At 37.1% G+C, this 144179-nt stretch overlaps 4 protein-coding genes and 3 pseudogenes across 7 annotated transcripts in view; 5 read left to right on the top strand and 2 right to left on the bottom strand.

The window, feature by feature from the left end:
• LOC109113449 overlaps positions 1-9185 on the top strand; it is a 21296-nt pseudogene extending 12111 nt beyond the window's left edge.
• Positions 9186-15162: 5977 nt separating this feature from the next.
• Positions 15163-17127, top strand: LOC109113448 (annotated as a pseudogene).
• Positions 17128-25205: 8078 nt separating this feature from the next.
• Positions 25206-26973, top strand: LOC109113447 (forkhead box C1-B-like). Of its 2 annotated transcripts, none has more exons than XM_019126243.2 (2): positions 25206-25383; positions 25477-26973. In XM_019126243.2, the coding sequence occupies exon 2, from the start codon at positions 25504-25506 to the stop codon at positions 26797-26799; it is 1296 nt and encodes a 431-aa protein (XP_018981788.2). In that variant the 5' UTR covers positions 25206-25383; positions 25477-25503; the 3' UTR covers positions 26800-26973. The 2 variants fall into 2 exon arrangements, with proteins under 2 accessions (XP_018981788.2, XP_018981789.2); XM_019126244.2 differs by having other exon boundaries at positions 25480-26973.
• A 4873-nt stretch (positions 26974-31846) lies between these two features.
• Positions 31847-91055, bottom strand: LOC122134006 (GDP-mannose 4,6 dehydratase-like). 2 transcript variants are annotated; one of them, XM_042755838.1, is made up of 12 exons: positions 90785-91055; positions 85501-85545; positions 84809-84896; positions 84693-84713; positions 83559-83668; positions 72973-73165; positions 72746-72850; positions 67175-67302; positions 42976-43094; positions 42683-42779; positions 32439-32507; positions 31847-32341 (listed from the first exon to the last, which is right to left on the bottom strand). In XM_042755838.1, exons 1-12 carry the CDS (start codon positions 90881-90883, stop codon positions 32279-32281), a joined length of 1137 nt encoding a protein of 378 aa, XP_042611772.1. In that variant the 5' UTR covers positions 90884-91055; the 3' UTR covers positions 31847-32278. The 2 variants fall into 2 exon arrangements, with proteins under 2 accessions (XP_042611772.1, XP_042611773.1); XM_042755839.1 differs by lacking the exon at positions 84693-84713 and having other exon boundaries at positions 90785-91053.
• Positions 91056-92346: 1291 nt separating this feature from the next.
• On the bottom strand, positions 92347-109320 carry LOC109060264 (myosin light chain kinase family member 4-like). Of its 2 annotated transcripts, none has more exons than XM_042755881.1 (14): positions 108475-109320; positions 98436-98523; positions 97880-98237; positions 97303-97523; positions 97115-97220; positions 96584-96677; positions 96077-96186; positions 95824-95965; positions 95661-95731; positions 95427-95555; positions 95194-95346; positions 95002-95080; positions 94874-94922; positions 92347-93699 (listed from the first exon to the last, which is right to left on the bottom strand). In XM_042755881.1, the coding sequence occupies exons 1-13, from the start codon at positions 108619-108621 to the stop codon at positions 94878-94880; spliced, it is 1743 nt and encodes a 580-aa protein (XP_042611815.1). In that variant the 5' UTR covers positions 108622-109320; the 3' UTR covers positions 92347-93699; positions 94874-94877. The 2 variants fall into 2 exon arrangements, with proteins under 2 accessions (XP_042611815.1, XP_042611814.1); XM_042755880.1 differs by lacking the exon at positions 108475-109320 and adding an exon at positions 99486-100648.
• A 13981-nt stretch (positions 109321-123301) lies between these two features.
• LOC109070232 lies at positions 123302-134680 on the top strand (annotated as a pseudogene).
• Positions 134681-143134: 8454 nt separating this feature from the next.
• Positions 143135-144179, top strand: part of LOC122144701 (leukocyte elastase inhibitor-like) — a 2831-nt gene continuing 1786 nt past the window's right edge. The window contains exons 1-3 of the mRNA XM_042755842.1: positions 143135-143294; positions 143394-143572; positions 143947-144084. Of these exons, the coding sequence (XP_042611776.1) occupies positions 143405-143572; positions 143947-144084 (306 nt within the window). The 5' untranslated portion in view covers positions 143135-143294; positions 143394-143404. The remainder of the gene's footprint in view (positions 143295-143393; positions 143573-143946; positions 144085-144179) is intronic.

A 144179-nucleotide genomic window follows, 5' to 3' on the forward strand; every position in this document is an offset into this window, starting at 1 on the left:
TGATTGTACTATTATCTGAGTCTCAGCTGAACTGTTTGTGTATTTGAAGTGTTGACATGAGCCAGGAATTCCACCGCTCGGTTTCTCTACTTCTTCACATGCACACAAAAACACACTCATACACAAGCCTAGACCCTATACAAAGCTTTTTTCTTTTTAACATACTTTTGCATAACAAGGCTCCACCGGGAACCTGGGTTTTGAGTCTGGGCCTGGGTCATGATACCATTCCCCCCTTTTGTGTCTCCACCCAATATAATTAAAAGGAAAAAGCCCCAAAACTGAAAAAGAAAAAGAGATTGTAAAAAAAACCATTGGACATCACAGAGACCTTCCTGTTGTATACACCCTCCTTCTCACTCAGATTAGACCTGACTAGACAGCAAACTACACAAAATACAGGTTCTTTATTGCATACATATGGTTCCATGGAGAACCTTGGATTTGCCTGGAACCTTTCCGTTCCACAAATTGCCTTTATAATAGAAAAAGCTTCTTTAGATTATTATTAGAATGTCTTCACACTAGAAAACTTAATTAGCTTTCTCTTAAGGCACTTATGGTTTAAAACCTGCTGGTTCGAACTTGTACTTTAGACCAAAAGTAAGTGTACACAAAAGACTATAGAAACCATATTCATAACCCCCCCCCAAGCCCATCTTGAGCTTACGTTTATCCTTCCCGGTGATTACTTTTAGCGGGGCAAAATGTGTCCGTCTGTGTGTGTGTGTGTGTGTATATATGGGTGTATAATGGATCAATGTTGAATTACCCTTCTTTCTGTAATCTGCATATTCTGAAAAATCCGTTTGTTCCAGTGTAGCCTCACTCTGATTAATAACACAGACAAACTATAAATGAGTAACAATGGGATCAATAAAGGACTATATTGACCAACAATAGCATCTGCCACTCCAGTCCATTGTCTCCAATGAATATTACTTGATTAGCTTACTTATATCTATATATATATATCATGTCACTCCAAACCTGTATTTCTTTATTGGGACTTATTTTGCAGAACATAAAAGGAAGGATATTTTTTGAACTTTAACTTGATCTTTTTTCAATTTTACAATTTAAAGAGAATGTTAATGTGTTTTAAAGAAATGTTGATTGGTGTGATTTTTATCACAATAAGGACAGTTTATCATTTAATCACAGATTATTTTGTACCACTTAAGTAAATCATGCACAGCTGTGCTCCAAAACAGATTTAAACTATATAATATAACAAAATATGATAGTCAAAAAAACACACACTCTGGTTTCTTTTACAGTAAATCACTGCAGCAGTAAAGGGAGGGAGGCGGGTGTCGGGCGAAGCCACAGTGCGTGAGGAGAGCGAGCGGCGAGGTTTGGATCCCCTGTCCAAGTTTAGACAAAGACACAGGCAGAACGGCTACGCTCGCCAGGTAAACACAGTTCCACCAGCAGACCATAAGGGTGGAGGGTGGGGGGAGCTTGTTGCTTACATTTCTCTTAAAAATGCCTCCTGCACAGCACAGAGTGCAGTTAAAGCTGTCAACACGTGGCATAGAGTGCAACTCATATCAGATAATCCACTATCAGATTTTTTTTTAAGAAAATACCTTTTGTAATGTTTTCTCCGGGCTGCATGAGCAGAGCTGCCGTAGCATGTGAGGAGCAGCGATAAAGAGCTGAGGACCATCTAAATCAGCATGCAACATAGATTGTTCAAACTTGATGTTCTCTTCTATGTCCTAAACTTGTCATCCCACCGCCTTGATACACAAACTAGTGGATGTAGACCCACAACACTCCAGTTCAGTCCTCTTAGCCTTGCTGATGTATAACCGCAATAACACAGATTTTATGTTTACTCACACACACATACATCACCTCTGAAATAACCTTTGGTGTAATAAAAACAGTGCTTGCTACCTCTGTATGGTTTGTTTATTTTGCTTTATGGTTGGGCAAGTTAACATCACCTCAGTGAGTGAAAGCCACTCCAATGGAGCTGTCTTTGAGTTTTAAAAGTGCAAAGAAGGGCCACCACACACACACACAACACACCCCCCCATACACACACACCACACACACAAACACTTAACGACCTGAGGGCAGACGTTTCAATTGTTAAAACCATGGTACTCTCAGCAGACACAGGGAATCACAGAGTTTACTGTGTTTAAGATTCCTATCACATTATTGCGCACCCACGCACAACAAACAGCCACCATTACACACAAGGGAGAAGCAGACCCGACAGGACTGTTCAGGACATTACTTATATATATATATGTATATATTATATATAATATATATATATAATATATATATAATATATAGGTATAATAGATATATATATATATAGATATATAATATTTGTAATGTCAGTAATGTTGTTATATCTCATATAGTCTAATGAATAGCGGTTAAACGTGGTGAGGAGTAACCGAATCTATATAATTAGTACCAGCTCTCAGATGACAAAGCATTTTTGCAGGGCACAAACCACAAAATTGTTTAAATTAATATTCACTCAATCCTTTAGCAGACAGCTTTCAAGAATCCTTAAGCTTTAAAACAAACGGTTTTATGCTTCTCACTTCACCATGAACTCTAAATAACCAGTGGTGTTTCGATTGTCATGAGGACTCCAAACCACATCCAGGACCACTTCCTAAACATGACACCATGCAACTGCCAATCACTGCAACTTTGTCACGCCACAATTACAACACCACACACAACACAGTTTAACTAAACGTTATTGCTGTCACGCGAAAAGAGTTAACAACACACTTAAAAACAGTAATTAGGTTTACACACTCATAGTGATTAAAATGGCTTTTCGCTACTGCAGATTGGATTTAAACTATAGTATTGTATTCATCGCAGCAAAAACACACAAACATACTCATGTACTCAAAGTACACACTTGGAGACAAGAATTAACAAAAATCAGAATGTCTAATGGGAGGGCAAGAGAAGAAATTTTAAGGAATTCATTAAGAGCAAAAGAGAGGGAAAACACTGGGTACAGAGTATAGCATGAACCACAACACAGGCATAAAAACAGGTGCGTCGTTCTCTCATGATAGCTCTGATAAAGGGGTGTTCTTTGGGATTGTAATCGAGACAAATATGAACATACGTTTTCAGCACAACAGAAAACACAGGGTTGCTGCTGGCCTAAACAAGCAAAGCCTCTGTGATAAATGACGAGCGTAGACTCACACACTAAAATCATTTCTCTAGTGCTGTGCTCAGAGGGGCGACAACAGTCTTACTGTCCATTTATTATATGTGCCAAATATAGAAATGGTGTTGCAACTTTCATAGCATCTGTGGGGTTGGATAAAGATCTGTTGAGTAATCCAAACTATTAGAAGTGATGATTTATCAGCTGGAAGAGTGGTGTCAAACACTACATGACCTTTGTTGCAACTCGGTGACCTTGGTAGGCACCATATTCTCATTTATCAACAGTTAAAAATAAGTGGTAAATTGTGCTGAATGCCACTTTGAAAACAGCTAAAACCCAAATCGTAACTTAAACACTAACAAACTCCAGAAACCAAAAAGGCCAGTATTGAAATTCTATAACTATTTTTGTGTAAATAAAATAAAAATAATACACTTAAAATCACGATATTTAAAGTGAATTTATGAATCGGCCATCATTATATGGGCAGTTTGAAAAAATGGATATTTAATTTTAAAATTGCTACAATACATTTAACAGGGTTAGTAAATTCTAAAAGCAGTTTACAACTGCAATCACTGCATGTGTTAGATGACAGTAAAAGTACATATGAAAAATGACACCGTAAATGTACCCATCTATTTAAAGTCCATATCGATCAATACTGATTAAAATTGGATATTAATTTCTAAATGTAGGTATTGATATATTCAAGTTGCATCATTTTATAAACATGATCAGACGTAATTGCAGATGTAAACACATATTCACTCAGCAACAAACACACAACTACTCATTGTATCAAAATTACACACTCTGGAACAAAGATATACAAAAAAACAAACCTAAGTGGGAGGAAAGGAGAAATTTTAAGAGAATTCATTAAGAGCAAAAGAGAGGGTAATGGGTGGGTACAGAGTATAGCATGAACCAAACCACAAGCGCATAAAACAGGTGCGTGTTCTCTCATGATAGCTCTGTAAAGGGGTGTCATTTAGGATGTAATCAAATGTATGAAATACTTTTCAACACACACAGAAACACCGGTGCTGCTAAACAAGCCAGAAGCCTCTGTGATAATGAGAGGAGTGCGTGGGCGCTTCGGCTGCTGTATCATTTCTCGGCGGCTGTTAGCTCAGTGGTGCGCTAACATCTTACCATCATTTTATGTGCCAAAGCTAAAATGGTGTAGTAATCATAGCATCTGGTGGTGGATAAAGATCTGTGCTACTAATCCAAACTATAGAAGTGATGGAGAGTGGTGTCAAGTGAGTGTCAAACACTGACATGACCTTTGTGAACTTCGGTGACCTTGTAGGCACTCAATCTCATTTATCAACAGTAAAATAAGTGGTAAATGCTGATATGCCACTTTGAAAACAGCTAAATAACCAAATCTTAAGATATTATAAACACTAACAAATCCATAAACAATAAATGTGCCAGTATTGAAATTCTATACTATTTTGTGTAAATAAATTAAAAATAATACATTAAAATCACTTATACTTAAAGTGAATTTATGCATCGCATCATTATAATGTGCAGTTTGAAAAATGGATATTTATTAAAAAATTTGCTACATTACATTTAACAGTGCTATTAAATTATAAAAGATGAACTTTAATTGTGTGTTAGATGACAGTAAAGGTAATATGAAAATGCACAATTAAATTAAACATTCTAATAAATTCAATATCGATCAATACTGATAAATCAGGAATGTAATCACGTGAACCTTGTCGTGTGTGTCCCGCCGCGCTCTCCCCCCCCCCTCTTCTCGTCTCCTTCACCTCCTCCCTCCTTTCTTCCTTCTTTTCCCCTTTTTTTTTTTCTGCTTCTCATCTCTCGAGAAACAGTTTTTCCTTTTCCGTCCCCTTCTAACTTGATGGCTTTTTGGTAGTAAGCTAAAAAAGATAAGCACGGTGTTTTGTTGAGTCAATGTGCTGGATCCTATCTAAACACATAGACAGGTTTGGGTGAATTTGATGACTAGTTTGAACTTTTAAACTTGTGGTTGAGAAAAAAGAATCACGACACCTGCAATTAAAAAAAAAGAGTTAAACCAATGTCGCAGAAATGTTATATTCCACGGCACACATCCACACTGAACTCGGAAAACAGAGCGGCCGTGGCATCAAAGTTATCAGTATGGTCCGATGGGGATAAACACACACGAGGTTTGAGGACAGGTGAAAAAGATCAATTTCATCTGTCCACAAATGAGAGCAAGCTCCCTGCGTGGTTTGAAGTACTTGCCAGGACCAGATATCTGCAAAATGCTTCAAACCATTTCATATTTTTTTGGTTTTCTTCTCCTTCTATTAGTGTGTTCGATGACAATTCTAAAAAGGAGAAAGCCCTTGGTTGACATCCCCTTTCTTTTAAATGTCAGTTTTAGCCCATGCTTCATGTGTGTCTATAGCCATGCTGGAAATCATTTTGTGTCTTGGAGCATGGTAAGGGAAATGATTGTAAGCCAAAAGGTGCCGAAACTCTATCTGACGGCAGCGGGTTTGGAGCCGCACACACCGGCAACCTGCAATTATGTAATTTTCTATGTCATATTTATTTTTGAGTTCGATGGGTTGTTGAAGGCAGTCAAGGTTTTTGAATATATCCAGGGATATTCCAAGACATTTTGGCCTCTTTTACACAAAAAAGTCGTGCCGCCAGCATCATACATCAAGAGAACATAACTTCTATTTCAAGACAATTCACACTCAAAAGTAAAAAAGTTTTGTTGTGTTTAAAAAATGGAGCAGATATCTGGTTGGTTTCGTGTCCGTGGTTTATGAGGAGTGGATTTAGCAAGACCTTTTAGGTGTCAAAATGGATGATTTTACAAAAGTATGGTTTACATATGACAAACACAAGGCCTGCGACAATGAGAACCTGTAACCACAGTTTCAATGCATGGATGAGCTTAGCAGTATAATGTATGGATCTTTTATGTGCGATGGAATATTTAAAGTCCATTGGGTCCAATGGTGTTTAAGACTCCCATATTCTTCAAAATATATTTATTTGTTGTGGAAATTTAAGTTATGGTTACCGAGAACCACAACAGTAACACCATGCTCAGACTGTCTCCATGGAAGTCTATATAATCATTTGTGTATATATGTGGTATTTGTGTGTGTGTGTTTATAGGCACACACCACAAGTCGCACAGGCTTGCTTGCCTGCCCCATGAACCAGACAGAAAATTACACACACCATCGGTGCACAAGAGATGTTTTGGATTCACTCAAAGAAAAAATATCCCAAAGGCTTTATGTAGGTGTGGTTCAAAAGACAGTTAAATGATTATCACTCACTTTAGGGCACGTTAGGAACTTATGAAACTCATGACCTTTCACTGTGCCTTCACCTCTGCTGAAAGAAATAAAGGAGATTTGCTAAGTTGTAATTTTTTTTAGATAGGTGTTATCTATTTTTTTTCATTTACGCTTTGACCTGCGTGTGATCTCTGTGGTGCTTCTCATCTCTTTCTTACCCGTTTTAGGTATTATGGCCCTCATCCAAGCTCATCATAAATGCAGTAAACTTCCCCATTCTTTCAAAAGTCAGCAACTGCCACAAGCAAATGTTTTTCATTAAACATGTAAACTCAGTTTTACACAGAGTGATCGTGAATGACAAGTTGATGTCAGGTATTGGGTGCGTCCGAATCAGGTGTCACATTCCACATACAGAGGTGAGTTCACCTTGCCAATTACACCCTGTTCAGGATGAATTAGCAGGGATGTTCTCCTTGTCAAGCATTGTATTTAAGTCGGTATAGCAATGAATAAGCAGAATGGGATCCACTAGCGATAACTGCTGCTTATCATAAAACATTAAAGAATGAGTTTTTTTTTTTTTCTGATGATCTAATCAAAGGCCATGATAAATCAAGAGTTGCTATTAACACGCATCTTTCACCACTATTTGTGAGGGCGTTTTAAAAAATGGGCTCGTCAAAAAGTACAGCCAAACAATGTATTATTCTGTCATGCTGAGGAGTTTTTTTTATACAGACATTTTCTGTTTTTATACTAATGAACGAGGAAACCTTTTGATACAGTTGAGTGATTCTCAAAATGTAGGTGATTTCACGTTTTACTATCCTCGATTATCGTGGGAGTTAGTTAACTGTTATACAAAATATAGATAATATAAACTGGAGGAACCTTCCAATATATTCACCAACTCACATTTTGATGATTAAATTCCTAAAATTTGACCGTGATACGTATGGTTAATGTACACACAGGATGGTTTCACAATATGTGATTGTAAAGATGCAACTGTTTTATGAGTTTTATTTACAGTTGATGATTGTACATTAATAAACCTACAAGAATTACTTGTTTTGACCCAAGTTACCTACAATACAACGTTGTTATACTATCTTACTAATGTTGTTGTATAACAAGGTAACAATATGTTACCTTTTCACTTATAAACCAAACGTTTTTTTTGGGTTTTGTTTAACTTATATATTTGTATTTTTTTATAACAACTTACATTACGACAAATTCTGTACACAAGAACCCACATAATTTAAAAACCTCAACGTCCAAACCTGCTGACATTATTAAATGTTAACAGCGCAAGACTTATTGACTAGCCTACGGTAGCTCACCACTTCCGATCCAGTAGCGCGCAGCAAGCAGTTGAACATCTCTAAACCGAACTCGCGTGAATGCGTTTGTGATTGATAGGTCTAGACCACTTAAGCCCGCCCTCGTGGGGCCGTCCTTGCCTCGAGCGATTATATTAACACCCGCCGGTGCAGTCCGTTCCTCCCATGAGGAATTTTTAACCGATAGGAAGTGACAATTCTTGTTTCTTAAAATAGAATTTGACATTACTAAGAAATATCTGAGCACTTCCAAAATTATTTGATTACAAACAAAACAGTCTTTTTCAAACGCTACTCAGTTTAAAGTGACAGAGGCGCCTTACAATGAGTTGGAGGTTTCTCTCTGCGAGCCAGCCTGCGGGCAAGCCGCTGGGGACCCTGTGCAATGACATGGATGTGAAAGGGGGGGGGTGGCTTCACCGCTGTCCACGGAGGAGGAATTGGGCTCGGATGGAGACTGTTTCAGCACAACCAGCCAAGGACCAAAGTGCCCCCGCTTCGGACGGGAAGGCGCGAACCTTGATACGCGTAGACCCAAACCACCATACTCCTAAATCGCGCTCGTAATCGCTATGGCCATACGCGATTTTCCAACACACCGGCCGCCTCACACTTGCTGAATAAACGAAGTACTTAATGAAAAAATTCCCGTTTTTTCGTGGCAGCTACACGGGGTGCGCAAACTCCGTACGGCATAACTTGTCATTGAACGACTGGCTGCTTTTAAAAGTGCTGCCGAGCACCCCTCGCGTACTTGGGGGGAAAATACAAACTACTGGATGTTGAATCCACACAGTGAATACCACTTCGCAGCAGACGGCGTTTTTTCGCCGGAGGAGGAAGCGCATCAGTAAAGAAGATCCGGAGCAGATTCGGAATCTCCAAGAGCGCGCGCCTGCGGATGACAGCCGGCTCCCAGCGCGCGACGAAAAGTCAAAGTTTTTCCAGTTCCTTCGCCCATAGACAGCCATCCTCAGCAAACCGTTTATGCGGACGGGAAGCAAAGCACAGAGGACACGTGTTTTAGTGCCAGGCTAATGCTGATCCAGCGGCTCCGCACTTTCATGCCTGTCGAATGGGCTATCCGCCGTCCCCCGCGGCTCATGCCCCGCAGAAAGGATTTCCAGGTCAGGTTCTGAGGTGTCGAATGCCTTTCCGATCTACAGGTGTAATACGGCGGACATTACTAGCATCAGTCGAATTGCCCGGACATACCGGAATTCCCTGTCCCGGGTTTAGCACACTTCCCACAATACTTGACAAGAGACTGAATATCATCCCTTCAGAATAGGACTCTCTGCTGTCATGAATATGACACGTGGTCAAGCCAATTTGCAGAACATTTCCCGCTTAAAACGCAATTATTGTAGGTGCTGTTGACACACGAGTTATGTGCACTTTCCTCTGTCAAATGGTGGTGGTTTTAGGCCTATATGTGTTTCGTGATTTAACACACATGCAGAACACGTGGGCTACTGCAGTGCGGCATGTTTGATGTTTAGCATTGTCTTCATAGATGAAATCAATCCCGCAGACAATGGTGACAGTGTTTACCGATCCCATTTTCATTTTTGAAAACGAAGGCATAACCATGCCAATATTAATTATAGACACAATGTGATGTAGACTACTTTGAAAGAATTGTGTTGGGTTATACTTGTACCGTGTTTTATGTCTGTGTAAATATGATGGTTTGTTTAGAGCTCTGCTCAGTCAGTTGAACAATGCAGTTGTACTTTCGTTAATAAAATATATTGCATGCAGACTACAGAGATATTTTTTTTTTTCGTTCATTTCTCTCGGAAAACGTACTTTTAAGTGTCACTGGGACACTGTTTCACTTAGCTCTTCGTCACTAGATCCTTTTTTCTTCACGTTTTACTTACAGTGAATTCTGATCTGAAATCTGTTATGCCGCCAAATGCAAAGGGCAGGAGCCTAAATACACAAAGACTGAAAATGTTGGACTGATTTTACCAATTTCTAAGCATTATTAAAAAAGGAACACAAAAATAGCCTACATATAGACACCATACGACATGAATTGATGACCCTGGTCTGTACAATCCAGGCTAAAATCTCAAAATCTAAGTAGGTCTATGAGATAACAAGCATCAGAATTTAACTTCAATCATTCATTCCACTGTGATTTCAATCTTTGACATAGCCTTACTCAGTAGATATGGAAAGCTATTGGAGGTTACATTTTCACAGACTGTTCTGTACCTTATGAAGTATGATTTATGCTAGAAAAACATGTAAAACACAAAAAGATTGTTCTTAGCTGGGGTTTTCAAAGCCAGGGTCACACAAATATAAACACATCGCGAACAGAAACTATGCGGTCGCCGGGCGATTGGAAAAATCGACTGGCAAAACCGTCACGCCGGAGTCTCCTGTATTTTCCGTTAAGATTAAATAATCAAAACCATCAGGCTAGGCTACATCACACCGCTAGGACAAAAAAACATAGTATAAATTATGATCATTATGCATTACTTCTATTACTAGAATCACGTACAGAGCCAATGATTTACCATTCAACCCTAATCACCAACCAACACCAATGCGTACAATTGTTGTAAGCCACCTCATCAGTCACCTGGTGTCCACTTTTGTTGGTCCTCTATTTTCTCCTGACTCTTTCGCCATTGATATCCTTTCCGCCATTTATTCTTCACACAGCTTTTTATCCTCATTTTCCCCCCCACATGACACACATCCTCTATATACAATTCCCTGTTAGGTTCTGCCTTGGTACGCCCTTGCTTTATACCATTTTTTTATTTGCATTTCACTTTGCTTAAATTTGTGCCCTTCCTCCGGTCTTCTCTCCCCTCATATTACGTGAAATTACAAACGGTTTTCAGGAAGGCAAACTCGTGATTCCTAAACACTTTCTCTTCAAACGATTGCAGAAAACATTTGCAACACATGTGTCTGCAAGCATGAGTCACTGAGCTGAAGCAACGCAGCAGCCCTCGCCAAAACAAAAGGCGAATGATGTCAAAGTTTGGACATTAATGGAAACGAAACTTCATGGCAATCACCGTCATGTCAGTCTAATGACGCAGGTCAAACTCATAAACAAGAACACTAGCCTATATGTCCAGTTTATACAGAACTATTTCTATATTCCGGTCATATTTAGCCTAACATGACGTTATGTTTATCATTTCATTAATATCGCTAATATAATAAATATAGACGAATAAATGGAATTGCTATCGTTAATATCTGTTTTTTTTTTATTTATTCATTTATTCACTAATGTTGTTAAAATATAGCGTTATGGCCATGGGGTTTATAGTACCAATTAGTTATTAAACATGTCAACAACAGACCAAATTTGCCTCTCAAAATAAAAACGACTGATTTTAACAATCCTATCTATCTATCTATCGATCTATCTATCTATCTATCTATCTATCTATCTATGATCCTATCTATCTATCTAATCTGATCTATCTATCTAGGTATCACGTTTCAAACTGGCCTTTGACGAGACACATTAATTAATCAGCACACTATTCTACAGTGTTTGCAAATGATGATTTTGAACTTCCACTTGAAATCACACAAAAAACATAAAGCCACCAAATGTTCGGCTGAAACTCCAGCAATCTCACACCTGGCTGGATCCAACCACAGGGATAACAGTTTGGCAAATATATGATGTATCATTAAACAGAATATAAATTTTCTAAACGGGTTTTACATTTATTATTAATATACATTTAATTTTTGTAAATTGTGGGATATTTTTTTATCATGACAGTGCTATTTATTTATTTTGTGTTGTCTCAAACAAGAACATATTAGTTGGCGCTGTTTGCCGCTGGTACACGGAAAGCAGGGCCATCGTTTTTATTTTGCGCGTTTAGTCTTTAGTCACCACCATCTGTTTGGGTTGACAGTCCTGTAATATTCAGGTCAGGGAACGAGCCTGATAGAGCAAAGCAGACCAATTGTCGAGGACTGTCTTGCTTCACTTAGCCTATATCGTCTTTTTATGCAGGCTAACTCCCTAGTGAATGGATGAATGAATGAATGAATGAATAAACGAAATAATAATTAATTTACTAATGAAGAGAATATATTGTTAAACAAATCGCCAAAGCAACTCCAACAATCTCCAAAAAACTAAAAACTAATAAAAGTTGAGAGAATTCGATGCACTCGTGGATGTCGCACGTTAATGGCCTATATGCTATAGCCAAGAAAAGATCACAATTTTATGTAGGCTACGTTTTGTATGTTTATAGCAAGTTAGAAAACAGCAAATAATGCATTGTCCTGGCTTTCAACCTTTAAATTATTACTTTTTTTAAATGCTTGCCATTTAAGTGCGATGCTGCAACCTGCAGGTGAACTCGCGGAATGACACACCTGTCTATAAAAACCGTTTACTGATGACAGTTCCAAGTCTATCAGACTCACTTCAGACTCCAAAAACAAGCGCTCATTCGTATAAGCTATAAATATACAGGCTTATCTGGAAACCACGTTAAATAAACATACAGGGCTATCAGAGAAAAAAATAAAGGCAAAAAGAGCAATTTTTAAACCAAATTATTTAGCCTATTGTCATGACAAATAGGCTATGGACGAAACGAAATATTCGGAATAATATTACAATGTAGCTATTTTATACCAAATAAAATACATTTCTTCTGTCCGTGTCACTAATTTCGAGTGCAAGCACTGACATCGAAACGAAATTACTGCACAGTAAAATATGCTTTTAAAACGGATTTTGTTTACATCGATTTAACACCAAAAACCAACGAGCTTCAAATAAACTTAAGTTTACAAATTTCGTGGGTTGAATTTTTCAGTGTGTAAAGCTATAATGGCTTAAATAACTGGCCTACCATTCTTCAAAAAAGCAATATGTCTTTGAACAGACTATGGACCTAGAAAGTAACTATAATAGGCTACAACATGAAACATAAAGCTATCAATGGCTTAAAAATACAATTTTTCACTGTTTCTAAGCTATAATAATTAGTCTATTAGCCTAATATTCTCACTGTCTGTAATTTTGTATTTCAAAATCTTAATGTTAGCGCCCTCTTTCCCTCTAACAATTTAAAGTAGCCTACACTAAAATATTTATGTTTGCTTGTGTCTGTGTGTCAGGTGTAAGTCTACTTTCTTTAAATGAGATACTTACATTTTTCTGACACTTCACATCAGGCAAAAAAACAACAATTAATAAAGTCATATAGGCCTAGGCCTATTTTGTTTACAGTGGCTCAATGAGGTTCTGTAATGAAAACAGATCAGTGAGTGTATGTGCGTAAGGGAGCGCGACGCTTCTTTTCTTACGCACATACACTCATAGCGATGGACTGTTGTTCAAAGTCTCGTGCAGAGCCCGGTTTTCCCCTCTAGAGCAGCCGCGGGTATCCGGGACTCGGCGGGGGGTCAGGCGCTCAGCGGGCGGGGGAAGGGAAACCACGGCGAAATACTGCTTATATAGAGCGGGAACAGTGTTTTTATCCACATCCTCGCGGCAAGCTAAAACTAGGGGATTGTTGATTCGCTTTGTTCACAAGAACACTTAAAAGAACCGGGACGGGTGATGAAAAAGGGAAGGGAAAAAAAGAGCGCGAGAGATAACATATCCCGTGCCATTTAGACTAGCCTATGTAAAAAAAAAAAAAAAAAAAAAAAAAGACTAAATATAATGCTGTTTATAATACCATACACATAATAAAAAACGTAAACAAATAACTATTAATCATTAATAATAATATGAATTAAAAATAAATACGAGGACTATCAAAAATCCAGAGGCGGATCTCACAATTCGCTTAAAATATTCAGCTGATCGACTCCAATGTACTCCTTCAGTAAACTGAAGACACTTTTTTTTTTCTTTTTTGCCAGAACAGCCTAGATATATAATAGACCTAGCCTATATAGATAGATAGCCTAGATAGACAGATATATAGATAGATAGAAGCAACGTAATTTTCTTTTGCCTGTTTGTTATGTTCCTTTTAACTTCATAACATTTTTTTAAAGCAAGTAACAAGGCGATTTATGCGCATAAAATAATTTAGAATTAGCCTGTGTTTTTTAAAAAGTAGGTAGGCCTACCTTGAAATGGAAACATGTAACAAATGTTAAGGAAATATGCATGTTTACGTCTGTATAAATACATTTATATTTATACTGTCCTATGAATGACTACTGTGACCCTTCTATGCTGGCGGGAGCTGTCGACGTCCAAATGGCTAATTGCCTTTTTCTTTTGCTAATGAACGCTGGACTCGAGGGATATGCTGCAGCCCCGGGCCCGTAAGCGGATACTGGAGCGCTGTGTGTGGTATCCAAACCTCTCCACGGAGACAGCCTGCTTCCACTCGAGCCAAAGTCATTCCTCTCTTTCTCTCTCCCTTGTCCAGTCTCTCGCTGATCACTGTCTCCCTCATTGTATGGTATGGTTTATTTATATTTTTTTTAGTCCTCACTGCTAGGTTTGGTTAGGGACCTCTCACGCTCGTTGAGTGTTTGTTCATATTGACAGCCCTCCAAGTCCATTAAGCTAGATGAACCCATCCGATTAGAATTCCAGTTGCAAATGCGAATTTCACAAAGTAAACAAGATTAGCCTTCAGCTCACTCGATAAGCTAAAATAATCTTTATTCAAAATCATAATTCTGTGTTATAAGCCTACCTAACTTTATTCTCATAAAGCGTGCAACACTGACTGACTCATTCAGCCGAAATGGCCAAATCATATTTTTGTAAATAAGCCAAAAGAATAAGCAAGTTAAAAGCCAAAAAGAAGATGATAATGATGAGAGACGCGATGTTTGTGGTCGCATATAGCGATAGTTTGGGGGGTCAGCTGATTTTTGGTGGACAGTGTGCGCATGAGGTTCTGGAAAGAGTGACAGAGTTGAGTTTGTGGAGGTCTAGGGGTTTGGAGGGGGTGGGTGAGGCGGAGAAGGAGGAGCAATTAGAGCAGAGAAAGCCGGAGAGAGTTATTGAATGATTGGCTGTCGAGTTTTGTTTAGTTGAGGCGCTACACGAACTCAGTCTTTCCATTTTCTTACTCAAAAAGGGACTACAGCCGCCAGGATCAGGACGGAGCTCGTGGCAGGAAAAAGAACCGTTTCAAAAACGTTGATAACGATTACGAATAGGCATATTACTTGGATATTTTCTCTCACAAAAAGCAGGATATTGATGACAACGTTAAAGCCTGGAAAAAAAGACCGTTAAGTTTACATAGGATGTTTGGTTGAGTTAGCAATCTTTGGGGTTTTGCTTAACCTTTTTTCTTCTGTCAACGTCAACGTCTCTCTTACCCGTTGTGTTCGTACGTCAGCGCGGGAACAGATGACGACTGAGAGCTCCCCACGGACCACTGCGGTCGACGCCCCCGATGAGGACCAGTCCAGCGTCCACCGCGCTGCATCCAGAACTGATGGACTCGACAGGTAGCTTGGGAGGACCATGGCGCAGTGTCCAAGACTAAAAAGACTAACTCCGGAGTGCGACGCCCGGAGAAACCGCCGCCCTACTCTTACAATCGCACTCATTGTGATGGCAATTCAGAGCGCACCGACAAAGCGACTCACACTGAGTGAGATTTTACCAGTTCTTACAAACACGCTTCCCTTTCTTCCGAGGCTCTTACCAGGGCTGGAAAAAACTCTGTTCGGCACAACCTGTCTTCTGAACGAGTGCTTCATTAAACTACCAAAAGGACCTTGGGCCGCGGCCCGGGTAAAGGACATTACTGGACCATAGACCCCACCAGTGAGTTTATGTTTGAGGAAGGGTCATTTCGGCGAAGACCACGAGGATTCAGGAGAGAAATGGTCAGGCCCATGAAACCGGATGTACAGAATGATGAACGGCCTAGGGTTTCGTGTCCGCCATTTTACCCCAGAGCTTCGATTCCAACCTCCCACCGGCGCACTTGCGTGCCATGGCAGTGGCTATAACCTGGACCTGTCTGGAAATGGTTATGAGTCAATAAGCAGCGGACACCATGGTCACATATCCCCCAGCTCCAGACATGGTTATATGGCTAGCTGTCCGGTGCCCGGGAACGGAGACATATGGTGCGGAGAGCAACACCAGCCCAGTTCCGTCTTCCCCTGCAATAGCGGGCGCGTTTGAGGGTCACTCGCCGTATTCAGAGGGAAACAGCACTATGGGCTTCTTCAACATTCTCCATACCTAAAACAGCCGTCTACAGTCTCGAGCAATTCGCCGTCCACAGGCAGCATCCCGGCATATTCACCTACTCTCTGGAACAGGGCTATATACAGCAATAGTGCGAGAGACAACACAGATATGTCAGGTAAAACAAATAACGTATAGGCTATATAATCTCTGAAACATTTAGATGCCATTATATTTGCTTTGAACTATTGTGTTATTACGTTGGAAAATTTTCTGAATAGGCTACATATTACCTTATAGCCAGCTAAAATTACGCGCAGTGTCAAAATGCTAAAGCATGATAAAAAAAAAAAAGAAAGAGCTCTCAGAATGCCAAAAGTTCAGCGTTTTAGGTTAAATGACTATAAACCGACAAAACGTCTTGAATTGATAGGTGTTTAAATTCATCTTATTTCTTTGTGAGCATGACTCCAAAAGCGTTGACATCTTTTTCAATTGAAAGATTTTTTTTATTTTTTTTAATGTAGGCTACGTTCGACCACGTTTTTTGTTTGTTTGTTTGAAAAGTTTGGGTACAAAACAGCAAAATGCTTTTAAAATATGGTATAATAATAATAAAAAGAATTATACTGATAGGGGTTAAGAATCTTATTTTTATCTAAACGTAAAATATATTTTCTAAGAACAAAAATGTGAATCTTATAAGCAATTAAGAAAATTAAAAAATAGTACAATCGAACAATAAATACATTTTTACTGAATATTGTTGAAAACGTCAATTGTATGCTTAAAAAAATGCTTTTGTTACAAAACATTTAATTTCACTCTCAAGCGTGCATGGGCCTAAAAGCTTGTATGGGGGTAAAAATGTATAGGCCTACCCTTGAGCTGATATATAGCCTTTATAAATAATAATAATATTTATCTCAGTGCATTTATCTGTCTCCAGTGGGTATATCATATTTATCTCAGTGCATTTATCTGTCTCCAGTGGGTATATCGCGCTATCCGACACATTCTTCCCCAGTCGGAGAACGGAAGGACTTCATGTTGAATTTTAACGGAATCACCTCTTTCCATCCGTCTGCTGGTGGATATTATCATCATCATCATCATCACCATCACCACCATCAGAGTATGCATCAAGACGTCAAACCTTGCGTGATGTAGTCCGCATGTAGCCGAGCAAGTTGCACAAAGATAAGCACTTGGATAACTGTGAGGTAAAAACAATTAATGAAGGATTAATAAATTGTGCACTCACAATATTTTTGGGAAATTTATTTTTTGAAAACCAGCATAAAGCATCTGGCGACATGACTTGACCTCCCCAGATCCCAAGCGCATTGAACACAGTCAAACTCATGAAGTCACGGACTGGCCATTTATATCCTGGGTGGTTACATTTCAGTAGAGTTTGAATTAAGCTCATATAAGTATATTTCACTTTTAATCTGTATACAGTGCAATGTGATATGGCAATAAAAAATTTCAGGAAAAGTAGTGTGTTTTTGCCTGACCGAAGGCAAAACCCTATCTATCTATCTATCTATCTATCTATCTTATCTTCTCTATCTATCTATCTATCTATCTATCTATCTATCTAGTCTATCTATCTATCTATCTATCTATCCCTTTTTGAGTCAAATGTCCAAATGTGTTTTTCCCCATTGTTTTTTTAGGGTTGATTACAAAACGCATAATTAAAAACTCTTCAAACATCCGAATAATTTTGTGAATTCTGCCTTCAAAACTAAATCCTGTGTGTCATAATTTGTGTGATAGCGTTTTGTGTAAACAAACGGTGAACAATATAACAATAAGTAGGTTATTATTATTATTATTTTTTACGAGGTTGGAAGATATTTTTCACACGTCTGGTTGCGGCAAGTTGTCACAGTTTTAATCACAATATATTAATTACTTATTAATAATACTACTAAATTTTGCAGTTTCATGAATTTGTTTGTGTTCCCATAATTTGCATAACATCCATATAGATAACCTAACTGCACATTCTTTTGAACGTAGGCCTATATTTTGGAATTTTTCCATAACAATACCTTTGTTGTCGAAACTTACCTTTACAGAAGAAACTGACATTAAAATAATAATAATATTTGCCCTGTGAAATATTGCTACTGGCGTAAAAAGTGCTACGACTAGCCTCGGTCTTCCTCGTGTAAATCGTACAGAAGAATTAAAACTGGGCAGGAAAAAGATCAAATGAAAATATTGCCTACGTATAGTGTAAGATTAATAAAAAAAATTTAATTCTATACTCTACAACTGGAAATAAAAAGATGTTTACATTTAGCCTAGCTAACATTTTTTTTAATTAATCGGTCAGTATAGGCCAATATGATAAATGACAGGTTTTATTGTTATTTGAATAGCCTACTTTAGGGTGTTTTGTTAAACATTGTAAGCACTCTTAAAATTGTAATAAGATTTAAATCAGTTTACTCGTCTCTCAACGCACTAGCCTAATTCTACTTCATTTACTTAATTTAGTAGCAGTGCCCTAAGGAACTTGACCGCATTGAAAATGGATAAAGAAAAGGCAAAACCGAACAAAATTCTTTTTTTTTTCTTGATATTCAAAAGTAAAAGGACACATGTGTTGCGGTAAGGATTTTAAAAAATAAATTCAACTTATTTCAGAAACTTGTGAGTGTTGATGTGTTGGTGGGCGCAGGCAGTCAAAGCTTTTAGATGGTCGGTCATCTACCGCCATCTATTGGTCAATTAATGTACCTTCACGCGACGCCTGTGAAAATAGATCACAGACTCGATGGCCTGCCAGTATTATGCCTGATTTTAGAAACAAAGCAGCACACCTGAACGAATATTTAGATATTTAGAATTTGAGAATATTTAGAATATTTAGGATAACAATAAGGCATTTATAGCTAATAATAAACACCGGGTTATACGTCACAGCTACATTAATCTTGCATCAAAAATCGCACCCACGTCTTCAAAACAGCTTATCTTCCAAAAAATACAAAGCCTTATTATTAAAGCATGGTGGAGGTATTTATTTAGACCAGTAAAATCCTCTGAAAAACGACAATATAAACACAGTTCGTAAACTATAGGCTAATAAAAAAGGAATCACGGGAGGTTCTCAATGCATATGAAAAAAATACTGACAGAGACAGCACATTCAGATGCCATCATGCAAGATCAAATGGGAAAAAATCTGAACCAAATAGATGTTACATTCATTTTGTATAGCAGAGTTTCATGCTCTCCTTCAGGACCGTGCACAGGGGGTGGCCCATGGCTAGAGCCGCTGCCCCTCTGCACTCATTATCTGATGTGCCCTCTTGAACCCCCAAATAAAGAGTAAATATTTAGCAAACATTTAGTAGGCTACGAAATAAATCCACATAAAATACAAAATATTAAAGACAAAATATGATTGAACTAATATAGGACTACTAATGTACATAAATAAACACACACACACACACACACACACACACAATCAGATTCAAAATGTTAAGTACTTGTAATTAGAGTAAAATACATTTTAAAATACTCATAATCCAACGTACAGTTACTTTTGTATGGATCACATGATCACATCTTATTTATACAATAACAATAAATTATTCATAATTGATCAATTCTCCTAATTCCCCCTTTTCATCTTTTAAATGTTCCTTTCTAAAATATCCTACCACTTATATACACTCAGAAAGTCGTCCAGTTTTGTGGATATTCACAGAAAGACCAGTCATTAGTCAGGTGGCTACACAGCATTTGACCACTGGATTTACAGTTTCAACGCTGTATCAACTACTGATGAACACATTAATATTTATCTGAATTATCACTATCATTAACCATCTACTTCAATGTCTTTGGAAGGATTTTGTCTTTCAAGCACATTAAATTGCACAAAATCACATTATTTCTTATTTGCATGTAATGCAGGCATTTCAAACCTTTTTGTCTTTTTTACCAAAAATTTTTTTTTTTAATTTTCAGTTTTGTTGTTAATTTAATGGAATATATTTTCTTTCTTTTTGTATTTTTATATCAATATGGTACAACATTATCCTGTTTAAATCAATGTGATAAGTAAGGTCAAAAGTAATCCAAAAGTAATCTGTAACGGATAACAATTTTCAAGTAATCAACCCAGCTCTGCATATATAGCCTACATATACATATACATACACACATATATATACGGCTGAGCAATAACTGCCCCACCCCCAGTGATTTCGGCCACTGCCCCTCAAAATGTCTGTGCACGGCCCTGCTGTTTTTCCTACATGCCATGAAAACTGTGCACCAGATGTGTTTTTTTGTACAGAGCAAAGAGTTCATTGCTGATTGAATTAAACAAAGACACATTTAAAGTATGTCCTTGTAAATGACGTCTTCAAGTCTTGCACTGTTACAATACAAGCAAAACTTAAATCCAAGGAATCAGCTTTCAGTGCTTTTTCTTGGTGTAGGCCTACCAGCATTTCTGCCGATTTGCATTTCTTAAATTATAAACAATTAACTAAACCTTAAATATTTAATTAGATATTCTGAAATGCCCACGCAAGATAATATGAACTAACAATGTATGCAGAACAATTTATCTAACGCACAAGATAAAAATGTTGATGAAAAGAAACCATAATGTGGGATGTTTTTCACTAGACCACTAAAACGGTTTACTCAAGAGCAGAATGACTTTCATTAAAGAGATGATTTGAAGCATTATGAGTCAGGGCATGTGTTTTAGCTCTAAGGATTGCATAATTTTTCGAAGACCTCATACAAGTCAGAATCTTGTATTGTGGTGAGAAGAAGAAAAAAGCTAAAATGATGGCAAACCAGCAATGTATTCACCACAACTAGTTACCAAAACAGTCAGAAAGGTATTTATTAACATAACCAGTTACCAAAACAGTTAGAAATGTATATTACCATAATCGTTACCAAACCAAATATGAGTTTAGACTAAAAAAATCGACATTGTAATAACGTTATCTATACATTTTTAATTTTAACACTTCAGAATAGTTGTAACGTAATAATGAGAGCAAAGAAAAGCCTTTTCCCCTTTATTCAGTATGAGCTTTTTGTAGCCTACTTTGCCTTCACTAATAAAAGTGGTGCAAGGGGTCCCCCTAGTGGCCAAAGCAGAAAGTGTTTGGTTTTCATATCTGATAACCATTTTAAAAAGGCTGGCGAACACAGTTGTCATGACTTAGCAATGAGCTCTTAATGAGTAGGTCACAGTATCAAGGCTTGGGACAGTGTGAATGAAACAAAACCTGACTTCACGTGATTTTATTATTACTTACGTGTGATCTCTGACTCTACTGATTAGGATCTCAAAACCTCTGGCAAACAAAGTTTTTATGGCTCAGCAATGAACTTTACTCTAGTATGTATCACCAACAACAACTAAGTGAAGAAACAAAAACAAACAATATTTACCTCACACAGTAGCTTATCAAGTTGTACAGTGCCACAACATATTAAAGGTGGGATGTCTGCCAAACTTAGACAACGGAAACACACCCCCTTTTTCTAACCATGGTACCTTTATCTGCCAAGCAAAAGCAAAACAAGTTCGACATCTGTTTTTAAGCATTTTTTCTTGGTGTATTTTCTAGGTCCTGTTGCAGCTTCGGGCTTCCCATATATGGACAGCCAAAATGATTGACAGACAGCAAACCAATCAAATGCTTTCTGATTGGCTAAACACATAATCTGACTGTCATATATATATAGGCTTCGTATCTGATATTCAAGGAGTATGATCATTTCCTTTATATCATTCCATAAAAAGTCGGTTACAGCATCTTTCATGGAAGTTCTAGTTAAAACTTTGTGCAAACAAAGAATGCGGACGACAGCTGTGACATCAGCTCACGAGGGGCTTCATACACCTCATGCTTATGAATAATGCTGCTTCTATGCAGCTGGCGATGGAACATTCCTTTGAGTGCATTAGCTGATTGCATCCCATTCGCTGTAGTTAACCGCATTGTTTGAAGAAGTTAGTGTGTGGTCTTGTGTTCGCGTGCAGTCTGACATCTGTGCACCAGTGCAGCGTCCCATGCTACTATTCTCCAAACGCAAAAGGAACACCAGAGATTCTTTTTCTTATTCAGAGCTTCATTTGACATCATTGTGCAAACTGATGACTTTATGAATGGACCATGAAATTATTATTCACAATATACACACGTCATTTGTACAATTTATGTATTTAATTTAAATCATAGCCGTAGTCATTTAAAAAACTGCAAGTTATGTAGGCTATATATGGGTAGTTGATATGAAATGCAACATGAAATATTGGTATAAAAAAAGTTACATGAACCAGTAAAGGTAGCCTCTAAAGAAGATTAAAAAAACCTCATCAAAAATGGTGAAAAACGTAAAAGAAATAGTGAAAACAGTTTCAGGTGCTATTCATATATTCATTTTAACTTAAATTCTTGTCTTTGTAAAAAAAAAAAAAAAAAATGCAAGTTGCGCTTCAACTAGGGTACTTTGTAGCCCATATAGCTATCAAATGGCTGTTATTAGGAGACGAATTACCCAAAATGGGTGCTTGAACAAAATGGCCACAAGGGGGCGATGAAACACAGAAGCACACATTTAAGCAGGTGAATTTGGCCAAACTACAACAGACGCGCTCCTCACTTCGCTTTATGCTCCTCACTGCACGGTGCTCAATTGGCCTGATTCCTCTGGGTTTAAATAGGCATGAATAAAGGAAGAATACGTCCAAGTGAAAAATACAAGCTAGGACATTGTAACCAATTTTTAATTTTAACCGAGTAACATTAAAAACATTAAGTAGCCTACAAGGATTTTAATGCAAAACAAATAATTAATAGTTTTCCACCGTGAATTTACATTTAGACTACGTTTGTTCCTTCAGAGGCTTATGTAGACTAACATAAAACACTTGGTCAATGCAGTTATTTAATTTAGCCCCTTTTTTTAAGATATAGTCTAAGTAAATTATGCTTTGTGACATTCATCGGTTTTATCTTATTTTTCTAAAGTGATAGCGCGATATGTGTTAATATTATGTTAATTTGTCAATTAACTACAATGTAGGCAGTCTATCATAAAAAGTCAAACAAACACCCAACAGAAAAATAAATAAAATGCATATCTTTGTATATTACAATTGTTGTTTCATGAAACATGTCATATTAATTATTTATCATGGTGTTTCATTTCTATATAATGATGTTATTGTTGTCATTGGTAATAATGAATTGATAATGATGTTATAGTTTTTCATTTAATTACTTTTTTTTATAATTTAATTGATAGCCTAATAATCTCCTCTTTTTTGCCAAAGAAAATAACAAATTTACCTAGTTTTCCCCCTTTTGTTTCTGTTTCTTTTGTCTTCTCTATTTTATTTTTATGTGCAAATACACAAAACAAATTTAATATTAAATAGGCTACTTTACAAACCAAAAGTTTTAAACAGTCATGGTCAATAAATATATTAATATGCCCGTTACCTTGTCATTAAAGTGCAACTATATTGTGCATCTACAGTCATGGCCAAAAGATTTGGAAGTGACATAAATTTTGTGTTTTGCAAAGTTTGCTGCTTCAGTATTTGCAGATAATTTTTCCACGTTTCTATGGTATACTGAAAACAATGATCATACATTTTAAAGGCTTTTTTTTGGTTGAAAAGCAACCTCAAACATGAATGGTCTCAGGATGCTTCACTGTTGGCACGTCACAGGACTAGTAGCGTTCACCTTTTCTTCTCCAAACAATTGATTTCCCAGATGTCCCAAACAGTCGGAAGGGAGCTTCATCAGAGAAAATAACTTTGCACCAGTTTTCTGCTGTCCAATCCTTGTACTTCCTGCAGAATTTCAGTCTGTCTTTGATGTTTTTCTTGGAGAGAGAAGTGGCTTCTTTGCTGCCCTTCTTGACACCAGGACGTTGTCCAAAAGTCTTGGCCTTACTGTGCATCCAGATGCTCTCACACCAACCTGCTGCCATTCCCGAGCAAGCTCTGCACTGCTGGAGACACGATTCTGTAGCTGACTCTTCAGGAGGAGAAGGACCTGGCGCTTGCTGGACACTCTGGGACGTCCTGAAGACTTCTTCACTGCAGTCGAACCTCTCTCCTTGAAGTTCTTGATGATCGGTAAATGGTTCTTTCAGGTGCAATATTGTTTGTAACAATTTCCTTGCTAGTGGATTCCTTAATAGTGATTTTACCTGACTAGTACTCATTCACACTTTCACATGTGCTGCTGATATGATTACTCAATTAATATTAGCTTGTCATTTTGTGTCAGGACCAAAAAAAACGTGAAATTATTATTATTATTATTATTTGTGAAAAAGTTCATTTTTTGGCCAATTAAGCTTTTAGCAATTATTTAAAATGCATCTGATTACTCCACACAATAATCTAGAAACAATGTGAATGAACAGCACAACAGTTAAGCAGCAAACTTTGCAAAACAAAATTTATGTCACTGCCAAATATTTTGGCCAGCTTCACTTTCATTGTCACAGTGAAGAAAAATGTAACAAGCGGTGCGACTTTCTATGGAAACCTAAAGCTATTATTAACTGCACGACATGTTTTAACATTAAAGCAGCACTGACACGCACCAACAAAGGATAAGTGTAAAGCACAATTTGGGTGGCTTTTCGTCCATCTAGCACTAAAAATGACACATTGCTTAATTTACACCTTTTGGCCAGAACAGATTTTGCCTAAGCAGTAAATTTGTTTCTGAAAAACAAACGCGGCTTTACTTCACCCCTTCAGCACATCTATTAGTGCCAAATGATTGAAATGAATCCTGACACTTGAAGGAAAACAGGGAGCTATTCTTGTTCGACAGACAGGCTGCAACTCTGTAAAAACACGAGAGATCTTAACAAATATTATAAATCTGTTTTACCTCTTGTTTTTAATATTAGCCATGTACTTTTATACAAAATATGTCACTTTACACCCTAAAGCAGATGTCAGCGATTCTGTTTATTTCACGTCTTAAAAGTAGCCTATACCCTGAGGATTGTGTGAATTTTCTCGTTTTCTGTCAACATTTCTACTCTTTCCATATGTTTGCGTCTTTCTTACCGTTAACGCAAGGGTATACCCAGAGAGAAAAGGTCTTCGGGTACAGTCTTTCTACAAACAGCTCTCGAGCGCTTATTGGTCGTGAGAGGAGTTCAGGGAGGAGCGCTGAGCTCAGCCAAAAGGCAGAATTGGTAATTCGGTGAAAAAGTCCCTGTGAAGTTACGGATGCGGGAAGTTCACAGATTTTCCCTATTCACTGACTTCTCCGCGTAATACATTTGCTTCTCATTCGCCTGCACAGCGAAGACCAGAACATCCGCTTGGGAAGAAACTTTGGATGAAAGTTTTGAGACAAGATACTGAAGGAAAAGGTGGAAGTGACGAACTTTGGAATGAATTTTCTTCCCGAAGTGAAATAAGACGTCTGCCTATTTTTAACCTTATTTTTGTCTGTTCGTCCGCAGCAGGAGAGCGTTGGAGAGAGGGGTACGATGCAGGCGCGCTACCCCGTGTCTAGCCAAAGCCCTCTAGGCGTAATGCCTTATATCACCGGGGATCAAGGCTTTTATCGAGCCGCTGCCGGAGGTGGATATACCGGTATGCCAGCGCCTATGAGCATGTACTCTCACGCAGCACACGAGCAGTACCCCGGCGGCATGGCCCGCGCATATGGGCCGTACGCCCCTGCACAGCAGCCCAAGGACATGGTGAAACCTCCGTATAGCTACATCGCGCTCATCACCATGGCCATCCAGAACTCAGCCGACAAGAAGGTCACTCTAAATGGGATCTACCAGTTTATCATGGAGCGCTTTCCATTTTACCGGGACAATAAGCAAGGCTGGCAGAACAGCATACGGCACAATTTGTCGCTCAATGAGTGCTTTGTCAAAGTGCCAAGAGATGATAAGAAGCCAGGTAAGGGCAGCTACTGGAGTCTAGACCCGGACTCATATAACATGTTTGAAAACGGCAGCTTCTTGCGACGGAGGCGCCGCTTCAAGAAGAAGGACGTGCTGAAGGACCGAGAGGAGCGGGACCGGCAGGGCAAAGACAACCAGGGACAAGCGTGCGAGCAAGACGCGCAGCAGCCAGTGAAGCTCCGGGATATAAAGACCGAGAACGGGGCCTGCACGCCCCCGCATGACAGCACTCCACCCCTCAGCACCGTGCCTAAAACGGAGAGTCCAGACAGGAGCGGTGGGAGTGCATGTAGTGGGAGTCCACAGTCGCAAACGCCACAACAGGCCTTTATGGATACAATCATGACAGGACTTCGAGGGTCCCCGCAGCACGCGGCAGAGCTGCCGGCCTCTCGCGCCGCTCTGCCGGGCTCGGTGTCTCTGACCTATTCGCCATCCCCGCAGCCCGCCCATTACAGTCCACCCTGCGGCCAGCCCGCCACTTATCACTGCAACATGCAAGCTACGAGCCTGTACACAGGGGACCGCGGCCACGGGGATGACACTTTACCGGAATACACAAACACAACAAGCGCCTCCTCTATCTCACACCCCCACCAGGGCTCGAGCCAGGAGAGCCAGCATTTGCAGCAGAACCGACTCGCACCCTGGTACCTCAGTCAGTCCGGAGAGCTGGGACACCTGAGCGCGAGCTATCCCGGCCAGCAGCAGAACTTTCACGCGGTGCGCGAGATGTTCGAGACGCAGCGGATAGCTCTGAACAGCTCTCCGGTGACCGGAAGCAATAGCTGTCAAATGGCTTTCCCGTCCAGTCAGCCACTCTACCGGGCTTCCGGAGCTTTTGTATACGACTGCAAGTTCTGACCAAGCGTTTAATGAATTTCAAAATTGTTTAATATATATTTGTATTATTTGCCATGTGTTTGTAATTTAAGGAAGCTTTTAGGTCAGTGAACTCGGGCTGATTTGCGAGTTTGTGTTGGTAAGTAGGATAATTCCGTTGCACATAAACATTCTCTCCCTGCTCGTCCATCAAGATAGATTAAAAGAAAATGTGTTAATTTATTTCTTGTGAGAGCAGGTGGACCAACTTTGCAAGGAAATGTCCTAAGTATTTATAATCAATTCAGTATAGAAAGGTAACGAGTGTACAACTGAGTTACCGTTTCTTTTCTTATACGTTTTTGAAAATATCTAAAGTTACTATTTGTTTAATAAATTGTCGTCTTGTTGGAGTTAAACGCTCGAGTGATTTATCGATTTGTAATGCCTGTTGAATCCATTATTTACTTAAATGACTGTCAGAGCTTGTTATTGATTAGCGGGCACAAAAAAACAAGGAATAATTTTTAAAACGTTTTTTAAACATAGCTAGTTAGCAAATATTTGCCAATTTTCTTACTTTCCTCCTAAAATATTTGGCTTTTAATAAGGCATTCCTTGGACAGGGGGTGGGGATAGGGGTCAAAGTTTTAAAAACATCTGGAAATTATTTTTTTTTCCACGTTCCATTTTTTTTTCCACGTGCAAGGAACCCTTAAATTGTTCTTAACCTAAAAATGCACTTAAAAACAGAAGCACAACAAAACAATGTTTAATAATAACTATTATAAAGACTTGTCAGAATTTAAGTAATCAATTAAGTGTTATAGGCTACAATGTCAGCGTAAAAAAAAAAAAAAAAAAAAAAAAGAACAGAACTTTGTCCCCGTTTACCTAAATCTCCTACAAGCATAATTTTAACGTTAAACGTTCTATGTGTTCCTATATAATTGGTTTCTCAAGTAGGCTAATACTTTCGAGAAATATTTATTGGGTGTAAATATGTTTCTAGTTTTAGTATGGTAAAAATTAAATTTAACTGAGCTATATCTTGCAGTCTTGTTTTATTTATGCCAGGCTGTTTAGTTGACCGTTTTAGCTCTGTTCTCTTTTTATACTGTTACACACTGCTGGCACACTGGAGTGAACTGCACTTTTGCGGAATGTAGACAACCATTGTCTTTTGATAAAAAAAAATCATTTGTAAACACATAATAGATTAAAAAGCAGATAGATGAAAGAATTGCTGTATAGGCCAGACATGTTGAGCCAACCATGGCTTGATAAATCAAATGATTAATTCACCCAACCTCCAAACAAAAGCATTCTACTCGGTATGCGAGTCAGTGTTTTCTTCATTTCTGCGTTGCTTTTTTTCACATACAATAAATGTAAAACAAATAGGCTACGTAATATGTCGATATGTTTTAACTCAGGCTAAAATCAGTTGTCAACTCCAGATACGGACACAAATAAGGAGTTACTCTATTTAACATTTTAGTGCAACTGAAATAAACTGGATAATCGTCTTATTTTGATTCGTTGTCCTGATATATATTCAGCAATATTTAAATATGCAGCTGAGCACAGCGATGTGTAAAGCTGCAATCATCAGCAGCAGAAACTGTGGGGCCTTGCAGTGCAGCGCTTGTATTTATTTGTTTTGTGCATGATTCCCAGATACGGTTAATGAATAGGCCTCAAGTGTAAATCAGGAGAAACAAATGAGGAGAAACAGAGGACGATATGGAAAAAAAGACAGACAGTAAGAAAGAAAGAGAAAAAAACCGTGAATAAGCATTACAGCGTTAAGTATCTGTAAGTATTGTTGCAAGGTCAGCTCGAGGCGATTCGACTTTGTAAGAAGGGCTCAAGTGGCAAATGCATTACAGCTGCGCGCAGGTAATGTTAGGGGCTCGTGCCAGTGAAAAGGAGTCTTTGTTGTGATCAGCTGCGTGTTTCAGGGTTGAATTGCGCGCGAGGGGAATATGATACAGCAGAAAGAGCCTTCTGCTATTAACGTGGCACGTTTTAACCAGATGCAGATCTCATAACACGCCTGAGAAGTGTGTTTGTTTGTTTTTTGTTAAATCGATGTGTATCATGCATGATATCCTGTGTGATTTATTTTACAATTTCCTGATACATTTTGCGGTCTCTTTAAATTAGATAAATGTAGGACGGTCTGTCCAATTAATTTTCAATCATGTTTAAGTGCGTTTTTGTGAGGTGCTGCTAGTTTATTGGAGGCTAATTCAACAGTTTGTATTGTTCATTATAATAATAATAGTGTGTAAAAATATGGATTATAACAACAACAACAAAAATAGTAAATAATACTAATAAAACTAAAACAGTACAGCCTATATACTAAAAATTATTCCTACTAAACATATTCCCAAAACCCAAATAATTAAAACAAATATGTGAACAATTTTGTTGGTATTAAACATATTTGCTAAATGTTAGTAATTAAAATACAGTATATAAGTATACAGTATATAAATTAACTAACATGTTCTATTCCTCTTCATTTCTCACAATCTTAAAAAAAAAAAAACAAACCAAAAACATCATAAAACATCAAAATAAATTATATATATTTAGTGTTTTGATACAATATATCAGCTACTTTTAATGCTACGTTAAAAAAATTATTCATACTTTATACATTAGAAAAGTTCAATAAATATTTAACGATAATCTAAAACATTAACACATAGCCTATATGACAATACTTCCTATTTGTTGCAGCGCACGAAGGCAACTGTCTTTAAATGTTTAAATCTTAGACATTAATACTAATTATATAAAATATTTTTTTTTTCTCTCGGGAAAAACGGAATTGCAAAAAAAATTACGTAAACACAAAGCCGTGGACTGCGAGAAAGGTCGAGAGGATTATCACGGAGTATCTGCTTGACGATGAAAAACAAATACAAGAAAAAAAAAAAAAATTAGACACGAGTTTACCTTGACAGAGTGGATTTAAACAAAATGATGATTCTATGCGTTGCAAAAATTGTGAGACGGATGCGAGTCAAAGTTCCTTATCAATGAAATCCTAATGTTCTGACAAAGCAAATAATTCCTGCTGTTCCAAAATATAATACAGAAACAAATAAACAATACCGGACAAAGGGTGAGACTAAGCAAGTAAACTGAAATATAATAAAATAGCAATAATGTAATATATGACATCTAACAATATATAACAATTATACACAATTGACGTTATCTTTTTATAGAAATGAGAGAAGATAAATTAACGACAGAATACACTAGCCTACATAAATTTCTCCATATTGCTATAAACTTCTGAAATAATATTTAATTATTACATTTTATTCACTTTCATTATTAAAACCCGCTAATACACTTCATATAACGAGTTTTGGAAGCAGTGAGCAAACCAGTTGTCGCAGAGAGGATCATTTGAGTTCAATGCATTTTTTATTAAGAATCTTTTGAAATTACTGACAGTTCCCAACAGAAAATATAAATAAAGCATTAGCTAGGCTATAGGCTATTAAATTATGCGACTGAACAACGTTAGGGTTTTTCGCGTCCCTTATTTTTTTATAATAGCTAAGCTACTTTAATTTGTTGGTCCAATTGAATTTCACGTTTCCTGCTGCTTTTACGGGAACATCAGCAGGGTAGTCAAACAAAATACCAGAAATTTCCCCGCTCAAGCGTAAAAAATAAATTCTCCGGGATAGCCTATATAACGAAGTTAGTGGCTGCTCGCGGCCTGTGCACCTGTACGTGGTAGAGCTCGCGACCCAGGCCAGTGGAAAAGTGCTTTTTACGCTCGCGGACCGGCGAGGCACCGTCTGGTTCCAATCAGGCCCGCTCGCATTGGTGCGCTGTTTAAGGCGCTTAAATGATGCCGTCTCGCAAACACAAATACACATAGGCCTACACGAAGACAAATATACGCCCCACTATCGCCTCTTATGAGGGCCTCAAAGACCCTACTCTCTTTGGCCGTCGGTGTCAAATGACCTTCATTTGGCTCTTTGAATAGACTAGAAAATCCGTGGCCTCTTGAGTCGTTTTACAGAGACAGATTTTACCGGGTCTCTCTCTCCTCGCTTGAGGACACTTACGCTGACAGAGGTCTCTTGAATCTGTTGTTACTTTGATGAGGACAACCGTGTCGCCATTACAAATAAACACGCCAGAGGATTCTCGCACACAACGAAATGTCTTCACTGTCAGGGTTCAGTGGCCCAGCTGCGCCCGACGTCAGAGGTGATTAAACACGAGCTGCTTTACAAGGCCGAGTTACTGCTCCCTAAGCTGCGCACGGTGGGCCGTGCTCGAGCATCTGGAATGAAGGACTTCTTCGAGGCCTCGTGGACGCTCGTTTCCCTCTGAATACAAGAGAGCGGTTGTGCTCGGCGCGAGGGGCTCGATGACCGCCAGGCAACCCGCGAAAGCTGGCACTAGGCGCTTTCTGACGCATTTCACTGTACATTTAACTTCTGAGGCGAGAGAGAATGAAACTGAAAAGTTAACAGTTCTTTTCAAAATGATGTTTACTTACTGTAACCATGTAAGCTTTTACTTACTTTGTCAGTAATATTAGCTATAATGTTATACTTTTGATTTCTCAAGTGTTGTTAATATAGTAGGTTAAATTATAGGAAACAAATAAAAAAAAGTATATTACTCTTAACAGCCTAAATAAAAGGGGCTTAAAATACAAACCTAATCTGAGAACCGAACCTTTCAGCATGTAAATCAGAGGTTTTCAGACAGGAGGCCAGAAGGAATGGCTTAAAAAATAAATACATAAATAAAATAAAATGCTAAAAACCATAATGAACATGTAAACCAACATATTCATGGAATATGTAGTTAGAATATTATTTGTGGTTAATCATTTTCATAAATTCTTTCATAATATAGGCTATTCTTTCATATTATTATTATTATTTTTTTTTTGAAAACAAGCAGTTCTATAATAATTACCAGTACCAGACAAAATATATTGTCTTGGACAATTGGGTACCTTGGAGTCAAAAAGATTGAGAACCATAAACAAACACATTCAAATGACTAAGAATTTACACACAACTAATTTTTAAAAGGTCATATTTGCATTTTAATTAATCAGGAAACGATTTTTAATGAACCAACCAATTAATGTGATTCCTTATCAATGACATGAATTAAATGGCAAACACCTTTAAAAAGCTCTACAAACCCTTATTTACACATTTTTTTCATGATTATGAATAAAAACCGCTTTATAAAAATTGCTAAAAATCATTTAGACAACACAAACTAAAAATCCATACACATAACCTTAAATATGACAGTATAAAGTAACAGAGAAAGGCAACACCGGGGACCCTCAAAACACAGCGAAACTGAGATCAGAAAGCTGAAGCAGGAGAGAAAACGACAGACGGAGGAAGAGAAATGCAGCTGAATGCTTCTTCCAGTGATCACACACACAAACACATGACAGCCGCCTCTTTGGCATGCATAGAGATGAAGGCGTGTGGGCTCAGGCATTTGGGTTGTTCCGCATGAGCTTGATGTCCTCGTCCACCATTTCTTTAACAAGCTCCTGTAGGAATACACACACACACACACATACATTATTTCTCAATCTTGAGTGCACTGGAAGTGAACCTCTTTGATTTTTTTAATACAGGAACACTCACCTCGAATGTCACATGTGGTTTCCAGCCCAGGATCTTAAGGGCTTTGGAACTGTCTCCCTGTAGGAAGTCCTAGAGAAAGACAGAAAAAGAGTGAGACGAGGAAAACAATGATGAAAAAGGAAAAAAAGGCAAAGGGGTGGTTTAGTCCTTCTTTATTAACTGGACCTCCCAACCTGTGCACCCCCACACACTCTTCTTCCCTCTCACACACCCACACACAATCGGCAGCACCACACACACAGGTGTCAATCTCCGTGTCTCTGGGGGAAGGTGAGGGCCGAGGCAGGCCATCCGTCCAGCACTCCCTCTTTTCCAGCCCTCTCTCAGTGCCAGAGCATGATGGATTGTGTGACTCTTGTGGCCTAACCCCTTCTGTTCTCCTGCCAAGACGGCAACACTCACACCCACACCCACACACATACATTTAAAGGTGCTTCTCAGGGTGGCAGTAAAGGGTTTGAGGGTGTCCTTGCTGCTGATCTGCTTACACAAGGTGCCAGAACACACACTCACAATGGCACTTCTGTGCTTTGACAAATGAGAGCTCTTGTTCCAAAAGCCCATATTTTTATGCTGAACCTTGAGAAGTTACAGTCACAAACTCATGGTTCCATTTTAGCTCCAATTAAATCATTTAAATGCCATAACCATATTTTAAAGACTAATTAGTGGAATAGCATTCATTCATCAACATATGAAACAGCATGCAACCATCATAATCAAGATACGTATTAATGCGGCATATTAATCATAATTAGTCTTCACTTTTCTGAAAGCTAAATTAACATCAGCTGCTTTTGTCGCCCATCCAAGTCTTCACATGCAAACAACTACGGTACTGTGTCCTGACAGTGTAAGTTTACAAAGTATTTGAAAGGAAGGAAAACTAAAACGGTATTAATTCGATGAAACTGAAGCATTGCATGTGCATGTGAATCATGCGTTGTGTGCAACAGCTGTTGCTATTAAATAGAAAGTCAGCAAGTCAAGACATATCGAAGGCACAGTGGAAGTTCACAAGCAGATTTTAGTTTCAAACACTGGGTGTTTTTGCTTGTTTAAAGAAGATATCTACATGCGTCAGGGTTTAAAACAGAAGCCGCACCTGCATATATGGTAAATAAAATGGAAATGAACAATAAATAAAAGTGATAGTCATCATCTGGGTACATTTTTATTGTGTGTGACCGAGCACTTAACGTAAAGGAATTCAGGACTATTAGAGAGACAGACCTTCACAAACATCAAGCAACTTTTCTTAAACTTACAGCGTGGCTACACATGACATTTGAGACTTTAAAATGACTCTGCATGCATGCATGTTTCGTTGAGTTTTAATATATCTGAGACATGCATCAGGAAAAAACAGCATGCTCTAACAAACTGTTTCAAGCACGCACACACAGCAACAGTCTTGTGCACTATTGTAGGACAGCGGAGTCAGAGGTCAAATCCACAAAAGCAATATGACCAGACTGACAAAAGTGGGTGTCAAACTTCCATTGATGACCAAATCCCTGGAGATTTGTGTTTGTTTTGTTCATAAACATGTCCAAATCAGTCATTACTGATTTTACAATATATTATTTTACTTAAATCTAGATTCCATTTTATCAAGATATCTACAGATAAATAAAAACATTATCTTATTTTCTGTATATACACAAAAAATAAATTATATATACTTTTATACACACAGACACATACATATATACAGTAAAAAAATGTTTGGGGTCAGTATGATTTTTTAAAGGAATTAATTATTTTATTCAGTAAGTATACATTAAATTGATCAAAAGTGACAGTAAATACTTTTTTTCTATTCCAAATAAATGCAGTTATTCTGAACTTTCAAAGAAGCTTGAAAACAAAATTGGCTGTAAAACTTTTCAGTTTCAACATTGAAAATAAGCAATGTTTCTTGAGTACCAAATCAGCATATTAGAATGATTTCTGAAGGATCATGTGACTGAAGACTGGAGTAATGGCTGCTGAAAATTCAGCATTGCCATCACAGGAAAAAACTGCATTTAATATACATATATATATATTAGGGCTGTCAAATGATTAATCACGATTAATCACATCCAAAATAAAAGTTTTGTTTACATAATATATGTGTGTATACTGTGTATATTTATTATGTATATATAAAATACACACACATAAATTATATATTTAGAAAATATTTACATGTATATACATTTATATATTTATATTCTTATATTTTATATTATATATAAATATATTTAATATATAAACATAACATATTCTTCTTAAATATATACATGCATGTGTGTGTATTTATATATACATAATAAATATACACAGTATACACACATATATTATGTAAACAAAACTTTTATTTTGGATGTGATTAATCGTGATTAATCATTTGACAGCCCTAATATATATATATATATATAAAATTAATTGTAATAAAAGTTCTCAATTTTACTGTTTTAACTGTACTGCCTACTTGATCAAATAAACATAGTTTGGCGAGCATAAGAGACTAATTTCGAAAACATTTTATTGACCCTAACATATTAGAACGGTATTGTATATATAAAGCTTATAGATTTCAGAACAAAACATTCATTTCACCATTATCATAGGTAAAAGAGACAGAGTACAATGAAGAAAAATCTGAATCAACACCAAAGGAGAATGTCTCTATCTCAGATTCTTGTTTCAAGTGTTTAGTAAATATTTAGATGATCATGTAAACCCTCTCCAGCAAAGAGACTCTAACCCCAAGTGTCTGACACTTTCAATGCACGTGAACATCAGAGACACAAGAGCGAGATGAATGCCTCGAAAGTACATGGTGAAACAGAAATCCACGGCTGTTCGACAGACTTCAGTATGTGCTGTGCAGTTTTGTGTGTGTGAGAGTTGTGTTGTTTGATGCAGGATGTTTAGGAGGGATCAAAGACTCTCATGATTTCCCTTTTCAAACAACAGCCAATCACAGAGCAGAAAAACTAAAGAGCGACGTCAAAAGCCTGAGCGCAAAAGTGCATCCGAATCTATACAACCTAGTGTCAATGTGTTAAAAGCCAGACTTGTACGACAAAGATCGCAGCATGCAAGCATCTGTATGAGTAACACATAATCAACGGTGTGTTTATTACTGAGGATCTGTGTGTGCTTACATGTGGTATTGCCAGTGTGTTTGTGTTTACAAGCCTCAGAGAGCTGTATCTTCTCAAGCAGTACAAGAGTACAAGAGCGTACAAGAGTCCTGCCTGCCAGCGAGAACATGATTCACCTCATTCAAATGACCCAGATACCTTTTCAAATTTCATCTCACCTACTTTTAATGTGCTTTCACTGTGGTTGGGGGGAGATAGAGAACTACACTGTAAAAAATACAATCATAATTTTAACAATAAAAATGGCAAAAATGCTATGGTAAAAACCTTTTAATTGGTTACAGTAAGTTTCCTTATTATGTACATTAAAAAAATTGTAGAATACAGTAGAATACAGTTAAATTGACAGTTTTGCAGTCTTCCTGTGTGACACACACATTTGATGGTCTATCATTGAAATAACTTTCTTCTTATCAGATGTTATTATGTTATTATGTTATGTTGCGTGTATGTTTGTGTATTACCTTTTGTGCACCTTATATAAATATAAACATACATACATATACATTTACATACACAGGCAGAAATATGTATGTATATATATTTGACTCTATGTGTTTTTTTATACCAAATACCAGTGTATTTGGTGGCTGCCAGTGCATTATAAAGATACAAAGGTTTTAGTACTTAATTTTTTTTACTGTCAATTTAAGTTCAATTTGTAAAACCTAAAATATTACCATGCTACCATATTTTTTAAGGTAAAGTTCAGGTAACCACAGTTGCCATTTTTTTTTATCATAAATTTCACTTCACTGGATTTTTTCTCTGCTGCGGAACACAAAAAAAAGATATTTGGACTGTTTTTATCCATACATTAAAAGTCAGTGGGCTCCAAAACAACATTGGAATTTATTGACTTTTATCGTATGGACAAAAACAAAGAGATATTTTAAACTTCTTGTGTTCCACAGAGGAAAGAAAGTCATAGTTTTGGAACAACATGAGGGTGAGTAAATGACAGAATTTTCATTTTTGAGTGAACTATCACTTTAACACTACTAGAATTAGTATCATGAGCTCCTTTACATTTCTGCCTCATGCGTGTAATAAAAAAACAGCCTTGTCTGGAGTGATCGATAGTGAGAGAAGAGGAGGAGAGAGAGGACAGAGACAGGAATGACATGGAGAGAAAGGAAAATGATGATAAATTGAAAGCTCAGAGAGACGAGCAGCGTGAAAGTTAAAGAGCAAGAGAGGAGAAAGCGCGAGGGAGAGGGAGTGAGGAATGTGAGGAGTCAGGAGTTCAGAGTCTGACAGTGTGAGTAAGAGTGCCGAGAGCCAGAGTTAATTACTCAATCAAGATAACGAGCCTGGGACATGCCATTTACAGAGGGCAGCCCACAATTAACCTCCCCTCTCCCACTACACACAGCCGGGAAAGTGCGAACATGCACACAAACACACCCATGAGGTAATTATGACACACAGCACAAACAAACACTGGTACACAGATTAACACACGCCAAGACACCTGCTGAAAAAAAAAAAAAAGTTTTCTGATCTACTACAGCACAGGATTGTTTTGATCACTTGTTTACTTATTGCTAAATAGTGAACTGCTAATTTTACTTTAAGTAACTTATTTTGTTTCTGATTTCGACCTAGTTTAAAGAAATATTCCAGGTTCAATACAAGTTCATCAAAGTCGACAACACTTGTGGCAAAATGTTGATAATCTCGAAAATAAAATTTGACTCGTCCCTTCTTTTCTTAAAAAAATAAAATAAAAAATTACATCGAGGCACTTAAAATGGAAGCGAATGATACCAATCTGTAAATGTTAAAATATTCAGTGTCAATAGTACAAGACAATAAAAAATGAGGCCCGGTTTCATAGACAGGGCTTAGCCTAAACCAGGGTTAGGCCATAGTTCAATTAAGACATTTAAATAATTGTTATAAATGTGCCTTAGAAAAAACACTACTGGTATGCATCTTGAGACGAGACAAAACAAAGGCACTGATATATTTTAAGATCAGTAAGTGCAAGTTTCTTTCATTTGAAACAGCTCAGACTTAGATTTTAGTCTAGGACTAGGCTTAAGCCTGGTCTGTGAAACCAGGGGTATGTGTGTTGACATATTTTTAGTGTTAAAAAAAAAAATTCAAACAATTTTACAACTCCATTACCATGACAACGTGCAATGGTAAACATTATTTCAACAGATTTATAGTTCATATAATACGAGAATTAACAGAAAAATTAATTTTACTGCTTTTATAAAATTACAAGCATTACTTTTAAAATCCTCCAAAAATTTGGCCTTGTTCACCTTCATTGTAAATGTCTCACCGTAATCTTTTTTTGGAAAACGAGGAACATACAGAATTTATTTTTGAGGTAATTAACATTAGACCACAAATGCTATCAAATGAACTTAACATTTACTGAATCCTTTAATGTTGTTACCTTTTAGTTTAAAAGACATCTAGTAATTTAATATTTTTACATTCTCTACTGCTTTTGCTCAAAATGGATTATCTTTCTTCCCTAAACATTTAATTTATAAAAAAATTCACCTGTTTACTGGGGATCTTTACACTTGGCTTGGTTTTTATATGTTATATTCTCAACTCTCATTCTTTTTTAAAAACTCTTTCTCTTTCTTTCCCCTCCATGGGGCCCAGGGTGGTTCCGCTCAGTCAAAGTCCTTCAGGAAATACCAGAGAGTAGGCCAGGGGAGAACGTACACCCCTCTCTCCCTCTTTATTTTTTTAGTTCTGTTCTCTCTCTCTCTCTCTCTCCCTGATGCCTCGACAAGAACGGAGTGCGAGACAGAGTAGCACTGTAAAAAAAAAAAAAGTCCCGGGGCACGAGGTAAAAAGTGCCATGTAACGTTATGAAAGTGAGTTAAGCTCTACTGTAAAGTATGATGGAAATAAATGTGGATGTATATACGGTCATCATGAGGAAAAGCTGAATGGTAAGAGCGAGGCTTTATTGCAGGTTTGAGTTCTACCTGGCACCCGGCCAGACTCTTTACAACATCATTCACACTCAACTTTAACAACTCTGACCTATTACACTGCATATCACCATAAAGCTGTCACAAAAGCCAGCCTCTCAACCACAGCAACTATAATACCCAGAAAAACCCTAAAGACTGCACTACCCATAAAGCATCACAACAGACAACAGAGGCTTAAACTCCACTAAAGCAGGGGGACCTGCCTTCAACAAGCACATAAATCTAAAAACACACAAAAGCATGCAGGTCGGTTGGCCACTAAGCTTAAGCCTGAAAATAAAATGGATCTTGCATTCAAATTAAAAGCAAAGCTGCAGGTAAGTGATGATGCAGCTGTGTTTTGCATGCTGGTACTATGACGCTCAACATGGGTCAGATAAGACAGACTCCTGCATTCACAGAGTGAGGGCCTCCATGTGTGTGTGTGTGTGTGTGTGTGTGTGTGTGTGTGTGTGTGTGTGTGTGTGTGTGCTGCTCAGTACAGGATGCTTTTTAATCTCGCTCCTGACCTCTGCCACAGAGCAGATAAGATCACCCCATCCTGATCCTCGGAGTGAAAGGTCAAAGCCATCTTTCATTCCAGCAGAAACCAAAAAACATGCATGCGCTTACATATGTAATATGCTTACATATGTAAAAATACGTAAAAACAGCACACAGATCTAATAATGCACGTGCCAGTTATAATGTCAAAAAAAGTATCTTCTATCATTTCAATATAGAAAATTAAATATCATGAAAATATGCATTTACCACTCTAAAAATACACAATATGACACAAAAGAACAACTGTCTCAAATTTAATTCTGTAAGAGAGACGTGTGTAATTTTTTGATGTCTTTGAGTTGCTGGCATATCTACCATATAGACCTAATCTCTGATAATCCACATAATTCCATCATGTTGTGGCAATTCCTCAGGGTCGCCAAGTCTGTGAACTGATTTGATGAAATGCACACATGGTGAACTGCAGCCAGTGCAGCAGTGTGTTTTGTCTATCATCAGCATGCATGCTCACACTTACACTGACTTACTGTACATTACATTTATATTCCTGGCAGACACATCCTGAAAGAATTCATACACATTTTGCTACTTATTTTCAATAATCCTTGCTGCATATGTTGCCACATAACACAATAAGGCATTCTCAAACCTTGTAAAAATGCAATTAAAAGCCAATAAAGTCAGCTGAAATTTCACCATGTAACGAAATAACCACAGTACAGTTTACCAAAGACAAAAACTCTGAGATATGCACATAAGTTCAGATGGGCAAGACATTCATATAAGGCCAGAGTTACTAAACCAAGCGACTGCTTCAAACTCGCCGTTTGTGGAATTCGTTGCATAAATCAAAGCTTTTTGCTTTCATTATGCCCTCTCTCGTGCTCCTTTCTCTCTCTCTTTCAAAATGAAAAACGAAAAGAAAAAAAAAACATGAGGGTTTCCTGGGGACTGTCTGGAAAATAAAAAAGCCTTTGGCTAACTTTGGTCCTCCTTCCCCAAAGTGCCTCATAAAAATTGTTTAAATCAGCATCCGAAAGAATGAAATGGATGTGCAAAATCATATTTGCTGAAAGGCAAAGCGGGGGGACCACAGGGTTCACGCAGCGGTCTTCAGCGGCCGTCTGGGGGCCACATTCATCAGTTTGAGCCTTCACTATTAAACCCTCTCAATCAGCAAAAAAAGAGGGCTCGGTTTTGGTGTGTTCATTATTGCACCCAATTCGCTGCGTCCTTGTGCATGTGTAAATGTAAGAATAAAAGTAAACGAGAGAGAGAAATAAAAGAATGGTCACGGTTTACTTTACAGTACTCTCCTGCTGGAAATCGTAAAAAAGTTACTGAAATTCGCTCTAATATTTCAAGCTTCATTTAAATTGTGATATTTCAGGCCTTAAAAGCAAGTTAGCGTATTATTTTAACGCGCACACATGGTTTCTTTGTCTGAGTAGATGGCGTGTGATGGACAGACAAGGCCAAGCGCATTACCTGCTTTTCTCATTCTGAAGCTACAGCTACGCATACCTCCTGAAGGAATTTGAGCGAGTGTGTTTCGACTGAAAGAACACATCCAGTGAAAGCGAGATACAGGTTGTATTTGCAGCAAAGCTACAGATGAAATCTTCCCATATGCACACACTTGTTATAAGATCTCTGAAGGTTATGCAAATAAAGATGACCGATTTGAGTTTCATCATTCACTCGCAATTTACGCACATCTAACCACAAGTTACGTCTGGCATGATAGCCATCCCTCAGAGGCTTCACATATTGATTTTGGGAATGATAATAATGCATAGTGCCATTAATCTAGCAGCAGTTATGGGTGTGACAGTTATTTTTAGCATTAACGTGGGATCTTTCAGCCAGAAGATTTTGATCTGTCCGTAATTATGCTTTCATAAATCATGCAGGTGTAGTATGAATGAAAATAAATTAGGATGGCTCAAAAACACAGCAGTTCGTATGACGATTGCAGAAGGTCTCGTGTATTCAACCCACTGCTTTCCTATTAATAGGTGTGCATTTCATCCAGTTACTTTTTTTAGGCAAAGAAAGTGTGTGTGCTGGCAAAGAGGACCAAAAACATTTTTTTTCTGTTCTGTTTCTGCCAGAATAAGTGATTTGATTAATTATAGGCTTCATCCAAAAGATTTGAAACATGTTCACATGTAGCCTGTGGACAACCCATTTGTAAATCTATCGCAAACACACACACTTGCTCTCATTCATCCTTGTAAGTGACCTGCGTCCTGTACTGACACTCCAGCCTCCTGAGGAAATGCAGTGATTTACTTTCTATCACGGAGGTTAAAGGTCAAATTCCCATTTCGCTTCTGTGTTGATGGATGGCCTGCTCGGTTTTTGCCTTTCAGAGTCTCTTTAAGTATCCTGCGCTGATATTATGTAACAGCATTTTGAGGTCAACAAAAACCTGATACTAAAAATAATGAATAGTTTTATACCCGAGTAACAGATTTCAGATGTCTTTCTGCACTGATTCTTCTTAATTCTCTGATGTCACTCATCTTGAGACTGCATACACTCACACATCTTTCTGTCCTACCTTTATGTTATTTTTTCTTCCCGCTGAAAAAGTTCCTTGGAAACACCCCTCTGACCCATACACAGCAAACATGCATCTTGGAGAAAACCTCTGATCTGTCACCAATCATTCCGTGTGTGTTTTCTTTACAGATTTAGTGCCCTTTCTCATTCCTGAATGACCACCCACCACACACATACACAAACTGACATCTACTTGTCTTTTAAGGACGTGCGTTTTGATCATCTTGTCTACTTGAGTACTTCATAGAAAAATATTTTTTTTTAAATTGTTGCTGTCTAAGGGTTTGGGGTCAGTAAGATTTTGTCTTAAACTCACCAAGGTTGCATTTATCAGATCAAAACATTTAAAACAGTAATATTGTGAAATGTTATTACAATTTAAAATAACTTCTCTATTTTAATAAATTTTGAAATGTAATCTATTCTAGTCTTCAGGGTCACACAATCCTTTAGAAATCATTGCTGATTTGGTGCTAATGTAACATTTCTTATTATTATCAATGCTGTTTTGCTGCTTAATATATTTGGGGAAATTACAGTATGATGCACTTTTTCACAATTTTATGCATCCTTGCTGAATAAAAGCATTATTTATGCTGACCCCAAACCTTTTAATGGCAGTGTATAAATGTCACAGCATAACTGGCCAACACATTTGGGGAATTTTATGGTAAGCGACACATTTTTAAGATGTTCTGCCAAGTTCTTCCAAAAATTCTCAAGACCCCTTCCACGGAGTTATGCAATGTCTAGCTGTTTTTGAAAGAAAGAACGTGTCCTCTGTGAACGCCCTCTAATCCTCTCCAGAGATTTGAATGCAGTTGATTTAATGGAGTACAAGTCACAATGAACAATACTGAAACAAATAGCTGTCTGATGATGCCACAAAATAAATAAAAAAATATTCTCACCACATATCTAGGAGATGTCAACACTTAGTATATGTATGATATTTTATCTCTCACCTCCTAAGGGCACCTTGAATGTTCTAATCTCCTACTACACAGGAAGATACAAACACAGTCTTGTAGTGACTTACCACTTCAGTTGGCCGGTAGTACTTCGGATCCACCTTCACGTGAATCACTCCTGTCTCCTGACATCGGCCCACCTCCTCCTCATTCTTCCCCTCCCACCTAAATGCGAGAACAAGAGCTTTGAACACATTCCTTCATCTGTCAGCATATGCGTTACATATTTACAATATTTATGGTGTGTTTGCGTGTTGTTTTGCGGTCTTGTACAGCCTGTCGGCAAAACAACACCAGATGTGCCAGATTAACCAGATGGGCTTAATCTGAGGTAGATGTGTGTGTGTGCACGTGCTCTTACACAATGGTTTTGCCCACGTGTTTGAAGGCCTTCTCCACGAACTCCCGTACGCTGTGCACTTCCCCCGTCGCTATGACAAAATCGATAGGCTCCTTCTGCTGCAACATCAGCCACATCGCCTAAAACAAACAGAAACAACAAGATCAATATCTTTATTATAAAGCGAAATCCATTTCAGTTGATGCACATTATGTCATTAAGTGATTGATGACACCATATCAAGATGCAAATGATATGAAGACCTCATACAGGACTAACTGTATCAAAACAGCTTTATTTTCTCAGGTTCATTTGAGATCAAGTATCAAGACTCCCCCACATTCACACACGACACAGATTCAACACAGACACATCTGCGCCCAGTAGGATGTGCTTTTATGTGGTTACGATCTTACACACACCCCAACACACAAACACACACGGCCGTCCCCGTCCTGACGTCAGCACTAGGCCTCATGGGATGTCAATTGTGGGAATAAAGCACAGAGTTCCCAAGTCCATACAACCACTACACAACGACACAAATGCACAGACTATATCTAAACAGAGATCTAGATGAAAGAGAGAGTGTTATTGGAGAAATAAATGGTGAGATACTTCAAGCAAGAATGCTTGCCAAGAGGTCAATGGGTGATACTCTTTTGTCTTTTTTCTCTGGCTTTAGCTCACTCCCTCTCTCTCTCTCTTTCTCACACACATTTTTTGACTCCAGGGCTTTAGCGTTTAGCCAGTTGGCTGGAGAATCGCCCCATTACATTGACAGGACTGTGCTCTTTTCTTCCCTTCAGGTTGATGGAGGGATAAAGACCCCATCAGCACGTTTTATATGCTGCAGTGGGAGCGCCGCACTTGGCCGCCCAACTCATTCATATTTCACTCCTGCTGCACTCATTAAAAAAAAAAAAAAAAACACTCAAACGAGATAACAGACAGAGAGGCAGACCATAAAATTAAACACTGAAGGAACTCACACAGCATTGGATTTGATCACAGCACAAAGTCTCAGCAATCAAACTGTATTTTAAACATCTGTAGGTTAAATAAAAATGACTGTTCTACATCACAAACCACTAAACACCCACTGCGAAGGATAAAGATTGTGTTCAGATCAGCTCTGTTTGATTTAGTCAAGTCTGAAATGTATAAATTCACTCTAAACACACATGCAGATATCCAAAATTAATTTTTTGGCATAAATGAGAACATTTACCTGCCATAAATATATTTTTTTACTGACCAATAAACTGATTTTTGCATTATTTTATTAAGAGCAATACATAAACACCCCTCACAGATCTGAATCATTGCAGGCAAGTGTGTCCAAAAATGTCTAACGTAGAAATGTTGTGGTTTTAGCAAATACCGAAGTCTGTGCCAGCAGGATTTTTCTTCAGTCTTTGGATTTTTTTTAATTAAGAATATATATTTGGTCCCAATGACAATTGATTTATTAAACATACTTGTGACAAACAGCTGAAGTCACTGTGTCATTCACAGCTTTCAGCGTCTGTCACAAAAACATGAAGACAACACATTGCAATGTTGTTCCTCATATTTTTGTTGAGGAATATTCCGCAAATGTGTCGTCACAGAGTTCTGGCGAAGATGAATGTCTATCAGTACATTTCCCCCGAGGTAAAAGTTGTTAGTCATGACAGATGTTATCTTTAGAAGACACGACTCACTAGCTGGGTTTCCATCACCCTGTTTTAATGCGCATTTTGAAGTATCGCATCAGAATCGAGTGATGGAAATGCTGAATTTCGTATAAAAATGTCTTAATTCGCAAAAAAAGTTTTTACGCTCGCTTCAGGTGTTTTTTAACTTGTGCGAAAAAGGGTTAATGCAAATAATGTGAGATGGAAATGCATTTTGCAAATAAATTCCTCCAAGCACATCAAAAAAGTCATGTGACTTTGCACTATGGGACGGTATGACTAACCAGCAGACCGATCTTGTTCCACAGCATCTGAAATGTTGTTATGGTCATTCGGAAATGCCCGAGCAAAGTCTGTCATCAAAGTATTTCTGTATAATTGCCTCCCAGAACTGTTAAACGACTGCGTTCCCAAACAGCAGCATCCACCTCCGAAAGCGCTAACCGCATTCATTGTGTTTTGTCTGCTCATTCTGAGCTACAAGTAATTTATTATATAGGAAAATTATTACATTCAGTAGCTTCTCCTACTTTTCTTAGTGATGTATAGTGCCAGTTTATCAGGAAGTGAGGGTTTTGTTCTCTTTGACTCGTTGGATGGAAACGGTCGTTCACAAATGTTTTGTGCGATATTCCAATTTTGCACACAAGTCAAATTCACAACTTTGGATGGAAACCAGGCTACTGACATCAAGCTGGGATCAGACTTCTTACAGTTTGACATAAACCATATAATGTTGCAATTCCTAATAAAATGACCAGCTAATTGGCAAGTAATTTTATTTATACAAAGATTTTACTAGCAGTTGGTGCTCTGTGAGTGCTAATTCTGGAGTATACACACACACATACACATAAAATATGTAATAATGACCCTTATGACACCATGAGGCTAGTAAGAGGAATGTCACAATCGAGAAAGGCCAAAGGTCAAGACAAAGCTTTCTATCTTCACCAGTACAGCTTCTTAATGATGAAACCAACATGTAACAGAGGTGACTGTGTCTGTGTGCAAGAGAGAAAGACTGAAGAGAAAACAAGAGGGACAGACATAGCGTGAAACGGAGAGGTCAAGTGAAGGGAGGAAATGGTCTGCAACATTCTCTGATCTTATTTTAGCCTCCGCAAACAGCATTCTTGGATTTTTCACTCTTTTGTTTCTCTCTTTTTCACAATGATACACACAGATGGCAAAATGTAACACTGTAACAGAATCATTCTGTAAACCTTCTCCATTGTATTTGGTTTGCTTTAACAGCCATTATGATTCAGCAACTTTCTAGAATTACCATCAAGGACTTGAGGTGGTTTAGAGCCACTGTAACAGGAAAAATATTCTGAAATGAAACCCGGCTCGTACTGTATCTGTCTTAACATCCCTTGCTTTCCATCCTTTTCTCTCCATTCCTCCCTCACGCCTCTCTCCAAGGATCATTAGCACTGTGAGAGACAGCTGAGAGGCCTTCCCCTTCTGTCCTGTTCACACACACTCTCTCCTGGCGTTATGGGAGGGGTCTGGATATTTAGGCAGCAAATGTACAAGCTTTGTGTATATAAAAAAATCAAGATGCTTTCATTATTCGTGTACACGGTTCGGTACCTCATTATATGTAATACTGTCCCGCAATATCATACTCCGACCTCTAAGATCTTCAAAATGATGTTTTTCATTACCATCTTAAAGGAACAGATTAATATGCATGTATTGGTAAACACACGCATACATCTGTTTAACTGATCACTTTAAAGCTCAGCAAATGGGTCACAGAGGTAGAGCAGCTTAAGGGTAGTTTCCTTCTCTAGCGGATCAAGGCATTCCAAAAATGACATGTACGTTAGACATGTTATGAATCTGTGTCAGTGTTCCTCCTGCCATCCGTCCATGCAAGCAAACATAAACTTTAAAAGAAGGTGAAAGAGAAAACAAAGGATTAACTGTGATGACATCCTCTTCTCTGCTTCAATGGCTCTTTTGTTTTTATGCATCTGGGCGTGTTTGACTATATTTCCCTGCAGGCGCTTTTGAATGAAATATCTTGAAATATTCAAATCATTTTAAATTGTGACATATGTTATGCAATCACTGGTCAAAATTTACATTACCTGGGTGGCTAATTTTAAAAAGAGGAAATATGATGAACATTTACGTAATTACACTACCAGTCAAAAGCCTGAACACTCCTACTTAGCCTTCATTACTACTGTTTTTCCAAATTTAGAAAAAAGGAAAAAAAAAGGATAAAGTCATTAAAACTATGATATAACACTAACTGAAGTATGGGAATTATGTAGTTAAACCAATTATGATGTTAATCTTCTTCAAAGCAGCCTTCCTCTGTCTAGTCCACGTCATAGTTCTGTAAATGTCATGCATTTAAAAAATATGTTTTGTAAAGAAATTCATACATAGGCAGAATTCAAATGAAATCTAAGCCTTTAGATCAAATAATTTTAAGATCACGAGAATCTAATTTAGTCTAATTAATTTTGTGTAAAAAAAAAAAAAAAAAAAAAGGTAAAACCAAAGACCAAAGTTAAGTAAAGAAGCTTTACAAAAAAGTTAAAAATTAAAAGTAAAAGGTACAATATAAAGTTAAAGTAAAAGGTAAACTAAAAAATTAAATACAAAGTACAATGGTAAAGTAAAAACTGAAGAAAAACATCAAATAAAAAAAAGTTAAGTATTCTTCTTAAAACTTGATAGTTTTATTAACCTTGTTATATTATTATTTACAAGATTTTTTAAAATGTATCTTTCTTTAAAAACAAACAAAAACAAATTCCTCTCATTTATGATGTAACCTTTTGGCTATTTACATTTTTTTTCAAGTTTGTTACTCTGCAATAAACAAACCTGCAGTTCTCTCTATAACACTAAATCTAGTTCAACCAAACACACATTTACAATTGCAACACAAAAAAAGTAAAAAAAAAAAATTGACAAAAAGTACCCACACACTCCAGCTAACTTTATACCATGTAAAGAATTCCTTGCATAAGAACTGTACAAGTCTTTTAGGTAGATCCTGCCCTGTATTAATATAACTATTCATAAATGTCCACCGGGAAGGGCGCACACACATACACAGCCTGGAACAGACTCTATAGCTCCAGGAGTCATTGGTTTAGAAGGTTGCCTGTTTTTAAAAGCCTATTTTTATTTTTGGAGCTGCTGAAAGGTTTAAATACTCCCCTCTACCCACCACAACACACACACAGACACAGTCTTTTTTGTATGGAGCACAGAAGTACTCTGTTTAAGGCAGGTGGTTTGAATTAGGCAGAGACAGGCTTTCATATGGTGACACTTGCTCACATACACATACACTGAACGAGAAAGAGAGTGAGAGTGTGAAAGAGCAGACAAAGAGAGAGAGTTAGCACTGACCACTAAATGACTGGGTGAGAGAGATGATGAGAGTGTTTTTGACTGCAGATCACCTGGTTACTTCATTAATGTTATTTTAAATGGATTTTTCCACACAGCTCACGTTACTTGTGCCGGGCCAACACAAAACGCACAACACCAATTCACAGAGTTCACCATTAGACACTTCAAAAAACATGGAATATTTCTAGTCAGACCATCTGAGCTGATGCACCACTGGATCTGTTTGATGGTTTATATCAGAATGTCTCCTTAAGCAATACTGTGCCAAAAAAAAGGTTATTTGCCCCCCTCCATCCAAATTTTCATGAATTTAAATAAATTAAAAAAATAAGTTAAAATAAATTCAAGGATAAAGCAGCGTTTCCATCCCAAAATTTGGATAAATATACATGGATGTATATTAAATAAATAAATAAATAGAAATGTGTTCCTTTAAATCTAACTTAATAATAATAATAATAATAATAATAATAATAATAATATTATATATATATATATATATATATATATATATATATATATATACAAACAGTAATTTTATAAAACTTTATTTTATAATATTTATTTTATATTCGACATCCTTTCAAATATCTGTTTTTAATTAATAATTAATATTATATTCAATATTTTTTTCTATTGTTAAAAATGACTTATTTTAGATTATTATTATTACATTTTTTCCATTGTTAACATTATTTTATTTTATTTTAAACATTACCAATTTGATTTAATATTTGACATCTTTTCAAATAACTGTTTATTTTTAAATTAATAATTATGAATATACATATTGTTTTTATATTACTAATATTTTTTAAATTAATTATTTTTTATTAATTTACAATTTTATAAGTTAATTGATAAAATACCTAGTTAAGTATGTCCCAAGAGGCACGCTGGGAATCACTGTCCTATAGTAGATTTGAGTGGTACTCTTTTCACTATCATTGAGGCTGAAGAGCCAAAAACTGTAGATTGTTATATCGATCATGAAAATGACTGACCAGTAGAGACGGGAAGAAACTATAATTTAATCTGATGAAAGGTAAAAAAAAACGGTTACAGATGCAGTTTATTGACTGGAACTCATATGCATCAATACATACAAAAGTGTGTGTGTGTGTGAGAGAGAGAGAGAAAGAGAAAGAGAAAGAGAAAGAGAGAGCAGTCAAGATGGTTATCAGGGCCGTTTAGCCCCTCGTTGAGAGCAGATTGGTTACAAATTGGAAAATGAGGAACAGGTGTGTGAGCGGGGACACACTCCCATACACATCCATTAGCAGTGCACACAACTTCTGAGACCACAGAAATTCTTCAAGCGGGAAAACAGAAGAGTTCAACATGGCCTTCTATAAATGTTCGCAATAAACACAGATGCGACGTCACGCACACACACACGCTCACATACGTCCTCTCTGTTCTTCTGCTGTCTGTTTCACAGGTGGCTTCATTTTGTGTGGTCATATAAAAGTGAAAGGTCAAGCTGTAACACTGTCGGGAATCTTTTCACACATTAAAGATGCTTTTAATTGTATTTGTGTGTGTGTGCGCAAGACAGATAGAATGAACATTTATGTGGCCAAGACTTCTGCCCAATGAACACTTTGTTTGAGAGAATGTGTGTGAGACAGAGTGATGACAGTAGTATTTGTGGAGGCATGCCGTATTGGCAAATCTTACTGCTGATGCTTTCCCCAGGTGAGTTTTTACTGCCTGAAGTACAATGAACAAAGAGAGGTGTGTGTGTGTATGTGTATCAGTTCTTTTCTTGCCTGTCTTAGCACTGTCACAAAAGATAGACAGAAGGATCTGCCTTCACTCGGTCTGAGGTGCAGAAAAATCAGTCCTGTAGCATAGAGGTCTCTGCAAAAGCGCATTTAAAAAAGCAGCAAAGCCAAAGAATTGATTTGAAATCTGCTATGAACCAAGAAAATATATCAAAACAGTGAAGGATAGGACAAAAATGAAGCCAGAATTACGGAATTACTAAACAACAAGTTAATTAATGAGAAAGATTTCTTTAAACATTTCTTGAAATCGCTTTAAATGGGAAATTGGAGAAACCTCTTCTCAAAGAAAATTTTAGCATTCTAAAACTGTTAAAATTTTTACAAATTAAATCAGCCATTAAATACAAATTGACTGCCTTCATCTAATTTCATGACAATTATTGTCAGATTAAATGTTAGAGGTTTTTTTTTTTTTTTTTTGCACATCTAATCAGAAAGCTATGTATTTTTACTATAAAGCCTATATTATATATATAATTGTATGTTTTACTAAATATTTGTTAACCACAGTTGATACAACATGTGACCCGTGCTAGCAAAATGAAAAAGAATGAGCATGGGCTAATATTGAGCTACAGGCAAAAAAAAAAAAAAAAAAAAAAAATTCGATTTTGGTCGAATTTGAGGTTTTCAAAAAATGAGTTCATTAATCTCTCGTCTAGCGATCCCAATGCTCCAAATAGTAATTAAACACCTAAAATTATCTTTATTTGTATGTTTTCTTTTCACTGTTCGCTTAGTGATGACTGGTGCTTCGCCATTTTATTAGATCCGTGCATTACAGTAGGTCTTAATATGCAGGCTGTCGGCCTCATTAATGTTAATCTAACAATAAAAGAAAACAAGAATCACTTGCTGTTCTTGATTGAACTGCTTTTGTAGTTTTAATAATCAGTTCATTCGTAATGAATACACTAAAGTGATTTTTACATTTAATTAGCCTATTTGTTTTTCTTACTTGAATGCTTATATTTTGATGTAAGATTAAAAAAAGTAATGCACTATTTAATTTGTTTCTTTCTTACATTATATTTGCTCTACTGTTTATTTGCATCTTTGTTCAAATGTTTAATAACAAAGATAAAAAAAATAGCTATACTGTGATTATTAATATAGTAATTATATTTAAGAAAAGAAGTGGAGGAAAAGATGCAACGTTGCTAAACAAAACAACTATAAAAAATTAAAAAAATTATAACTCAATATAAACAACTAATAAACCAAAAACAATAAGTAGTATAATGCATTATAATGCTGGGTGCAATTATTTACAAGACCAGATATTACAAATGCATCATGAATATCTTCATAATGCATACTTTATAGAAAGAGTAACCAACTGTTGATATTCTAAAATCATTCAGTTGATTGTAAGATATGGAAGAGATATTAAACAGACCTATCATAGACATAGCTTTCAATGAAGAAAAAAGTAAACAACAACACAGTAAATAAAGGTTTGTAATGCATCATCTATGTGCATTTTCCTTACATTTCTGTAGTTTTTGCCTAACATGCTACTTACTTCCTATCTAGTGTGATCAGTGACGCTAGATCCAATCCAAACCATCTGATGATATTATGGTGATTATTATTATGATTTAGGAGTTTGTGTAACGAATCAGTGAATTTGCAAGCTGGCACGTGTCTATATCAGGTTAAATGAATGCACGGTGACTGTGTGGCCATTAAACGCTGTAATATTTTAAAAAGGCACAATTAAACTGTTTATCTAAACATACACATTCAGACAGTGTAATCATCTCACTTCACCAACAATCAGGCTTAAACAAACATCGGCAGACATCAACAAGTCCGAATCTCTAATCTACAGATTAGCGGTGATATTCACAACACAAAGGAAGCCCTCTAAAGGAAATAAGAGGAGGAGAGAATGAAAGGTGTTGGTTTCAGGTGTTAATGCAGGTAGAGAGGAAGCCAGTTCCTGCCGAATGTTTAAAACCGACTCATGAAAAAGGCCAAAACACATCACCAACCAATAAACTGTCAAATTCTTTGTCTGAAAAATAAGAAAGAGAGGACAAAAGCCTTGTCAGTGTTTTGCACTTGGCCCGAGGTGCTGGCAGCGGTGGAGGTATGTACAGAATGTGCTGTTTTGATAACTGTTAAAGATCAGCACTGCCTGAACCTCGGATACCTGTTTGTTTAATTCGGCTTTAATATCTGCAGCGGTTCTATACTAGATCTGATTTCATTTGAGGAGGATGGGTGGAGTTAGACACCCGATCTGGGATGGTTTAACCTCTTGTCAGTCTATTTCAAATATACAGCTTAAAACCTAATTAAAACCTTATTAGCATGGGAAAAAAACAGCGCAACTGCAATAAGGTGTGCGCACACAAGTATGGCTGCTCCTCTGGACTCCTGCAGACTCCAATGAAATCGGAGAACTAAAAAGAAACCAAACAAACCGTAAGAAAGCGCTCTTCTCTGGTGGTGTTTTTATAAAATATGCTGACAATTCCCAGGGTCCCTCAGACCACCCCTGAGATCGTCATGTGTGTATTAAAAAGTGTTTAAGAGTGAAAGTGAGTCATCAGGGAAATGCGTGGTGTGTTTATGTGAACGAAGCAGCTTAGTGCATGTGTGTTTGTGCACCACAAGGAACATATTTCACTCTAATTCAGAATTTTGTCAGATTCAGCATTTTTAAAAAGTCTTTTCAAAAATTATGACAGGCATTAATAAAACATGCGTGTGTGTGTGGGTTTGATGGCATCTAACCATTTAAACAAAATGGACATCATCAAAAAGAATCGACTGTTAACCATTACCACAAATAACCATCATTGTCAAACACACCGTTTTACAAAACACCTCAAGGTTATTCCTCAAAATATGTGTGTGATGAGAATAAACTAAAAAATATAAAAAAAAGGATCCACTGATAGAGAAATTTTCAGATACAATAAATGATTTGTTTTTAAAGCAAAAGCAAAAACGATGGCCCTACATTCAGACCCTATAAAATCATGTGCTTCAAAATAAAATAAAGCATCAAAAGATGGAATATATGGATCTTTTATTGTTTGGGAAAAAGTATACTTCTCGAATGGAAAAAATAAGATAATAATAATAATAATAAAATCGGGATGATGATAATAATAGTTACTAACTGTATTAATATTGTACACGGATATATTGTGCATCCTTAATAAATACCCATTTGTGTGACTGTGAATGTATGTGAACTATGAGGTTGTGTGTCAGGAATGCTGGGTAAAATTTAACTTTCCACTTTTATATCGCCGTTGATCATGGAAAGCTGGGATTCAGTTATTCTATATTCCCTGTGTGTGCATATGTGGATGTGTATCTCAGAAGCTCATGTATGCCTAATAGAATTCAATATTCATTTTTTTTAGTTCGCAATGTAAAAGAACAGATTTTATCTTTCATTGAAAACATTTCTAAAGTCAACAGGTAATACCACAAGACACATGTTTATTTAAAAAGCCTGCCAAAAAAGAACAAACCACATGAAGCTTTCAGCTTTGGTCTGAAACTCTGATTTAAGAATGATTTGAAAATAGTTGTTAATGCCAAATAACCATTAAAATTCCTAAAGAGAGAAAGTTTGGTCACAGCGCTGAAGGTTTGTTGCCAAAATGTTCTGACATTGCGGAGCAGTTAAATGGCATTCCTGCCTAGGCAAACCTCCATCCCAACAATCTGAACACTGAAAGGAAATACCATATCTACCAACATATAAACACACACACACACACACACAAGCCCACCACTCTCTACTCACCTTGTGAGATGTAAACAAACACATTCAATGAAACACCCAACCTCATGAACGTACAGCGATATACACGTGCGTACAAAAACACACAGACTTCAGTTAGAAATATATGAAGTTATAATGAAATAAATTTTTTTCATATTGGATTTGAAGGCCCTGAAATCAGAATCATATGTTGCAATTTCAGCGAGACAGACCGTGATATGTTCAACCTGTAGGGAGGTGTGTGTGAGTCAGTAGTCATACTGTGTGTGTGTGTGTGTGTGTGTGTGTGTGTGTGTGTGTGTGGAGGGTAGGAGGAGAAATACCAGACTGAACGCATAGTAGAGGCTATAGATCACGAGCGTGATGGTGTGTGTGACTCTCCAACACCTGTACTGCATAAATTCTGAGCTACGGCAGCAGTACAACACAATTCTAATAACAGAACAAGAGTCAGCTACTGAAAAGATTATAACAAAACCCAGCTGTGCTTGTGTGTGTGTGTGTGTGTGTGTAGAGTGTTCAGGCTTCCTGCACACCCCACATGGTTTGTGTGATCAGGTTTTGATTGTGTTTGGCTATGTAGCCTGAAATGAGGCAAATTACTTTTTGATTAAATGCAGAAAAAAAAAGGCCATAGAACATAATGAACAGAGCCGTTACGGAGAAACTTATGATGATAATAATAACAAACATGAAATTCAGATGCAATAAATCTACATAACATGGATTTTTGGCATTAAAAAAGCCCAGATTGTATATTAAACAATAAATTAATTGTGATTGATAAAACTGCATTTACACAGTAAATATTCTACAGGGCAAGTAAAAATAATGTCAATGCAAATGTATCCAGGTCTAAAATATATATCATGTTGAAAATGTAAAAATCATTTAAAGATTAGTCATGAAATAACAAACAATTTTCTCCCCAAAATGGTAGCTGTGGGGTAAAAATTTTTCTTCATATTTATCCCATGACATGTCACTGTTTACCCCTAAACAAGGGTCAGGTTGTGTGACTCGACTTTAGAGAAATATTTCTATGGCTCTATGTTATAAGCTTTCTTCAAATTTCAGTTGAGAGCAGACATCCTGAACTATAATTAGGTATGCAAGTTTTACCTCTTCCTCCTTCTTGCCAAGAGAAAAACTTAAGTGAAATGTGGCACAGCTTACCCTACTTCCCCCTACATCCCACACACACACACACACACACACACACACACACACACACACATAGATATCTAGATAACATATTCACACAAACACCCTTGTTCTAAATGACCTTTCCTCCTCCTAAAAGCCAGCACTTCCTGTAGAGACAGGAAGCACTCACTCAGTCAAGCAGCCAGTCTCTACTGATTTCCTGAGATTTAAACAGAGGAACCATTCAGGCCATTTACACAAATGTTAGCATTCTCTCACTCCCTCTCTCTATCTCACACACTTTTACACAATAATGAAGTGTATTGGTGTGACAACACTCCTGTCAAATAGTGATTCAATAACTACTTCATCTTCATCCAGAAGAGGAAAATATTAGTCAACATCCCGACAAACCAACAGAAAAACAACATTCTATTTCTCTCATGTCATAGTTGATAATGTCCGGATTACGTATGTGTGTGAGAGCATTCATTTTGCATGAACCTATTTTTTGGCTGTTCAAATATAATTTGATATGACATTAAATCAATATGGTAAAGAATATTAGAGAAAAATTCAGAGTGTGGTTGACAGTAAAGCTACAAACTATAAAATCTTTAATTGCATAATAAATTAGGGATTCTGCTCTGTGGATGAATTTACAAGTAATCAAGGATCCTGTCACCCACCAAAGTGGATACCCATGCCCCCACACCCACCGCTCAGGTTTAATGGGCAGAGCATTGTTTGACCTTTCACCCCTAAACCCTAAAGCAGCAACTTTGACCACTAAACAGTCCCTCCAAGCCTATTATCCAATCAAACGCATCAGCACGCACATCTGGATACTGCATGAGTGTGTAACGTAAGTGCAGAGATGATTAATGCGGGGGGTGCATGGCAGACTGCAGTGTCATTAAGATGTTTAAGCGTGACATGAAAAAGTGCTTTAGTTTTTACTGGCTCAACCAGACCCTTCAAACTACCGTGTATAATGGCCAGTGTCTGTGTGGATCAACTGTTTTTCATTCAATGTCTGTGTCACATGTGGACTGGTGAACAAAAAAAGAGAATGTATGAAATTATACAAAGACAAAAAAAAAGAAACAAATCTGATAGATAGATAGATAGATAGATAGATAGATAGATAGATAGATAGATAGATAGATAGATAGATAGATAGATAGAATTACATGAACAAATGGATTGACAGACAGACAGACAAACAGTTAGACAGATGAATGGAAAGAAAGATCGAGAGATAGATGGACAAACAGATAGAACTACATGGACAAATTGATAGATAGAGAAATTGCTAGACAGACAAATAAATAGAGAGAAAGACATATAGAAATAGACAGATCGACAAAAGGAGAGAGATATAGACAGACAGATAAATAGACAGACAAACAGACAGAGGGATGGATCAGACCAAAGGACAGAGAGATAGACAGACAGATAAACATATATATAGATAGGCAGACTGACCAAAAGACAGACAGATAGACGGAGAAAAAGATAGACAAATACAGACAGATAGAATTACATGAATGAATGGATTGACAGACAGACAGTTAGACAGATGAATGGAAAGAAAGATCGAGAGATAGATGGACAAACAGATAGAACTACATGGTCAAACTGATAAATAGACAAATAGCTAGACAGACAAATAAATAGAGAAAGACATAGACACAGACAGTTCGACAAAAGGACAGAAAGACAGACAGAGATAGACAGACAGATAAACATATAGATAGAATGGCAGACAGACCAAAGGACAGAGAGATAGATAGACAGAGAAAAAGATAAGATTAGACAGACAGACAGACAGACAGATAGACAGATAGACAGATAGATAGATAGATAGATAGATAGATAGATAGATAGATAGATAGACAGATAGGCAGGCAGGCAGGCAGGCAGGCAGGCAGGCCAAAGGACAAATAGACAGATAGACAGATAGACAGAGAAATATATATATATATACAGACAGACAGATGTGCAGAAGTTTGTGCATATGCATGATTGAACATGGAGGTTCAGGAACCTGCGTGGAGCTCAGAGTGGGTCCTGTTTCTCCGGGTAGAGTCGTATTTGTTATTTCTATTATTTAAGATAAATGTAAAAGGCAAGAGACAAACAGCGGTGCACCTGTGAAATGTGGCCCTAGGGAAACACATGGCTCTTCAACTATTTCCTGGCCCTAAGGGAGGGGCAAAGCAGAACCAGATGAGGAGGTGACTGGATCGGTCAGGTCAGATCGGGTTGGATAAGGACATACGTGTGTAAAAGTGTGTTTGTGTGTACGCACTTATAGTAAGGCTATCGTGTTCACTTCCAAAGCAACTCCACTAGGACTACTGAACCAAGACGTGCAACAAACTCCTAACAATCTATTCGTGCACAAAAAGGTGACGAAAGATGACAGGGTCCTGAAAGCATCATTTAAAACATGTCAGTTAAGTGTGTGAGATGCTCCATTAGATACAGCGGGTGAGAAGGTAAGAAAACTCATTAAGTCACTTATCACCTCGTTACATACACACACGGGCACTCAAAGGATGGCCAGTTACATTAGCCTGTGATCACCGAAACGAGGCTTTTGAATTCGAGGCGGGCACACTGACAGACATATAGCAGAGCATGATATTACCCACATGTACAAATACATTTGCGCACAAACACGTTTACACACACACACACACACACACACACACACAAAAACGCAAATATACACACAGCACGCAGAGGCTCCACAAATCTCCCTCCTCCTACATGACACTAGTTTGACGGCGGCCTGTGTCCGTCACACCATCAGATTTTTGGATAAATAGCCAACGTGGTCATGTATTGCTATGGAAACTGTGTTCTTCGCTAAAACCAGCGCCTGTCATCACAAAGATTATCCCAGCTGACTGATGACCCAACAGCAGACTGTGTAAATGTGGACAGCACACACACACTCTCAAAGGAGAAAGCTGAGCTCTCCTGTTTTGGTGAGTGTGGGCTGATCGGCAGGAGCTACTACAGATTTATTACATTCTACATTTGTTCACCAGATTATAGAAATTACACACATGCACACAGCTCTGGGTAACACACACACACACACACACACACGCACACGTTTGTTTTTGTATTTATTTTGTTATAATATAATAATATAATAAAGAAATTAATAAAGGGATGAATAAATATAATATGACTAATATATTATACAGGGGTGGACGATATTGGATTTTTGCCGATATCCGATATGCCGATATTTTTCAACTCGTTTCGGCCTATAGCCGATGCAGATATATTTCCTTTTGTTTGGAAACCAGCGCCTGTCATCACAAAGATTATCCCAGCTGACTGATTTATAATCTCCTGTGCAGAGATTATAAATAAATTATTTTCAATTTTGGTTAGTTGTAAGAATTAATTAAGCAATATCAAAGTTATTGTATAATGAGAGTATATTAAAAGCTTTGAAAATAACTATAAATGAATCACTGCATTTTTATTTTTTTTTTCAGACAGATGCAGTGGTAACCTTAACATTTCATTTGAAGATTTAACATTTGTAGACGGTCTAAAGCAGTGGTGTCTAACTCCATTCCTGGAGGGCCAGAGTCCAGCAGTCCAGAGTTTAGTTCCAACCCTGCTCCAACACACATACCATGTAGTCTTCTAATAAGCCTGACAGACTTGATTAGTTGGATCAGGTGTGTTTAATTAGGGTTGAATCTAAACTCTGCAGGGCTCCAGCCCTCCAGGAATTTGACATTCCTGGTCTAAAGCAAAATAAAATATTTTTGAGCTCCTTGTATTTACAAGGATGATCTCTATAATATATGCACCATTTGATTTGATTAAAAAAAGAAAAAAAAAAACAATAGTAAAAGTTAATATTGTGAAATGTTTTTACAATTTAAAATAACTGTTTTATATTTTAATATATGTTAAAATGTAATTAACTGAAGTGACGGCAAAGCTGAATTTTTAGCAGCCATTCCATTCTTCAGTGTCACATAATCCTTCAGAAATTGTTCTAATATGGCGATTTGATGCTCAAGAAACATTTCTTATTATTTTCAATGTTGAAAATATTTGTGCTGCTTAATATTTTTTGTGGAAAGTGTAATTTTTTCTGGATACTTTGATAATTAGAAAGTTCAAAAGGACAGGATTTGTTTGAAAGAGAAAACATTTGCAACATTATAAATGTCTTTACTGTCCCTTTTGAACAATTTAATGCATCCTTGCAAACCTAAAATATGAATTTCTTAAAAAGAAAAACCTTTTACTGACACCAAACTTCTGAGCGGTAGACAATATTACTCACTGTTTATAAAAAAGTAGTATTAATTAATACTACTTCACATACTAATTTCAAAAAGTAGTATGTAGTATACAGTACTTATAGGCAGTAAGCAGTACACTTATCTTCCATTCTCAACAGACAGACAGGTCAAGAGCTCAGTACACACACACACACACACACACACACACACACACACACACACACACACACACACACACACACACACTATGTTCTTTCTCCACTGTCTCCGAAATTATGTGTTACAGTTGTACACTTTTCTCTGCTTACAGATGCCATTTGGCAAACGGTCTCTTTCTCTTGACCACAAACTCTCACACACACAGAATCTCTCTTCTGTGTCACTTGTTCCCCCAGTCTTTTTAAAGCAAAACTCAGCAAGAGTGACTTTGTGTGTGTGTGTCCATGTGACATATGCTGCCCTAACAACTGTTGCTTTTACTGGCAAACCCCAACATTACAAAAGCAAAGTGCCTGTGTGCACTTACAGTTTTCCATCCAATAATGTACAGCATAAATGGTCTTTCCTGCTTATTAATAATTTGTGACAGAAAAAAAAAAAAAAGTGTGTGTGCACGTGTGACTCTGGTAAATAATTAAATAAATCATGAAACAGGTGTGACGGATACTGAAACATCTGTCAGCTATACAGGACAAAACCGAAGACAGGCAAAAAAAAAAAAGAGAGAAAAAAAAAAAGAGAGTCAGAAAGAGAGAGAGAGACAGAAAGCAAATATGAATTATTTATGAGTGGAATAACATGACAGATGTGGGATATTTTCATTTCCAGTAAGCAAATGCGACTCACAAACACACACACACACACACACACACACACACACACACACACACACACACACACACACACACACACACACACACTAGAACTTTGCATCACTTCAAACGGTGCGGTCTGGACTTCCTCTCACGCTCTAATGGACAAACAAGGTCTGTCTTGAGTCTCGAATCTCACACACAAACACACACTCACACCTGCACTGCTGTGGGATTCCAACTGATTTATTTATACATGTTTCATGTCACTTTTTTGTCATTTTATAGTCTAATTCCCTTGACAGGAGCATGAACATGCTAGTCATTGACACTAACCAAAACCCCCAAATGTCTGACTTTATAAATAGGAAGAAATTTAAATTTATTGTAAAACTCATGTACAGACTCAAAAGGATAGTTCACACTAAAATGAAGATTGTCATCATTTACTCATCATCATGTTATGCCAAACCTCTATGACTTTGTGTTTCTGTTCCTACAATGAAAGTCAAAGGTCTCCAAAACAACAACATTGGACCCCACTCACTTTTACTGTATGGACAAAAAACACCATAATATTTAAAATCTTATAATATCTTCTTTTGTGTTCCTCAGAAGAAAGAGGGTCATACAGGTTCGAAACGATGACAGAATTTTCATTTTTGGGTGAAATATCCCTTTAACTATAGTCACAGCAGTGTGTATTATTATTTAAATCTGTCTTTATAGAGAGAACTGTGTACCTTTGTTTAATGGCAAACACAAAGAAACTTAAACACAGCTTTTTTTGTGAGGATTAACGTTGCGGTTAGGTGTCATGGTTAGATCCGGCTGTGTGGAAAACTGGTGTGCTAACATGGAGGAAAGTGGGAAAATGTGGGCTGTTGCAAACCATCGTACACAGTCATGAACGGCACAACACACACACACACCCCTCGTTACTTTCTGCGGTGACTCAACAGAGGGTTAGATTTACTTATTTGGTCTCGATGTTGCAAAAGACAAAAACTCGGACGCTTATTATAGAAGCTGTCAGGGGAAATATGTGACTCCACTGAATGATGGAGTGTGAATAAATATGCATGTGTGTGTGAGTGTCTCCACTGTAATGACAGACTTTGGCTGCTGACTACGCAAGAGAAGAATGAAATGGACAGAAAATGGAGCGACATAGGAGGTCTGTAACTCAGTGAGAAAAGACAAGGTGAGAGGTGATCGAGGGGTCAGCCAGGTCTGGGATCAAGAGCATGTGGGTGTGACTCCACACTAAGAGAAAACAGACGTTAGCTGAGGGAGCTTAATATTAAAGCAGCATTATGGACGTGGTGAGTCTTCATATCTATTCCAGAGAATGAACAGACCGCAGACCTTTAGACTGGATCCATCCCTGGAGCCATTAATTCAAAAAGAAACGGTGCGTGTGTGCAAAGGAAGAAAGAGACACACAAGTTCTGTTCCAAAACCTAGTGAGCTGTCTTTCTGCCCACCGCCTACGTAGGCAACATTCTAACTGTAATGGAACCTCAGAAATGACCAATCTGGAACGCGGTACATAGGCAGAAGGGTAGTACATAAATAGCACTCCGCACAGGAGACTAGACTTAGAATTAAGAGTATGACGTTAGCATGTTGCTAAGTTAATTGTGAAATAGATAAACACAATGATAAACAACAAACACAAAGATTGCATTTTAAAATTTCACTTAGATTTGACATTTTTAGTGTATATACACTAGCATTCAAAAGTCTGTGGTCATAAAGATTTTATTTATTTATTTGAAAGATTTAATACTTTTATTCAGCAAAGACGCATTAAACTAATCAAAAGTGAGAGCAAATACATTTATAATTGTTATAATTTTTTTTTTTTTTTTTTAAAAGCTGTTCCGTTAAATTCAGCTTTGCCATTACAGGAATAAATTACATCTTAAAATAAATTAAAATGTATTTTTGGTCAAATAAATGCAGCCTTGGTAAACATAAAACACAAAAACATACATACATATATATATATATACCATATATACATATATACATATATATATATATATATATATATATATATATATATATATATATATATATATATATATATATATATATATATCTGATATATATATATTAGATATATACATATATATATTATATATATATATACACACACATACACACACCTTACCCCACTGTCTGATTTATTTTTTAACTGAACTTGTCACAATGCATTCTGACATTGCCTTCTTTGTTTAAAAAAATAACTGCTATTCTAAGTTTTGAATAACTATACACTAAACATTTTTTCATGGAGTCATACTCATGATATAATATCAATTCCTGTTGATTCCTGCCCTTAAATGTGATGCCACCTTTGAATTTGACCAAGATGACATATCTTTGGAGGAATCATGTTTAAGAATCTGACCTTTTGTAACAGCATTCGAGTCAGGAACGTGCCTAATGATGCCTAAAAATGCTGCTTCTGTAGTCAGCTCACTAGGTTTTGGAACAAAGCCACAAAAAAAAAAAAAGATAAAACACCCTGATAGACTGAATGCATATGAGCCCACAGAAGAGCTTCTTAACTCACTGAGGCTGTATTGGCATGTTTAGTTTTTGTCCTGCACTGCCAAAACACAGGCATGATAACAGAACAATGTGATAAAATTCATCTCTTTCATCCACTTTCTAAGATTCTCCTCCACTCAATAATTCTTTTCCTAATTTTCTTATCTCCCCTCTCCCTCTCCCTCATATCTTCAGCTCGGTGAGAGGCTGAAAGTTGAGGATTCTGGTTACAGAGGGCATGTGAAGAGAGGGGAGAAAAAAAGGGAGAGAACGAAATGAGAGCATCTGCTTTCATCCTCAACACAGCGGGGAAGATCTCAGCCATGTCAATCACACAGACAGCCAGCTGCCACACACACACACACACACACAGATGCACAAACACACACATGCATGTCTCACGATGGAATAAACCCATATTCATCATAATCTCACACACGTCGAGGAGTCTAATAGTCGCTTCCAAACACGTATGACCTCGTCTCCCCACAGAGAGCTTTACACAAGTTCAGGAATGCCCTGTGTTAAATGCTCAGCTAAATCAACCTTAAAATCAGCTCTTTCCCTAGATCACCTTACATATTGTGGGTGTGTGTATGTGTGTGTATCTGTGTGTTAGCAGGTTTTAAAGCTTGTAGTCCAAGTTCTCCCTCATGAAATGAGGGAATAAATGTGCACGCACACACACACACACACACACACACACACACACACACACACACACACACACACACAATGCATTAAGGTGGTCTCAGCTTGCAGCTGTGTTTATTTATTCTGCTGGATGCTGGCCACTGAAGTTTAATGCCTCCACCTCCTACCACCCCCACCCCCCAAAAAACAACAACACTCACACACAAAACCAGCCACTTTATACCAAATACCCCTACAAACCCCTACAACACCCGCTGCCTATCACAAAACATACCAAACTAGCATAGACTCTGACATTACAGCGTTCCCCAGGCGGCGCAGCATAAATGGCTGCCCACTGCTCCGGGTGTGTGTTCACAGTGTGTGTGTGTTCACTGCTGTGTGTGTGCACTTTGGATCGGTTAAAAGCAGAGCACAAATTCCGAGTATGGGTCACCATACTTGGCTGTATGTCACTTTTTTTTTCACTTTTTTTCTACGGGATTTTGTTTTTACTACTATTAATAATTAGACTACACTAATAGGAGAGTAGTCCATATATTGCAGCAATGAAGTAAGTACATTGTATATACTTAAGGATTAAAATAAAATGTTGAAAAATAATAATTTTCCATCTTAATTTTATGTGATGGGGTTGAGTTGTTAAGCTTGACAATACCCTCCCTGACTGTAATTTGCCTCGAAAATATGAATAAAAAGTATGATACTACTAACCATTTTCTGTACCACTATTAAAGAGACCTGAATGACGTCATTTCTGGTAAATTATGTCATATTTGGATGGAGACTAATTTATTATGGGTGTAGAATGGTTAGTGTGACGGGGCTGAGTTGGGACATGACGTCAAAGTCTGTTTTTTATAAAATATCTTGCAGTTTTTTTAAGAAAAATATTTTTTACAAGAAAGGAACACAAATAAATACTTCCATTATTGCCAAAACAACAGCCACTGTGCACACTTTGTGAATAATTTTCAAAGTACAAACTCAGTGAAGTGCCTCAGGGACATGACCAAATGTCTGGTTTAAGACAGAAATTATTTTATGATAAAAATAATTTAAATGCAATAATTATTTTTATTCATTATAATGGGCATACCAAAATATTGTTAAAAGCTTTTACTTCTTCATTTTGGTGAACCACCACTTTAAAAAGTCTGAGGGACTGAAATATTACTGAATCCCAGGGTTGTCCCATATATACTGTATATATAGTGTATATATACAGAAAGTTTTAAGTCTGCAACCGTCTTATGCTCAAAAAGGCTGCATTTATTTGAATAATAAAATGGTATTACTTTGAAATATTATTACAATTAAAAAAAAAACTTTTCTATTTTAATACATTTTAAGATTTCATACTGATGGCAAAGTTGAGACATATTTTTCAGGGTTTCTTAATGTATAGACAATTTAAAATAGCTTTTATGTGAAATAGAAATGTAACAATAATATTATATTAATATTATGAATGTCTTTAAATAATACATATCATTTTTTGAAAATGTAAAAATTCAAAATGTTTTCCTCAGGTTTAGGGGAAGGGGATAGAATTTACAGTTTGTACAGTATAAAAATATATATTTTTTTCCACCATAAAACATATTATGTTCTAAAATGTGAATATCCTACTGGTCGAAAAGTTCCAGCTGGTTTCCTAGTCTCCTCTGAAAACAATCTTTTTGGAAAATCCAATGCAGTCTTCGCACAAAGCACTACGGCCATGAAATAAGACTCTCTCGGAGTGATGGGTCATTGCAGGTACAGTTGGTCACCGAGCTAATGAGTGATTTGACTAGCCGTCAGGTTCTCATAAAGACCAGCATGATTCATCTCTAAGCTCTCTTTAGTACACAATTGGTTGGCAGTGAGGATAGACGTGTGAGGTGAGAACGAGGACAAAATTATTTTGTTGCTGGAGAAACAAAGCGATCTGAAGGAAAATCATCTAAAAAAATAACAAAAACATCAGCAACCTCTAAGACCCCTTTGAGAGTTTCGCGCTATCAGCTCAGCCTGTGTGTTTTCACAGGAATCTTTGAACTTCAAATCATTTGCACCCTGATTTTATGCATGTTTTTAGTGGAGGCCTGAAAGTCTGAATTCCATAAAACTGTAAAGCTTCAAGTTTCAATCAGCTTATTAAGTCATACAAACAGCGGACCAATTAAAACGGGTTCAAGAGTTTACACAAACATACACTGTTGATCTCCCACTGCCTCGACTACATGGAGTCATTTCTGTACACTTATACTGAAAAGCACACACTTGGGTGCACAGACATGCATAACAAAGGCTTTGATCTCACATATAATACCATTCAAAAGTTTTGGGCCGTTATGATTTATTAATGTTTTTGAAAGAAGTCTTTTTTGCTCACCATGGCTGCATTTATTTGATCAAAAACACAGTAAAAACAGTAATATTGTGAAATATTACAATTTTAAATAACTGTTTTGTATTTGAATACATTTCAAAATGTAATTTATTCCTGTGATGGCAAAGCTGAATTTTTAGCAGCCATTACTTCAGCTTTCAGTGTCACACGATCCTTAAGAAATCATTTTAATATGCTGATTTGGTGCTTAATAAACATTTCTTCTTATTATTATCAATGTTGAAAACAGTTGTGCTGCTTAATATTTTTGTGGAAACAGTGCTTAATTTTTTTCAGGACTCAATAGATGGTTCAAAATAACAAGAAATAGAAATCATTTGTAACATTATAAATGTATGTACTTTTACTTTTGGATCAATTTAATGCATTATTGCCAGATAAAAATATTAATTCCTTTAAAATGAAATCTTACTGATGCCAAACTTTTGAACAGTAGTGTACACACACACATATTGGAGATAAAACTATATACATGTTAAAACAGTAATAGTTACTGACATGTTCAAAAGTATGTCTACGGTAATTATTGCATCAAACTCATGCTGTCAAACATATCTCTCACTGAAGATTTCACACAGACTCAAATAGGGTGTGGAAGAATTATGGATTTGAGGCCTTCAAGAGGTGCAGGATGGAGATCAACAGTGCGAACAAAAGATGATTGAAGTACTGTCTGTCTGGAAAAATGTAATCCTATGAGTCTGACAAAAGATTTTTACATTTTTGTAGTTTGCCTGGAGGTAAAATACATGGACTAGAATACATGGACTGTTTCTGTAGTGAACTGCACTGATCTACTCCATATACGACTCTCACAAATATACACACGCTCACAGCTTTGGTCCGATTTCCCGAAATCTGCCCCAGTGCTGAGCCACATAAACCTGGCTGCATGATTCAGCCGCCTGGAATACCAACCTTCCCACAGGAAACCTGGAGCAGCTTACAAATGCATGCACACACTCATACACACACACACAAACCTAAAGCTCCCACTCTGGCAAAAACCTAAAGGAACACAGGTCTCTCTAATCCAGGATAAACACGACAGCACGGCTGTGCACTCAGAGGGTAATTACAAGCAAATTGAAAAGAAAGTGCAAGGTTAAAATACATATTACATATGGCAGGCCAAACTGAATGTATAGATATAAATAGTTGTTGTAATAGTCATAAATGAGAACATAGAACTTTATACTCAGGCAAACTGATAAGCAAACTTATTTCCATGTTTCATTTAAACAGTAAGCATGGTTTATCATTACTTAAATTTTGTAAGATATACATAAAATTCCTTGCCAGGTGTGCACATCATAGTGCTCTGAATTTGTATAGCTTAAATTTTGAATGTTTTTGAAAGATGTCTCGTTTGCTTATCAAAAAAAACAGTAATAAAACACTAATATTGTAAAAAATTATTACAATCTACAATACAATATTTTTTTTTTTTTAGATGATTCCCTCATCTCAAACTAATCAGTATGTTGATCATCAATATTAATTCAAAATAATTGATTACATTAACTTAAAGTGATTCTAAATGAGCTTTGGTGTTAATGTTGGAAGTCCTGAAAGTGGCCTGACATTTCAAAGCAAAATATAGGGCTGAAAATTCAAGGTAGCATTCACTCTCATACAGACAATGTGGCAATGGGTTGGTACACAATGTACCATGGAAGAAAACCGTGTAAAATATGTACGTCCTCACAACTGAAGACCGAATGTTTGAGTGTGTGAAAGTACCTCCACATAATCTTTGGCATGGCCCCAGTCTCGCTTGGAGTCCAGATTGCCCAGGCTGAAGCACTGCAACTGTCCAAGATGGATCTTCGCCACAGAGCGACTGATCTTCCTAGTTACAAAATTTGAACCTGAAAAAAAAACATGTACACACAGATTTGGAAAATTATTATGAAGCATTCATCCTGCCTTGTCAGTTTTTTTCACTCTCATTTTGTCTTTTTGCATCCTTTATTCTTTCCTAGGCTTATACCTGTCCATTTCATTCATTTTTGATCCCACCCCCCCATACACATGTCAGTGCAAATTTGCGTGTTTCGGCCAAAGCGAATTGAGAACTATGGATGTCAATCTGTCCTTCTCATTCACACAGGCAGAAACACACACTAACAGTCACACACAGGGATAAAATCAGACTCTTGTCTAGTCAGTGGACCACCCCAGAGAATCTTTAAGCCTGTCCAAAGTCCTACTGAGCTGCCAGACACACACACATGCTTCATCTGTGGGAAACCTTGGACGCTCTCATGTCCTGCTGAGTTGTGCTATAGCTTGAATCAGACAGAGGTGGGAGTTCTAGACGAAAACCTCCACCGCCTATAATATCAGGCCCGGGTCAGAGCAGAAACACACTTAGTTTAAGTGTATAAGTGAATGACGACTATTACGCTCTTGACTTGGGCTGAAGCCTGCATGTGTGTGTGATTTTGGCCGTAAAAGCTTTCTGGAGAGAAACAGCAATGCCGGGAAGATCATGCCCTATAATTGCAAAACAAAAGTCAACAAAACTGGAGCGGTCTTAATGTTTTTTCTGCTTGCCCAGTCAGGCTAGATTTCTACTTGCTCTGCTACTATTGTTTTCCACTGCACCCAACATTTTTAATGTATTTATAATTTCATGCTTACATTTATAATTGTAAGGTTTAATATTTAGTTCACATAGCTAAAAACAACAAATGGTCATGGGTTTGATTCCCAAGGAATGCATGAACTGATGACGTCAATAACTCACTACATGTAATAATAAAACTATCTGCCGAATATATAATTGTACATTTATTTGATGATAATTAAACACATTTATAAGCATTCCTGTAGCTCAAACAGTAGATCATGGCCAAAACACACACATTTGCCAAGGTTCACTTCCCAGGAAATGCATGAACTGATAAAATATACACTTTAAAAGCAGTGCAAGCCACTTCTAAAAAAAAAACACCTAAAAAACACAAAAGTAAATGTATTTAATTATTTAAAAGCATTCAAACAGTAGACATGGGTCATGGGTTTTATTCTAATCTAAAGCAAAGCAAAACTAATAAAAAAAAAACTAGACACTGAATGCAATATAAGTCACTTTGGATAAAATGTAAATTGTGTTGGATCTGCCAAATGCATAGAAGTGTCCATTTTAAAAATATTATTATTTATTAAACTTTTTTTTCCTCACACAAATGCATTCAATTTTAATCAAATGTTAAGTTGTCTTTACCAAAAAAAAATAGCAATACAGTTTTTACTAATAAGCAGAATTCACAATCAAATGTCATAGAAAACCAGCAGCCCTAGGCCAGCTCATCTTTACCGCCGAGCCCTGATCTGCAATGTAACCTGAAATGAAATGTAAAAAAAAAATCATAAGTGGACAAACTCTTTCCACTTACAGGATGTCCGTCATGGGCCCCCCGTGCGCAGGCTGGCTGCTATCACAAAGGGCTCTTTCTAATCCGTGCTAAACGCAGCTCACGACCAGGTGCGTGAGCTTGGCATGAAAAGAAGGGTTTAAAATACCACACTGTAAACAGCCAGGTCAATCCATCGTCACAGACAAACCACTGGGTGGGGGGGCAGAGGATCTGATTTCTGTTCACTCGTTTGAAAAAAAAAGAGGGGGGAAAAGTAAATCGAAGCCGATTGACCAAACCGTGGTCCACAATAATGGGCCGGCTATGCGTCTGTGTGCAAGTGTGTTTAAAAGTCCAAGACAGCCCATTTCCGTGCACCGGCTCCTGTTTCCAGTCGGAGTGTAATTAGGCCGTCTCTTAACACATGGTGGGAAGCCATGACGAGGAGCAGAGTCACAGGGAGTCGACCGCAGCTCGCTCTCATCAAGACTAAAACAACCCAGTTTAGGCCTGGCTTAGACCGTGATTATGCGGACGGGATCGTGGCAAAGCCTCTAAACAGGCTGCAGACCTGCAGGTGTGCATGTTAGCGGCAAAAGGTGCCCAGCGGCTGTCAGTGCACATTTTAGGAGTACTGACCGAGGGTAAAATTGAGTATCTAGGCGAAATTTCTAACGGATGGAAAGACGCCCTGCCAAACCAGGTGGAAATAAAGTGCGGTCAAGATGTCTGGTCTATCAGTCGCTGACACTCAGATATTTCCAGCACGTGAAAAAAATGACTGTCAGTACAAGGCCTTGTTCCTGTTTCTTGACACATGTCTGAACACACATTCGTGCACATGTACACACAACCATCATTTGCTAATTTAAACAAATGACAAAAACACAGCAGTGCCCTGCTCTCTTTCAGAACTGGAAAGGTACAGTGTCAAACCAGTAAAACAGTAACAGCGCTCAATAATTCAGAGACCAGCTGACTAAACTGCCACTTGTCCTATTGGGTCACTGCCATATCATACTTTTTTGTAAGCACATATATGCATTATTATGCCTTGGAAGCTTAAACTTAGTCTTTTAGTTGAACATTTTGTCTTTGTGTTTTCAGTATAGCTACATACAGAAAACACCAAAATATAACCATATAACTTCAGGTTATTATTCCAAATTTTCTTTTTAAAGAAAGATTTACATTTGATGAAAAAAAAATAAAAAAACATTTATATTTGTGGAAACTTTATGATAATAATATTTTTATTTAATTAATACGAAATTAATAACATTTAGAAATGTCAAAAATTATTAATGTAAAATAATTATGTTCTTAATACAATATATAAAAGTTATTTTCTATAATATATTGTATACAAATTTTTTTTAACCTCTCACACCTAAAAAAAAAAAAAAAAAAAAGTTAGTTACATAATTCTAAATAAATTATATTATAAAACACACTAAACTAACTATTATAAAAAGGTTAAAGTAGTGTGCGGAAGGGTTTTGTCTTTCTTAAAATATTTTATAAAATAAAATGTACAATATAATAAAAATAATTATGTAAGGGTCTGTGAAAATATTGGCAGGTCAAGTAGAAATCTGAACAACTGGCCCAGAAAAAATCAGAATCAGAAAAAAAAACCTTATCGTTGAGCCCCAAGTAACCAACCACGTCAGCTTTTGGGAGCGCATGTGGAAGTGTGTGTCGGAGAGACAGAGAGGGAGAAACAGAAAGCAAGAGAGATACAAGGTGAGGAGAGATGTTTAATTGAGACATTAAAGGAGCATCTCATTCACTTCCCTTCTTTGTTGCCATGTCAACATGACAACACAAACACAGGTGTGTGAGACGGGAAGATGACGAGTGAAAGAGCAAAACATCTCATGTGCGTGTGTGTGTCTGCGATAGGTGAGAGGTCCATCGACACCTTCATACAGATGCAGTCCTTCTCACCTGGAGAGGTTTAACTTCTTAAAACGCTCGTCTTTCAACAGGAAAGAGGGAACGTGAGCGAACAAAAAGACGAGAGATGAGTGGGTAATGGAGGAGCCCTTAGATGTCGTCTCATTGACTGGCACGACCGTTTCTCTCGTCAGCAACTTTACTCACTGTTATTAGACAGACGAACCTGAATAGGTGTCAAAGTGTAACTGCTTTCACATGCGCACACCCCCCAGACGTCTCTGTGGTGGATTTGGTAACAGATTATATTTTACTCTTCTCATATTTCGTAAACACTTTCAGAGCAAGTTTGTTATTGGTGAAAGCAGACACTGGCTGAAAATTCCGAACAGTGAATTCCAAACCAGAATTATCTCATCATTGCCGACCCGCCCAATGAAGGGAGGCCTACCACTGTGATCGGACAGGAAATGAAGTTGGCTTTTTTCACACTATCCCATCTATCTCTCTCCCTATCTAGCTACATCTAACACTCCTCCATCCTTGTACTCCCTCTTTCCTCATCTTCCTTCAACATATACGCACACGCTTAGACAGTCTAGTTGGCTACGTTTGTGTAACTGGCTTAAAAATCCACACCACTAATGCTAGCGGATGACATCACCGCTCTTCCTGTGCTCTGGGGTTGTGGGTGGCGGCACAGAACAACACTCTTGTTGTTGTTGAAGATGTCATGGCTGCAACCTTTACCAAAAGTTGTGTCATGATAATCCCCTGTAAACCAATCACAATGGGTTTGGCCACACATACAACATTCTCCCTGGACTCTAGCATCGCTTCCTTTGGTGTAGGCTGCAGAGCTGACATATTGTATGTTTCATAACTTACAATCATAACTTGAGCCATCTTGACATCTAGAGAAGTTGGATTCTGTGACTCAACAAAACTGTCACTTGCATTACAATATCTACACTTAAAGCATTTATAACGCGAGAGATTTAGTTGCTGTGTAAGGCCACGCACTTGCAGTGTAAACAGTTCTGTCGCGCCAAGACTGTCATCAAGGCACTAACAGACTGTTCGCAGCATATTCACACTTCAGAGGTTCCATCTAGTAGCAAAGATTTGTTATTTGAGCAAACTTTGAAAGCTTTATGCCTAAAAAGGACAATTTAATCCAAAATGAGGATGTCTTACTGTACAGTAATGTGCCTTACTGTAATCCATCCTTTGGTTGTTGTACTTTACAAATGAATTAAAGTGAATCTGTTTCCTTAAAATACATATTTGCATGTGTAGTGAGCATTACGGTACGTAACATTTTTTTTTTTACATTACGTATATTTTTTACATTTATTTTTTTTTCAATACGCTGAAAAGTTTGGGGTCAGTAAGATTTTACTTTCTAAAGAAATTGATACTTACATAATGACAGCAAAAACATTTCGATTGCAACATGTCAGGATATTAATGTTTTTTTCTGTATTTTTGATCAAATAAATGCAGCCTTGGTGAGCATAGGAGACTTCTTTCAAAAACATAAAATCTTACTGATCCTTAACTTTTGAACGGTAGGGTAGGGTTAAATAAAAAGTTCACCCAAAAATTTAAATTTATAAAAATATATTTTTTGTGTCATACATTCGACGTGAGGATGAGTAAATGAAGACAGAACTTTTGGGTTGAACTTGTAACATACTGGAAGCATTCAAGAATTATTAATACATTTGTATGCAAGATTTTCATTTTTAAACTCCCACTGTTCATTACTATCATTTTGATATGAAATTTAAAACCGAGGTTGAGTCCAGGAGAACTTATGCCTGTTTTGATGAATGAGGTGATAAAAATATGAGGTCTAACACATAGCAGTGACTGTTGGTTACTGCACATTTTTCAAAACCAAATGAAAATGAAACCACATCAAGCGTACTTTTACCAGAAAGTGACCCCCTAATCTCAGTATTCCTGTACTAGTTCTAAGAACAAAACAAACTAAAAAAAAAAAGATGAAAAGTTTTTTTCATCTTGTGTGTGGTGTGTGTCTGACCTCTTCTAGGACTCTCATGATTGAACAAGATCCCATTCACAGCAAAGAGGTTATAGGCTTCCCTGAAGTTTACAACTATCCAGTATGCATAGAGCTTAGCAGCACCTGCAAAAAAAATAAAAATAAAAAGATATATATATATATATATATACAAATACATCTGTGTATTTATTTATTTACCCAAAAATGTAAAAACACAGCATGTTTTTAGATGTGTGTGTGCTGACCATAAGGGGATCGCGGGTAAAATGGTGTGGTCTCCTTCTGGGGAATTTCCTGTACTTTCCCGTAGAGCTCGCTGGTGGAGGCCTGGTAGAAGCGGACGGTGTCAGTTAAACCGCAGGTCTTCACTGCATCCAGCAACCGTAGGGTCCCTACCCCGTCAACGTCTGCGGTGTACTCAGCAAGGTCAAAGGAGATCTGACAAACACAAGGCATTTATGCGTAAGACTTAAATGCAAAAGTATACAAGTAAATGGCTAAATACAATTCAGTCCGTTGACATAACTCAATAACATAAGCCAAGGATTTACCAAAACAAACAATTTAAGAAAAAATGAAAACAAGTAACTGCCTGGTAATAAAACTCAGTGCAAAACCCTCTAAGCTGGGAGAAGGACTCTTCTCTTTAGTTGATATCAAGTGTCTTTGTTTGCATAGAGCTGTATGCTCTGCTGTTACTGGAAAACACACAGAGCATCAAACAATTTGTCTTCTAGCTTATGTAAACTGGTTGAAACAACTAAATGTTGTATATGGATAACGGCATTCAGTACATATAATTTCCAAGTCATCAAATGTACAACACAATATTATCTAATAATGTTGCATTATCTGTTTTTTTGTTTAAAGGAAAAATCACTAGTTTGATTTTAAAGATCAAACTATTATACAAACAAAACTGACTATCAACTGAAAATCTGAACCTTAACAGATTTCGAGCGAGAAGGTCTCTGCTCTATTTTAACGAGTTCAGACATACTCAATTCCCAAACACGAGCGAGTCGGGGAATCCCTGACTGAAACTGAGATGTTTAAGATAGGGAGAGAAAGCAAGAAACAGAAAGACAGACAGGAACTGAGCAGGAGAAAGAGAGGGAGAGACTAACTCATCTAACCTGTTCCTCAAATTGGACAGACTTCTTAGAATCGCACCTACACGTTTTTTCCATCGAGACAAACCCTCGGCAACAGGCATGATCTACGAAATACCCTAGTGCACATCTGTAACCACACCTCAGAGAGAAAACAAATGCGACTGACAGCTGATTAACGTGAGACTGAAACGATATTTAAGTGTCTTCACAATGCAAATTCGCATCACTTTCAAGATAATCCTTATAATGCGGCAATGGATTGACTTTAGTTGTGTTGCTTGGCACTCATCCAATAGCTATCATTACCATTGCTGGGATAATAGCTTTAAGTTTTTTGGACTGTGCAAACATGCTCTTAATTGTGAGCCAAAACATTCAATCATACCAGTTAGAACTAAGAGAGACATGTTTCTGTCAGGTACAAGAAGATTTATTTCTTCAGATTGTGCGGAGAGCTTTCACGGCATCTTGCCACGCCGCAAGCAATTTTCATTTCTTGGGCATTGTTTTCTCCAAACAAACAGCCATGACACAGATTTCAAATGTCATAAATATGACAAAATATTGCTATTAGAGGAACACTGATACCATAATTTGCTCGTTCCAACTGTTACTGGTAGCAGTAGCCATTGCGCTTATGCGACTTAGTGTGCTGCGAACTCCAAATTGCTCCCTCTATGCATTTGTAGGCTAAGAAAAGATGTGGAAATTACAGGGAATTTGTTATTTATTTAAGTGTAGCCACATTTTACACGTTATCTGAAGTGAGCGGGAACGGGAGATAGAAAATTGTGCTGCAAAAGCAGTTTCTTCGTGTTTCCACAGCAACTTGGAACTGTCAGGGGGCAGGATTTATGTCTGACATCGGGAAAGTCCCCGTGGCCCGGGGCGACTCGTGCACAAGTGAACACCCTCTCTCTTTCGGCTCTACCTAATAGTGCTACCCTCGTGTTGATACTACTCCTACAGTCCTCACGGCTTCGGGACGTCAGGATTGGAATTCATCAGCTAATTAAATCTATGCTTGAGATGACACCAACTTCCCTCGCTCTTCTGCCTGCTCAACCAGACACGCTCACCTCATCATTCACTCCTTCCCTCAAACATAAACACACATGTAAACATGGCAACAGCCTGGATCATTATGGGCTGCGGTTGGGGTTGCCCCAGGCGCAAGTTGTCTGTAGCAATCGCAGAGCTCACACATGCTTGTGTATGAGAACAGAGGGAGGGAGGGGAGAAACCACGACTGTGAATAATTAGGGAATCATTTAGCCCGTTACAAATGTCCTTAAACTGTCTCCATCCTTGTAAAAACACATCTTATGTTTCTATAAGACAGTGTTTCTCGACCTTTTTCATCTCATATAGCCCCACAGCTCTTATGAAGGGCTTATGAACCCCCTTTACTGACTCCAAACTAGAGATCTTTTTTATTTTATAATTTGAATCAAACTTAATTTAAAAAAAGATATAAATAAACCAAGTTAAATGAATAATTAAATGAAAACTAAAGATTTGTTAATTTTATTTTTAAATTTAATTTATATTAATATTTATATGAAAATGAAAACTAAAGATTTGTTTATTTTATTTTTAAATGTAATTTATATTAATATTTATATATAGAAATATTTAATTTATTTTAATGTATTATTAATAATAATTAAATTAAATTATAATTAATTACATAAAAATAAATAAGAAATGTATTTAAAAATTAACATTTTATTATTTACTTATTTAATAAGAAAAAAAAATCATAAAAAAAAGCATGCATTTTTTTTTTTTTAAATATTCAATTATTACATCTGGTGTGGAAGAGCTTGACTGGCCTGCAAAGTCTAGGCCTGAACCCCCTTTGAAAACCTCTTGGATGAATTGGAGGAGCATGCCAGATCCCATCACCAATCATCAGTGTCTGACCTCACCGATGCTTGTTAAACATTTAATTTCAAAAAGCACATTCAATTTTGGAACATGGCAGTTGGATTTGTACCTCTTCAGAGAGATGCTGACATTGGGTGATATGGTCTGGATAACAGTCGGCATTCAAATTTCATCCCAAAGGTGTTCAGGTCTGGGTTTTGAGCAAACACTTCTAAAGGCAGAGTATAGTGCAATCCATATAATCCAGCCAGATTTTCATCATGCTATTTCATTTGCTTGAGAACAGCACTGTCACACACAAGGTTCTGTTCAGCTCCTGACAGTTGACGGTTAACCTTGTGCTGACAGCAACCAACAACTACCACATGTGAGTGGTCTCTGACTGAACCAGCTCCCTGACACACACAGCACATGTGTCATGACAGTTGACAGATGCTGTCATTTAGGAGCTCGGAAGAATGAGGTGAGTTATTGTGTGTGCTTATCTGTATGTCAAGAAGCCTACGCACATGCTAAACACTGTTGAAACACTGACAACGTTCAAACTGATATGCCAAGACCTGCATCGCTGAGCATCAATCCACCTCAGTTTTGTTAAAAGCACTGAGCACAATAAGATCAACACAAAAATATCAAATATGAGTGCTTGACCTGCTTGTTTATTTTGAGAGAGAAGATGATGAATGCTTCCAAGCTATAAATAGTTGTAATTATATACTCTGGTGTCTAGTAGGTCTCTCTGCAGACCAAATTCATTACCATATAATTTTTTTTGCCAAATGTGTGTGTTATTATATGCCATCCACTAAACTTTCTAAAACAACACAGCTCACAATCTCAGACTGACTGTCACTTGTCCAATTGGCGACCCTTCTAAGCCATTTGTTTTTAATGATGTTTTTGTGTATTGAACATTGCTGTTGCAAATTCTGAATTAAATATGTAATGTTATCTAGATGGCTAACATAGATACGTTTAAGAAGAGGATAATGACTAGTCAAGAAACAGCAAACAAATTAAAATGATCAAACAGCACTCTGAAATACTTGACTCTGATTGGTCTGATTTATGCATAATTATCACAAAACTGACCATCGCCCGAGGCAAATGATTTCCTACATATCTGTAAAAGTCTCTTGTATAATTAGGCACTCTATAAAAAAAAATGTTTCTACTCAAATCTGTTTTCTACTAAAATTTATTTGTCAAGTAGCTGTGTAAAAAGAAAAGAAATGAAATAGAAAATTTATCAGTCACCCGTTTCTAAAAATAAAAGGAATCATTTTTATGTGGTGGGGTGTGTGAAAATATTGGCAGGGCAGCACATATTGAAACTGCTGGCCTGACTAGGAAAAAAATATACTTATTGTTGAGCCATACTTGTAGATCTCAGACTTACAGAGTATAGATCTAAAGGCCATGCAGACGAGTGGCACCAGCGCTGACTACAGAGAGAGCGCAAAGATTTGCACAACAGAAAGGGAACCAGAGAGGTTTCTGCTATAAATGAGAAAGCAAAAATGAACCTTGAGGCTTAATAACATTTCTCTGTACAGTATATAACGTAATAACTGGTGGCTTAGGTTTTTTCTCTTGCATCCTACTTTACATTCATCACAATCTTAATCATCATTAATCATTTTTAGAGTTTACTTTGGAATCACACACTATGATACTAATCTGCAGCTGAATATTTCCTGATCAGTCCTCCAATCACTTGAGCCAACATCTATGGTAATGCTAAGATTCAAACTACTGTACCACCCTTTCTTTTAGTTCTTTCATTCCTTACTTTTGTTCAACATTTTTGCCAAGGTCATTACCTGATGTAATGGCAATAATACTAGTAACAATAAATAACAATAAAAATAGTAATAGTAATAATAATCAAACAAAAGTATATACTAAATGCTTCTCTTGACTAATGTTAACTCCCTTAGGGCAGGGCATGAGACAGGAATGTGTCCGTTTACACCGCACAATGGATGAATTGTTCGTTGCAATACCTGCTTTTATTCTGTAAACGGCTATTTTCCATCTCTCAATCAAGCGTTGAGGATCTTGTGCTAGCCAATTCACAATGACTGGCATATTAATCAGACATACCATGTCAGTCAGATTCTTTCCAAAATTTTAAAAGAGCTCGACATTGATAAGTCAAGCCATGTTAACCCATTTTCTAGGACTGAATATTTCCAGAAAGACAAGGTGTACCATACTTGTGTTCCTTTGTCTAATGTGAAGCAGTAAAGGCTTACGTGAAGCTAAAGATGTTAAAACTGCCGTATATTTTTGACAAGTTTAATGCCGTTTTAATCCCTGGATTAATGCCATCACAGCTTGATGCTCTTTATGTTGCCACATGCCAAAGATGACACTTTTTTGGGGTTATTCTTTTCAAAATTTGAGTGACTCATACCCAACAACACCATTCTGTTGCCATTTACAAACTTTGTGAAGTGTCATACCACAGTCTACTGCATGCTAAAACTGGCCAACATAATATGCACACATACTAATTATCAGTGGAAGATTCATTAAACAAAATACATGAAAATAAATAAATAAAATGAATACACACAAATACAAATCAATATAAAAACAAACAAATAACAATATAAAAATGGATTAATAAATAAGTGAATACAAAAAATAAAGTCATGAATAAAAGAATATAAAGAAACCAAAAAAAGAACGTAAAAGAATGTATATAAAAAATGAATGACTAAAAACTATAATGATTAGTCTACTGAGAAAAGAAAGTCTCTTTAACTATAATATATAATATAATAATAATAATAATATTAATTATTATAATTATGATTAAATAAATTAAAAAAATCTAAATATTCATATAAAAATAAAAATTATTTGTTAAAAACTATAAGATTATAATGATTAATCTATTGAGGAGCAAATGGGGAGGGGATTAAATGTTATGTGTCTTCCAGTGTCTGAATGAGCATGTTATACGACATTGTCTACCAAACAAGCGAACATGTTTAAAATGCATCTGCATTCCCACCCTTAAATGAGTGGGAGAGATGGCAGTGCAGAGATTTTTATCTCTCATAATTAATCTGTCATTTAGATAAATCAAACTCATTTTTTAACGTGATGCAACACCACTGAATAAAGGTCTGTTTGTTGGTGGTGACGTCAGTCGTTGCAGGTGACAAGAGTGGAATGATTTACACAAGCAATTAACTGTAAGTATCTGTGTGAAAGTTAGCTAGACACCCAGTTGGCTAGTGTTACACAAAGTCTCCACAACCTTATTAAAAATTCTGTCGTCATTAGCTGAAAAGATTCTTATGCTACACTTCACCCAAGTCAGATTAATTCAGCATGTCACTCAATCCTGCATTCTCTTGCCTGTTTGCTGTGTAACATCCATCTACAAACATGCACACAATGCTAAAGTCTTCCCAAAACAACAATTATATTACACATCAAACACGTTCGCAAAAAAAAACACAAACCATGATACATACTGCAACGCTCCAGTCCAACAACTGCATATTAGCTACAGATCTGTACTAATCCAAATGCAAACACAAAGTGTATGCCAATCACCCCCTATTGTACACAACACTATGACAAACAGATTCTGCCGGTGCTAACAGATTCTGAAGAGAGATCTGTGCAAACACAAAAACATATTCACATACAGTCTTTCAGAGTTGAAGAGAAACATACTAAACGCTTGGAGGTAACAGAAAGGATAACACAGAACAATACTAGCACAAATACCACCAATATTTTGTGTTCTCAGATTCTTAATTAAATCCGAACTACTTTTAACATTAAACAAAACACTCAAATTCAATTTGAAAAGAAACTGAATTATGCATCATGCTCTGTTAATCAACTAGGATACATTAAATTATGGACTTTCATAGAAATACACTTTGCAACCCTCTGTATGTGTGTGTGTGTGTGTGTGTGTGTTACTTGGCTCTCAATCTCAGCCTAAAAAAGTGCCATTTCAACTCAGTTTATTATGTGATCTAGGTTTGACGTGGTCGAACGTGACTAATTGTAGTGTGCTATCCCACAAGGCAGCTCTATTTGTGGTTATTTGATAATAACCGCAAGGTTTAAACCTTGCATGTAAAGTACACTATGCTCTTTTTGTAGTAAAGCTATGCTGAGTCTCGCTGATGTTAAACCCACATTATGGTTTACAGCTATTCTTTTACTGTTCCTGTTTACTGTACTGTTCCTGTGCTCCTGCCAAACAACATGCTGAAGACAAGGTCCTGCCATGAGAGTCATTCACATGTAAATAGACGGCTTTATCTCTCCATTGTGTTTGCACAAAAAGACCTCCTGAAGCTGGTATATCCCACCTGAATAATTCAGTGCTTTTATTACTGTTATCAACTTCTATTTCATGTTGTTATGCATGTTAACAGGTGCTGCCCTGCAAGTTTTCCATTTTAATATTTATAAATTTTAAATTAATTATTAGATTTACAGATATTATTCAGGCACATAACAAAACAGAATTATTATAGTGTATTATATACACTACCATTCAAAGGTTTGGGGACGGTAAAAATGTTTTAATGTTTTTGAAAGAAGCCTCTTATGATCAGCAGTGTCTCAGTGTCACATGATACTTCAGAAATCATTCTAATATGTTTATTTGGTGCTCATGAAACATTTATTTATTATTATCAATGATGAAAACACGTTGCTCTGCTTAACATCTTTGAATAGAAAGCCCAAAAAACAACATTTATTTAAAATATATATTTTTTGTAAAACTATAAATGTCTTTGCTGTCACTTTTGATCAATTTAATACATCCTTGCTGAATAAAAGTATTAATTTCTTTATTATTATAATCTGAAAATACACTTAAACTTTTACTTAACATAATTATATACACACACTATGTCTGTTTGTACCGAATACTGTTTGCATCTAAAAACGCTTTGATTAAATTCAACATTTTGTACTGCCATAATTTTTCTTTAAGTTCAGACAATAATTTAAATTCTGCATGAATTTTATTACAACGTCGAATAAAAAATATTAAATGTTAAAAGTGTGCAACTAACAAGGAAAGGACAAAAGCAGGACTAGTTTGTAAACTATCTCTCTCTCTCGCTCTCTCTCTCTCTCTCTCTCTCTCTCTATATATATCCATGTTAATTGCAGAGAGTGAGTGAGTTCAAGAAAATCAAATGTTGTTATGCAACATTAGACCTGAATTCCCCGTGACTTTATTTCAACTCAGTCATAGCTCATTACAATCTTAATGCTTGTCGTCCTTCTGTCATTTATTCATCTGATTTATTTGAATAACTTAAACAAGACTATATAAATGCTCACAGACAAAGACAGAATGTGCATGGAGGAAAAAAAGCACATCACTTTCTTCCTGAAACATTCCTGTAAGCATAAACGAATATCCTACAAAAAACCGCCAAGTGGTACTCTCAAACAAAATAGCACTTTGCTGACCCCTGTGTGTAAAAACTGGAAACCGAGCATGTGTGTGTATGTGTTTTCTCTGCCACTCTTTCTGCCATATCCAAACAAAGTGCGGTGAGTAAAAAATGTAAACTACAATCAGAGAGTAGCAGTGATCTACCACTTCATTACTGCGGCACTGATTGAAACGGCTATCTTTAATGAGCACTCCTGCCTAACGCACACACTTACAAGCCTAAACTGATGGTGTAATTAAATCAAGCTTGTTTATTTCTCCACATAGCAATCCTGATTGCGGTTTTCGTAGTATGACAGCAATCTTTAAATACGAACTACTCTCCCTTACACCTATGTCTGTGCTTAAAGTACTTTTTATTCTTTATGTTGAGAAGTCACTGCGGTACAAAATCCATTTGTGACAGTGAGCATCCTGCTGTTATCCATCATCACAGCAGATGATCCTCCTGATGGGACACCCAGAACACCTCCCATTCATTATAATGGATGCTTGTCCGCTGGCCAATGTTTCTCAGTGAGTTTCCACCTGAATTATTTAGTTCCATATTACGGCAGCTGCTGTATTTAACTGTACGTTTTCAGCCCGCAGGTGCAGTCTGGATCTTTCCATCCTACTGACTTACAAGCCAACCACTGAGGCTCATGAATCATTTTAGACAAACAGTGACTCTAAAAAGTATTTGAACAGTTAAGCCATATTTAAAAATGTATGAATGCACTGGAATTATAGAACAAAATATCAAACCAAGTCACATTTGTTTTAAAGAAATATAGCTCAAAAACACTTACAGTAAATTTATCCATAAAAACTGCCTCAAAAAAGTAGTATAACTTAAAAAGCATCATTACATTTACATATTACGCAGACGCTTTTATCCAAAGCGACTTACAGTGCATTCAGGCTAACATACTTTACCTAACATCTGTTCCCTAGGAATCGAACCCACAACATTTTGCACTGCTAACGCATTGCTCTACCACTGAGCCACAGCATCATGTGCTTGCAGATTTTTGATATTACTTGAGTGTCCAAATGTATTCCAATACTTCTAAAGCCACTGTGGTTATTAAACACAAGTGGTAATTCTTGAGTAAGAACAATTTTTGTGTAAAACTGTAAGAATAACTTTAGGGGCTGTTCACACAAGATGCATATTTGTGTTTAAAATGAGAGATGCAGGGGGGTGGAGTGAAAAAAAGTACAGTCTAAAGAAGGATTTAACAAAAAGTGTGCTGTGTCATGTGCGATACACCGGAAAAGACATGAAATGCGAGCAAAAACATGTCCATCAAAATCGCATTCTGTGTGATTGAGCTTGACAAGAGGAAATCAAAACTCACTCGATTCACTTTCTCAATAAAATGTCTCCGGTCTTATTATGGATGATTCATCAGTGCATGTTGTTCTATAAAAGTTTCCATGATCTCTCATCAAATGTAGTAACGTTTTCTGCCTCCAAAATGACTTTAATTTTTCTTATGTAACAAATGCAGTTTGCACGAGTGGGCTAAAATAATATTAACCAACAATATAATTGGCTGTCTGCTACAATCCATTCAAATGCCAACTTCTGGTTCATTTGGAAATCAGATTGTCATCACAGAAGACAAGTGGTTTGAGAAAGAAGTTTTATGGAATGTGAAACTTCAGTCATCATTTTCTCATTCTCATGACTTTACAGAAGATGTTGAGTAAATGATGACTTTGGATGAACAAATCTTTTCAGTTGTTTTCTTTTTGTGGTTGAAACATGTTAAGCTGCAGCAAAAACATGACGCTGTTGTTTCTCTCTGATACCTACCCAGTTGAACACATTTAATTGGTTTTTCCGATGACTGAGCTCATGAGTTACTAAAGGAAACAACGTCAATAGTACTGTCTTACTCGTATCCCTCCGCATTATCTCGTCCCTATTCTGCTTTTGATCTTCTTAATTCCATCATCTTCCTCTCTCTCTTCCACTGCCGTTTATGCTTGTTTCCCATAAATTACCCTGTGGAGCACCCACACAGAAGTTCACACACACCATGACGGCCAACTCTCTGACTAACATCCCCCTGACCTCATCCCAGATGACTAGACATTAGGGGTGTGGGTAAAGGAACAGAGAGTGAAAGAAAAGTCTTCTGTATTTGGTTAAGATTTTTTTTCTTTCCAAAGGATTACTTGGATGGGGTCATTTGTTCACCTCACAGACACTGAGAAAGAAACCAAAGTCATTATGAAACAGTTTGTGCGTGTGTGTGTGTGTGTGTGTGTGTGTGCAGCAGGAGAGTTTAAGAGTCAACAGACAAAGAGCATCTGTGTAACTGAGAAATATAGAGAAAGGAAGCTAGATAATGTGAGAATGAGAAAGTTTTACCTTGACGTGACTCTGCGCTCCAAGGTTGTATATTTCAGTGGGTTTGACTTCATTGATAATCTTTACCAAGCATGTGCTGTCAGTCAAGTCTCCATAGTGCAACTTCATGTCTATGAGGCACAGAATAAAATTTAAATTTGACAAAGCAATCTAATATAGCTTGCCGTCTATTGGAAAGTTTTAGTAAAAATGTCCCTCCACATCGGCTCAAGTTTGGCGAAAGCTACCAGACCAAATACAAAGAGGTAATATCCATGTTTAAAATGTTTATAAAATTGTTTACTGAGCCCAAAAAAAAGAAAGAAAAGAAAGAAAAAAAAGATGCCCATCACCAGATCGACTGGAGGGAAATAAGAGTTTCTAGATTTTTATGCAAAACTTTGAATTTCATTTTATACAGTTTTGCTTTCAAAATCAGATACAGAATGAAAGACCTATTTGGATGGCAAAGGTTTTACACGGGGACTAATAAGTGACTTTATTACAATTTCAATCAGACGTGTCAATTTTTTTCTACCATTCAGGAAAAAAAAAAACCTGGTCAAATTAAATGATGCTATTTTATGTAGATTAATTTGTTTAAATGGATGAACTGGGCCCAAAATTGTACCACTGGCTGTTATCTGACACTTTTAGAATGTTGGTATTTTGGCACAAAGGAAGCTTGTTTCCCTAAACTAACTATCTTTACTGTACGTAATACAGCAGTCACCGCCGAACCCGTGAAACTTTTGGTGTCTTTGAGCTGTAAGTATGTACTGCATTTTCCCATTGTAGGGCACTATAACTGTCCGGCTTTTTTTTTTTTTTTTTTAATACATCAATTTTGTCACTCCCATAAACACGTGAACTCTTGTTTGTATAGAACGGGATTAAGCACTTAAAAGAAGAGTGACAACCATATTTAGCTGCATTTTGTATGTGTCATTCCCTATATGAATAAAAATAGAAAACTTCTTTGTCTTTCCCGTGAAAACTGCTGATTTATCACAAAGGAGCCATGCCAATGATTTTCTCAGACTTCACCCAAAAGAAATAATTACCGTCCAAATAGTGCTTAAGAATGTTTAGACTGCAACCATAAAGGAGAATACCTTAAAATAATAAATTGAAAAAACTGAATGAACAACTTACTATACTTAATGGATCCAATGCCTAGTGATGTTTTACACAGGTTAGAAGATATATATGCATTTACAAACGTAATAAAACATGAATATTTTAGCCAGGTGTGTGGATGTGAAACTCACTTCCTTCTGTGTGTGTTTGAGGGTTATGATAAAGGTGCTCAATCCGGCCCGTGTTAAAAGAACTGGACCTGCGGAGGATACCATGAACCTGCCGAAAACAACAAAAACTTCAAGTTTTAATCTCATTTGAGTACACATGATTTTAAACAGAACATAAATACACTACCGCTCAAAGGATTGGATTTTTATTAAGAAATTAATACTTTTATTTAGTAAGAGTACATTAAAAACCTTGATCAAAAAGTGACATTAAGAATATTTATAATGTAACAAAAGATTTCTATTTTAAATAAATGCTGTTCTTTTGAACGATTCTTTTTGTTACTGTAAGTGTTAACAGTATTTTACAGTAATACTGTTTTTACTGTATTTTTGATTGAATAAATGCAGCCTTGCTGAGCATAAGAGATGTCTTTTAAAAACATCAAAACTATTTTTAATTTTTAATGTTAAACAACATTTACTGACCCCAAACTTTTGAACGGTAAAGTATTTCTTTATCTTAAAAAAAATAACCAAAATGTACAGTGAACATTTAAATGAGATGCAACCCATTTAAATTTGAATCATATGAAAATATGACTTTCATATATGATTATTAACAGACAGTGAGATATTTGCATCAGATCAATTTGGGAATGATATCTAACGGGCTTGTAGGATGCCTTTCGGGGTCACATTGGCTTACCCACCTCATAACCTTTAGCCAGCAGAAACTCAGCCAGGTAGGACCCATCCTGAAACCACACAGAGGGAGAATTATTTTGGGTTTTGAGAAATACACACACAACCATTTACAGCAAGTATTACCCAAGAGAGTATGCAACACAATGACCATTTCTTTCTGAATTTCATGAGCCAGACCACAGCGAATACACGCCTACATTAAACAAAATACGCATTTTCGCAAACACACGTACGCACACAACTACGCTTGTGTCGAAACTCACCCTCATGTCTTTCCAAAGCTATATGACTTTCTTTCATGCAACACAACTGTGGACCTCATTGTACGTACAATTTTTTTTTTCAAAATATGGACATTTTACCAAATATCTTTTAAATATTTGACAAAAACATTTAATTTGTTACCTGTGAATATTAGATCAGCTCCAACTATCTCTAGTTTTAAATCATTGTTAAAAACTTATTTAATAACTCAGGCTTTAAATCTTTCTGGATGTTGAGTTCTTTGTGTTTCTTCTGTGTGATGTTATTGTTTTTGTATATTTATAATATTTCTCTATCTCTGTACAGCACATGGGGCAATAATGGTTGTATTAAATTGTGCAATAGAAATAAATAAAGTTAACAAAACAAAATATCTCCTTTTATGTTCCACAGAAGAAAGTCAAATGAGGACGGGTAAATGATGACAGAATTGTCATTTTTGGGTGAACTATCCCTTTAACAGCAGAGAACGAAAAATCCCCTCACTAAAAAGAGCTCCATACATAGTCTGCAAAGAATGCAAAGAAAACAGTCAACAAGACGGCTTACAAATAAGCAAGGAGTGCCTACGGGTTACAAAACACACTGTACGCCAGTGTGATACAAGCTTACTCAATCATCCGAGTGTATCACACACAAACAGACAAAAGAGTATTAATCAAGACTATGGTGTCAGTCAGTGAAAGTCTGACAGCTAAATTTAAGCCGCTGAATCCACCTGACTGTCAAAAAGTGGACCCGGCCATACCCTAAAGATACGTTTTAACCTAAAACATAAACAACTTTCGAGTCTCTTTCATTCTTATTCTCGTCTCCTTCTTGTTCTCCCTTTTTCCCCTCTCATACTTCCCGACCGCACATTCTAGAACTTTGGAACATTCCGCCCCGGCCATGGCATTCCACCCCCTACTTCCTGCTTGGGTGATATAGGCACAGTCCCAAAGACCTTTGGGAAAAAATGAGAAGCTCCAGCAGCCGTGTGTGTGCCTGTATATTAGTAAATATATGTTCGCAGAGGAAAAGATGTGCTTAAAGATACATTTCTGTTTCCTTTTCACACATTCACTGGGCATTTACATACAAACCGTTCAATGTCTGACCACCTGAGGCTCTCTGTGTGTGTATTTGTGTGGGACACACAACCACTGCCAACTGCAGCGCGGACTCATAACCCTGATAAAAAGCAGCTTATCGTCACGCTGAGACTGTTGGGAAACGTTGCCTGTTTCCCGCAGATTACGTTCATAGACAGGAAACCTAGATGGACACGACATTCCAACCAGTCTGTGCATACACACACACACTGGCCTACCTTGTAAGCCACCAATCACTTTCTGACTGAATTATAAAATCTTTCAAATAAATCACTTTTTAATTCTAAATCATCTCTTGTTTGGAGTCAAACCACATGTGCGAAACATCTCAGAAATGCTGGCTAATTTGGAAAAACTTTCCATTGCAATCACAATTACACTTATGCACCACATAAAGATAAATCTATAGGCCTTTAGACCTCTGCACGAGACACAGGCTGATTGCTAATGGCAAACTGTGGATGCTTTTATGCAGAGGAAACCAGAATGGTAAAGGAAAGAATGAAAGCTAATCAAATAAGCCCACTTAACTCGCCCAACCAAAAACAGTCCGTGTGTCTGTCTCTCTGTCTGTGACGTATTATCTCTGTGTGTGTACGTACTGCGTGTCGATGTGTCTGTTTGAAAAATAGGTCCCTTATATTTGCCCATTACCGCAGTAAGTGAGTCTTTCTCTCTTTACCGCATCAAAGCACAAATCCAAACACACGGCTATGTGTTCCTTTATGAACCACAAGTGGGCGCAACAAATTTAGCATAATTAACAGTGCGCACGTCAACAAAAAGACACACAACCCAAGCGTTTTTACGATTCATTTTGTCTATGACAACTGCGTCTGAAATACGCGGAAATGGGTGCCCACTGAGGGTTTCTGGTGACAGACCTACAGCAAATTATAATCTAAAATTTATAAACTGGTCCGATTACCGAAGATGTAATTTACTGGAAGTGTCTCAGTTGTTGGACTTCATTATGAAGTATTTTTATGCCTTTTTATAATCTCAACTTGCCTGGAAAAAAAAAATAAAATACCACAAAAAACAACCATCATACATATTTGTCAGACAACAACCTTCTTCGATATACATTTAACTAATACATGGTCAACTAATTTAACAGTTAAAAAGTATTTTGTTTCTAGCCATATAAGCAGTTTTAGACGTGCTAACAAAACTACAATACATTAGTTTATTAATAATAACAATGATAATAATAAACAAATGTAAGTCCATAATCACACACACGCACACACACACACATATACACACACACACACACATATAAAACTATATATATATATATATATATATATATATATATATATATATATATATATATATATATATATATATATATAATTACACTAATGTATATCTGTTGAAAATAAACAGTCGTTGCTGTTGCTTAAGTAATCGAGCTTTCAGCTGATTTGGTCTGTGTTCTGGCAAAAAAACATATTATGCTTAATGTATAAAACTCCAACAATAACTAGGACAGCTTTATAATCTAACAGTATTTCTTCTATAAGGCGTCGGATGGGAATCGTCTGTCAAGTACGTGCATGTAAATATCGCTTAGTCTGGACGATTTTTTGCATTCGACCGCCCTCTGCTGTTCATCAAGTAAACTGCATGACTTTTCACATCGCTGCAATAGTCAAAACACGCTTGCGCTCTGCCCACGGTGAACCTTTTATCATGATAAGAACCAGGAACTTCCCTCATCAGTCTGCCAATGCTAAACACAACTTCCTACTGCAAACATTTAGGTCTTTAAGTAATTTACTCACCACATCCACACATGCAAATTTTAAACGTCACGAGCTTGTCTTTCCAGTTGTTATTATTAACGTCGTGTATGCAGCACTTGGCATTCAAGTTTACAAAATAAACCACGTCAGCAGTGATGTTCTGTGGGCAGCACCTCAATGCATTTAAATTAAATGAATGTATGGGGGGGGTTAGGAGTTGACCTCACTGACAATACAAAACTGGCTAAAGTGTAACAAAACCTCTTTTAAAAAGTACATGTATAATGTGTGTAACATCTTATGCACATTAACACACAGGGAATGGAAGGCATCTAAATTAATACAAAAGAATGCAAAAAGGTGTGTTTGTTTCAAACCCAGTGCCTCATTCTCCCGCCAACACACCAACAACTGCCAATTAAAGGCAAGGCAAGTTCAAGCTTTCTGAGAAGACTATATAAAGCCCTTGAGTTTAGTTTCTACACATAATTATGTGTAAATATGTCCCATGGCGTTACTGTGGGAGAGGCTCTGCACACACTATCTGAAACAGTCATATTTACAACAGCAAACATTTCCTTGATCTCTCTGTATCTTGACCAGAATATTATTTATATTTCACTAGAGTTTGTTTGTGGGAATAGCTTTGGGGGGTGGGGTGGGGGTAAAGCATATTTAATGTATTATATTTCAGCTCCAAAATAAATGATGCAACAAAATGAATACACTTTAAGTAGCTGATATCTGTAAGTAATGACAAAGTGGTGTTAAAATATAATGGCCAATTGTTTTAGCAACAAATAATCAATAAACACTCTCTGAAGTGCTTTGTACAGTCATAGAAACCTTTACGTGATGTATTTCTTTTCAGTTGGAGGGAGGAGTGGGGATCTTAATGTCAAATTGTGGTGGGAAATGTTTTAATTGGAGTGGAGAATATACAGTTTTTAACCATTTAAATTTTACTATTATGGTCCAAAAAGACTGCTCAGGACAAAATGGATGGCACATTAAGCTATATATGATGAAGACAGGTCACATAAACGTACAAAGTGGAAACCTGAATACCAAGTATCATTGTCTAGATACACCCATGTTTGTAACATGCCTCATGCACTCATAAAAACACATAAAAGACTCATAAAACATTTATATCCTAAGTTATATCCTTTTGCCTGCTTCCTGTATCCTGTTCTGAACAGTTTGAACTTTCTTTAAGGAATCTTGAAAACAACATGACGCTACATGTTTATATCTTCAATGAACTTTCGAGGATTAAATTTGTGTCACATGTGTCTCCTGTTACATAGTTCACTGTGATCCACAATTAAAAGGGCCCACCTGGGGCTAGCTAAAAAAAACAGCTAACAATTAAAGGGCTCACATGAGACCTTTCTGTTCACAACAGCTGTAAAGGTTGCTTACCATATGCAAATTGTCACATATATATTGTCATTCCAGACATACAAGTATCCACCTTATTCCTGACGAGCCTATTTGCGTTTTGAATTATGGGTGGCACTTGCGGTTTGGTGAACTGCCATTCAAAAATAATTAAATGAATCATTTCTAATCATAAGGTTGCCCTACAAATAAAGCTTAACCGTCTGTTTGACTGAATGGGCTGTATATTTCCTTCATGTTATATTTTCAGACATGAAAATGTCTGAAATGACACCCGGGAGCAAATGACACCCGGCCTGCAGTGCTCGCGCGCGCGCTCGCGCATGGTGTAAGCTTAGTTTAGGTGTCAGTTATAAGTACGGAAATGAACACGTAATATAGTGAATCTTCCTTACCTTAAAAAAAGTGTTATAGTTTTACAAAGAAACCGATATTAAAGTAATTAGTGTATTTGAGCAAAAACTACTGTTGTCATGGTTACCGAAAACCACAAAAGCAGGTGAACCAAGAGGGTCAGGGATAAGAGTGTCTCATAAAAGCCAGTCATCATTTAACGTTACTCACCCTCATGTTAGGGACTGACAGCCTCAGTCACTATTCAAGGCATCTTTTTTCCTCTAATAAGACTGAATGGTGACTGACTCTGCTTTCCACAGAACAAAGAAAGCCATACGCTTTTGAAACAGCATAAAAGTGAGTAATATGACAGACTTTTCTAGCTAAACTATGCCTATTTATCATCGCGTCGCATAGGTTGATAAGATAATTCACGTTACCTGACCGGTTATGCCTGTAATGATGGCCACTTTCCTCTTCGTCTTGCTGTCTCCGTTCACATCACCGCTGGCCGCCGCCGCTGCTGCACACTGAGCCATCGTCTGGAGCTGGTTTCGGGTCGGAATGTGTCTGTGGGGTCTGGTTCCACTGTACGCGGTCGTTTGTTATGAACGGATGCAAACACATCCGAAACTCCAGCCGCTTGAGCGATACATCAGGAACCTGCACTCAGCAGCCAATCACAGAGCAGAGCGCCTGTGACGTACGCACCACAGAATAAAGAGGAGAGGAATCCTGTTGGCTTGGGGATGTAAACGAGTCACAGCGCCCACTAAAGGAATCGAGGTTCAGCAGGAATTAAATAAACCACTTTTTACTTTCTCTCTTTATTATAACATGTCAAATATAATTATCGTTATCGTTATATAATATGCCTACATTTTATAGTACAATAAATTTACAATTAATCCAGAACGCGGCAGCAAGATTAATTTTTAATGATCCGAAAAGAATACACGTCACACCTCTGTTTATCAATTTGCACTGGCTACCAATATCTGCTCGCATAAAATTCAAGGCATTGATGTTTGCATACAAAACCACCACTGGCTCTGCACCCCTTTACCTAAATTCATTACTTCAGACTTATGTGCCCTCTAGAAGCTTGCGTTCTGCAAGTGAACGTCGCTTGATTGTGCCATCCCAAAGAAGCACAAAGTCACTTTTACGGACTTTTAAATTAAATGTTCCCTCCTGGTGGAATGACCTGCCCCAACTCAATCCAAGTAGTTGAGTTCTTAGCCATCTTCAAGAATCAAAACACAACTCTTCCATCTTTATTTGACCCTCTAAATTTTGCACTCATTATTCTAATTCTATTTTTTTTTAAAAATCTAATCTTTCTAATCTTTTTGTATTCTATCTATTTTCTTTTCATTTATTATACAATTATAAAAAAAGACCTCTAACACTAGCTTGCTCTATTCTTTTTCTATTCTATCTGTTTTCTTTTTATTTTATTATATTATTTAAAAGCCCTTGCTACGTGTACTGTGTTTAAGCTAACTGAGACTTGTTATAGCACTTATATATCACTGCTCTATTGTTGTTTTTGATTGCTTCCATTGTCCTCATTTGTAAGTCGCTTTGGATAAAAGCGTCTGCTAAATGACTAAATGTAAATGTATAGTAAATCCTAGGCTAGGCCTAAATCACAGCTGAGAAACAGCTTCAACTGGTGTAGGCTGTTTTGCTGGTCTCCCAGTCTCGTCCAGCTGGTCTGTTGGCTGGTTTAAGGTTTTTTTTTTTGGGTCACATCATTCTTACTGTACATTATTATTTTTCAAGGCTTTGAACCACTGATGTAATTTTGAATATTTAATGTGTGGAAAAAAATATGCAAACAATTAAAGTGAGTGGAGGAACTCAGGATCATGTGCATTTACAAGAGAATTACTTAAATTCTGTTGCTCCAAGAATAGATAAGAGGAATGAACCAGTGAATCAAATGTTTGTTCAAATTATATTTTAATTTAGATAATATTTAAAGTTCTAAGGCACATACAACACAAAAGGCACTTACAACAAATATCTTTTAAATAATGTACAAGTACTAATATATGAAAGCACAGAAATGCTTTTATTTTTCCTAGTAGTTTATGAGCTATTATATTTTAGTATTCCTCAATCCAGTCATTGCATATATAGAAACTGAAATCAAAACATAAAAATAAACAAATCTTTTATTAATGCTTACACAGTGATAGTCCTGGTTCTTCAGCCTTCACTTAGAATCCGTGTCTAAAAGCACTAATTTGTTAGCCATAAGCTGACATACAGTAAATTTCACTCCATTTATTACACTGTAGAAGCATTTCAAGTAAACATCAGTGAAAGGTGATCAAAGCAACAGTATCTTTATACTTAGAACCACACAAAAACACACAATACATTTGAAGGTAGTGTTCCGTTTTTTTTTTCGCCTTCATGGAAGGTGAGATGTCTACAAAAAAGAAAAAGAGTGAGCAAGACCGTATAATCACCTAAAACAGCCAGTCTTGAAGCCAGAGTCCCAGTCTCAAATTTACAGCTTAACCCCACCTCCCACCCCCCACCATGATTCTGAATAAGTCATTTTGCACAGTACATTTGCCCTAAGGGAAAGCCTCTAAATGACATTATTGAATAAAATGTGGTAAGAGAGTGCTGTATTTGGGTCATGGCTGTTTGTATCAGATAACAGTAGCTACATGCACACAAAAAAACTCTGACACTTAGACTTCCTGAAAATCAGCAGAAAAGACATAATGTTCAAAATGATGGATTATTTGCAGGATTTTGACATTAAGGGTGCTAGAGTTTCAAGTGTAAAATACAGTACACTTTCCTTTGTGAATTCTAATGCCTTCATAAATATTATGCAAATAAAATGTTACCATAAACCGATGATGTACAGAATATTACCATGATAAGACTCAATACATTTGTGCGTATAGAGTATGAATGATGATTTCTGTTGCACTCTTAGTCATTCACATATTTTCTCCAGTCCTGGCCTATTATAAAGTTCACATACAAGACCAAATCACTGTAGTATTAAGTGCATGTAGTCATTTTCATAAGATGACAGGCACCAGACAGATAAAACCCACTTAAACCAGAACTGGAGCACAGGGCAAGTTCATCACAGAGCCATAAATTGGTTGCCATTTTACAAAATGGTGAAATATTCTTGTGGAGAGCTGTACTTTTAATGTATTGTATGCTGTTTTAGCTTAAAGTTGAGGTAAGAAGGTAATAAACATTTTACAGTCAGTATTTGACTGTAATATTGAACAGATGTTGTATAGTTGTTCATATACAACAGTATTGGTCCAGTGTGTCACCAAGGCGCCAGGAGAGCCAATGATCACTTCTGCAGAAAACATGAAATCAAGGATATGAGAATTAAATGTTAATTACTTTTTTAACATTTAAAGGGACAGTCCACCAAAAACAAAAACAAAAATTCTGTCATCAATTACTGTCCCCCATTACACATCTTCATAACACAAATTATAAAAAAAAACACAAAAATAATTTAAAGGGGTCATATGATGCGATTTCACATTTTCCTTTCTCTTTGGAGTGTTACAAGCTCTTGGTGCATGAAGAAGATCTGTAAAGTTGCAAAGACTAAAGTCTCAAATCCAAAGAGATATTCTTTATTCTTTAAGTTAAGACTCTGCGACACCGCCCTAAAACAGCTCATTCAAACACGCCCCACATGTCTACGTCATTATGTGGAAATATATGCGTAATGCCACCCAAATGTTCACGCAAAGAAAGAAGGCGTGGTTTCAGTAACCGCAGTTAATGTTGAAGCACGAATGTCAGGGAGATGCTGTGTGTATCTAACTGAAAGCAAAAGCACTTTATTTGGCCTTCCGAAAGTAGGTTCATTTAGGAATCTTTAAGATTACTTACAACAGAACAGCAACGCATTTTATGGATGACCGTTTGGTGAACCTAGGAGAGGAGGTAATTCAGACTTTGCTACGACAATCTGGCACTTCTGAATCAACTACTGTAAGTATGTTTTGTTATTAAAGTATTTGCTATTGACTGTTCAAATGCATAGTTTTGCGTGTTGTGTGTGCACGTGTGTGTGTGTGTGTGTGTGAGAGAGAAAGAGAAAGACAGGGTCACACAGTGGAGTCAGCTGTCTTAACCGTCCGTGGCTTGTGTATTGCAAAAACAAACGAGCTTCATCACTGTGTCTGTCACGCAACTCTGTTCCCCTTTCGGCCTTGAACTTATGGTAAAACTATGGACATTATTAACTGTCTTTACATTTATTTTGAAAGATAAAGCTCGCGATTATGGAAAGGGGCGTTACATTTCCGACGAGTGCTTGCAATTTTCAGCCAATCACAATAGAAGTCAGTGGAAACTGAAACTGTTCCCAACATTCTTTGAAATATCTTCTTTTTTGTTCAGAAGAAGAAAGGCAAACAGGTTTGGAACAACAAGAGGGTGAGTAAATGTTGACAGAATTGTCATTTTTGGGTGAACTTTCCCTTTAACATATTTCATGTTATGCATCTTACCTGTTTATCCCTCTGGAGGAGGGGCATGTGAAGAGTGACACTTGTTTTTCTGTGAGAGAAACAGGTTCATTAATTCTTAATTTGCATAAGTCAATACTGCACTCATTTAGTCACATTTAGTCATTAACCTTATGGTGCAGACGGTAGTGCAGGGCTCGGTCTGAAAGCCATGGGTGTTTCAGGGACTGGGACGCACTCATTCTCCAACTGCACAAAAAATAAATAAATAAATAAATATGCATCAAAGCACACAAACAACATTTCAGAATTAAAAAAAATAGGATTTGTCAAATTTAGCCAACTTTTGGGGACAAACAAACCTTTTGCTCTTCACAAGCAGGCGTGAGATAAAATCTTTGGCCTCCTCAGAGATGTCGGCAAATTCTGCCTCTTCAAAACTCCACTGACATGCCAGGATGTTATTTAGTGTCTCATTATCATCCTCACCCAGGAATGGAGACAAACCACTGAGCCTACACACGCAAACACAATTTTTACAAAATTCTCTCCTTTTGGAATTATTTTGATTGTTCATTAATATCTATGGACTCACAGCATGTAAGTGATGACACCTAAACTCCACATATCAGTTGGGAATGAGACAAATTCATAGTTAATGACTTCAGGAGCCAGGAACTCAGGTGTACCAAAGTTCACCCTCAACTTTTCCCTAGGTTTATATCTGAAAGGAAGATGAAGAACAAATGGGCGTGAGAGAAACAGTAGATTCATGAAGACAGGCAGAAAGAAAGCAAGTGTAAACACACACACAGAAACAAATACTAACCTCCTTGCGAGCCCAAAGTCAATTATCTTTACTTTGTTTGTTTGTCGACTGACACAGAGAATGTTTTCAGGCTGTTGACAAAGTAAACACAAGGATTTCAAACTTCTTGTTCTTTTCATGGAGCTGTTCAAATGCATATTATTAACAAGAATGTGTTTGGCACCTTTAGGTCAAGGTGTAATATGTACATCTTGTGCATGTACTGAAGCCCTTCACTGATCTGTCTGATGAACAGCACTGTGTCCAACTCGGTCAGCTTGTAGTTCTCATCTATGATCCGGTCAAACAGCTCTCCACCATCAACACTAGGGGGTACACAGGGTACACAAAATACTCATAGAAACAAAGCATGTATGAGATTTACTAAGTGAAAGATGATGTCTGTGTGAAACAATGTGTTTGTAGATGTAACTTACTACTCCATCACTAGAATGATTTCATGTCGAGATTCAAAGGCGGCGTAGAGCTGGATCAGATTGGCATGGTCCAACTGGTTCATCACTTCAATCTCACACTTCACTACCTCCTGACAACACAAATGTGCATGAAAATCAATAATTCATTACAATACATTTATAATAGTACTGGTTTGAGGACCAGTGCTGTTTTTAACTATATATTAAACTAAATTAAAACTATGATTTTTTTTTAATAAAAGTAAATCTGAAATAAGAACATATTTATTTATTTATTATTTAAATTTGAACAACTAGAAAATTTCTAAAATAAAACAAATAAATATAAAAACAATTAAAATGAAAAAAGCACATAATCACATTACTAAAACGTAAACTAAAATTAAAACTGAAAATAAAAAAACTAAGCTAATTCAAAATATTAATAGATATTATAACAGTATATACATAATACTAAAATATCACTGTTTAGAGTAATGTCATCTTAAAATGGACACAGGCATTTACCTTCTCTTTCTGACTCCTGGCTTTGATGATCTTGGCTGCTAATACGAGGCCAGAAGATTTCTCTACACATTTGTGCACCATGCCAAACCGTCCTCTATTAAAATCAAAATAAGACAATAAAAACACATTTAAATCACAAAATTTGAAAACTTGAAATTCCCTCATCCTTTGAATACTGCAAAGGAAAAATACTGTAATCTCCTCCTTTCTCTTGGTATTTACTCTCACTAAGGGCTAAAAATATTCCTCATGTCTCACTCTCTCAGCATCTTTCTTTTCCATACACACACACACACACACACACACACACACACACACACACACACACACACACACACACACACACACACACACACACGCACACACACCTGTCTGTCACTTTCATGCCCTTGTGTATCATGTGTCCTATAAGCTCTTAAAATGCTTAGCAATCTTATGCCATGGGTCTAATATCACAGGCATCCTGCTTTTAAAATTCTTTTGATGTAAACGAATCTAATGTAATATGATGCAATGTAAATAATAACTCACCCTCCAAGAACCTCCTCTTTATTGATAGTGTAGTAACTTGTAATCTGGTGGGTTTTGGTTGTCACTAGACAGTGTTCAAATGGTGCAGGTGGAGGAGGGGAAGAATCTGTGGGAAAGATTAGGAAATGTAACTACAAAAGGGGAAATATAATTACAGTTATTCTCAGAATTTACTACTGTTTCCTTACCAATGACATATTCGTCAATTACTGGCTCTGCATCTTTCCTCTCCTCTTCTGTCCCCTCCTCTGGTCTCTCTGGTCCCGCCTCTGCAGCTACAAGTCCTGCCTCCTCTTCCTCCTTCAATTCCTTATCCTCTTCCACTCGGCTTTTTTTAAGTTCATCTGTCAGAGTCTCATCAGTAACATGCCTCTTAGTGCTGAAAGTTATTTCCAGATTCTCCTCACAGCTACATGAATATTAAATATAAAATAGGCATTAGATGAGCATATTAGAATGATTTATGAAGGATCATGTGACACTGAAGACTGGAGTAATGATGCTGAAAATTCAGCTTTGCCATCACAGGAATACATGACATTTTATATATATTCAAATAGAAATATAAAACACAATATTACTGTTTTAATTTATTTTTGTTAATGAAATGCAGCCTTTGTGAGAATAAGAGATTTATTTCAAAAACATTACAGTTACAGTCCCCAAACTTTTTTTAGTGTGTTTACAATGAATCAGTGTAATTTTACTTATTTTAACCAAACTCGTACCTGAAAGTCATTTTCTAAACAAAATATCCAGACATACCTTTCTGTTGTGACTGTAATGCCTTCATCTGTCTGGTCAGATGAGTTCAGAGCAGCTAGTTGTTTTTCTTCAGGTAACCATAAAGCCTCCTCTTTCTTTAACCTATCCTCTTCCTCATTTTTATCCTCCTCTTTTATCTGAAATAATTCAGCAACAATTTCTTGCCCTCTTGCCTCTTCTTCTACTGTAGCCTGTTGTTTGTCATCCTTTCTTTCCCTATATTTGTCTACTTCCTGCTCCTCTTCAATAAGATCCAGATGCACAGCTGTGCTGACGGCAGTCTCTGCTGTGCATTGAGAAAGCTGACTGTTCTGTTGGTTGAGCTTCTGCACTTCTTCAAAACCAGCCTGGACTAAGTCTTGAAAAGGAGAGGAAAATAAGAAAACAGTAGATAAAAAATAAAAGTAAAAAAAATAATGACATTAAATCTTTAACATTTCTTCTTTGTTTTATGTCAAACCTTTCGTTGTTTTAAGTCTGAAAAAATGCTAAAACTTTCAGTTTATTTACAGATTCCAATTAGATTTTCAATGTAATATGTTTTTTTTTTTCTCACCTGATGCATCCAATGGTTTCTTTTTCTTCTGGGTTTTCAACCCCTTTTGGTACACTTTAGATTTTTCCTTCCCATCCTTTTCTCTAAACTAGAGAGTGAAAAAGAAACAACAGTATAGAGAAAGAACGAAGAGAAGAGTAATTTGTAAAAAAAAAAAAAAAAAAAAATATGATCAAAATTGTTTGGATAAAGGTATAAGCAAAGGGTCTCAAGTGAAGTGTCATAAATATTGTGAAAAACCTATTGTGCATGGTATTTTGAACCTCATTGTTTCATTGATAATAATAGAGTCTAGCCATTGTAAATAACATGGTTTTCATTTATTAATACCCCTTTAAATAAAAACACCTGCTTTCAATGTAGTCAGTGGCACATACATTCATTCAAATGAGTTTCGAACAGGAAATGAATCTGATATTTCTGATCACAGACAATCATCTGCTATGAGCTGAATGCACAGTCGTGTCCTTGAGCTGGTACTGAGAATCACTCATCATATCATCAGTTAAATTTGTTTTATGAATGGCTCAAGCCAATGACAAGGACAATGAACCTGGCAACCCATGGTCTAGAAAATCCACAGGTGGAAATGCAGCACAGCTTGACAAAAAATAAAATAAATAATAATAATAATAATAATTTGGAAATTAAACAAAGAAAAAGGAATATTTAATGAATATATATGCATCCAATTTTTTGTTCAATATTTTTTTCACATTAAAGATGACACAAACCTCACACAACACAAAAAGCAAACGTGAACAATTCATGGGTAAAATAAACAGACAAAGAAAAAAGAAAGTACATAAGTCCACGTCTGTGCAACAATAAACTTTTTAATCCATTCACATAGTCGACTGCTTCACAAACTTTACTTACTAATGCTAATTTTGCACATAAGTGTTTATATACTGAAAAATTGTTTTTTTGTAAATTTGTTTGGCTCATTCATCCACTGTAGTTTGTAAGTGTTTTCATCTGTACTTCAGGAAGTGTCTCCAAATGAGTAATTTTTAACACTAAATTGGTGCATAAAACATTTAAACTCACCCTGCTGCTGGATTTTGAGTGTGAGTTTTTCAAGAGACTGGCCAATCTTGAGCGTTTCAACATTTCAGCAACGAAACTGACAACCTGCTGGACCAGTCGCTCCAAAGCATCAAGTCGCTGATCCTGTTGTTCCTCCTTCTCTCGAACAGTTTCTATAACAACACGCATATCACACAACATCTGCTCCACGCCTCGCCCACCTGTAGCTGTGCCTTGATCTTGACCGATGGTATCCAGTCGTCTCAGAGATGCTTCCTGCAGGGCGAGGAGTTTGTCCATCTTATCACTCAGATCATTGACTTGTACAAGAGCAGAAGATGAGAAGGATTTTGAGGAAGGCTTATCAGAAAGTGGTGAAGCTGGATGTCTGTTTGAGGAAGAACAAAGCTCTTCTTGCTGTGGCTCTTCCGCCGTTTGATCGCTTCTGAGCATGAAGTGGTTTGGGGTCATAAACCCGAGCAAGAGAGTTGACAAGATTAGAGCTCATGATGACACTTTAAAACAAGTTAAAACAATTAGAAGTTTAGTTTATTTTCTTCACGTCCTCTTGAAAATGCTTCCCAACCTACAGTTCATATGTTTCCCTTCTCATTCTCTTGCTATCTCTCTGTCTGGTGTCTTCAGCTTCAAAACTGATGCTTTTTATAGGGGTCATCATGTGTCTTCCTATTGGCCAGTGTGCGAGGATCTTCTGGAGGAGGGGCTGCTGTGTGCGGTTAGAGTGTGAATCCAGAGTGGGTGCAAGAAAAAGAGCTCGAAGGACTCAAAGAGTGACATATCGACAGCACTGACAGATCTTTTAAATGTAAATGTGAACTGTTAAACCATTAGATTTCTTCTGATCGACTGACAATCAACATCTCAGATAAAGGGACTGTGTTCATATGTTAGTGTACGTGACTATTGAAGAACTGGGACAGAACAGTTGTTGAGACACTGAAATGGCTCAGACTTCTGTTTTCAATGTGGTTCCACTGTCTCATTGTTCTACGAAGCTCTGTATGAGCATCAATTTAAAATGCTTTTGAAGTTGTAAATAAAACAAAGACTACTGGAATATGTTTTACAAGAGAAGACAATTTTGGTTTTTCTACTTGAAATTTCATGTTTAATAAATTGAATGTGTTATTTGCTAAAAACATGTTGACAGAAATTCAAATGTTTGCTGCGATGTTTGTTGCCACCGTCAGGAGAAAAGCGTAATAATATCAAGAAATGTTAAAACTGTGATTTCCAATGATCTAAGAGAAATTATTACATTTAAAAAAGTCTACAGTTTCTAGTGACTATTCATTCCAGTTATTGATTATTTGTTCTAGAATAAATAAACATTAAACATTTAATATTTATTCTAGATTTAAGTTATGTTCAGCTCAGAATATTTCACTGACAAAAAATTACTCCTTGTAAATGTAATATTTATCAAATGTGTTTTAGCCTTTATTCAAAATGCATCAACAACTGGAAAAGTTGAAAAACTGGAAAAATCAATATACATATTTGGCAACACTTTACAACAAAGTTCCATTTGTTAACAGGCAATAACCACATTAGTTAATATACAAGCTAAAAATGAACAAATACAGTAACACTTTAGAATAGGGAACACATACTCACTAGTAACTAAGAATTTCCCTTAATAAACTCTTAATTTGCTGCTTAAGGTAGTTGTTAAGTTTAGGTATGGGGCAGGATTAAGGGATCTTAAATATGGCCATGCAGAATAAGACATTAATATATGGTAATAAACTACTAATAAACAGCCAATATGCTAGTAATATGCATCCTAATACGCAACTATTAATAGTGAGAACTGGTCCTTAAAATAAAATGTTACCAAAAACACTCCTAAAGTATTTTTTAATCTTGGTTAATGTTAATTTCAACATTTACTAAAATATTATTAAAATAAAACGTTGTATCTGTTAGTATTATTTAATGGACATGAGCTAACATGAATTAACAATGAACAGTGGTCATTTTATTAATTAATGTTAACAGATTAATAAATACTGTAACAAATGTATTGCTCATACTAATGAGAAAATGGAAAAAACAATGGAAAAATTATGATTAAGGAGTAAGTAGAAATCATTTTCTGTGGCAATTGAAACTAACTTGAGCCACTGATGCTGTCAATAGAGCTTAACTTGTATTTAACCAGGAATTTTCTTTTAAAATCATTCCACTGCCCCTCTAGCTCAAGTAACACATGTGAGACCTTTTCCACACACTAACCTTCCAGCAATGAACAGGCCTATAGTTGCTAACCTTTTCACAACACCTTCCTCTTCACCATATACAGGAATCTGATGTCCAATGCCCATTCTTTTAGCAACATTAACACCCAAAGGGAATATGAATTTAATAAAGAATTAGTTAAATTCACAGAGAGATGAAGAGAATGACAATAAGCTAAGACAATCTTCAAACACACACAAACAGGTGCTACAGTATACTTTTACCACAGATAGATATAGTCCTGCTAAACGCACTTTTCACACGCTACACTGTAACCCAATAGCTTGTAAATATTAACAAAACAGCTAAGCAGAGGGACCGATAACATAGCTCAGTATACAATAACCTTATTTTAGCCTGGATCGTTGTGTGTCACACTGTATGTGGTAGGCCACCCCATTAAGAGCGCACAGCTGATTTCTTGGAGGAGTAATAGTTTGTTTTCTGATTGGCTGATGTATTAATAGCTAGCCGCTGAACATTTAGTAATCTCGAGAGGATTGGTGGCGCCTTTGGTATGGGAACTTGATAATGTGAAGTGAGCTCCAGCGTTCTGACAACAAGAGCTTATAAAAAGGGACTAAGTGCTCACATTCCTTTGTGCGATGGAGAGTGTTTGTGTTCATACAGTATATGCCTGACTGTGTGTATTTGTGATTTAATTGCTGATTACAAAACCATCTAGCCTCATATAGAGATGGAGTGAAATGTAATTTATGAATACGTGACTATATTGGAATGTGTTTTGCTATAGAAATGCATTTTGATGCATAAAAACGCATGGGTTCAATCAGTGAAGGCAGAGGGACTGTCACTCACCCATGACTTTTATCCATTGGAAAGATTTTGCATAAATCTACATGATCAAACCAGCATATTAGAATGATTTCTGAAGGATCATGTGACACTGAACACTGGAGTAATGACTGCTGAAAATTTATATTTGCCATGACAAGAATACATTACATTTAAAAATGGATTCATGCAGAAAATAGTTATTTTTTTGAATTGCAATATTTCCTCTTTTTACTGTACTTTTGCAAATATATTCAGACTTGCTGATGTTTCTTTTAAAAGATATTTCAAAATCGTAATTATTTGACAGTCAGTGTTTATAGAACTCATGTTTTCTTAATGAGGCTGATAAACAAACAGAAATCTAATGAGATGGAATAGAAGGTTATGGCATAGTATGTGTTACATAATGGGGGAACATGATATGACGGCCCTGAAGAGATGATCACAGATGGGCAAAGAGCTAGGGATTATATGGCGTGTAGAATATGTGTAGAATGATAAACAGGACTCACACAGAGACATAATTCGTACTTTAGCAGCTGCAGACTGATTGTATAAACTGTCTGGCAGTCACAGCAGATGTCACATAACATCAGTGCTGCAACAAATGGTATTAAACATCAAAGAAATACACAAACAGATTTTTAAAACACATTTTATCAATGGCTACCGAAGTCAATGGCTACCATAAACTGATTGGTTACCAACAATCCTTAACATATATATTTATTTTTATTTTTATTTTTTCAGCAGAAGAAAGAAACTCATACAGGTTTGGGACAACTTTAGGGTAAGTAAATGCTGACAGAATTTCCATTTTTGGGTGAACTATCCCTTTAAATTGTGACAGTTAATTTAATTTACCACAAGGTGACAGAGACTACATACATAAACTGTATACCAGAGATCTACTGTGTGGGAACTTGATAGAAACATCAAGTATGCATATGAAATATCAATTCATGGTTTTAAAAAAATGTAACTTAATACAGTGTTTTTCGGTATTAAGTATAACAGCCCTGTCCCCAGAACAACCAGTCTGAAGGGGATGACAGCCCATAAAGTCAGACTGTTGCTGAATACCTCTTTAACTACCTGAAGAGACTGAGTGTCAGTCACCTCTTTAATGCCTCAAAACTAATCCCCTTATAAATATGTTATATGTGTCATGTTGGCACAAGCACATGGAAATGTGTGCACTTGCCAGAGAATGTTCAGTTGGGTGTGTGAGAGAGAACAAATGTACAGGTGCACCAGCTACTGTACACCGATAATGCAATCCTTACTAGAAACTGTAAGCAGAGAACTTTAAAACCGGTGTGGGTGTGCATGGTGAGCGTGATTTCACCAAGTACAACATGTTCCTGGATCAACATCCTTGTTGATCCTGGAACAACATTCCAATCAACCAATCAGAATTGAGATATAACTTTTCAGGGAATATCTGTTTTAGGCTTACGATCAGGGTTAGGTGCTTCTACACTATTGTTAATCAGCTATCATTTCACACTGATTTTAGGAATAAATTATGGGTAGGGTTAGGTTTAGGGGTAGGGATTGGGTTAAGTCTGTATTTTTGGACAATAATGTTGATCCAGGATCATCAAAAGATGTTGATCCAAGAAGGTCTTACTAGGTAAAACCATGGCAACGGGGTGTGCATATATGTGCACATGTATGTATCCACAAGAGTGTGTTGCTGCATCTCAATGTCAATGTATGCATATATAGAAAGAGCATGCGCAGGAGGCTATTTCAGGGTGGAACGTAACAAAATGCCCTCCATCCCCTGACGGATTCCATCCTCTCTATACCCTCTCTATCCTCCCTCCCTTTCCCTTCAAACTTGCCATCCCAGGAAGGTCACTGAGCAGATCCCCTCCCCCTGTCCTCTCAGTGTATGTGAGTGAGAGGGTGGTCGGCACTGGCTGAGTGTGCGCACATGTTGACGTGAGGGAGTCCCAGGGAAACACTGATGAACTCACTTCAGGTGACGACACCAGCTGGCCCATAAAATAAGATTAAATATTGAGAATGCATTGCATTTTTCGTCCAGTAAAATATCTAACAATCCTTACAGATCCTAAGATTTACAAGTAAATATTTTTAAATGCAAAATTGTTGAAATGTTAAGATGTTGTTAGTGAGCATATTAAAGTTTTATGCAATAACATGATAAAGGTGCAAAAAAACTTCATTCAAAGACAGTGCACAAATGTAATTTTACAAAGGGTTCCTTGGAATTGTTTTACATCAACACAGTGATAATCTTCATTTTTTCTGTCTCATTTTTTTTCTGTCTCTATAGTAATATTGTGATAAATCTTAAAAGATGTCTACAATGTCAAATGAATGCAGTTCATGCTGCTGTGCTGAATCTAAGACAACACAACAGTCATATTTTCTAAACGCATGTATTCAAATTGCTTAGAATCAGCATAAATCTGTTCATTGTAAAAACAATTTATTCAACTAAAAAGTATGAACATGGTTAAACTATGGCTAGCTGTGGACCAAGATATAATCATTAAGTTAAAATAAAATTTGTGCAAATTTAACAGTTTAGTGCAAAATATGTTTGCCAATTATTAAAATGCTTTCAACATCACCTGAGGACGCATCACAAACATACAGATTTAACCGTCTATTAACTTAATTCCTAAATTGCATTGACTGCTCTAAAATATAAGACACCAAAGTTTCAGGAGTTTAGGACACAGCATAGGACACATGCTTATTCGTTAACTGTTTTATTTCCTATCTGGGTTTATTTATGTGCTTAATTTTTAGGATTAACTTTTTTCTAAGACATTGTTAGATGCAAGTGTTTCCTGACATAGCTATGCAAAGATTTGATTTCAAAAACAGTATCACTATTTCTTGTTATGATGTGAAATCTGTATTTAATCTCAGAATGATCTCAAAGTAAAAAGAGGAGCTTCAAAGTATGATTTTATGGTGGCTGTGCTTTAAAATTAAATGATTAACAGTTGAAAACATTTGTTAGAATTTTAGAAAAGTAATCAAATGTAATACGTTACATTACTTTAAGTAGCCTAATTGAAATAGTTACTCTACTTATTACATTTTAAATATGGTAACTTGTAATCAGTAACCTATTACATTTGCAAAGTAACCTTCCCAACACTGATTATATGCAGTTTATTAGATTTTTAAAAGATTGTAAATTATATTATGAAATTAATGGAAATTTTAGCCATTAAAATACACAAATCTTAAGCATAGGCCTAAATATTTTTGTAAGATGGCAAATGCCTCTCAATATGCATATGGTCACATGGTGACACCTGACACTTAACTAACAAGTCTGCAGTCCTTCATAATGCAGAGTTGTCAATATGAAACTCCCTCTTCACCTCCTCAGACACCTCTAAATCCAACTCGAAGACAAGAAGTCTTGAGTTAATACCAGAATTTTCACATTAGCACGCGCTGTTCTAAATCAAGTGACAGATTATTTCAGGAGTAATATTTTCCTAACACATGTTAGCTTATCTTTACTTCTTTTATTTTTTACTTTTTTGTGGAAAACATTAGAAGTCTAGTAAAATAGATTTATTTTGTGGGATGTGAAATCATTTGAAAGACCAGATCAGTTTACCAGAGGTCAACAAAAATGTTCACATATATAAAGTACACGTTGGTGTTCTGTTATTTATTTTTTACACATTAAAAGCACAAAATCCATGTTCACTTTATATTAGATATTAGAAATGGCATTTGTTTATCTTAAAATATCTAATCCCAAAATTAAATATCTAGTTTTAAATGGAGATTCTATAATGTGTCTATAATGGAGATTTTACACCTCAACCACTCACCGAAATGTAAACAAGAATCCTGCTACCGCGTGACTGGTTGCATGAAGTCACTTAAAGTTCACCCAAACGTCATCATTTACTCAACCTCAAGGTGTTCCAAACCTGTATGAGTTTCTTTCTTCTATTAAACACAAAAAAATATATTTTTAAAAAGGCTGGTAAACAAACAGCTGACGGTAGCCTTTGACTTCCATTTATACCATTTTAGCCATACAATGGAAGTCAATGGCAACTGTTTGGTTGCTGAAATTCTTTAGAATATATATATTTTTTGTGTCTGTTCAGTGGAAGAAAGAAACTCATATAGGTTTGTCTGAAACAACTGAGGGTGAGGAAATGATGACAGAATTTTAAATTTCTGTGAACTATTCCTTCAAAACATTTGGACCCTTTTAGGAGCATGATGGGAAGTCAAATAAATATTGTTACTCCACTTTATCAATTTTTCCACAAATTGTAAAAAGTGCAAAGCTACCAGCTAGCTATGACTACAGTTACAATGACCTCATGCACTACAAGCAACACTAGTATTTGTGGTTGAGACACATGTTGTTCTAAATGCCACTTGGGTAGGAGGGCAGGTCATTGAAATTACAAGGGAGTCAAAACTAACATGAGAGAAGGAAGACAGTAAATCACAGTATCACTCTGTTTACATGTACTATAAAGTTTCTATAAAAATTCAGTTTTTATAAAGTTGCTGCATTTCATGCTAGATATTAACAGTGCAGTTTGGTCATTTAATTTTCAAAATATTGCAATCACAATTTAGAAATGTATTAATTGATCGAAAAACATGGGTTCTTAACAAGTCTTTCTTTGATGTTTCTGTTCAGACTGTATGCTAGTTGAATGCTAGCCGCTAACACTTGTTTTCTAAGAAGCCTAGTTTATTTCCATTTCATGTCTTAGAAAAAAAAGATTTATGAATCAGATTAAGTAAATATTCTGTAATAGTAAGTACATATTATGCACTTGGATTCTATGTATCTCTCAGTTTAGTCACCTGTGAAATCTAATCAGTATCATCAAAACTGTCTGCTTTGTGAAAAAGTGCTAGATAATGCATTTCCAGATAATCCATTTCAAATCAAAACAAAACTTACACATTTACTTCTGTCTAGATATCCAAGACTAAAACTCAAAATCAACAAAATCTAAAACATTATCATACAATGCCTTTCAAAAGTTTTTATATATATGTATATATATATATATATATATATCAAAAGTTTTTATATATACATATATATAAAAACATACATATATTGAAATATATATATATTAATGCATTTACACTATTCTTTGTAGCCTATATCACCTTTGCATCAAATTACAAAAAAAAGCAGTTAATGCTAAATGCGCTTGTATTTCCTAATGCAGCGTCTATGGGAGGGACGGTAAATTTGACATAGTTCTCTCTTCTGACTGTCATTATCAGTCTCTCTCAATTTTTTTTTTTTTTTTGTTTTTTTTGCTTTTATTGAAAGTCATGAACACACTATAGTGGAGTTTTTCTTTTGCTATTTGACCAAATGGAAATGCAAAAACTATATATTTGTTCTACTCTCTCATTCACTGCTTTTCAAGTTAATCCAACTATGATAACTTCCGCTGCTGAGAAACCCAGAAAAAAAGGTCCATCACATCGTTATATTTAGCTTTAAAATCTATTTCTTCTGTGCATCACTAGGTTCAGCCATCTATTGCACGTGTTTTCGACCAGACTCTCAGATAACCCTGAAGCCCTAGTTTAAAAAAATATATATTTTCCCTGTAAAATTTGTATAACTACATTCATTAATTTTCATTCATAAGAACATTATGCAATATTACTATATTATATAATACCTAACAGCTCATTAGCTGGAAATTTTGATAAAATTCAGCTATTTAATTTAACTTTACCACTTGTGGATTATTTAAAGCTAAAGCAAATGGATAAAAAAGTGTTTTATGAATCATAAGACAAAGCTTAACCATTCAAATCAAATGTAAATACAATCAAATTTCATATACATACAATCATGTGGATTAGCACAAATTAAATTTGTAATGTCAGTTTTGGAAAGAAAAAGTCCAATTTGAATATATTCATAAGTTTGTACCTGAATGTCAATAGATGCACTTTCTGGTGAACTGTCTCTTTTCCTCTTGTATGTAAATAAATTCCAAAATCGTCTCCATAGGATGGATGCAACCAAACACACACTTCCCACAATCCAAAGGTCCTTATCCTGCAAGAAATTCTCCATGACAACTACATTCACACCAAGCAAGCCTCCTTTTCTTTTTAACTTTCCTTAACTTTGTCTTAGTAGTCTGTCTCCCTCTCTTTCTCTTTCTTTTAACACCAGTCCTGTTGTTGACATGAGCCGTAGAGGCAAGCTACAGATTACAAAATGTGGGCAGTCACAGCAAAGGAGAGATGTGGGGAATGGGAAGAGAACGCCAGCCCCCCCACCCCCCATATAAGAAGCAAAACATCTGTCAGTCAGCAAGACAAGAGGTGGACAGGTGGAACTCTGGCTCCATGGCAAACGGAGGGCAGTTAGCAGAACTCTATATATCCTTTAACGTTAGACACAGCATTTAAAGTGCTCACTCACACACACACACACACACACACACACACACACACACACACACAATGGGGTGAATGGCACATGGTCTGTATAATCTGACACATCCATATGCAAGCACCATACTCAGCATATCTAAGGTACACTCTGAGACTCCAGAACATTTTAAAGAGAAATGGCAACTTGTCATAGATTCTCCACATGTGTGACTACTATAATCAGACTAGAGATATCTGCACATGCACATTGACATTCAAACACACAGTCACAGCTATTCAAAACACCAATGCTGTGTGATCACACTCACAAAGCAATTAGAGATATGTTGGGGGGGCTTTAAAACCATAACAGTAGCAACCTGATTTAAATAGACTGCAGTTCTTGGGTTACTTCTTTCTGACTTTGCCTTGCACCCTATAGGTCATCAATACACAGTAATATAAAGCATACAGTAATACAAAATAACAAGAATTTGAAACTAAAAAAGCAATTTAATAAACAAATAAAGATGAAAAATGTATATATGTGTTTGTTTGCGCTTTTTTTGAAAAAAAAAAGTATATAGTTTAGATATCCATTTATATGTATACAGTGGAGATCAAAATTAGAGAACAAACTATAAATACTATTTTTTTCTGAAATATTGTTAATCTTCATCCCTCAAGATTTTGGAGGGTTACAGCTTATAAAAATTAGTAGGAAGTGTAGAGGCCCTCGCTTTGAATGACTTCAACACATCTGCGGCTGCAGGACTTCACTAGTTTCTCACACTGCGCTGGTGTGATTTTGGTCCACTCTTCTTCCAGACTCTAGTTTGGAAACTGTGGTGGGTTTCTTAGCCATAACTTTGTTGACAAGGATTTCCCAGAGATTTTCAGTTAGGTTTAGATCAGGACTCTGGGCTGGCCATCTCATTATTTCAATGTTTTCAGCTTCAAGGAACTGCTTTATCCGTTTTGAAGTGCGACAGGGACATTGTCTTGCATGAAAATTGCAGGTTGATTGGGACATGCTTCCAGGGAAGGAACTGCATGTTGCTGAAGGAGGTTCTGATAACATTTGCATTCACTCTGCCATGTAGCTATATAAGAGGCCCAACTCCTGCTGCAGAAAACATCCCCCAAACCATGACACTTCCTCCTCCACCTTCTTTACGGACTTGGGCTTCACTTAAATGTGCCAAGACAGATCCTTACCCTGTTCAGCACTGAACTGGTGAGCAATTCCAGCTGCAGTATTGAACCGTGCATTTGGACGACCAGCCTTTTTGGGGGACTTGAATGATTTTTTGTCATTGTAATCCTGCAATATTCTAGAAATCACAGATTTGGAATCACCAGTTTATCATGCAATGGCTGAAAGGGTCATAACTTTAGCCTTCATCTGGACAACATCCTGTTGCAGGCTTTTAGTCAACATAGAGCAGCCTGCAATCTTGCAATTTCAGTGAAAATTAGAGGAATGCTGGCAAATAGGGTTTGTCATATAAATAAGGAAATTAGCTCCAGGTTCCAGATTAACACCAATAACTTGGAGGTATGTCTAAGTGTTCTCTAATTTTGATCAGAGTTCTTTTTCAAATATCTCATTTAAGTTTTTTATACTGTGCTTTAGAATACAAATAATTTATGAAATGTGCCTAAAACTGTCCCTAACTGCCCTTCTCCTCCTGTTAGGATAACTTCAAATTTGACTAAGCAGTAGCCTAACCTTGAAATTGAGGAAATTGCAGGTAAGTAAAAGAGACATGAAAGACACGTGTCTGTGTATGTGTGTGTGTGTGTGTGTGTGTGTGCGCGTGCAGCTCTGCTAAGCTGTGGAAACTTCTCTCCTCTTCTCCACTAAGTAAAAGAGACATGAAAGACACAAACAGTTTATAATTCATAATGTTAGATTTTTTTTTATTATTACTTGGGTTTATGTATAAACATACCCAGTCACAAAAAAATATTAAAACTATCCCATAACTTTATATCACTTTTTTCTTTTAAGATTGTGAATACTGTCCATTTTTGCTTTTTGGCTTTCATAATGTTTCAAAACATTATGTTTCAAAACATAATGTTTTACATAAACACATGGACACACTGTGACTCTAAACTCAGTTGTGTATTTCAGATGTATCACATCCTACAAACTCATCATATGCAGAGAAAAATTGTTACTTAATCACACCAAAATGATGGACTTTAAGGCATCATATTGATTGGATTGTGATTGTTTCACTGAAAGTTGGTCTTCATCACATCTATTTTTTGTTCTTATTTTGTGTTTTACTTCTTTGTGTATTTATTCATGTTCAATTTAAGTTATCATTCATTAATGTATTCAGCTAATAACTGTTGGCAAGAGCATTGACAATTTTGCATGTCAATAAAAACATAATTCACACAACACGCTGCTGTTGTTGTTGTTTTACTGTAAAACCTTAACCGAGGCTACACTCTAAGATGCATCATTACTGATTTTCTGGAGCTCAGCCATCCAGCTACACAGACTGTCAACACATTCTCAACAGGTAAATTATTTCTTTCTTAAAATGTCTATAAATGATAACTTTCAAATGCTAATTGGTTTCCAATATGTCTTTTCTCTTTTTAGTTTAAGAGAACATGTAAGTGTGACCAGCTCTGTTAAATTAAGGATACTCTCCTCTTCTTCACTAAGTAAGAAACAAAGATAGTGAATTTTTGGTCCATTTTGTTATAATGATATTTTTTATTACTATAAACATACACAACTATCCCTTGACTTTATATTACTTTTTCCTTTTAACATTGTGAAGTGCTCACATACTACTTTTGGCCTTCATAAACAATTGTTTTCACATAAATGAAAGGAGACACTGTCAGATGCTGTTACATCCTACAACCTCATCATCTGCAGAGAGAAACTGCCATTCAATCACACCAAAATCAGATAATGATGAAGGTATCATAGAGGATTGTGAAGATATTTCACTGGAGCTTAGTCTTCAATACACTATTACATGTTCTGTTTTGTTATTTCTTTAAGCATTTATTTATGTTCAATATCCACTGTCATTCATTAATGTATTCTGCTATTAATGGCCGTTAGAACACTGCAATTTTTGATACAATTTCACATCATTAAAAAAAAGTACCTAATTGACACGTCGTTATTGTTGTTGTTGATTTTATGGAAACCCTAATAGACACTTCAAAATATTATAAGACCAGGCAGATAGAGGGATAAAAAACAATATTAATAAATAAAATATATAATAAACTAATATAATTACAAATAATACTAATATTAATTATTTTAACATACTAATATTAATGAAAAACTATCATTAAAAAGGTTATTTAACACTAATATGGAACCCTATAAATAGGTTCTATTCAGCACTAAAAAGGGTTCTGCTATTGTTACTAAAAAATTGTTTTATATATAGTATATATCTATTATATATATATATATATATATACATATATATATATATATACACACACACACACACATATATTGCAGACATTTGTGACATTTTGATGTTGTACTGCTTAGTCTGAAAATTTTGGCAAAATTGGTAAAAAGTAAAAGGCCTTATACTTAACTAAAAAAAGACATATAGTTATTATAAAACTGGGTTTCTTAAACAATGATCTGTCCAGTCAGTGACCAACAGGTTTTCCTTAACTATTCTCAGATACAGAGAAAATCTGTGAAAAGTGATGTCAAATCACCCCACAAAAAAAAACTTTAAATATGTAATACACATAAAACTATGTAAAACAAGCAGATAATTGCACAATGTATGTCTAAAGGGATACTCCCACTCAAAAAACAAATACTAACCATTTTAGTCTCAGATATCACTGATATAAAATAAGAAATGTCACAGGTGTAGTCATAAGACATACTGTTAGTTTTGTAACACATATCAATTCAGCAAAAAATTAAATAAAATATCACACAAACCTGCACCACCACCAAAAATACAAAAAAACCAAACAAAATTCATCAGCACGTTTATGGTATATTCTACATTACCTTGCTACTTTATTGAAAGTTGCTAAACTTTTTTGGGTGTGCTGGCATGTGTAATTTGGACTGCATGTTAAAGTGTGCATGTGCAATCTCTATAAAAATAACCAGAAGTATGGCATAGCTTGTAAGTGAAGAAAGTATTAACATTGCAGTGGAAAATTTAACTTGAAAGTATTTTCTAGTTATTTTCAAATTAACTGTGGTATGCTGTCAAATAACACAGACAATAATATCCTCAGTTTGCAAAACCTAATATAAAAAAAAAAGAGTTTTAGTGGGACTGATTCATGGTAATACAGCCCCCTCTGTGGACATATTTAAAGCAGTACAACACAACTAGCTCAAAATAATATACAAACAACTCTCTCTTTTACTCTGGATTATACAATACCTTTAAACTTTTGGGGTTGATAGATTCCTAATATTTTTGAAAGAAGTCTCTTATGTATACCAAGGCTGCATATAATCAAAATTACAGCAAAACAAGTTTTATTTTGAAATAATATTACAATAAATAAATAAATGTTTTATATTTGAATATGTTTAAAATGTAATTTATTGCGAACTTGAAGGCGAACCTGATTTTTTTTTTTTTTTTTTTTTGCAGCCATTACTCCAATCTTCAGTGTCACATGATCTTTCATAAATTATCCTGATATGCTGATTTAGTACTTAAGAGACATTTCTTATTATTATCAGTGTTGAAATCAGATATGCCGCATAATGTTTATACATTTTCATACATTAATATACATTTTCACACATTAACACGATTCTATCATGAATCAAAGAAACAAAAAAAAAATCAAAATAAAAAAAATTTATTCAAAAAATATTCTAACAATATAAATGTCTTTACACTTTTGATCAATTTAATATGCCGCGCTGAATAAAAGTATTTATTTCTTTCAAAAAAAAAAAATATCAAACTTTTGAACAGTAGTGTTTACATACCTATGAGATGGCACACAATACAGGCTTTTGCTGCTATAAACCAAAATGTCTGTTCATTCAAATAAACCCCCAAAAGGCAATGTGTATGAACATGTGTGTCAGTGTCTAGCATTTTTTTGGAGAGTTACCTGCTCCAGAGTCTGTAGTTGGACATGTTTGAGCTCCCAGTAGCAACGCATTCTTTCTACTCGTTCAAGGTGTCCAAAAAACCCAAGTCGACCCATGCCAAGCTCCTTGACCCGTGATTCCTCTCCCTCCATGGCTCTGTTGTTAAGAAACGCAGGACATGGATGGGCAGCAGCTGTTTTATTAGACTTGGCACACTGCCTCCTCTTGTCTGCAGTAAACTTGATATTGTCTTCTGATCTGAAAATAGAGAAAACATTAAAAATCAATCAATCAGTCTGGAGGAAAAATCAGTCAGCTTTAAAGCCTTCCAGGACCTGATCCTGATACACAAGCATTTTTAGAATGATATTGCTTTTATCCACCTTATTTTGCACCATGTAAGTTCTTTGATGGAAAGAATAATAAGAAAGGAAGAATAAGAAAGTAACTGTAAAACTATTTACAAACCAGAGTGTTTATTATTATTTCCTTATGATGATAATAATGATAACAAATACTAGTCTGCAATATCAAGCAGCATAACAGACCACTAAAATAACTGGAAGCGGATGACACCGGATACAACACTTCAATAAACATCAAGATTAATAATGAGTAGCTTACATTTTAGACACAGTATTGCTGTTACTTTGTCTAGGTTGCTAGGCCAACAAAAATCTAAAGTTTCAACTATTCACACAGATGATTTAACAGAGCGACATGTGGTGGTGGCATTCCTGAATGAACCAGTTCAGAACGAATCGGCTCAGTGAATGATTTAATGACTCACTCATAAATACAGTTGCTGAATTCGGATCTGTATACTAGCATATTACCCTTACTTTCTGTGCCATATAAAAAATGGTAAAAACAGTAGGTACGCAATTTTAAATTAAGCAAGTCACTAGTTTTGTTTTATAATGAATCAGCACTCGTTTTGAGTTGAATGAATGAGTGAATAACTCACACATAAAGACAGTTTGCCACTTCTCACTGGCGTAACAATGTAACTGCAGACTGACAGAAAACACTGACATAGTTTATTGACCGTGACAAAACTTTATTTGTTCTTACATTTGAATATTGTTTTTTGTTTTTAGAGGAAAACGTCATAATTAATAGTCTCTAATAGTCTATATCCATCTAGTCTTCTATAGCATCTTTTTTTAGATATAATGGTAAAAAAAAGTGTTGTTTTTTACTGGACCCCATTACACACAAGAACAGATTGGATAGAAATGTATACCATTATGTGTGTATGAGTGCATAGTTACGTGTGTTGGGTCAGTGAGCAGGTGCAGGTCAATGCTGACATTGAAGTTAGCAGCTAAAAGCAGCTTTGTGGGGGTCAGATGGTCATTTTGTGGTTTTAAATTTAAGCACTCAGGCCAAGTGGTGACCCCCATTTTGAAAGACTATTCTCCATACATAGAAAAAATAAATATTATGTCTTGTTTATGGACTATGGACTATGGTATGAACTTCTAAAATGTGACTAAAATGCATGAGACATGAATGTGCTAAAAAAAAAAAAAGTTCTGGGACTCAAAAAGATGTTCAAACTAAAAATATAGATTGCAATATGACACTAAAAATTGTTGTCACTTGTAACAAAAAAAAAAAAAAAAAAAAAAAAAGCTTTTGTCATTTCACATAACTCATCCTACAATATATGCACCGAATCTGTCACCAATGATGGAGGCTGCATTTAGACATCAGCTCTACCTCAACATACCCTAATAAAAAGTGTGTTGTTCTCTTTCCAAGGGATCAGTTGAGATGCCATTCTGCGCATAGCACGTTGATCCATCTACATGCCCTGGGGCAACAGAAAGTCCTAGAGTGGAGTGATGCCCCTGGGGCTGGGACACACCAGCAACAAGAACAACGCTCTATTTTCAAACCAGACACAAGCCTCAATCAGTTCTGGCGCCTGTGGTGAAGCATTATTCCCCAGAATGACCTAAGAGTGTTGATTCCTCTCTATTAGTTTGGGAGACCTTCTGTCACACTGTATTTTAGGTTCACTTTAGATCTCTTTCCATAACGCCTCTATTATTTTGAAATAGAGGTGAACAAATCCTATTAAAACCTATGAAAAACCAAGTATTGCGTTTATTTTTCAACTTTTTCCCATTCACCTTAATAGTGGACGGTGTTCTTGCCATTTTGCTGGGTGTAGAGCAACGGGTGCATAACTGTCCCATGATTGTGGCCTTGCTGTCATATTCTCTGGTGCAGTGTTACAGAGTCTCAATTAAAGGGCTTTGAATGGCTTACGCTACAGTGATGAAAGGCAAACTCTCTGACTCTCTGTCAGCACATCCCGAGATACTCTCAGTTACCAAAAAAACAAAAAAACAAAATTGTGACAGTATTATTAGTGCCAGAATTTGTGCCAGTATTTATTATTTCTTTCTGGCCCTTGAATCTGATTTGCTGAGAGGAGTGTGATATTCCAGTGATAAAAGAGCTCAAGTACCAGTGCCTGCGGCCTCATGCCTATGGCCAAATCACAGCTATTGCTTATATATGGTTCTTTTCAAGCATGAGATATTCCACTATAGTTTTATAAATAATAGTTTTTGTGTCAAGGAATATACAGTAGTTGTTTAGACTTTAAATATTTGAGAATTTGCTTTGTGTGCGTGTGAACCCACCAAAAGCAGCCTCACCTCATCCAGATATTCTGTAATTTGCCGCTGACTCTGATGTCTCTACAGTGGTTAAACATGAGCTATAATTAGTTTTGGGTAAATCTAATAGGCAGTCTTTGGTCTCATTAATCTATAATTTGTTGCAGAACAAATAGTTTTGGCTGAGGGCAAAGTCTCATCTACTCATCTGTAATACAGTTATAGGACGTTTCCTATCAGATGTCAAATGGACGTTTATTAGATGTCTTTAAAATCTTAAAGACGTCCGTCAGATGTTTGTACACAGCAGATGCTTTCCAGATAAATCGATCTTTAACAGACATCTTGCAGACATACACGTGTTATCTGGGTATATAACATTTGTCTGCAGGCAAAAAGTTTTTACAGCACAAAAGATGTAAATTAAAGTTTTATGTTTAAGAAGGGATAATTCTAAGGGATTGAGTTTAAATTTTTGAGTGATCTACCTATATAAAGATCCCTGTAGGTTACTTTATGAAATAGTAGAATCTTTGTAACCGCCCTAGTCTCTCTAAACAGTGAAATAATAAGTAATTGCTGGCTGCAAATCTGAGTAGCTGTCTGCTTTACAGTCGCCCAGTTTGCAGTAGGCAGTCCATATAAGGGAAACATATATGTGTAACATCTGGCAGAAGTTCTAGAAAGGCTAAAGTTGTATAACAGGACATTTAGTAAATTTTTTAATCTATGTAGTAAATTAACAGATTTTGTCTTAAATTATGTCCTAGATGAAATGGACCATGGTAAGATATTATTCAAGGGTTAGGATGTTCTTTTGATAGGGCCCTAAGAGAATATATCATTACGTTGGCCCCTTGCCAAGAAACACTAGCCAAGGGAGATTTTGGCAGTGTGTTTCTTGGAACGTCACTTCTTTGACATCACATCTTCTTAATTATTTTGACTGACAGTTTTCACTTGATAACATATGGTAGGGGAACACATGCCCAAATAAAGGATATTTTATATGTGTTTAAATCTATGAACGATGACTATTCTGATGTAAAATCAAAATAAATACAATGACTATAAAGCTTGCGGAGCCATTTTGTACTACTATAGACAAACCAAGGAATGTTTAATCTCTGATCTTATATCAACACCATCACTTTTGCAGCAGCCTAATGGTAATTTGCTGTGCGGTGGTGTAAAATTACACATACTTCAATGCCCTTTCTACTTATACCAATAGATTCAACACAAACATTTACCAACACACATGCATCTTGATAGAGTTTAAGGATTTTATTCATTAGGCGTGATATGTGTGTTTGCACATACACGGTTGTTAATGCAACACCACAGCAGCTCTTACGTTCAATAGAAACATATGATTGCAGTACATCTTGTAGCATATTTATAATATCATATTGATACGTCTTTTCGTTTCCACTTACATTGGATTAGGTGGATCAGCAAGTCGCTCCAATTGAGGTTTTCCCTTTTCTTTTCCTTTTTTTCCCTTTTCTTTTCCTTTTGTTGTAAAACACCAGTCTGTATCAAGGATGTTTAGCCATAAATCTGCAATCAGCCTCAGACATGGTGTCTTGTCCACATAGTATACACTGTATAAGTGGCACACGGTCAAATAAGCAAGGAGAGAGAGACAATCTGTGGGATGTAGGAATGGGTCAGCAAAGTCAGAGACGAGTCAAGTGTAAATGTGAGGTGGGGGTGGAGGGATGTGGGGGGACAAGAGAAGTGCAGGGAGTGGGAAGGGGGTTAAACATGTTATTGTAGAGGGTGTGTGGAATTTCAGTGCCATGTGTTCCCCTTTTCTGTGTGTGTGTGCGCAACAGAGAAAGGGTGATTTCCTGACCGTCAAAGGCAACAAACCCAACCAAAGAACAAAATCTTATAGTGCAAAGAAATTCAGTATCTACTTATTATAAAAAGATTTAAAAATGTCAATTCTTTATATATATATATCTATTATATATATATATATATATATATATATATATATATATATATATATATATAGATATATATATATATCCCATAAATACTTGGATTGTTGGGGAGGAATTGGCTGACCAGAAGTCAACTTGGTCAAGTTAATTAGGTGAATTAATATTTTTAAAGCAGCTGTATGTAGTTTTGTGTATTTTTGCGATTTTAGAGCCCCCTACAGTTAAGTGAGTGAAATTCACTGTCGTAAATGTATCACTGTCGTAATTACAGTGAATAGCCCTATAAAGCAGTCTACACTTTTTTGCAATTTCGTACCCACTCACCAAACTCTTTGAACAGACGCAGTCAGTGTACTAGTTTATCTATACAAATAAGTATTACTGAAATGTTTAATGGAAAAAATATTTACCCATACAAATGGCGATAATTCATTCTGAAGCACCCGCTCCCTGACTTTTGAAGTCTAATAGGCTAAACCTTTGTCTTGTCACTCACATTATTTATAGCCTTCAGCTGTGATTGAACCGTCAGTGAGAAACCACCTCATCGACTAAGTCTTTAAGACTTAAATGTGCACTATTTTTGCAACAGTGCTATTTCGATAATGCTGTTCGAGGCAGAGGTCAAATGTAGGCAAAATAGCTAAATCCCACATCTACAGATACAGATAGATAATAATTCATCTACTAGTGCCTTTGAGAATGGCAGTGGGACAGACCACCAGAGAGAAGAACCAGCTCAAATTCTGTTCTCCTTGGCTTATTTGAGACAATAGGTGATGATCTCTTCTCTGTGTGTTTGTCCATGTAGTTAAAGCTTTAAAGGTTCCTTTATTGTGTTAAAATATAGGTAAGCTATGCTATGGGCTGGCACTTCTGTTGTATATGGATTGTGTTCTCACTGAAAATAGCAAGATCGAAGCAAACTGCAGCTGCTCTTGTATGTATGTTCATACAACACATTTAAAGGGGTCATATGATGCGATTTCAAGTTTTCCTTTCACCTTGGAGTGTTACAAGCTGTTCATGAATAGATAAGATCCCTAAAGTTGCAAAGACTAAGTCTCAAACACAACAAGATATTCTTTATAAAAGTTAAGACTTGTCCACGCCCTCTTTAAAACATCTTGTTTAAACACGCCCCCCACATGTCTAGGTCACTATGTAGGAAGATTTGCATAACACCGCCCAAATGTTCACACAAAGAAAGAACGAGGCGTAACTTTGATTCTCACTGTAGTATTGTTGCCTCCATCGGCATGTCGTGGAGATGCTGTGTTTCATTGCGAAAGCGAAAATACTTTGTTTGGCCTTCCAAAAGACGCAACTAGAAATCAGTGGTTAAGTTGTATTTACAACACTGTTTTCCAGAACAGTTCAAAACCCAAATATTTAGATTGTGTGCAGCGCATTTTACAGAGAAAGGACTGTTTCCTGGGGAGAGTTGCCTACAATGCCGGTGTTCTGACAAATAATGCTGACTCACAGCCTGTAAGTACGTTTGCATTTTTAAAGGATTTTAAAGAGTAGCGCTTGTTGTTTGTTGTTTCTCCAATTACAAATGCAAACATGGTTTTGTTTACGTGGCGCGATACGCAACACGTAAAAAGACAGTATAAGTCATTATAATCAGTAATTATGTCCCCACTGTATGCAACAAATAAAAAAAGTATAATGGGTCTATTAGTTTTGTCTCGTCGCACCGGGACATGGCATCACAGTATGGTAAGGGATGTAACATTTCCGTCACACGCTTGAGGTATTCAGCGAATCACAACACACTGGATAGCTGGCCAATCAGAGCACACATAGCTTTTCAGAATGATGAGCTTAGTAAAAATAGACTCGTTTCAGAAAGGCGGGGCATAAAGGAGCAACAATAATGTACAGTATGTGGAAAATAATGTGTTTTTTTAACCCTTAATAAATACACAATTCATTACACCAAATACACAAAATAAAAAAATGTTTCTTTTTTAGCAACCTCATATGTCCCCTTTAAAGGTTTTTTATGGTCACATAACAGAAAGTCCATAAGGTCAAGGAAAGTGCATGTGGTTTGAGTGCTGAGTGTATCTCTGTCTGTCTGTGTGTTGGTGGGGTAAGTGTTTTCAGTATATTTTGTAGATGTTTGGTACATTTAGGAAGCTGTGTGTGCCTCCCTGTCTGTCAGTCACAGAGCAATGTTACACACAGTATTTTCATAGCCAGCCATTCCCCCTTAATTCCAGGAAGCCACTACTTCTCTGTCCTCACACATTTAGTTAGGTATCTAAATGAGAACATACCTTAGATTTCTAATGCTTTAAACGAAGCTAATTGTTACACATTAATCATTTTCCAAATCCCTAACTCTAACAGGAAACATTTGCATTTAGCACTACTAGTGAAAAACAGTATTTGCTTTCTTTATGACTCAGTTTAACAATGTGGGATGTCCCTCAAATTTAGCTAACTTCTGGGGACCTACTAGAGCTAATTAACACCAAACACACACACATGCTCTGGTGGAAGTATGCATGAAGTGTGAGGTGTGGAAACAGCAAACCATGGTGCTGACATGAAGAGTTTTATTTAAACCTCAATCTGACGTGTAAGTGCTGCTGTCTGTGTGTAATTCAAGAGCAGCAATGGTCTGTTTGTGTGTGTGTGTGTGTGTGTGTGTGTGAGAGAGAGAGAGAGAGAGAGAGAGAGCGTGGCGAGAGAGATATTGTCTGTCTGTCTGTGTACAAATCACAGTATCCTGCACACTGAACTAAGAACTGCTACTCCACATGTTATGGACATATTGTAATCTTTAATATGTGCTTATGCAATAAACCTTAGAAAAAAATAGTTCTTATGACAGTAAAATTCAAAATGAAAGGAGACAAAATATTTTGTGCATCTTTTTAAAGGCCTTTTTTTAATAGATGCACCTGCATGCTACACAAATCGTGAGTAATTCTGCAATCTAGTGACTCACAAAATGTGATTGTGCGGGGCCCCTTAAATGCTTTTAAATTTTAACTCCTGTGTCTCTAAAAAAGATATTATTGCATAACCCTGTTGTGTCAATGTTCAAATTCCCCAAAATGGTGAACTGACGTGCCACTCCATGTTCACGCCAAATGCTGTTCTTCTGTTTGCTGAAACTGAACATGCTTGTTAAAATAAGCACCCTACTAGTAGGCGCAGTAGGCCCCTTCTGGCCCATATCTATGAGCTGATTTCCACTGATAACACCCATTCAATCGAGTGATAACATGATAATGCCCATTCAATCGAGTGATAACATGATAACGCCCATTCATTTGAGTGATAACATGATAATGCCCATTCAATCGAGTGATAACATTCGAAGCGGGTGCAATAAGAGGAATGGAGAAAGAGATTTGAGAGCTGACAAAAGTTTGATTTCATGCTGGACTAACCCTTGTGGTTTATTTTCCTACAGATCTCTTGTAATTTTATCATTTATGTGTTGCTGTTGAGCCCTTAAGAAGCACTCTTGTGCCTTTTTATGCATATTAAATAAATGTTTACTTTAACAATACTCCATCTATTCAGCTGTTATAAAAATGTTTAGAAAAAAAAAGCATGGTTTTGTTTAGATGTAGGCTGTTTACATGATGAATAATATATTTTTTTTTCATGGGAATTAATACTTTATTCAGCAGGGATGCATAAATGATCAAAAGTGAAAGTAAATTTATAATAATAATCCATGAAAGTTCTCTTGAACTTTCTATTTGACAGTATCCTGAGAAAATATTACACAAATTATTAAGCAGCACTAACTGTTTTGAACAACATAAATGTGTGTGCGTGGTGTTGGTGTGTGTTGTGTGTGTGTGTGTGTTGTGTGTGTGTGTGTGTGTGTGTGTGTGTGTAACTTTAACAGAACAATATCCAGTTTTTCATCTGATTCCTCAATCTGTACTATTTAATGTGCAATTACGAATACTGACATTGATAGGTAGGTGACTTTTTTTCATTTATAATTTCTTATCAAGCCATTTGATTGGTGTTATCTCTTTAGGCAGCAACCTCAGGTAACCTGAAGAAAACAAAAACTCTATATGCTCAATGTATCAATCAAGAAAAAATGACTATTTGATACATTTACAGGAAAACACTGGACTGAAGAAGCATATCAGAAAACCACATCCTCCACAAACACAGTCCCTATTGTGAAAGGCCTCTGATAAGGTTTTATTGTGCAGAACCTCTAATCCAACACTGTGACTCACCCTTTATGCACAAAGTCCAACTGATTAGTCCAGAGCTGTCACATTCATTGAATGCATCTGCCTTGTGTTGCTGACAAAACAAAGTGTAGGCTATTTCCCATTGTCCACTCTCTCTCTCTCTCTCTCTCTCTGAGTGACCTTCTCCAAAGAAAAAAAATATTCAAACATTCCAAAAAATGTTTCACTCATTTTGGAACTTAATTGGCTGGATAAAGAGTTGCAAATTATGAAGTAAAATACAGGAAGCATATGCAAAGGCAATAAAAGGGCGGGGGAGTGTGTGACTAACGCACCTGTGATATGTCTCAATTATGCGGTTTGACTGTCTAGCTTGTCCGGCGCTTTATGGGCGTTGCTGGTCCAGGTCCATTTGTATCGCATGACTCTAGGGCAGGATTCTATTTCACGATCAGACGTACGTTTGTGACAAGGCATCTTTTATAAAAGGTAGGTAATACTTTATCTGTTCACATACAATTCCTCAAAAACAGGCGCTCGGAACTGGAGTGTCGTTTCTCTTTGGAATAAACGCTACGTATTTGCGACTCTCGCGTTTCTCTGACAGTTATTCTCTGACGTGTCATCAAACCTCTGCGCAAGAGGTAGATATATTTACGGTGATATATTATTAGGCTACATAGGCTATGTTAAAACAAAAGTAGGCCTACATTATTTTATTAGAATGGACAGCAGTTTAAAGTTATTTTTGTAGGCTACTAACGCGGAACATTCGTAAAAATCATATCAATTGTTTTATAACTACTGTCTAGATCTGCTCAGTACTTTTTGCGAAAATATGGCGTTATATGGATTTAAACGGTGCTTGCATAAATTATGGGGCTGTTTTTTTCCCGTAGTGTCATCAGTCATGGAGGGTCTGTCTCGTGCTAACAGTCTCTTCGCTCTGGATCTCTATCGGGCTCTAAGCGCGAGCAACGCTGAGGGAAACATGTTCTTCTCTCCACTGAGCATCAGCGCAGCGCTCAGCATGGTCTACTTGGGAGCCCGAGGAGAGACTGCCAAAGAAATGGCCAAGGTATGAGGTATAAGCATCTGGAGAACAAACAAAGATCTTGTGTGGGAGTTTTTGTGTTGTGTGTGTGTGTGTGTGTGTGTGTGTTTAATTATGAATCTAGAAATTGGCTGCATTCAGCACACACAGTACAATACATTTTAGGTTGAAGAAATATAGATGTAAACTAAAAATGAATGATGCAGCCAGTCATTTATGGCTTTACTTGTCTTGAAATTGTTTTTGTTGTTGGGTTACCGTGAGAAAGTTTGAGTTGGAATTATTTCAGTTCATTATCCATGGATGTGGCCAATTCAATAAAATTTCCAAAGCAATGTGCTCTCTCTTTCAGAATAATCTATTCAGGTTAAGTGAGTTCAGTTAGTACCTACTGGCCCTTACAAATTCTAAGTTCATGGTGAATACTATAGCAAAGCTATAGTTTACAGTATTGGTATAGTCACTGCAGTTACAATATTAGCCTAACTAACATATAGAAGTAATGAAAATGTTCCAAGTTGCTCAGTACAGCAGTGCTATATGCTGACTTCAAGCGTACATCATCAATCTATTAGAAAGCATATTTGCATGCTTAGCCTGAAATCAAATGCAAAGCAGTTGACATTTATTGATGAAACTAGACATAGCAGGACATTCCATTAGCCAAAGAGTGTGTACCAGACTGTGTGATACAACCAGCGAGCAACTGACTCAACAGAGAGAGGGAGAGCCGGAGTAGTGTAAACAAATGATCACAGCTGCACATACCTCTCTTCCCACTCTTTCTATCTGCTCTTTACGAAGGAGCTTACAAACAGAAAAAAAAAAACATGCATCCAATTTGAAAGGAAAAACAACTGAAATGGACCTAGAATATATTCCAGATTTTAGACACAAAAAGCCAACTTGTGCCTGCTTGCTGCCATCAATTCTTTTAAAACTCACAAAAACTTCATCTAGATTAATGTATGTAAATACTGGCTTGACAACGTACTTCAGACTCAAACAACAATTCAGAATAAAATCCTTGATTTAGTTTTTTTTTCTACCTGTACTAAATGTGCTCAGAAATAGACTCTGCTTCGGTGCACACCCATAGCTTATTTTTTAAGGCATACCATGAGCATTTTTTGGCTTCTTTTTGAATAAAAGAGAATTATATAATTAAAAAAATGGACACATTTTTGTAAAACTATTAGCAAAGTCTCTCCGGTGTAAACAATACAGTTAATATGTGAACTTCCCTTCCCTTGCAGGTTTTGTCCTTCAGTTCTGTCTCTGATGTTCACTCTCATTTTGAGAGCCTCACCTCTGCAATCAACAAAGCCACCTCAGCAAGCTTCCCTAACATCCGTAGACTGGCCAACCGTCTCTATGGAGAGAAAACCTTCAGTTTCTTACCTGTGAGTCCATTCCGCCGTCATAAAATGGGACATTATGAATGCTATTCTTTTCACTCAATTATAAATTTCCAATTTTAGGAAGGTCTTTCTTGAGTCCTTTTTGCTGATTGGTGTCATGTGTCCTGCAGGAGTATTTGGACTCCACGCTGAAGCTGTACCATGCTGACCTTCAGGCTGTGGGACTTCATTGGAGCATCTGACTGAGTCACGACAGCTCATTAACAAATGGGTGGAAGAGCAGACAGAGAGTGAGAATATCAGCTCTCCATATACATTTCTATTTCAGATTAAAGAATCAGTTTTTGACCTGTTGATTGAATATATTCTTTTCAAAAGATGTGAAGTCAGGAATGCAAACTTGTGTTTTGTAGATAAAATCATAGATCTTCTCAAGCCAGGAATGGTGACCGGAATGACCCGACTAGCTCTGGTTAATGCCATCTACTTCAAAGGGAACTGGCTACAGAAATTTAATGCTCAAGACACTAAAGAAATGCCATTTAAAATAAACCAGGTCTGTTTGCAAAATATTGTAAAAATGTAGTTGTATGTCCTTACACTATGCATACCAAAAATGAGAGAGGGTCATTCCTTTTTTCATGTTCACTTTCCTCATATGTGCATCTGTCTTCCATCAGAATGAACGCCGGCCAGTGCAAATGATGTACCAGAAGAAAAAAGTTCCCTTTCAACTATGTCTATGACCACCGCTTGCAAGTGCTGGAGTTGCCATATATAAAAGAAGAGCTCAGCATGTTTTTATCCTTCTTCCTGAGGAAAGTCAGGATGGCTCTGACCCTCTTCTTAAGGTCAGCAAAAAGTTTTTGTACTGATCTGCTTGACTTGACTGTATTGTTATCTTGCATATATTCAGAGACTGAGAATTTGTGTGTTTGACAGCTGGAGAGCGAGCTGACCCTTGATAAGCTGCATGAATGGACCAACAGAAACAATATGGACACCCAGACAGAGATCATAGTCCACTTGCCAAAGTTCAAGCTGGAGGTAGAGAGCTCCTTAGCAGAGATATTGATGGGCATGGGGATGACCTCTGTGTTTCAGGGTCCAAAGGCTGATCTGACTGGAATGAGCAGTCAGGGTGGCCTCTTCCTTTCGGCAGTGGCCCACAAGGCTTTGTGGATGTAAACGAGGAAGGCACAGAGGCAGCAGCCGCTACGGCAGCTATTGTGGCATTCTGTATGTTTCGAGAGGAGCACTTCATGGCAGATCACCCCTTCTTGTTTCTTCATCAGGCACAATACCACCAACAGCATCCTCTTCTTTGGCAGATTCAGAGGCCCATCTTAAATTATATGATGTTTGTTTGTCTAACACTAAAATAAACAATAAATACTACTATTTAGATGTCAATAATTCACATTTTGTATTTCTTTTTTTATATAATATAATAGTGTCTTTGATTTGGATTGAGAAAAAAAAAAAAAAAAAAAACCTGCTAAAATAGGGTTAAAATTTAGCTGGAATTTTTTGGCACGCAATGCAACACATTTTTAGCACATTTTTGATAATGCATTTATTGATTATCACAACAATTCTTTTGCAAATTCGCTAGCTGGGACAAAAAAGTAAATCAAAAGTCTGTACAGTCATTATGGAGGCTGACATCTCTGTTTGATAAAGAAGAGACATTTATAACACAGTTTGTTAATGTACAGTACACTAAATACACAGCATATCCCATCATTCATCATGTTCAGGAACTCACATGCCCCAAAAATAATGGGATGTCGAGGAAAGTGTAGGTAAGCTTAATTATTTAGATATTACATGTATTTTGGCATAAAATATAAGCGTGGCAGATTTGTTACTTACTTGTTCAGATGACAATATATGGTGAAAATTCTTATTTGGGTCATATATTTCAAGACGTAGGTTAGAATCTATGATTACTAAGTACAGTGAACATCCACACCGGTGCGGTGACTAACAGCTACACATTCACCTCAAAACAGATTCATCCGTGCTGGATCACAACCCATGCATGGAATATAATTCCGCAAGGAACTGCAATTACAGGTTTTCAAACATAGACGGCGACAAAAAGGCAAAACTTACGGACTGCAGCTTTAATGTAATTTCTTTTTCATTCATACTCATCGCCGAAGGGCGTCCACGAGCAGAAACTCCACAAGTGAGACTCGCTGATGACGTTCCAGGAAATTTTGCATCTTTTGCTGTAGATGTAGCCTAGTAGCTGAATTACATGCAGATAGAAGTTTTACTGTTGTAACATGAAAAAAAAAACACTGACTTGGATGTGCGACAACATTTGGTTTTATCTGTGCTCTTCAAGCCATCTCGGGTATTTTTATAAGAATAAATTTTCAAATGCAATTGCTAATCGATATAGCCTTTATCACTGTATAGAATAATATAAAGTGGCATGATTTCTTTCTCGTTTCTGTATAATGAAAACATGTCAGATTACAATAATAAGTTATTTCAAAGACTCGACTGATGTTGTGAAGTGAAATTTGAACTAAAACATATCATTATACTTTTGTTGGACAACAGGTTTGTAATATTTCCTTGTGTTTTCATGGTAACAATTAGCAAGATAGGCTAACATACAAAGCCAGTTAGCCTTACTTAACAATCAAATTAATTCTGCATATCATTGTCTTGTATTACGATGTGGACTTGTTTTGGATGGTGGAGAGGTACCCATGTTTATGTAATGATCTGTTTAAATTAAGATATCTCCGAGTCAAAATACATTCTCACTAGTTCTTTATGAGGTTGACGATATCTCTAAATGAACAGGGAGTCGTTGTTATTCTGTTTTTGATATAATCTTTTAATTTCTGACTAATAATTATTGCAATAGTGACTAGTATCTATTTAAATATTACTAGTAAGCATTCATTAGATACTATTATTTTTTTTTAAGATACTGGTACTTATTCTTTAGATACTAGTACCCATTTAATATATACTAGTAGTTATTCATTAGGTACTAGTACTTATTTAATAGACACTAGTATCTTTTGTAATTACTACTAGTAACAATTCTTATCTTACTATGGCAAGCCGTTTTAACATTTAATCTATAAACCGCACTAGTATCAAATTTAACATTACTAGAACTTATTTTTTTAGATACTAGTATCTTTTTCATTAAGTACTTGTACTTATTCATTAATTACTAGTGCTTATTCTTTAGGTACTAGTGCTTGTTCTTTAGGTACTAGTAGGGCCTTTTGCACTGCCAGAACTTTTTCATAGTACCAGTAGCTCCTACCCAACTACTCACTTTTGGGTGTTTTTGCACCACCGGAACTAGGTGCGATTTTAGTATCGGACTGCCTTTTTCGAAAACCAAATTAGCTCCTACTACGGAGCAGGGTCTAACCAGCACAAACTGGTACGTGACGTAAGTAGACATTGATTGGCCAGACGCATCCGAAAACGACCTCACCCGCCATGATTTAAAACGCTGTGTAAACATACTGTAAACATTGTGTCAACTTATTTTTGCAAATAGATGGACAGCGATAAATACCCGCGAGCTGAAGTGCAGGCACTTGTAGCAAATGTAGCACTGCCAGTTGTCGTTGGAGATTGTCAGTCCTCCTTTCCGTTCTTTCAATCGCTTTACGAAAACAACGAAATTCCACAACCAAAATCAAAAAACCCGCGAGACACAACTAAAACACAGCTCCGATCACAGCATCCTCCATACTTCTGTTGTTAACGTTGTTCCTTGTTAACGTTGTTGAATGCCGCGCACAAATGACATCTCTGTCGGCCGGCTTACGCCACGTCCTAGTACACAGGGTCGGTGCGAATGTGACCCTTTAAATGGTACTGGGAAATAGTTTGCGCAAAATCGTCCTAGTACTTTAGTACTGTACATTTAGTTCTGGAACTAATGCAGTGCGAAAGGCCCTAGTGTCTTTTGTAAAGGTACTAGTACTTATTCATTAGATACTAGTGCATCTTATAGATTAAATGTTAAAACGTCTTTCCATAATCTTACTAGTCAGATCTGTTTTTTACTTGTCTTATGTTATGACTAGTCCAAATGGCTACAGTGGTGTTCAATTAAAAAATTTACATAGTAAAATAAAAAATCATACTAGTAACATTTCGAATAAGAACTAATATCTAATAAATGTGTACTAGTATCTATTGAATAAGTACTAGTATCTATTTAATAGGTACTAGTATATAATGAATTAATACTAGTTTCTAATAAATAAGCACTAGTACCTAATGAATAAGAACTAGTATCTAATAAATAAGTAATAGTATCTAATGGACAAATACTAGTATCTAATAATAAGTACTAGTATATAATGAATAAGTAGTATTACATAAAAAATAAGTACTAGTCACCAGTGGAATACATACTAGTCAAAACTGAATAGTTGATATCTCAATGACGGATCCCCATAGAAGTCAATGGCAAAAAAAAAAAAAAGTACTAGTAACAATATAATAGTTACTAGTCATTATTGAAATAACTTAATCTGTTGAATAAATACTAGTATCTAATAAATAAGTACTAGTATTTAATCAATATGTACTAGTATATAGTGAATAAGTACTAGTACCTAATAAATAAGCACTAGTATCTAATGAATAAGTACTAATATCGGATTATTAAGTACTAGTATTAATAAGTACTAGTAACTTTACAAAAACACTAGTACTCAAAGAATAAGCACTAGTTAATAAGTACCAGTACATAATGGACAAGATACTAGCATCTAAAAAATAAGTACTAGTAACGTTAAATTAGACACTAGTGCGGTTTATAGATTAATTGTTACAACGGCTTGCCATTCATGAACGATTTTAGCAACTCATGTTGGTCAATCGGCACTTTTTGCTCTGCACACATTCTATCACGGGGCGGAGCCCCCTCCAGTTCACACTTCGACATACAGAGACAGCACCACCAAACATTCTTATTAAACATTTTCAGTATAATCACATATTTTAGAACATCCAGTGAATATTTTGAACACGCAGCCTACTACAACACTTTACAAACATATGCAGTGGAGCTGTCGAAACAACGAAGAGGACAACTGAATTACGCCGAAAGGACATAAAAAAGTAAAATACTACATTTATATTTAGTGATTTGAAAGATGGATGCATAAAGTATGATACTCAATTGTTGTTTTGGTATTTCAAGCAGTGTCATTAGTCATGGAGGGTCTGTCTCGTGCTAACAGCGTCTTCGCTCTGGATCTCTATCGGGCTCTGAGCGCGAGCAGCGCTGAGGGAAACATGTTCTTCTCTCCACTGAGCATCAGCGCAGCGCTCAGCATGGTCTACTTGGGAGCCCGAGGAGAGACATCTGAAGAAATGGCCAAGGTACGATAAATAAATACGTTACCATTGGTGCTATTAACTTTAGTCTAGTTTCTGTTTTCAGTAAACTACATTAATAATTAAAAATAACATTATTTTATGTATTTGGTGTAATGCAATGTTCTTATGTGGTTTAAGGTATACATATATATATATATATATATATATATATATATATATATATATATATATATATATATATATATATATATATATATATATATATATTATGTATATATATATATATAGATATATATATTATATATATATAACATATATATTATATACATTATATATTCCACATACTGTGCATTATTGTTTATTCTACTGTCTTATTGTTTCTCCTCTATGCCCCGCCTTTCTGAAAAGCGACGTATACGCTGATAGGCCAGCTATCCAGTGCGTTATGATTGGCCGAATGCCTTAAGCGTGTGACAGGAATGTTACGCCCCAGTATTGGGAAAATGTTGGTAACATGAGTCAGACAAGTTTAGAAGTTTTGGAAGGATAGCAGAAGAAGAAGCCCTGTCATGTGAAATAATAAATGTAGAAATGAGCCCTGCAGTAGTAGTGTCACCCATTTCACCTTGGTTATTCCCTTTACCATTAGTACACTTTAATTTGGAATAAATTATTAATGACAAAAATAGAGTAATAGCAAAAGATGTTATGGTTAAACTGTATGTAGTACAGAATTACAACTCCACAATCTCAATTTTCACTGATGGTTCCAAAGATCCCGAGACAGGATGAGCATCAGCAGCTGTATTCGTCCCAACTTATTAAATCAAAATTGGTGAAAGAGTTTCTTATCAAGTAGGAGTTTACACTACAGAGATGGTAGCAATATTATTAACTATCAGGTGGATGGAGGATACTCGGCCAATGAATGCGGTGATATGTTCAGATTAACTCTCTGCATTATCAATCAGTGGAAGATTTTCAAGACAAGACATTTTGTATGAAATTATTTTATGTATGTGTAGAATGAATAAGATAGGAATTAAGATATGTTTCCTGTGGGTTCCAGCACACGTGTGGATGGAAATGAGGTTGTGGATCATTTAGCAAAACAGGCACTGAAATGATCACATATAGAAATTATTATTCAACCAAGCAAAGAAGAAGTTAACGCTAAAATTAGAACTGCAATAAAAATGAGATGGCAAGAAGTTTGGAATAAGGAGGAGAGAGGAAGACATCTTTATCATATTCAAAAAAAATGTGGGGTTGAAAGAGTTAATTTTGGTAGTAGAAGAGAAGATAAAATTATTACCAGACTTCGCATTGGCCATACTGCTTTAAATTTTTTTCTATATAAAATGAATAAGCATGAGTCTGGAAACTGTAGTCTGTGTGGATTACTAGAAACAGTAGAGCATGCACTTACATTGTTCTGCTTATGATAATGAAAGAGCATTTCTGTTGGAAGAATGAAAAATATTATACTTAAAATTGTAGAAATTTTTTCATGTTTTTATTATTTTTATTTTTTTATTATTTATTTTAAATATTATTGATTTAGTGCTTCCCATTTCATTAATGGTCCACACTCCAGCCCAGTAGGTGGCGGGAATGCACCTATCATTTGTTTGCCAACCGCCATAAAACTCCAAAAGAAGAAAAAGAATGTTAAGCCCCTCAACACTGTGATGCCGTGTGTCCCGGCGCGATGAGACAAAACCAATAAAACCCATTACAAACGAGGCATTTGTTGCATCCAATGGGGACATACTTACAGATTATAATTATTTATACTGTCTTTTTATGCATTGCGTATCGCACTGCATAAACATAAAACCATGTCTGCATTTGTGATTGGAGAAACGACAAACAACAAGCTCTAACAGTTACTCTACACTGCTAAAAACTTGCATTTGAATCATCAGTGGCAAATCCTTTAAATATGAAAACGTACTTACAGACTGTGAGTCAGAAGCACCAGACTGTCCTTGCAAAGTTGGAATTGCTCCACTTTATAGAAACAGACACTGGCATTGTAGGCTACTTTCACAGGAAACATTCCTTGTCCTCCACAAAATGTGCTGCACACATCTGAATATTTGGGTTTTACTGTTCTGGAATACAACTTAACCACTGATTTCTAGTTCTGTCCTATTTTAAAGGCCAAAAAAAGTAGCTTCACTTTTACAATGAAACACAAAGCCTCTACACAACATGGTGCCAGCGGCAACAGCAAGAATAAAAGTTACACCTTCTTTCTTTGCATGAACATTTGGGCAGCGTTATGCAAATCTTCCCACATCGTGACGTAGACATGTTGGGGCATGTTAAAATCAGCCATTTTAGGTAGGAGTAGTTGACTCTTAACTTTTATAAAGAATATATTTTTGGATTTGAGACTTTAGTCTTTGCAACTTTACAGATCTTCTTTATGCACTAAGAGCTTGTAACACTCCAAAGAAAAAGGAAAAATTGAAAATGACCCCTTTTTGTGAGATTCACCCATCTGTCTTTCTCTTTGCAGGTTTTGTCCTTTAGTTCTGTCTCTGATGTTCACTCTCATTTTGAGACCCTCACCTCAACCATCAACAGTCCATCAGCCTCCTACATCCTCAAACTGGCAAACCGTCTCTATGGAGAGAAAACCTTCAGCTTCTTACCTGTGAGTTTAATCTGCCTTCAATGAGACATTTTAATGCTCTCTGTGTGCTTGAGAAACTGTCTTTATTTTGTCCTGCAGGAGTATTTGGACTCCACTCTGAAGCTGTACCATGCTGACCTTCAGGCTGTGGACTTCATTGGAGCATCTGACGAGTCACGACAGCTCATTAACAAATGGGTGGAAGAGCAGACAGAGAGTGAGAAGATCAGCTCCATCAGCTCTGCTAACAATTACAATTACATTGGAAAGAATAATTTTAGACTTAATGATACATGTATAGATATTTTATCTTTAAACTGATAAATAAAAAAACTGATATGAAGTGTGCAACAATACTTTGTTGTTTTTCAGATAAAATCAAAGATCTTCTCAAGCCTGGAATGTTGACTGGAATGACTCGACTAGTTCTGGTTAATGCCGTCTACTTCAAAGCGAACTGGATGCACATATTCAAAGCAAGAGAAACTGAAGAAATGCCATTTAAAATAAACCAGGTACTTTCCACTTTTTGTTTTGGGGTGGAACAGCATAAGCAAACTGGAAGTCACTTTTAAAATCTTTTGCAACTGATTGTGCTTACCCACTGTACTTATAAGTAATTCTTGCAATACCCACACATTTACGCACCATAAATAATAACTTAATTTTGTATGTGTTATGCATTCCTTCATTTAATGACATTTGTCTTCAATCAGAATGAGCGCCGGCCTGTGCAAATGATGTACCAGAAGAAGAAGTTCCCCTTCAGATACATCGCAGAGGATGAACTGCAGGTGCTGGAGTTACCATATAAACAGAAGGAGCTCAGCATGTTGATCCTTCTTCCAAAGGAAACTCAGGATGGCTCTGACCCTCTTCTAAAGGTCAGCAAAACTGCCATGACCAAAGAAATGGATAGTTTGAATCGGAATAGTTTGGTGCTGTGTATGTTATTTTTTGGTATGTGTGTGTGTTTGACAGCTGGAAAGTGAGTTGACCCTTGACAAGCTGCTTGACTGGACCAAAAGAGACAAAATGGCTACGCAGATGGATATCAGAGTCCATTTGCCAAAGTTCAAGGTGGAGGTTGAGAGCTCCCTATCAGAAATATTGCAAAAGATGGGTATGAGCTCTGTGTTCCAGGAAACAAAGGCTGATCTGACAGGCATGAGCAGTAAAGGTGGTCTCTTCATTTCAGCAGTGATCCACAAGGCTTTTATTGAGGTCAATGAGGAAGGCACTGAGGCAGCTGCAGCCACTGCATTGTTTTTGCTTGGCAGTTCCCGTCAACTACAGTTTCAGAGTTTTACAGCAGATCACCCTTTCCTGTTCTTCATCAGGCACAACCCCACTAACAGCATCGTCTTCCTTGGCAGATTCAGAGGCCCATCCTAAAAATGTTTCTGTTACACCCAAATGAAGAAATATGTTTTTCTTTGAATGTTTTATGAAATAAAACATTTCACTATATGCATTTGTTTTTGTCTTCACAAATGACATTAGGAAAGTTGGGGAATCTCCCTTTAACCACATCAGTGTTTGAAAATGATCTTTAAATTGTATCTTTGTCTCAGATACGTAGTTGTACTATAGATGAAAAAATAGACAGCACACAAGTAGTGCACAAAAATGTTTTGTATTTTTCCTGTTTAAAATTTTTAAATAAAAGCATAATTACCTTTTTCAGATTTGAAAAAAGTTTTTTTTTTTTTTAGACCAAAAGACCAAAACTAAATTAGAATTGAGTATCATTACAACAGCAGCATTAGTAAAACAGTCACAGTGAGGGGAGCTAACACCAGCTCCAAAGAAATTCTGTGTTGCTTCAACAATATTATGTAAAACGTTTATAACGCAGTTCTGTAATATAGCCTATTAGGGCTACATAGGGCTATTCTTAATAAACATTTCCAATAAAAAATCAAACACAAAACTACAATAATTTATAAATGTGTGCAATTGGGCACAGCAGTGAACTGGCCTGAGCTGTAGAACCAAAGAAGAGGACAACCGAAGTACTGCGAGAGGACATACTTAAGAAGCGTAAAATGCTACATTTTCACTCGTTGGGACCTAACAGTGTTTTGCAAGATGGTTGCATAAACAGTGGTAATCACAGCTGGTGTTTGGGTTTTTATTAGTCGCAGTGTCATCAGTCATGCTGAATAAAAATAAATACATACATAAATAAATATACAAAGAAATGAAAAAATATATAAATAAATATACTAATAAAAATCATAAATAAATAAATATACTTTTATTTCCTTATTATTATTTATGTATATTTTTATTTTTTCACTTTTTATTTTCTCTTTATTTATTTCCACTTTTATTTACTTCCAAATTTATGTATTTATTTAGGCCTACATATTTCTATATTCATTTATTTCCACATGTATTAATTTCTACATTTATTTATAGCCTAATTTATTAATTTATAGCCACATTTATTAATTTCTACATTTATTTATAGCCTAATCTTTGAGGCCACATTGTGGTGCCCAAAGGAAATACAAGAAGTGAAGCCTAGATGAGGTGCCTGCTGATAGTGGGATGAATGACTATGGCCAGTATGGCCAAAATGTTATATCAGGGGTTAAGTCATTTAATATCACCCGTATGTATACAACGGAGCCCCTAAAGGGACATGTTGGTGGGAAAAATACGGGGTAGGAGGAAAAAATATTTTTAAAATCTTTTGCGTTCTTTCACAAAACTTTTGCGTTCCCCTGGGAAATTTTGCATTTCCGCGCAAAACGCTTCGGTTACTTAACGTAACCTCGGTTCCATAAGATAAGGGAACGAGTGTTATGTATGGGACAACTCCTTTTTTCCTTTCTGCTGAAGCCTGATTAGTTCACGTTTGTGTAGCTGCACAAACCAATGGCGCTTCAGCCCGCCAAAGGGGGCAGGGCCGAACGCTATAAAAGTCGATCCGTAGCACCATTCATCAGATCATTCGACTGAAGCGAGCTTGTAGTGCGGCAAGTGACATAACGCTTGTTCCCTTAAATCAATCAACCAATGTCACAACAAAACGAGGAATAATTAAAAGTACCCGAAGCGTTCCCTTTCGAATGTTCACTCTCGATATGTATGGGAATGAATCCAATCACGCCGCACTACGAGCAACAATTATATGCTGCTCTGCGAGCCCAGTATTAAATCACTAATAAGGGCCCTAAGGGACCTAGGCATTATCTCGCCCCGAGCTTAGCTGAGGGCATGAGAAATCACTACCCACATGGGAGGTTTAAACAGATAGAATCTGCGCCAGCAGGGCGGGGATGTCTAAATTATAGAATATGGCAAAAGTGGACGGCGACGACCAGCCGGCGGCCGCACAGATCTTACTGATAGATATGCCGCCGGACCACACCCATGAGGAGGCCATTCCCCTTGTGGAGTGGGCTCTCACACCAGTAGGGCATTCCAGTCCTTCTGATGTATAAGCCAGAGCTATTGCATGAACAATCCAGCTAGACAAGTCTTTGCTTGGTAACTATTTATGATAAATTATAAATATTTAGATCCGCTGTAAGTATTTACTTGACCTCTCAGTGTCAACTGTCTGTCAATCTGTTTAAGGAAAAGAACTTTCTTTCTTTACAATACTACTCAGAGCATGTAGCTAAAATCTGCATGATTAGAGACTTCAGTTATGAGCAAACAATGAACAACCTCAAGTGTGATACAAATAAGACTTTATTAACTACATAAACACTTAAACTAGTCTAACATACACATACACGCACACAGTGGGTATAGGAAAAAGGGTTAACGCTTAAGCAGTAAAGAGAGGAGAAATAAAACATGAAGCTATCATAGAATTTGATATTCAGCAGATCTACAGCCTGAATGAAACATCAGTTTCTTAGTTCAAACACACCTTTGTAAAAGGTGCATATGATACTTAAATGTATCAATTAATAAGACTAAGTTTGATACTTGCACATCTCAGTTGTTTGAAAAAGAGTCGTGATGCACTTTTGGGCTCCAGTTGGTCTCTGCTGAAGTGAGATGATGAGACCAGTTCGAATCAGAGGATCTTGATGAATGGAAAGTCAAAGCCGAAAGGCCTGACGCAAGCTTAGCGTGGTTTTTAAGGCTCTTAGCTCAGCATCTTCTCCTGGAATTCCTGAATCTAAAAGAACCACCCTGATCTGGTGATCAGTGATCTATATAGGGGGACGATGTCACACCCTCAGGATTTGAGTGAGCCAATGAGGAATGGTACCTTTTGGAGGGAAGTTTTACAACTCTTTGTTTCTAGTATGGTGTCTCGCATATGAAATTAGATTGGGGGGTTCAAGAGAAGAATCTTTAAGATTCTTATAAAACTAATGTGTTGCATAGGCATCAACATATAATATACACTCTAATTTAGATAATGAAAATACAAACTCATCATACAGATGAGATACAAACATCATATAGATGAGGTTATATTAACTAGTGATCCATCATAAGCATGTATAAAACATTACAATACACAAAACACAATATACAAGAACAGTACAGCATACACATTGCCCTAAAGTATATGTGAATTAATTCAAAGAAAGTTTTTTTTTATGAATTAATTAGAGAAGAGTCCCTTTTTATGTGTATTATGTGTCTGTTTTTGAGAGACTTGAGTGAAGAGTTGCTTAGCCACATTCCTTGGCGTCATAAACCTAGTGTTATCAGAGAGTGTGCCTTTGGTTGCTATGGAACCAGAGGCCTGTTCTGCCTTTTTTGAGGTGATATTGCATTTTGGGGGAAGGGTCCATAGACCCTTTGGTTAAATGAGGAGGCGTTAGATATTATTTGTTAAATATAACAAATAGTTGTGTGTCTGATTGGTCCAAATGCTACACCCTTCTGGTGGCCTCCAAAGCAAACAAACAGCGGTTCAGACTGTCTAAACAGTTTAGAACGTTCCACATAGACTCTCAGAGCCCTAACAGGGCAGAGAGCGTTCGGTCCCTGCTCGCCGTCTGCAGCGGGGAGCGCCAATAGGGATATTACTTGCACTCTAAAGGAACATAGCCATGTCTCAGTTTCAAAATGACCTTGCAGTCATTGAGCCCAAACTCAAGACACGAGGCGCTGACCGACAGTGCTTGTAAGTCACCCACACGCTTAACCGATGCCAAAGCAAGGAGAAGAGCCGTTTTAAGCGATAAGGGTCGCAAGTCAGCTGAACTGAGCGGCTCAAATGGGGACCTTTTTAGGGCCCCTAGGACCATGGATAAGTCCCAACATGGCACAGTCCGAGGGCGAGGAGGATTCAGTCTCCTCGCGTCCTTCAGAAATTTAACGACCAAGTCGTTTCTGCCTATTGAATGGCCAGCCTCGAGAGAGTGATTCGCTGCTATGGCCGCCACATATACTTTGAGTGTGGATGGGGCGCGCCCCTTATCCAGCAGCTCTTGCAGAAAAGTCAGCATGCAGGACACGTCACATGAAACAGGGTCCACTTGGTTTCCTTGACTCTCCTGATGATCTGGGGAATCAGGGCGATAGGAGGAAATGCATACAGGCCAGTTGTGGGCCAGGGCATCTCCCTGTATTGAGAAAAATGTTAGGCAATGAGAGTTGTCTTCCAAGGCGAAGAGGTCGACCTCTGCCTTCCCAAAGACCGCCCAAATTCGCTGTACCGTCTGAGGGTACAGCGCCCAATCGCCTGGGGCTACCTTGCTTCTGGACAGCATGTCTGCTCCCAGGTTCATCTTGCCCGGCACATTAACAGCCCTTAGCGAGAGGAGTTCTTTCTGTGCCCAAAGAAGGAGGCGACGAACCAATCTGTATAAGGCATGAGACCTGAGACCACCTTGGTGATTGATATAAGACACTACTGTCGTGCTGTCTGAATGGACCAGGACGTGGTGGCCTTTGATGGCCGGAAGGAAGGAATAAAGTGCTAAGAAGACTAGCAACATTTACAGGAAGTTGATATGTAGGCATCGCTGCTGAGCTGTCCAGGTGAGATGCCCATCCTCACTCCTGTCTGAAACAGGCGTGTGGTCCTCAAAGGGGGCCACAGCTTCGATACAGGGGTGGTCCACCCGGACCAGAAATCTCTTCAACCGCCAAGCATGGGGCGGGACTCGGGCTTTTAGCCAAAATTGGAGGGGTCGCATGTGGAGCAGGCCCAGTGGAGTTACAGAGGCGGCAGCAGCCATGAGGCCGAGCAGCCTCTGAAAAACCCTTAGGGAGCGTATCGTCCCCAGTTTGAGGGAAGCCGTCAATCGCTGAATTGTCAGGGACCGAGCCGGCGAAATCCACGCCCGCTTTAGGGTGGAGTCTAGAACCGTTCCCAGAAAGACAGTTCATCGTCTGGGCAACAACTGGCTCTTGTGTGGGTTGATGACCAACCCGAGGCACTCTAAGTGACTGAGCAGCAGCTCTTTTTGAGCGTTCAGTTCCCATTCTGATCTGGCTAAAACCAGCCAATCGTCGAGGTAGTTCAATACGTGGATTCCCATCTGCCTGAGAGGGTACAGAGCCGCATCTACGCACTTCATAAAAGTGCGTGGGGCCAGGGACAGTCCAAACGGAAGGACTGCATACTGATAGGCCACTCCCTCGAACACGAATCTCAAGAACGGTCTGTGATGGGGGGCTATGTGGATGTGAAAGTAAGCATCTTTTAAATCCACGGTCAAAAACCAATCCTCGGGGCAAATATGCCAGAGAATTTTCTTGACTGTCATCATCTTGAACGACCGGCGCATAAGCGCGCTGTTCAGATGTCTGAGATCTAAAACCGCCTTCACCCCTCCGTACGAGGAATAGCTACTGAAAAATCCTGACTCGCTGTTAGCTGGGGGCACTATTTCCACAGCGCCTTTTGCAAGCAGTGCTTGCACCTCCTGCCGGAGAACAATAGCTTCGTTGTCTGGGACAGAAGTTTGAACGCCGCCTCTGAAGCGGGGCGGTCTGCAAGCGAATTGCAGCAAGTAGCCTAGTCGAATTGTTTCCAAAACCCATCTTGAGATTCCCGGAATTGCTGCCCAGGCCATGTAATGTGAGGTGAGAGGTTTTATTTTCTCGACGAGAGCTCGCCTTGAAAAAGCGGCAAGTCTACTTTCATATAAGTGATTGAGAGAGGATGAGGAATTTTTCTCTTTAAGGTATGTGGGTCCGCTATCACAGCGGTAAAATATTCAGGCATGCGCTGCACCTGCAGGACGTGACCCGCTGAAAATGAAACTCAGAGGTGTTCAAAGAGGTGAGGAGTGAAGGCGAGCTGTTTTGGGGGGCGTTCCGGCCAAGGCGAGAACAGGGCCCCTCCTTTTCCTCTCTAGCGCCTCAGGATGGCTTCGGTGGCTCAGGGTCCAGCACAACTCATGGGTGGGGACCTTGACGCTTCGGGAAGGGGAAGCGTTTTGCCGGCCTGTATTGCTGTTTCAGCCCGGGCTCTTTCTTCCGCTGAGGCTGATGCTGCGCTGGCTTTGCAGGCTAAACAGCGGGGCTCTTCTGGCGGCCAGCAGCCGCGGTGCCAGGGTGTTTAGGGAGGAAGTGACACAGCACCTGTGACGTCATCTGAGCCTCCGAAAACCATTCAGTGAACCCATGAACAGCGGAGCCGAATAGCCCTTTCGGCGAGACTGGCGAGTCGAGGAAGGCCATTTTCTCAGCGTCCCTGATCTCTGTCAGCGTTAACCAGAGGTGGCGCTCCAGCACCACCAGGCTGGCCATGATCTTGCTGATTGCTTGCGCTGTGGACTTTGTAGCACGCAGAGCAAGATCTGTTGCTGTGTGCAGCTCTTTAAAGGCCTCTTGGTGCTCTTGGCCAGACTCATTCATACTACAGAGAAGTTTAGCTTGAAACACTTGAAGTATCACCATTGTGTGCAGCGCTGAACCGGCCTGTCCGGCTGCTGCATTAGCCCTGTTGGCGATAGCCGAGGTGGTCCTGCAGGGCTTGGATGGATGTGCTGCATGGCCCTTTAAGCCGAGGGCAGATGGTGGGCAGAGATGTGCGGCAATTGCTTCCTCCAGGGGGGGAGTTTGGTGTATCCCCTTTCGTCAGCGGCATCAACGGTGGTGAGAGCTGCTGCAGTAGAGGGGTTCACCCATGCCGAGTAGGGGGCTCGCCACGTCTTAGTGAGCCTGCATGGACAGCTGGCAAGAACGGGGCTGGGTGCTGATGGGAGGATTGCTGGCGGGTCTCTGGCAGGAACCATTCATCCAATAAGCCATGGGCAGGCTCATCCAGAGCCGACCACTCGAGGCCCAGATCCTCCACAGCAGGGGTCTCCAACCCTGCTCCTGGAGAGCTACCATCCTACAGATTTCAGCTTCAACCCCAATCAAACACACCGGAACCAACTAATCAAGGTGTTCAGGGCTACTTGATAATTACAGACAGGTGTGTTGGAGCAAACTCCAAACTAAAAACCCCAGAACAGTATAACTCCAGGAGCAGGGTTGGAGATCCCTGCTCCACAGCCTTTGCAAGGATGCGGATTAGCTCGGCGTCTGGCTTTGGCCTCTGCCCTTGAGGGGGAGGGGCTCCTTTGGCTCCTCGCTGGAATCACCCCAATCCTCCGTTCCTGATGCCGCCAAGGACACAGAGTCGTCAGCGGTGATGTCATCGATGACAATGTCCTCCTCGGAGGTACCGAATGAGACCAGTCCGCTCGCAGCTGAAGAGGGGCGCTGGTCCTCATGTGAGAAGCACACCGCCATGAGAGGATGTGGGGAGGGCGGGACATGCAGGCCTTGGCGGTGTCAGGAACGGAGGATTGGGGTGTTTCGCAAAAAGAGCACGAGCCATCAGCGAGCTGTGCCCGTCTTCATCGTGCAAGAGTCCCTTGCACGAACCACACTCGCGGTGCGACATTTGAAGCAACGCACGCTGAAATTTGCTCTTAGAAAATTTGCTCTTTGCCCGGATGCCTGAAGTGATGCTTCCGTCGCTGCTTTCGGCTTCTTCCACGGTAGTGAGCAGAGCTGGAGCTTCTTCTATGGCTTCTTTCTTACAGAAGAGTCAGTGAAGAGATGATCCTTGTCGCTGAAGGAGAATAATCTGATGAATGGCACTACAGATGGACTTATAGTGGTCGCCCCACCCCATTTGGCAGGCTGAAACGCCATATTGGTTTGTGCAGCTACAAAACGTCAACAAATCAGGCTTCAGCAGAAAGGAAAAAAGGAGTTTTGCCATTCATAACGAGAGTGAACTTTCGAAAGGGAACCAGATGAGGTCGGACAGACACTTCCTGTTTACTTGTAGTGGTTCATACAGCTCGTTCACAATCGTTCATATAGTTTTATTTTTAACTTGGACTCAAGTATAAAGAAATACAGTCAGTAGTTCAAGGCACCATTCTGGGACATTCTAAAACGCTTAATGTGGCTTAATATGAACAGTGACACTGGAGGACCAAATTCAGTAGGCCTATACTTAATATTAATACTAACACTAATAATATTAATAACCGTATTAATAATTTTACTATTAATAAAATACTATTCACAGACAGAATAGCCCAGAATGCAAACGCAAACGTGCTAATGCACGTTAAGCTTTTCCCCCCAACAGAAAACCGTTATGGACGAATGAAGAAAACACTAAAAAGGCGAATGTAGGAAGACGGTGAACCGTGCTTCGCTTTTTATTTACGCTCAAATTTTTTTCACGTTTTTTAATGGCCCGTGTTGCTTTTGTGGCTGTTTTCAGAATAAAAGAATAACGCATTATTTTAAAATGCAAATAACACTGATGTATCATCTAAAACGGACATTAAAGATTTAAAGGCACAATTACAGTATTATTTAATTAGCCTAATGTCATCTGCTCAATTAGGGACCAAGTAGTTTTTCATCTTAGGCTACTCACGCTTTTAGGCACCCTGCTAATATTTTGTCGGTTTTTAGAAAGGTGTAATAAACTATTTTGAACGGATAGAGTTAATAAGAAGCTGCCAATAAGAAGCTTGTTTCAGCCTCTTATGAAACTGAAAGTGGAAAACTACTTCCTCATACTTATTCGAGTCATACTGCATACATTTTTCAGTAGCCTACGCGCCGTAGCGGTGGAACTGAACTGATTAGCCTAATTTACGGCGAAAATCCAAAATTAACAAATGTAAAATAATACTAATACTCGTTCAAACCTAATGTTTTGCAAGATGGCAGCATAAAGTATGATAATCACAACTAATGTTATGGTTGTTATTTTTCGCAGTGTCATCAGTCATGGAGGGTCTGTCTCGTGCTAACAGTCTCTTTGCTCTGGATCTCTATCGGGCTCTGAGCGCGAGCAGCGCTGAGGGAAACATGTTCTTCTCTCCACTGAGCATCAGCGCAGCGCTCAGCATGGTCTACTTGGGAGCCCGAGGAGAGACATCTGAAGAAATGACAAAGGTATGAGGAACTGACGTTACTGTTGGTACTATTACTTTAAATCTCATTCCGAATGTGTCTGTAAAGATTCTGTAAATCATACCACTTCTGTAACTGATATTTATTTTAGCACTGATGATGAAGAAATGAACACTAGTTGTGCTCGAAAAGAAGTAATGGTGATTCTTTGGTGGTCCATTAGATTGCAGTGTTTTTAATAAGCCTGATTAAACCTAAACAGTAGGCTACAAGAAATGTTAAAAATATATAAATAGGCTATATTACATTTAAAATACTTTTACATTGCATTATGGTAATAAAACTTATTTATCATGAAAATGATGTCATAATTTAAACATTTTTCATAGTTAACCCATCTGTTTCTCTCTTTGCAGGTTTTGTCCTTTAGTTCTGTCTCTGATGTTCACTCTCATTTTGAGACCCTCACCTCAACTATCAACAGTCCATCAGCCTCCTACATCCTCAAACTGGCAAACCGTCTCTATGGAGAGAAAACCTTCAGCTTCTTACCTGTGAGTCCATTGTGCCTCCAATGAGACGTTTTAATGCTCTCTGTGTGCTTTGCCTTATCTGAGAGAAGAACATGAGATACCACCTTTATTTTGTC

This window comes from Cyprinus carpio, unplaced genomic scaffold, assembly GCF_018340385.1.
Source record: "Cyprinus carpio isolate SPL01 unplaced genomic scaffold, ASM1834038v1 S000006753, whole genome shotgun sequence".
Taxonomy (NCBI): Eukaryota; Metazoa; Chordata; class Actinopteri; order Cypriniformes; family Cyprinidae; genus Cyprinus; species Cyprinus carpio.

Excerpts from the sequence above, each read along its gene's own strand:
- LOC109060264 (XM_042755880.1), bottom strand. The coding sequence starts at position 99,935 with ATGACCCCAAACCACTTCATGCTCAGAAGCGATCAAACGGCGGAAGAG. Across the intron at positions 98,524-99,485 it reads ACTCAAAATCCAGCAGCAGG|TTTAGAGAAAAGGATGGGAA; the intron begins GTGAGTTTAAAT and ends TTCACTCTCTAG. Across the intron at positions 95,081-95,193 it reads CTGCTTGTGAAGAGCAAAAG|TTGGAGAATGAGTGCGTCCC; the intron begins GTTTGTTTGTCC and ends TTTTTTGTGCAG.
- LOC109113447 (XM_019126243.2), top strand. The coding sequence starts at position 25,504 with ATGCAGGCGCGCTACCCCGTGTCTAGCCAAAGCCCTCTAGGCGTAATG.
- LOC122134006 (XM_042755838.1), bottom strand. The coding sequence starts at position 90,883 with ATGGCTCAGTGTGCAGCAGCGGCGGCGGCCAGCGGTGATGTGAACGGA. Across the intron at positions 83,669-84,692 it reads CATTGGATCCATTAAGTATA|ACATGAAGTTGCACTATGGA; the intron begins GTAAGTTGTTCA and ends TGTGCCTCATAG. Across the intron at positions 67,303-72,745 it reads TCATGAGAGTCCTAGAAGAG|GTTCAAATTTTGTAACTAGG; the intron begins GTCAGACACACA and ends TTTTTTTTTCAG.